We start from the raw sequence: 116,075 nt of genomic DNA, 5'->3' as shown, positions 1-116,075 counted from the left end.
TAATGCTGCCGCATATTTCGGAGAGACGACGTTACACAGACTACTACAGAAGCAAACATATTTTATGATAAATTAGAAAAACATTTTTAATTCAAACAAAATACGTGCTTGAAACTGAAAGACAATTAACTGCTTATATAGCCACATTTCAATGCATTCATTTAGCAGCCGTCTTATCCAGGGAGATCTACAGGGCTGGAAGGACATCAGTGTATGTGCTACTATGATTAAGATATGCAATAGTGAAGTGGCGACCTTGAAATAGTGAAGTAAATCATATGAATTGGTAATGTACGTTGTTTACTTCTGAAGATTAACTGAAATGTAGCCTATGCTTTTGTCGTGGATATTTCAAACGCTTATATTTCAATAGCGCAATTACAATATAATCGCTTATATAGTTTACAAAATAATTGAATTACTTCTATGAGACGAGTGTTACATTGTGGGAAATTTTCCTGTGCGGAAATGGTTGCTGCACATGCTCAGATGAAAACTGCTTGTCAGAAAACTGGGACGATGAATGCATCCTAACCGTAGATCCTAACTCTGAGAATCGAAACAGAAACGAAGAAACAGGCGACAAATTTAAAATTAGCTCTGGTGAATTCTGTTTTTTACGTAGAGGACAATTATTTGCTCGTTAAGCTCTGCTTTTAATGGGAACAAGTGTAATGTTTTGGCCCCCCTTTCATTTACGTGGAGTGTGATAGAGAAAATGGCGTAAAAACGGTGCGTGAGTTCGACTGTAACGTGCCGTAGTTGATGACAATATTTGTCTCAAAGTTGTTTGGTTTTTCAAGTCAATTCACCACTGTAATTTGCAATATTGTATTAAAAATATAGAAAAAGTAATTCTAACTGAAAAAATAAGACGACATGAATTACAATTTGGGCAATTTAGTTGAACATGATGCCAATTCCACTTCACACCGATGTCTTACTTTCTTACTAGAATTTGTCCATTTCCAGTCCTGGTTAAAACAATGAACCCCTTGGAGCCAGCTTAATTGTTATTTGCATTTTCGATTCATTTATTGCGGGAGAGGATTCATTTACTTCATATTTTTGTAGTCTTCTTAATGTTTCCTACCTACTTCAATATAAGCTCTGGTTTTGGGTCCGATAATTAAAATGCTAAATGTTCTGTGCATTTCATATTCTACATTTATTGTGACAATTATTGACTGCCATTTTGAAAGATTTTATTTTCTTTAAAGCAAAGTCAATAATTTGTTCTAAACATCACTGTGGCTGTTGCGGGATACCACTTCTATTTCACTGGTAAAAGCATTTTGAATCACCCTAGATATATTTACACTAGTTTTTCTCTTGCATATTGGGAGGGTATTTCATTAAATAATGTATTATCAAATGTATAATAACGCACAATAAATAAATATGTGTGCTATTCTGAAAAACTGTAAACATGGCTGTGTTCAGGTCACTTGTTAACTGTAATATTTGTTTGGTCATGCTTAAAGCCTCGCTTATACATGGTAGAATGAACAGGACGTCTGGATTACACATTACTTTTGCAGTTGCTGTAATTCTTTAAGCCATGAATGGTCATTTTCAGCAGGCATTACATAACTGCAGTAATGCCATGACACAGCGATGTAATATTTTACTCTCATGTTTAAGACCATCTGAGAGCTTACCATGGTTGTAATTACTTGTACCCAGTGCCTGTAGCCAAAACCATCTGTGTTTCATGCCTTATAGTTAAATGAGTCATGCTAGAAGTGAATGGGAATTATCAATTAGTCATGTTACAGTCACTGCCTTTTAGTGTGCCTACATATGAGAGGGACTTGTTTGACACAACACAAAAAAACGAGACTGAAAAAATCTGAAATGGTGAAACAGTGAGATTATGCATGTCATCGTACGCGCGTGAGCCGAGCGACCGTCGCGCAGCGAGGCGGTGGACATTCTGCTGTGGTGACCCTGCCAGAAGTGGACACCGCTCCAGTGTGACTGGCTGCGTGGGCGAGGTCAGAATTTAATCCCAGATTATAGCGAGGGCTGGTCCTCATCGCCACCGAGGGCTAGTATTTTAACGGGGTGCAGCACCTGGAGGGACCCCTTAACATGATTTTGTGCCTGTGTGTCCAAACAGCATCCAGTCTGAAACTATTAGGGGGCAGGTGTATTCACATCAGTGTGTATATGGTATGATAACCAGAAGGTTGTTGGTTTGATTCCCAAGTAATGTTGTAGGACTGAAGCCAGACTGCTTCGTATCCCCTTTTATGCCATGGAGCCTGAACCAACCTGAGTTCTTACACACCCTTTCCACTTTTGAGCGATAAATTGGGTGTTCTGTGTGCTGGTGAAGGGGTTATGCTCCTTAACCACTAAAAGTTGAGAAAGGGTATAAGATGAATTATCCACTTCTTCATTCTCTGCAAAGTAGCACTATGTTAAATTCAACTTACATTCTGATGCATGGCCTGGTTATGGGATGGAATATGGAGACAGTGATTGACATGCAGTTAATTTTGATTTGATTCAGTAAATCATATACTTTGCTGCCTCTGAAAAAGTGTTAGGAGCTACTTGATTGGACAAAAATTATAAAAACAAACAAAAAAAAAACATATACGCTTGTAAAATCCAGAAAAGCATCTCCTGCATCTCCAGCACAACCCGACTAACACTTTCAGACATCATGCACCATTGACATTGATGGATTCGGAGGGTTTCTCCTCTGGAAGTAGTGATACCATACAGGATCAGACAACATTAAGGGCATAGGTTGTTTATGTACATAACAGATGTCATTAGGGAACAAAGATAGGATGGACAGGAGTACCCAGTCAAGGCCTCAGAGGTTATTTAAACCAGGCTAGAAGACCAGTGTGGGGTGGGTTGCTGTACTGTGAACTTGTGTTGTGTTTCAGTGACCTTCCTGCTGGCCAGTGTGATTACAATAAAATTTTACTTTCTTCAGTAAAGTGTTTGTTGTCTTGGTGAGTTTCTGCATCATCCTGACTTTGATTCCACAGGAAGAAGTTGGGTCCTAAAAGCATGCAACCTAACATTTCTATTTTGTCATGTCCTCTGCTATCTTTGGGACTGCCCAGCAAAGCTCAAGAGCAGCACATATGTAGTTTGTTTAGTCTGGTTTGTAGTCACCCGGCTTATTGTAGCTTAGTGTAACAAACTGTCTCGCTTTGAATTTGCTGAGCATTTAATCAGACTTTATTTTAGAAAATTAACAATGAACTGCCTCTATAATTGAGAAGACTTAGGCTCCTCAGCCACATTATGAAGAACACCACTTGAGAGGCAGAAATAAATACAGTATTGTTATATCTTTCAATTTCAATATGATCAGATAAGATTGTAGTAGCCAACATTGGCCTACAGGTGGAAGCAACAGAAGTACAACTGTCAGTTGGCAGTATTGGGGAAGAGGGCCAGCAAGTAGGATTGGCAGATGCCCAGTTTTGGACCAGAATGTCTGGCTTTAAAATTGTTTGTAAATGATTCCCCCCTCCACCCCCACCAGTCAGCGAACCAAAACTTTGCTGCATGGCAATCGTACCGGCAGGTGATGATGGAAGGGAGGGATCTGATTGGGGGTTTCGCTCTGGTGACTGCACGTGCGCAGCAGTAGAGTTGTGTGGATCCCCCACTTCAAAAGGACTCCCCCTATCTACTAGCAAGGGCGTAATAACCATTTCCACACACACACACACACATGCACACAAGAGCCCACACACACACATGCACACATGTACACACAAATGCTATATATTACAGTGTCTTTCTGCTTGAAGACATATTACAATATTTTCATTTAGCAGACGTTCTTGTCCAGAGTGGACTACGATGAATATAAGAATATAAGTACACCCATACACATGCACATTGACAAACACTGACAGGCCCTTCAGCACTAACATACACACACACACACACACGCACACACACACACACATGCACATACACATGCACACACACAGCTGGAACACACAAGGGTTAGCTGCGTTACAATCCAGCCTCCAGACCAATGCGGGTCTTTTTTTTTAGTGAATGATTTGGTGGATTCATTTTCTGAGCCGTTAACCTGTAATTTGCTGAGCAGATTGCTTTGTTAATCTTAGTAAGGGTAGGTCATGCTCATGCCCCAATTGTCACTGTTTACATATTGGTGAAAGTATACAGGGTTACATGTAGAGCTATGGGCTTGGGTGACTGGAGACGACAGGAGTGAAAATAAGCATGTCAGGAGAAGTGCTTGTTAACGCTCTCCCGTATTGGCAGAGCATCCTGCAACAATAGGATGGGTCTATTTAAAAAAATTCAGCCATTCAGATTTAGAGTAACGGGGGAAAATCTATAATAAATAAAACAATTTGTTGAGATAATACTGTTCAGTAGACATATTATGCAAATATTATACACATGCATATTGATTGCAACTGACATTAAAGTTGGTATTACCTCCTCAGCACAGACATGGTGCCAGATGACAGTGAAGGTTTTGTAACCTTGCCTCACGCTAATGCACATAATGCTTAACAAAGACCCATCAGAGAAATCCACAATCTCCCGCAAACACACACCCTGAAGATCCATTAGCCTGTAGCCCATAAGGTGTCTGCCAGCACTTATCTTAAACCCTAAGCCCCCTGCCTGCTTTTACAACGGCACATTGCCCAAATGTACACATTGCCTAAAAGTGCAATTGCGCATAACCTTAGCCTGCGTTTCTGACCTGTCTGACCTCATGTGAAAAGCGTCAGGCTTTAACGTTTTCTTCTCCTTAACCTTGTGCCAAGACCTCACCACAGGAAGAAGAAAAGGACCCCCATTTACGCCCGGGGTCAGCGCTGAGTTTAATTTGCAGGTATGAATGTGCCAGAGACAGGTGTGCCTGATGGTGATTGATACTGACCTGTCCTGCCCACCGTGGAGACTGCTGGAATCATTCTCATTCAGGTTTCTGGTATTGCAGGTATCACTATAGCCTGAGAATGTCTTGGATGCTTTGTCTGGTAACTGATCCTGCGAAGACAAAGGCCTGCAGCAACAATATTTAGACACTAGAGGTAAAAGCTTGACTAAAGAGCAAGGGTGACACTATGGTATAGTAAAATGGGTTTTGTTTTCATAGGCTTAATTCAGGCTAGAACAAAAATATTGATCAGTATATTGATTGTGCTTTATCTCTAAAAGTTACATATGACACTTCATAACCCAGAGGACTAACCTGTACACACTGCTTATGGCCAGATTAAAAAGTTTCGGATGGACCAGATGGACCTTTTACCTTTTACCTCCGTCTGTCCCACCCTGATCCAACCCCTTAACGCAAACAAGTTAAATATTAAGTGTGGGATTACGGATGTCCACATACAATAGCAAACATAGCATCTTGCAAACATTTTACGTTGTCCTTTATGAAGGGAAACCTCAGGACAGACAGCATAACATTAGCCTCAGTGATCCAGGGCTTTTTTGGGTGAAATATTCAGCTACATAAATGGTTAAATGACAGCTGCGTTTAATGACATCAGGAAAGATACAGAGTTACCAATGCTCAGGATCTTCTCCCTGCACCCGTGGATCTCAGAGATACAGGAACTCAGACATACAGGAACTCAAGGTTACAGGAGCTCAGGTTTACAGGAGCTCAGAGTTACAGGAGTTCAAAGCTTAGGCTCACACCAGCTGGAAAAGTTTAGTTTACTCATTGTGCTTTGCTGTCTGTTAGACACTGATTTCGACAGAGGAGAATATAGCTTTTATTTCCAAACAATATAACAAACTTTGCCACCATGGAAGTTTTTAACCCTCCAGTTCATAATGTAATGTCTTTGAAACACCCAAAAGCTTCATTTTTCAGCATGAAAATTGATGATATAATCATCAATTGTCCTATGAATCCTATGAATGTGTAAAATTGATGATGACCAATTTGGAATTTTTATAAATTGGGCACACCATTTTGGTGCAAAGATACTGTTCCAGGTATAATTTGACCAGATGGGAAATAATAGCAATTGAGAATGCAGCAGAGTGCTATAACAGTGTGAAAATCAAATTTTTAACTATCTGCAATACATAGACACACAGAGACACCCAGGCACACACACACACACACACACACACTCAGACACACAGAGACACCCAGACACACACACACACACACACACACACACAGACACAGAGACACCCAGACACACACACACACACACACACACAGACACCCAGACACACACACACACACACACACATACACATGTACACATGCATCCAGACACACACACACACACAAACACACACACACACATACACATGTACACATGCACACAGACACACACACACACACATGTACACATGCACATAGACACACACACGCATACATGCACGCACGCACACACACATGCACACAGACACACACACACACACATGTACACATGCACATAGACACACACACGCATACATGCACATATACACACACACACATGCACATACACACATGTGCATGCACACACGTGTACATGCGGGGAAACTCCAACTTCTCAACGTGAAAAAGACAAACTGGCGGGTGGAGCGCTTGCCGTGCCTGTAGAATCCTGGGCCTGAAGTCACAGAGGACGAATGGAATGACTGGCTCCTTCCCGAGGCCGTTGTCCCTTCAGGCAGTACTTGACCAGCGAGTCAGGGGAATATGGCATCAAGATATGGGTGGCATGTGACAACAGAAGATCCACTCGTGCCTGAATACAACACTGAAAGGAAGTGTGAACAACCTCAATGAGTTCACAGGTACATAGAGCTGCAAGGCAGTGACAGCCCGTTGGCCTTTGATCAATTGTGTTCAGCAATATGACTGACGTGTCGGCATACCATACATTTTTGATCTGGACTGAAATTTCCTGTGGTAAGGAAAACCTCTTGTGACCCCCACATAGAGGTCAGTGTTGTAAATGAGAATTTGTTCTCAATCACTTTTACCTGGTTAAATAAAGGTTAAATAAATAAATAAAAAGAGAGAGAAGATGGCACTTGCCCAGACTCCCGCTACCCCGCATTCATCGCGAGGCCCATTCAAGTGGAGAAATATGGTCCTGCTCCACCTGAAGTCCAACGTGAGGCCACAGTAAGGGGAGGCAAGCGGAAGAGGTGCCAAGCCAGCCCTTCCAAACAAAGACTGCGACTTGCAAAAGACTGAAACTTAAATGAAATCTACAAGTCACCATGCCATTCATGAGCAGAATGAATATAACCCATGCAAGTGATCCACAAATATAACAAAGGGGTTAGATGGTTTTTGTCTTCACAGCCAACATATGCTCTCCATTTATTTATGCCATACGCTCCTAATAGTAAAAAGTGAATTGGGAAAAAAAGCAAGCAGCACTAGGCTTTGTTTGACCTCGTTTCTAAATGAATACTGCAGAAGTGACTGCCTATCTGAGCTGTTTGTGGTATTATGATTTTTTTTGGTCATGAATACTGGAGAATGTTAGTAAGTGTTTCAGGGAATCAATAAACTTCGCTGTACATGTCCCGCGTTGCTTCAACTCTAACAGGGTTAATTCAACTCTAACAGGTAACATTTGGTCCCCATTGCGATAAACTCAATATGCCAAGAAAGTTCAGGAATCAGACAACCTGGTAATATAAGTCCAAACTTCGCCACTGTTTCTTTTTTAATTACATAATATCGCAAAATACATGAGGAATAGGTTTGACTGGAAGGCATAAAATCAGCGAGTTTCTGCCACTTGTCCATATCACCCTGCCTCCCGGCGCTCCCGGTTACGTTTAAAATGAGGGATTTAGGAATTTCATCTTATGGGGAGAACTTAAATCATGTCTGGGTTTTCAATAAGCTTGTCGACTGCTGAAAGCAGATAAGAACAATTAATGTACATACACAATTACTTCGATATTTAAAATAGTCTAATAATTTTTATTGTTAGATTTTTACAAACATATTTTCTGTTTAAGAAATTAATGTGGTCTCTAAAGATGTGGCAAATATAACTGATAAATTCGCCCCTGCTCTGTGTACCGTACATCTCTAATTATTACTAACGAAATGTATTGCGGTTAAACCTGTTTTAATTCCAGTATTGGAAAAACAAGGTGACTGGATCGTCTGGTCTTCAAAAGGGGACCTCTACTGGTTATCTCATAACCATTAACCCCCTTTCAATCATTATTTACACCTTTAACAACTTTCACAACGTATAACAGGATGAAAAGGCTTGTACAGGGTGTAAAAAGTATTTAATGGGGCAGTGGAAAATGAACTCCAGCTGTGAGTGACGGATTTGTTGTCATTGCGCACGGCCCGCCGAGCACTTTTTGACTTAGAAACAAAGACTGAAGGGACACTTGGACATCGCGTAATTCCAGAGTCAACAAACTTTGTGCACAGCTGTGGAAAGTTTATTTTCTTTTGCGTTTGCAAACAATTCCTTCAGAGTCCTCGTACTCTTCCCCGGGGACTCCAAGATGGGGTTTACTGATATTCTGGATCAAATTGGTGGCCTTGGACGCTTCCAGATTATTCATGTCACTTTATTGTCGATTCCGGGTCTTCTCATGGCCAGCCAGAATCTGTTGAATAACTTCACAGCCGGTACTCCGGGGCATCACTGTTACGTACCCAACGGGACCTCTCGAGCAATCGACCAGAATATTTCCGTGCTGGAGGTGGGCAACCGGGAGATACTCCGGGCTTATATCCCAATGGATGGAGGCTCCAAGCTGTCAAAGTGTACCAGATTCAAAACGGCGCAGTGGTATCTTATAATGGCCAATATGAGCGCCATTAATACGCACGTCAATTTCACAGAAACGGAAACGGAGTCGTGCCAAGACGGTTGGACCTATGACAGGACTGAATTTGAGGCCACCATTGTCTCGGAGGTAAGTGACCATTCTCTTGCAGTTGTCTGCGCCAATTGTCTGTGCCGCGGATGTCAACCGAAATGGGGACGAAAAACCTACAGGTGCACTCATTCCAGAACAGACATCCAACATAACGAGGGGCATTGAATATATGTTTCAGTCTTATGTTCATGGGTACCGTTTCTACAAAGCACGGCGCGAAATTATTTCGTTTCTGAAGATAGGCTTAAATTCCACTGAAAAAATGGTTTATTGGATAAACCTAAATTGTTAGTTAAATTTGTTACACCTATGCATATACTGAAGAAAAATTGTTTATGTTTATCCATTGAAACATTTTTTCAGGGTAGCACATCAATGAACTACCTGTAGTTGACATCAACGGTACACAACACGATAGTAATTACAAGAATTTGCCCAATAGCTTCAAAGGATTATAGTTGAGTAATAGCAATGTATAGACCAGAAAACCATAGCTTTGGGATGATTGCACTAGTTGTCAAATTCATGTAAAGTGAAAATGCAAGTAATGGCATTGAAGCTCTGGGATGAGATAATGCCAATCCGTGCCTGAAATTAAGTTACAACACCGGCCCTCCTTACACTCAAGGTACCCCCGAATTAAGACCATAATCTAATCATTGCGCTCGTGATGCACCAAACAGAAACAAACGCGTAAAGGATGGCGTCCAAAATAAATAACGAATCAGGTGTCAGGGCTTTTTGTTTTGCGGGGTGGGGAAATGCAAGTCTGATGTCTCAGTATAACTATATCCTAAGCTTCTGGTAAAATAAATACACGTTAATGATAGAGTTTGAATGGAGACAAATGAAACATCAGTCAGCTCTGACATCTGCCGAAGGCAAATTAATTTAGAATTATGATTATAATGATTAAAGATATTGGTTCAATTTAACTATTTAACCATTATAACTTTTACACAATTTTTTTTTTGATAATTTGTACTTGCAAAAATAATATAATTTCTAAGCATTCAATATATTACGTGTGTTATTTATTTCATATAGTATTTTTCGCTCATCTTTATCAGTACTCTTGGCAGACACCGTGAACATATTGTTCCCATTGTGCGTTCAGCTGCGGAAAAATTGAATGTTCTGTGTCTCTAAAGACTTAATCAAAATGAAAACCTTTGCTCTAATGTGCTTCTGTAGAGCCAAAGTGAATTGTAAGGGAAGTTGAGCCTGAACTGACAGGTTCCTGGTGCTCTGTGCTTCACAGTGGGACTTGGTGTGTGCCCTGCGCCCTCTCAAGCAGATGACCCAGACCATTTACATGGGGGGCGTCCTCACCGGAGCCATCATTTTTGGGGGACTGTCGGACAAGTGAGTCTCCCTCCTTCTTTTTCCCCAACACTGACACCATCTACACTCTAGTGGAGCGGAGCGGGGCTGACCTGGCATTAGCTTGGATGACCACCATCCCTTCAGGCAGATCTTCCGATCTAAGTTTTAAAGAGACCCTTATATTGTGGTATATACATTTTTTATTAAAAGAATAGCCATACCTACTGACAATATGGGAGAACAGTTTTTAGTCTGTCAAGTGAGAAATTATAATGAAAACGCTCTGTAGATTCCTACATGCATTTTCCCCCCATGAAACTTAAAACCTTGTAGAATGGGGCCAGTATATTAGGCACCTGTTCATAAAACAACTGGCATATTATGTCAACCCTACACAACCTGATCAAGAGTCTGTGACTTTGCTGCCCTGGAACAGCAGCACAAGTATGACCCCAAATCAGACTCTCCTCTCCAAATGTATAAAACACATTAGCATCCTGAACCTGTATGTACTGATCTGTGAGAACAGTTATATTGGTACTGGATTAACATTCTCCAAATGCCAGAGACTGTATTTCCAATACTTAAAATTAATCTCTCTGTGGTTTCCTTCTTTATTTACTACTCACAGGCCGACTTAGTGAAACATATTTGTGTTGCTTCTTAGCAGCAAAGGCAAATGAAATGCGTGTAATGAAATGCAGGACTAAGACTCCTTCTTCACCGGTTGCTTTCAGTCTTTCTTTTTTCCACCCTATCTGTCTCACTGCTCGCAACCACCTCCCCCCCCACACCCTTTCTCTCTCTGACTCTCTTCTTTGTTCCCGCGTCTCTCTCCCTTCTTTATGTTGAGTATATGTTTAACACCACTTCCCGACCAGCGTGCAGAATCACATGTTCAATGTAAGATATTTTCTGCATGCGCAAGTGCAATTTTAGACAAAAGGGGATGTAGGTATGGCACCATTAATCGGTAAAAACCTTATTTGTGGAAAATTAAATCAGTTTAGTTTTTAAAAAGTCAACGTTTTTAGCATACATACTGAAACTGGGGGTGCTAAGCGTGCAGCTACACCTGCCTGAACCGGGGGGGGGGGCTAAGTTGCAGAATCAAGTAACCGGCTTTTCATGAGGGTATAGTGCACTCATGCATTCACCTTTAAGCCAATTGCTAAAGGCTACTGCCAAACTCCTGCAGGCTGGCTTAGGTCATAAATCTAATCAAATAGTAGCTGAGCTGCACTGGATCCATGGATTTAATATCTTGCCTGAGGATGGAGATTGCAATACTGACTGGACTTAACAATTATTGCCTCCAACCATCACCTCTGTTGTTAAAAGCAGGAGTAAATTTACATGTTGTAGCGGGATTCAACAGCAGAGAGGAAATACCTCCTAACATGTTCATGTTTGGTCTTGTTAGAAAGAGGCTGAGACCATGAATGCTGTTTTGACAACTGCTTGATGACAGTGGTGCCTCGTGTGGTCCTGCAGGTTTGGTCGCCGGGCACTGTTGATCTGGTCCTACTTCCAGCTGGCCACCCTGGGGACCTGCACGGCCTTCTCCAACTCCTACCTGACCTACTGCATCTTGCGCTTCCTGACGGGCATGGCCGTGTCTGGTGTGATCCTCAACACAGTCTCCCTCAGTGAGTCTCCACCCATGCCTTAAAGTCCCATGATCTGGCCAGGCCTGGCTCGTCACACGCAGTCAGAAACGCTTTCCCTGTGCCGACCAAGCTCACAAGGCCTGGAACACACGCCCGGCCAGAGATGCAGCTACCAGCTGCTTGAAACCGTTTGTCAGGAATCTTTAGTCTTTTGAAATGTTGTAATAATATGCGATGCGAGGAATATTTCCGGGCTCCAATGCCCCACAGTTTGATTCAGGTGGTATCGGTGTGGGTGGGAGAGGAGGTAAACCTGTTTCAGTCCTGGGTGTGGCCTGGATGTCTGCTGTAATGCGCGTAGGCGGGACTTACGTGATTCTGTGCCCACAGAGGTGGAGTGGATCCCCACCAAGACCCGCACGATTGTGGGCACCTTGTCCTCCTTCTTCTTCACCTTTGGACAGATGGTCCTGGCGGGCGTGGCCTACTGCCTCCGGGACTGGCGCAAGCTGCAGGTGGCCGTCTGCGCTCCCTACTTCATCTTCTTCCTGTACAGCTGGTGAGGATGTGATACGCGGACTCCTATTGGCCGGCTGTCGCTGAGCAAAGCCGCCCCCCCCCTTGCATACCAGGGCGGCTCATACTGTCCCTGTCTCCGCCTCTCTCTCTCTCTCTCCAGGTGGTTCTCAGAGTCTGCCCGTTGGCTGATGCTTAACCGCAGGCCGGAGGATGCGCTCAAACACATCCACCGCGTGGCCCGCATCAACGGCAAGCCGGAGATGGCGGAGAAGATCACCCTGGAGGTGAGAGAGGGAAGGGAGCGAGGGACAAATGGATTTGGGGATAGGTTAAAGCTGGACTGAGAATCGGTGTGCGCAAGCAAAGGCTCAGCTAACTGTCCTGCTTTAGGAGGGACAGACAAACAGAACGGCAGATATGCAGATTCATCTAACTTGTATGTGACGTGCAGTTTAATTACTGTGTGTGTGTGTGTGTGTGTGTGTGCATGTGCATGCAGGTCCTGAACTCCAGCATGCAGAAAGAGGTTCAATGCAGTAAGTCCATCTACACCATGTATGACTTACTGCGCACCCCAGTGATGAGGAAAATCTCCATTTGTCTCATGTTCGTTTGGTGAGGCTTCCATCTCTCCATTTCACGCTCTCTATTTCTCTGTCTCACACACACAAACACACACACTCTCTCTCTCTCTCTCTCTCTCTCTCTCAACGTCTGGCCATGTGCTGTTAACTGTGACCACTGATTGACAGAGCTGACCTTGGTTGTTCATACACATTCATATTTCAACACCAGCAGTCAATCATTCATGATGTAGAACAGATGATATATGTAAAGGACTGTCAACACACCGTCAAGGAATAACAGGAAGGACTGTGGGAATCTGTCATTTACACCCAGGCCTCATTGTTCCTGAATTAATTTTCCTTTCCATAGTCCAAATATTCAAGCCCACTAACAGAGTGCAACAGAGTTTTTCTATAAGTTATAATTAATGGTCATTGCCACTACAATACACCTTATCGGTTGAGTACACTGTAAAAAATAGTGAAAAGACTGGCAGAAGTGTTGCCAATGAAAAATCATTTAATGAAGAAAAAAACTGTAAATCCTGCTATTTTATGGGATGGATGTTACACAATGAGTTATTGCCATTATTCTACATGACTTTGACAGTGGTTTGAAAGAAGAAAAAAACAGTGAAATCCTTGTATATACAGAATATATGTTTTCTTCTCAAACGCCATGTTTTGAGCACATTCGTTACGGTATCTTCTACCCGAACCAGGTTCTCCACTAGCTTCGCTTACTACGGCCTGGCCATGGACCTGCAGAAGTTTGGCGTCAGCATCTACCTGATCCAGGTGATCTTCGGGGCTGTGGACATCCCTGCCAAACTGCTGGCCATGGGCTCCCTCAGCTTTCTGGGGAGGCGCATCTCCCAGGCGGCCTGTCTGATCCTGTCTGCGGCCGTCATTTTCGCCAACATCTTCGTTCCCTCAGGTCAGACCACAGCCTCAGCATTTTCACTGCAGAACCAGGCCTTTAGGCTTACAGTGCCGTGCAGTATGTCACTGGTTTTGCTATGTGGGTTTTCTTTATCGTGGGGGCCTTGTGTTTTTTTTTTGTTTCTTTTTGTTGCTAAAACAGGATTCGTCCTTATCCTTCACATGCAGTCAGTTCTGAGTCAAATCTAAAGATGGTATGTTGATTGAGTCTGGGCTTGGCATCATTCTCTGACTGTGTTTGCTGGAGGTAGGCATGAAGTAATGACAAGTACTACTGATACACTGCCCATTCAGTCATTTCAGGAAATATGATTGAGTGTTACCTCAGAGTGCTAAGGGGTTGAATTTAAGAGCTGGAGACTCTGGCCTCCCTCACCCTCCTGGGTCAGTGCATCACCAAGGCAACCTGTCTGATCTACCACTGTCATCTTCGCCAGCATCTTCACGCCCAATGGTTTGACCGTTGAACATCTGTTTGACCCCATGTACAGACATGCAGAACTTACGGACCACCCTGGCTGTTTTGGGTAAAGGGCTTACCTCCGCCTCCTTCACCTGTGTCTACCTGTTCACAGGAGAGCTGTACCCCACCGTAATCAGGTACCCCTTCTTCTGCACGCACTGCTGTAATTAGCGGGAACACTCGGAGACTCTGTTTGTGGTGTGCCTTAAAGACAGCTGCTGCCATCCTGGTTAGGGCTACAAACACATCTAGTGAAATCACAAAGCGAGGCACTGATGTCATTTGTTTTCATGAGTATCAGGCTGCATAGAAGGACTATGCATGATAAGAAAACATCCGCAGTTAGCTGTCTGGAAACGTGGCTGCACAGCTAATATGTGAATATGTAAATAAGTAACCACTTCAGTTTAAAAATGCCCTCTGTACCCTCAGTACCAGTATCCCAACCCCCAATCCCCCCACCCCACTTTCTCTCTCACCTCTCTGGGCCTCACCTGATCTGCACAAACGTGGGTACAGTGAAGTGAAGAAACTAATGTGATTCTAATGTTGAAAACACTGGTTGTGGCTGTACTGAAGCATGATCATGTGTTCCTTAAGTTAAACAACATATATTGACATTATAAAGAATGAAAATGTATGTGATTTCGAAGAAAGTGGCTATCCTTCTGTTCTTTTTTGTTTTTTAGTTCTTGTTTTATGCCTTCGTCATTATTTTCTAAAATGATACTTTTTTTTCAAATGTAGAAGAAGAGCTTTTACAAGTCTGTGTTGCGCCCTCTCACTCTAACTCTTTTGCTCTCTCTCCCCCCCCCTCTGCAGGCAGACAGGCATGGGGTTTACTTCCACTATGGCGAGGGTGGGGTCCATGGCAGCACCTGCTGTGTTGATCCTGGACGATTACCTGCCCACCCTGCCCAGCATTGTGTACGGGGGCTCGGCCCTGGTGGCCGGCATCTTCGCCTTCTTCCTCCCAGAAACCCTCAACGTTCCCCTGCCGGAGACCATCGAGGATGTGGAGGAGAAATGGTAAGAGTACATTCCACACATCGGAGTATGTTAGAGAAGCATTCTCTAAAACAGATCAGAAGGGAAGTGGGGAAAATCAAGATACATTGCACTCATACTTGAAATTTGGGTGAATGTAAATACATTTGAGAGGATTGTAGGTGTGTGCAGTTTGATGTATCAGGATGTGATGAGAGTTATACTGAAATGGGATGTGATGAGAGTTCTACTGAAATGGGATGTGATGAGAGTTCTATTGAAACAAGATGTTATGAAAGTTCTATTGAAATGGGATGTGATGAGGGTTCTACTGAAACGAGATGTGATGTCAGTTCTACTGAAACGGGATGTGATGAGAGTTCTACTGAAATGGGATGTGATGAGAGTTCTACTGAAACGGGATGTGATGAGAGTTCTACTGAAATGGGATGCGATGAGAGTTGTACTATAATGGGTCTGTTTTCTCACAGGGGGAGACAGAAGGGAACGTCGCAGAACATGAAGGAAGTGGTAGCATTGCAGGACATGAAGGAGGGCGTGGAGTACGAGGACGGAAAAACTATCGGCCTGAACGCCCTCTAATAAACTACACACTCCCATGCACTGACTGACCAGTAAAACACTCACTGTACTCACTTTCAAACAACGCACTGACTTGAACACTGGTTTCAGCATGTAGGCCTCTAATTAGTGTAGACCAACACATTATACTGACCAAATAATGATTCAACAGGGCAGAACACGTATGCCACACTTTTAATGGGAAGTGCATGAAAATGGCTTGTGTTCCTTGTGTCCACCACAGGGTGGCGCTACATATCTGAGAGCAGAGATGAGACCTTTTTCTTGCCTCCTGTGTAGAGCACAGAGGTTTGCTGTAGAATGAACCCTCTGTTCATTGAAATGACAGAAATCTTCAGTAATGATGTTTATAGCAGTTCAGAGGCCACCGTTTTAAGTTCAGGGGAGTTAAGGAAAAATTATGGATAATACATGATAATTATGTCTATATATAATTATATTATAATTATAAATATTATATATAATAATATTTATGTGTGCTCCCTTTGATATTGAGATGTATGATATTATTAGTACTGTAAGTATTGAGCATGCATTATAACTGGACTTGCGACAAGGATCTTTCTCCATCTAGGGTTCTATTTTGTTTTACTCAATCATTTTGTTTATGAATGATATCACTGTAGTGCTTAATTTAAAAAGAATCGTGCCACCAGAATAAATTCAGCCCACCTGAACTTTATCATACCATCTTGAAATAATGCCTGCCCCCCCCATGTCATTCACAGCCCTCCCTCAAATCCTCTCAGTGATGCAGCTGCTATGATAACTGTTCCCATGCTTACACTGTGATGTGTGTCTATGCCTGTTGTACTACAGACTTGGAATGATAATGTATGTATCTCTTTAAGCTTTTTCTTAACACCAGAAATTCAGAAAAGGTAAACCTTTAAAACTGAGATTTGTTTAGGATGATTAATGAAATATATAGACAATTATAACAGAAGTTAGACTATGACCTAAATATTTTTCTGTTAATTTCCCTGGCTTGTATTCCTTAGAGTGTTTATATCTTACTTGAGGTTGCTGTCCCCTTGAACTCTGACATCACACTGTGGTGGAAGAACCCTATAGTAAGAACAACAGATGTTGTCTCAGTGACATGCAGTCCACTACGATTGCAATGTAAAGCTTTAAGCCACAAGTCCAGCGACCTTCTTAATGCATCATGCAGTATTTTAAAATGACTGCATCTCTGTAGCGGTTAACACTGACAATGTGAACAAGAAGTTGATATCTACTCAAAACAAGTGCACTTTTTTGTTTTAAGGTAGGATGTTTTATAGATATGTGTAAAAAGTGAATAAATAGTTATAAAGCATAGCAGAAGAATCTGCAGATAAATTTTTATACAGACATTAGTATTACCATTTCATGGACTTTTCACTTTAACTTAAAGTTAGTAATGAAGACAAAATGACACTGTTGTAATGGAACGTCAACCCCTGGCCAATCAGACTGTTATATGGTAAATATTTATTAATTTTCATTTTAAAATGATGTATGTTTCCTGTTGTATTGCGGCAATTTTATTATTGGTTTTAGAAAGAGGATATTTAAATATTTAGTTTTAGCCAACATTGTGTTGACAGTTTATCTCTAAAAGCTAAAGCTAATTTCATGAAGCAAAGCTTTTTTACAAACAGTTTTTCTGCTCAGATTTTGTCCATGGCCTGTATTTTTGGGCATATTAAAAATTCAGTAAATACACACAATTGTCCTTTTTGTTACTTTGCATGTGCAAATATGTTACTAAATTCTATATGTCAACTGCATTTTGCTTGTGTTTTAGCACTATAGAACCGTTTTTTTAAATTACATGCCAAGTGCTAATTGTTTGAAAGCTCATTACACCACTTAAATGTAAACATTTGACATTTTAAATGAACAATGCCAGACACATCTGAGGTAGCACTGCAGCTGAACCGCACAGACACACACACACACACACACACACACACTCCTCCCATAGACTTGTCTGTGAACCAACTCCCTTCCATATTACAAATCAGTTAGCATGCTACATGATGCCTAGGGCTAAGTGAAAGGCAACTTATAGTAAACAGTTAGCAACCTGGAGGCTGGTGGGTAACTAGGAGGTGTCTATGGAACAGTAAACCAAGGACCCCTTGCTGACTTAAACCCAACCTATGCAGGCAGAACATGGTCTTACTAATGGGCCGACTGCTTGTTTTTGAACAAGCAGCGCTACCTCTGGGGTAGAGATGAAACAGAGATGGTGTGATTTACGACAGATGCAGTACATCTGCAGACCTTAGGCACAGATAAGCAGCCAGACTGGGGAAGCTGGTCTGGTGAGAGCAAGTCGAAATTATTCTTCCCCCCAAACTTAAGTGCAATCCATCAAACTCCACATTCCAGAATAAGTTTTTAGGGTTAGGGTTCTCCATCTCACGGTAGGCCCCCTTCCCCCCATTCACTCTATAGTACTTTGAGGCTCATACTTGTTTTAAGTGCTACAACAATACATCCATTACCAAATATTTTTTTGTATTATTATTACTGCTATTACCATATTGTTAAATCACCTTTTTTTCTTGTGCTTTCTGTCTATGAAATGCCTGTTGAGTGCTGGAAGCATAAAATAAGGCTTTACAGCTTTTGCTTAATAACATTCCTCTATCCAGACAGACTCAGGTAATTATCATTACGCAGCTATTTATACAGCTGTACATGTACTGAAAGCACTAAAGGTGATGAAGTGAAGTACAGTGCTTACTGAAAGGAAAGAACTGCTGAACCTGCAACCTGTGCACACATGTCCCTCAATAGAAAAAACTGTGCGGAATATTAGAATGACTGACAGGGAAGTACAACTCTCAAAGCAGGTGCTTCCACACCTTGGATCATAATATAAGATAACACAAGATAACAAGATAACATAACATAACATAGCATAACATAATGATGAGAACAGGCCATTCGGCCCAACAATGCTTGCCATTTTCCTGACTGAATTAGTGTTCTGATTAGGCTACCTGCAGACTAGATAGTATCTGACACCGTATCAAGCCTTGTCTTGAAAATCCCTGGAGTTTCTGCCTCTACCACATGAGCTGGCAGGCTATTCCACACATTGACTACTCTCTGCGTGAAAAAATTCTTCCTAATGTCTTCCTAATCATGCTGTATTCAGGGCATCTGCACAGAGAGCTTGGTCGGTTCATAAACCACAAGGTGAGGATTCAGAACACAGGTCCAGTGGCAGAGTCAAAGCTGAACCCAGGCAAGCAATGGCGTGACTCCACAGTTTCCATTACACTACCTGAAGGCTTTCTGATCGCAAATGCATTCAAACTAAGTATATTGAAATTTGAATAATCTTGGGGGCAAATACCATTTAGAAACTCAACATCCCCACAGTTTAAAGCAATCTGTACCTGTTTCCAATGACCTTGACATGCTTTGTTTCTGTCCTGAAATGACTCTAGTAATTTTAATAGAAAACAGCCAGACATGCACAATTTACACAGGTAAATTGTCCTTTTTAGTTTATAGCTGTCCACTTCTAAGTCATCCTCTATAATCCACTTGAGACTTGCACATTTGAGCCTCTGCAAGTCTACAGTATGTGCAGAAGTGTACTGTACTGTGCGAAATTTTAACCTGGTGACTGTGCTGGGTTTGGTCAGGACTGGGCACTTTGGCTTGGTTCCCAGATGGAAAGCTGTTAGACCCTTGAGTTTAATTACTTGAACTGTTTAATTGAAAGCACACCTGTGTAAATGTATCATTTTGCGAAGTAAAATTAGAGCTATGTAAGTTGCCCTGGTTACAGGGCTAAGAAAATATACAGCACAGTTGTAGTCAGTGGGAGGCGATGAGCAACTCTGTCTGCCTTGTAACTTCCCTGGCCACATAGATTTCAATATTTGGCACGCAGACTCACTAGAGAACGTCATTTTGATCACTGTGGACAGTCAGATGTCCATTTTGGTAGGCTCCTGGAATATTTCGTTTTTGTTTGAATATGATTCCAAACCACAAGCCAAAGACATTTTGTCAGAGCTAAAAAAAAACAAAGAAAAAAAAAAGATTCCTGAGCATTGTCAACCTCTAGGAGTTTCTGCAGTAAAACAGTGAGGTCAGTCTGTCCAGGATATCACACACATGCTCCAACTCGTGTTTCCATGAGAGGTAACCGAATTGGCTCATATGGAAAAACAGTGCTGTAAGCGGAGTAGAGCCAGGTGCATGCCACCTGGAGAGTGGTGACTTCCTGATGCTGTTCAGGCAGTGGATGGTTCTATTAAAAGAGAGAAAAGAAGAGGCCATACCCTCCTTCCTTTCTTGAAGCCCCTTAGTGTTTTTATTTAAACCGAATAAAGAGAGCAATATTCTCAGCTTCTTTAAAGATGCAAAAGAATGAGTGGTGCCAGGCAGGAATGGCTCTGTCTCTGCTGCCAGCCTAGGCAAGATCACGGGGGGATGGAGGGATGGGGGGTGTGTAGGGGGGGTGGCTGCGATGATGCCTACAATTGCCTATTTCCAGAACCAGCCCTGATCTAGCCAACATCGTGGCAGGCCTGGGCCGTATACAAAACAGCTCACTTGCTTACTATTGAGTGCACACAAGTACAACTTGTATACTCAGTAGAACCCAAATAAGCAGTTTTGGAGACTGCCTTGGTCTTGAAAGCCCAAGGGTCTCTACCACTATATGGCTGTGGCTACATTAAGGACTCAGTGATAACTTATAATACTGCCAGCGTGATATTCACCTTGAACCCATTTTGACCTATGCCCCTGTGCTCTGCTATGAACTATCATTTGAAGAATTTAAGGTAACACTTTACATTAAGTTGCAGCTTACACACGTGTTGTTAAATTATAACTGATTTGGTAACAAGAGGTTATTACTGAGTAACTCCAATGTAGGCAACATTGAACAACAGTGATTAGTCATTATTAGTCGTAATTTAACTACACAGGTATAGCAGCAATTTATTGTAAAGTGTTACCAAATTTATTAATTCCTTTAGTACTTAAAAATATGACCTAATCTCCTTCCACTTCCCTGGTAAAACAAACAGAATAATTCCACTTAAGCCACCACTCTACATGCCAGCACGTACACGCACATGCATGGCATCCAGTTCCATTGAAATTCCTGTTTTGCTTCAACACAGACATATATGTATCATACTGGATTATCATTATTTGTTATTACAGTGGCAAATCTAACAAGGTAGTATAAAAACTGCCACCAGAATATCACACACACTGTTACACAGTTCCCTTCAGAGTTATTGCTACCCTCAAACAATATGAGCACAAAACAATGGATAAAATGAACTTTATCTTTATTCTTAAAAGCTCATTATGATACCATTGCTCACAGAAACACAAATCTTTAACACAAAAATAGTTATTATTCAGAAAAACATTTTGTTGCACAATTTTACCTCACTTAAAGGTGAATTTCTCTCATACTCTCATTTTATTCTAATTCAGGATCCTGGATGCCTGGAATTGTCTCTTTCCATATATAGTTTACATTTACATTCTTTTTTTCTTAGAAAAAAACTACTATATTTGGGGGAAAATATATATATTTGGTAAGAATAAGAATGTAATAACTTTGAACAAATTATACAACAGCTGCTACTGATGTTAAGAAAAATCAGGTAAAACAGGAATAGCACCAAAAAACATTACATAATAGCAGGTTGCATCTCTTTGATGTGTGTGGCCTCGTACTCAAGAGTGAAAACAAACAAGCAGTTCAAACCATCTGGTCAGGTCTTTTTAGAATTTATTTATTGTATTTTTTGTATCATAATTAAATATATATTCATGGCTTCTAGAGTCAGACAGCATCATTAAAAATGACATGCATCATCTGTTACATCATCTATAAGAGCTTTAATATCAGAGCTCTCATTTAAAGCAACAATAATCGTATTTTTTTTTTGCTCCTTGTGATTTCAGAACTTGTTGAAACTGTAACGGTAAAATGAAATAACTGTTAAATCAGTCACAAAAGAACAGCACTAACAATCCTTCCTGGGACGAACCAGAACATACTTCCCCATATGGAAATAACTCTATGCTCCCCATCGGTATGTTTAACTGCTCTTCATTATAACACAGCCAATGAAAGGGTGACTTACTGCTTCTCTTGTTAGCTAATCCCTGCATCAGAAATACGATCGATGTAGACGTACCACACACGCAATGAATCAGCGAGTGGGAGCATTTGCAGCCCGGATGCATTTGGCTGTTACAGCGGTGCGGCTCTGTAAGCAGGCTCACTGCTTCATGCGCTGGCTGCGCAGAGGTTCCGCTTCCTCGGCAGGCCCTGGTTCTGCTTCTGTCTCTGACGCTGGTTCCGGCTCGGCAGCGCTCTGGAGCTCGCCTGGTCCAGCCTCCAGTCTGAACAGGGTGGCGGTCCTACCCAGGACAGGGTTGGTCTCCTGCAGGGCCGAGATCCACTTGGCCAGAGTGACCTGGTCCCCCTGACCGGCCATGCACATGGCGAAAACGGGGCCTTCCTCCACTGTGTGCACCCACACACACATACACAGACACACACACGCACGCACACACACACAAATAAAATAGCATTTAATCAAAGACCAAGGATTTCCTTGATCTCTTTACATATTTTTCCTGTGAGGTCTCTAAAATTTTAAGACAGAGAGCCCAATATAACAAGCGCCCCCATGAAAGACCACAAATTTAAGGGGAGAGCCGCAAAACGGGAAACTGTATAGTGAAATTTTCCCCAAAGACGCTGAATTTACTGGTACAGTAAGACTCCTATTGGACTCCGCTGGTAAACCAAATGGCATTTATTGCCACTATGGCAACGGACTAGACTTCACCTTCATCTACGTCAAAGCTGTCATCGTCCTCCAGGTCCCGGTCCAAGTCCACGTCCAGCTCTAGCGGGTAGAAGAAGCACCGCTCGGGATCGATGGGCTCCTCCGTCTGCAGGCAGAACAGGGAGGAGGGTCAGAGAGTGATTCTGGAGCCCTACAGCTCCAAACTGCCAGCTTCATTCAACCCTGCGTGAATGCTCAATCACTCTTCATTATTTTATAACTACTGTGTTTCTGTCCCCTAGAGGAGCCCCAAAAATAACAGCCTAAATATGGTGGAGCCTGAAAATGCACAAAAAATCATATACAAATATAGACTGTGGCCTAAAAAACTGTGAAAAGCTGAATTAAGACCAGGGTCATCTTCAACAATGCCTGCTCAAAAATGAGCCAGGACCTCACCCTCTCCTCGGGCGGTAGTGGGTCAGCCCGCAGCACATAGTAGTAGACGCAGGTCTTTCTGAGCCACAAGGGAAACGGACCCTCCACAAACACGGGTCGGCTGGTGTTGTGCTTGGCCAGCAGGGAGCGCTGGTCAGGACTCTGTACACCTGTCAGAGAAAGACCGGGTGTGAGTGCTTCACTTCAATCAACTGAGGGAAACTGCTGCTCCTGAAAGGAGTAGGGACTTTTTTTGCTGTACCTATGATATACGGCTGCGACACCTCTTCCCCGCTCTCAGTGATGTCTGTATAAGGCAACTGCACAGGAGAAAAAACAATGAAATTTTAAAAAAGGAAACCAACTGGATGAGCAGAACCCATTATACCCATTTCCCATTTTCTGCCCCATTCTGCTGCAGAGCTGGAATCAGGATAGCCAGGGGAAGGCACTAGGCCAGACCGGTTTCAGCTCGATGGAGAGGTAAAGGAAGTGCTCCAATTGGGTGGAAATTACCCCATGCCCACCTGATGCACGGTAACCTTGGCGTCCAGGTCAGCTGCTATGCGGCTCAGGCTGATGCGGGTGAGGTCTATGGGGTCCTGGGGGAGCTCGTGAGGGACAGGATAGGGGTTCATGTTCTTGAACCGGGGGAACCAGTACATGAGCCTCTGGTACTTTCGCATGGGGTGACTCTTCTCCCCAAAGATCTGCACCAGAAGCACCTTGGTTTCCACATTGGGCAGGACTCCTGAAGATGAGAAAAATGAAATGATATTCGTACAAAGCTTTTTGTGAGGGTGGCCGACTCTACAGCCATAGACGAATCCCCCCACAACCTGCACGGGACCTTCTAAGCTGTGAGCCCTTGCATACCTGTTACCTGCTCTGCTTTCTCTGTCTGACTAAAAGCAAAAAATACTAAATACAAAAAGAAAAAAAGGAACAGTCATACTGGGCTTCCTAACTTCCTTTACCCAAATTCAAATGATGAGGGTGGGATTTGGAATGTTCTGACCAAGGGGATGGAGGTGTAGGAATGCAATGCACAGAGCTGGCATCCAGAAGGTTGTTGGCTTTATTCCCAGGTGGGGCACAGCAAGGTACCAAACCTTTTCAAAAGAACAGCTTAAGCCCCATAGCCACAGAACACACAAGCCCCTCTGGAAAGGGGTTTTACAGTGAAGATAAATAATGTCATGAGAATCAAGTTCCTCTTCCTCCTAAATTATGCTCTTTTAGCTCCTAAGTTACTCTCCTTCAAGTTCTAAGTTACCATCTGTCAGGACCTAACTTACTCTCCTTCAGCTCCTAAATTATTCTCTTTTCGAGTAATTTAAGAGCTGCTCATGCAGTTTTGCCTCAACATTCCAGTGCACACACTTGTGTCACATTAAGAAAGCCGCTGGACACACCATAATTTTCCATCTGCTCCAGCAGCTGCACACCACACTCCTGCTGCCGCGGGTAGTGATTGTACATCCGCTGGATAAAGTTCCGCGGCACAAAAACTTCCTTGGGAAAAACGTCCAGGAGCTTGTTGTAGACCGCAAGGTCACGCTCCACTCCAAATTCCAGCATCTTCTTCAGAGCGGCGTAGATGAACTCCACGTGCCCACGTCGTCGGATGTCCTGCTTGACAAAGACGTCCAGCACACGGTTGAATGTGGCTTTGGTCCTCGACTCCTGGGCCACACGCTCAAACAGGTCGTCATGGGTGACCAGAGATTTGCCCCCCTCGTGTTCAGATTTTTCCTCATAGTCCTTAACGATGGCTCGGTTCTTCTGAAGTGCACCACTGCCATGGAAACTCCTTAATGAGTGCTGGGAACATAAAAGGTGTTTTACTGGACATGTCTTAACATTACAGTTGAATATAGCACTTACTGGCTGCACTGTGACTGAAAGCTGATCAGGACAAGATCTGCTAGGTGTCTGCAATGCAAGGTAGTGTTCAGGTTACAGGGCAGAGATCAGGGCATTCCAAAAGCATCACAACGTTTACATTTATACGAGCACTTTGCTGATTGCAAGTTTGGCCCCATAGTTCAATTAACACAAGTGTGACTGTCATCTCTGGATTTATGTAAATGCAGTAAAACCCGCCCTCACCTGGACAGAACACCCGTGCAGGAATGGGGAGTGAGCATGAGAAGACGTAAATGGCGCTGCAGCCGGAACAATGGCCCTTAGACACACTGTCAGGGCCCTAAAATTCTGTATCCGTAAAAGACGGGGAGCGCAGTTCATGGTCGATGCATCACGGTCCTTCCGCTGTCTGGTATTCTGCGGCTTGCTAGTTACATGCAACATTACGCACAATTTGTTATTGTAAACAGGATTTGGTACGACCTTCATGGGATTACTGCTGCACACTCAAACAGACTAAATGACATATAAATATGACTCTGTAAATTACACCACAAGCCATCGAGTTCATATATTGATCTGGCTATCTGCGTTACACTCAACCAAAAACAAACCATTCATAGCTTGTTTAAACAATATAATGAAGTGTCGATGAATCTCATTAATCAAGCTAGTCCAGTGATTTATACGTATGTATGTCTTCCATTACAAATACCACTGCATCACTATGGGCTAATCTACATTACAACAATTCATATTAGGGAACAAAAACACGTATTTATCGATAACGTCAGACAGACAGCTAAGTTACAGTGAGGCATAATTCTCGCTAATATTAACTAGCTAAATTGCTTAAATAGCTTGAGCACAATATAGATAATTATAGCCAATAAAAAAACTGTCACTAAATATTTTTAAAAATTGTGCTTTATCAAATGACTTACGCTATATGGTCACAAGCTGGATCTACGTTAGCTAGAGCACCCGGTCTCCTTCAGAAACATGGGTATCGCCATTACTTCACCGGTACTACTTCCTGGTGCAGGCAGCCACGACTTCCCCAAAAAAATTCGAAAATGAAAACGTAGTTCCGCCTGCCCGCCAAAATAAATCGCACAAATGTTGCTGGTGTATCAGCAATTCGTGATGTTACCACACGATGGCATTTGACCATGATGGAAAAAGCCAACATAACTTCTATTTTACACGCACGCATAACAAGCAGCTTAAATGCATATCTTCCATGGAAAAACTCGTGTTGTTTCCTCGAAAATGTTTTTACAATCAATTCCGCCCACGAATGCCAAAACTGGATTTTCAAGCTGCGGTAGTAAAATAAACGTATACATGGTGCGTCAAATGTTGTTCCCTAGTGAAAACAAATATGTCAAAAAAGTGTAAAACAAAAGATGCAAAGGTAACAGAAACTAAGTGAACTTCTAATAGCTAAGAAAGTAGTTACGCGTTGACGAAAACAGTATTTAATGTAACGTTATCTGCTGTGTCTAATGCGTAGGTGGCTGTTGACTATCTGCTCAACAAACTTCAGCCAAATGTGTTTCCCACCTCTGCGCCGAGCATTTCCTGGATCTGGGTCTCTGAGTGCATTTTGAAAGCGAATCAATTTTTTGCATGTGTACTGCGATGAGTGTCAGCTATTTAACTAACCTGCTCGCTAGATATCTTTGCAACTACTCATAAGAAATTAAGAAGTTGGACTTGAGGGTAATATACTGACCGATGTCTAAGAGAATAGGGTTACTGCAGCGCCTGCTGTCAACGGATATTGGTTATGACTGAAAACACCACATTTTAGACGGTGAAACTCGACGTAAAAAATAAGCGCTGAAACTTTTAAATAATAATCGGAGGAAGCTACACACCACGGAGCCTCCAGATATGGATGGGTTGGAAAATAGCTTAGGTAAGTTCATTCAATCCTGCACTTTAAAAACAATATAGTGGCTCATTTATTAAATTAGAGGTCTAATTTCTATCAATGGCTACATGACTATCGCGCTGGCTCGTAATTTCAAAATGCATGTGGGCGTACTTGCTACCGATACTGCTGATGTCGTAGCTAGCTAGACGTTTTGCTGTACTGCAAATGTGAACATTTGTACAGTAGCCTAGCTCTTATGATTTATGTGTTTTGTATGCACATTCGTTAGTCACACTTTTGGATGCTATTTACAGTGTTGAGAGTTAGAACATTTCAGAGTTTTCTAGGACATTTACAGACTCATATGTCTTTTATAACTGTTTGTACGCTTGTGCAATCGACGTTATACCAATCCTACAGTATTTAATTACAGGGACACTTCTTTTCACAATAGGGCCACTTTCCCCAGTAAAAGTGAACAATTTGCGTAAGAATGGGGTTGCAAGTTTGATACTAATTTATAGCTAAATGTAATGACAAATTCTGAACTGCATTAACGTTATAATATGCGACACATCGAATTACATGCACAGTTCTTTTTGCGCTTAACAGTGATTTTAAAGAATATCCAATGACTCCCGTGCTGAGAGGGAAGCCACCTGTTGCTATGGCACTTCGATCAGTCTCAGTGTTTCTATTTGTGACGTTAAAACCTGTTCAGCAGTGTGTGGCTATCTTATTTTCTCTTATCATTGTGGACGATCCCATATTTTATGAGGCCAGTAAATACGATTGTTTGCTATAACATAAAATGCATATTTATTGCAATTTTTTATAATTTGATAAACATCGTATTATAGGCAAAGATAACAACGATTTACTGGCTACGGCAGTCCCAGTTAAAAGTGTGTCCCAACAAAACCAAGATTTGAATTCGATTAGACATCTAGCGATCTAGAGTCAAGCTTGCTGCCAGCTGTTGCACACGCTCCCCCCCCATATGCATTGTCTGGAAAGAGGAAGTGCACAACATTTCGGGCGGTAGTTTGTCTCTAAACTTTTCAGGAGCCAGGGTTGTGCACTTGGTAAAACGTTTGGGATCTATAGTGGGATCACAATGCTTTACCCCACCTGGTATTTTCTAGTTTAATGGTTTGTGAACGCTACACTGCACATAATAATAATAATAATAATAATAATAATAATAATAATAATAATAATAATGCCGCCGGGTCACAAGAAAAGGCAGTTTATCTTTCCCTGTCATCCCTGTCCTGTCAAAATGGAAACAAACACAAGTAGCTTAACTTGAAGTGGTTTGTCAGCAAATGTATTGTACACATTATGACGTAGCTCTTCAATGTAAAGCTGTCCAGATTCACGTTGCTTTTTCCAGACAAATACTAACATATAGCCTATTTAAACACTTGAACATGATCCCCGCTCCCCCTCCCCTAAACTTGGAGGAATGCGCAATTGTGCTCGTAGGGCCGTCTAAATGCTGCTGAACCTTCAGAAGATTTAAATGGCTCAGACTGCAGTAGTTTAAAACTCATAGTCCGATGCTCCATTCCACATAGAAGCATACGTTGTACAGCGGCTGTGCAGTTATTGCCCTCCAATACGCGGTTGGCGCATGGAAGCTGCTAAGGGGAGACTCCTGCCTGACCGAAGCCCTTCTTTTCTACGCAGTTGTTAAACGTTGTCATACTGCAAATATCTCCTTTTTAAACATCACTACAATTATATGAAAATCAGGAACCGGGGCGTCTGGCTTACAGGTTGCTTTGTTTAGTACAAACGGAATATGTGACAGAAAGACTGGTTTACACCTCTATGAATTACCTACAAGCATTGTGTCTGCATTTCAGAAGATAAACTTTTATGCATAGAACCCCTATGTAGGCTATCTCCTGTTACGCTAAAGTTCACCGCCAAGTGTTTATCAGCCTGCAGGTGTGTTGTCTCTTATAAAGCTGTTTATGAGAATACTTTGCTTTTGAGAATACAGTGGCTTTGCGAAGGTAGTTCCCAGGAGTGCAGTAGCTCCAGTCATACGCACAGCTTCCAGTTGCCAGCATGCTCAATGATTCATTCTTATTTTTGGAATCACATGTTTAAGAATTTATGACAGTAGTGTTAATTTGGGAAAAGTATTCAGCATAACTTCTTGTGTTGACAGTCCAATATGTCTGCAGAGCTTCGCAGGTCTCTGTGACTGAAGCCGCCGTTGCGTAAGTGCACGGCTCTCTTTGCAATTGTGTCCCTGTACGCGCAGACCTGCGCGGTAGTCTCTGTGATCGCATCCCTCTTGCTCTCTCCACAATAGTGAAAAGAAAGGTCAGTCTATCCTTGTGTTTGTTCCCTTAGAATCAGGAAGGTAAGCACAATGGGGCTGTGTTGGTACATGTCAGTATTGTTAATCAGCTTCAAAGCCCTGGCAGAATGGCTTTGACGGCTAGATAATGCAGTGAAGACAGGGGAAGCTTTTTAGGCACTCATTTGTCTGTAAGTGAAAGGGATATTTTTCCCGGAATTCTCTGAATATTTCAGACTCACAATGCACAGCCAACTGTACAAATAAAGGTGCTACCTGGACCCTATTTTCCAGGGCAGATCTTAACTGTTTCCAGTTTAAACAGCCGGATATTTGCTGAAGCGCTTCAAGTTAAGCACTCTGCTCGAGTACACAGCGGGTGTGCTTTACCTGGGATTCAGACACCCGCTGTTCACAAGCCCAGTTCACTGCCCACTGCGCTACACTGTTTTACACTGGTTCTGTAGCTGTGATAGCATGTGTCTTAGAGCATGGGTGTATTGTCTTTGTTTTTCTTGACCCAATGGGCTGTTTGTTATTGTGGCAGACTGGCTCCAGCAGACCTTTACCCAACTGTTAAGTGCGGCATCAGTCAAAGCCCTGTATAATTATACCTCTGGTGCACGATGCAGTTTTTTTACGCAACTGCAAATCCGTGGGTAATGACACCACCAGTTCGTGTTGCAGGATCACACCACTGTAAGTGTTCTTACACCACTTTAACAGTGTGAAAATCTGGATACCGCTCAAACCTAATGCATACTTCATGTGTCTTGTTTATTCTGGTTTGCAAATGAAAAAGGCTGTACTTTCTGTGATTGTATCTCCATGTGTTTCCACATCACTTTATTTAAAGCATGAGCTTTATCTGCTTGCATCAGGGAGAGAGAGAGAGAGAGAGAGGTGGGGAAAGAGAGTCTGCATTCTGCAGAATCTCACCCTGAACACCAAATGAAGAAAAAGTACAGGCCAGAGAAGACAGCCTGTAGTCACTCACACTTTGACCACACATCCGAGACAGAAGCACACGTTCTTACTGGGTCTGACAGATAAGCCGCTTTTCCACCATAGGGCCGAACCGTTACCAGGGCCACTCCGTGTCGTTCCACGCTGCTTAGTACTCGTGGGAACGGTTACCGTTTCTGTTTCCACCGTTGGGCTGCTAAAACCAGGACTAGGAAGTATCTAGTGAGGTCAGCAAGTGACGCGGTGGATTAGCGATGGCGTCCCGTTGTGAATGTAATATGCACCAGTTGTTGTCGTCACTCCCCATACTGTTTTATTTTTGTTATGTTATGTTTCATTGGCTGACGAAACGGACGAGGATTCTGTGTATTTTGGTCTGTTCTTGGTTTTTCTTTTTAGCGTATCCTCCACTGACCATCACTGTTGCATGCATTCAACAAACTACTAACTAACGCTTACATTACAGTGTGAAATATCCACATTATATAATACCACTAACCTATTTAAAGACACTCAATCCAAAAATAACGTGTATAACCGAAATATTTTGAGCAGTAATACTTACATAGCAATGATGAAATTTTATCTGTGTTCAGACAGAGACAGTAAATCAACAAGTTCAATCCGCTTCTGTTTTCCTCCAGAAAACTATGTCAGATAGGTCTATCAATATATGGCTTAGCTATGCCCAGAAGTCCTCAATAACAATAGGCTAGTATTTTCCAAGAAATTAGGAAAAAAATTTTAACATTTCGTTAGGTGCAGCGTCTTAATGCGTAAGTGAATGCGATGATAAGAAAATGTTCGGTCATGCTGACCTATAAAACGCTATTCCAAAAGCAAAATTAGACACGTTATACATTATTAGAAAGCTAATACTCTCAACTACTGAATAAATGAATTGTCAATCAAGCCAGACTGTACTAAAAACAGCGACAATGCCGTAAACACCATTGAAACCGTTCCTCTCCGTGCTCAGAACCGTTCGGCCCTGCAGTGGAAAAGGGGCTATAGATGATGTTCTCATACGTTTTTAATTTTTGTCCTGTTGAGAGCTTACAGCGGTGTAAATCCCAATCAAATACCGATGGTGTACGTACACAGGGCTTATGGAAGGGGTGGAAACATTGGGATCTGCACCACCGTAAGCTCTGTGTACCTGAGGTACGTGATACAGGTTTACACTGCTGTAAGCTCTGTGTACCTGAGGTACGTGATACAGGTTTACACTGCTGTAAGCTCTGTGTATCTGAGGTACGTGATACAGGTTTACATTCCTGTAAACTCTATATTTATAGTGGTGTTTTGGTAATTCTGTACAGTGAGGTCTCCATGAGTTGGCTCTGTACAGGATGTGGTGGCGAGGTGACGAGCGTGCGATTGCACGCAGGGACTGGCGACGCATTCCGAGCCGCTGCACAGGAAAGGGGGCGTGAGCCAGGTGGGCAGACAGGCCACAGGAGTAGCGGGTACGCCAAACACGGCTGCCTGTCACAGCGCCCCCGCGCCACCTTCGCCACCTTCTCAGACACCCTGAATTTTCATCCTGTTGAGTGTCGGGTTCTGGTACTGTCAGGATGCACACATTCCGCGTCACGCGGATCCAGCATCGTCTCACTGCAGCTTTGAAAGGAATTTCTGCAGCCACGGATAAGCAATCGAATTTAACGTTTAATTCTCTCGGTTCCCTCGAGAGACACCCACTGCAAGATTAAACTTGGTGAGGGTTTGCTGGAATTTCAATGGCAGCCAACACTGTAATGTCCCTGTAGTGTCCCTACTGGACACATATGTACTCTGTGGGAGTTTAATTAATCCTGGACATCTTACTGTGAACCCAGCCTACTGCATATTATGCCTAATGTTACTATCACAATATTATTTCCAGAGCAGAAGCCCTTATCGGGGTTAGTACACACAGAACTGTACTGTATTGTTTTTGATCAAAGCTCAGTTTGTGTTGGACTGAATCCCATGTAGCACTTTTTCTGTAATGATGCACAGTGGTCTGTGTTTGGAAGTAGTGGTGACTGGGGTCGAGGTAGAGGCCCATTTACAGAGCAGTTCTGTTACATCTCAGAAAAAAAAAGTTTAATTTGTGGAAAAATCAACACTTTTGAGTGAGTGATTGCTACAGAGAGGAATATTCATAGCAGTACAATAAAGATAGTTTATCAGTTTAGAGAAGAAGTACACCGTGACTCATGCAGCTGAATTCACAGTATAGGAAGCACAAAGACTTCCTCGGGGCCAGAAATAAGTGCAGACTGCTGTGCTTGTGGAATGAAAGCGATAATCAAAAGGTGATAATTTCTCTGTTTTTATAACATTGTGTAATGGAGACATTTGTGTCTATTCAGTGGAATGTCCTCTGTTGTTTGCAAGTGACGTTTTATCAGTGAGCCTTCCCATGAATCTGTTGTGCAGATATTAGCATACAAATGGCCACATTTACTGTAGTTTAACGCCCTTTTCACCATTGCACGAATAAAAAAGAAATAATAATATATAAGTTTATAAGTTTATAATAACATTGGTTATGTAAATTCAGTGGATTATGAACAGTTGGAATATTGACAGTATTTGTCAGTGATGGTCTGACGGTGTGTGAATCTGGATAATGCTCAAATTCAACCCTAATGCATGACCTCACAGGTCTATGTGGAAAAGGCTGTACTGCCTACTGTGTGTGATTGTATCTCAATGTGTCTCCACGTGGCTTTGTTGCAATGAGCTTGCCTGCGCTTGAGTCAGAGAGAGAGGGGGAAAGTGATTCTGCATTCTACAGTATCTCACTGTTAAGAAAAGGTACTCTCACTGCAACCACCACACATCCGAGACAGAGTTGCACATTCTTACCTGCTGTGGCAGATACAGGCTAAAGATGTCAGAGGATTACAGTTATTCCCAATGTGACTGAAGCCTAGGCCTTTAATGTGTAAGATCACAAATATGTGATTGGAATGTTCTTACCTGAATATTCTAATGCTGATGTAACAATCACTACTGTAATTAAATGCAATGGAGTTGTTGAACACTGACTTATAATTTTGAAAAAAACAACAAACCTAATCTTCAAAGGGTTAGAGAGGACTGGAATATTTTAGCAACACAGTACATGACCAACTGCCAGAGCCAATAGCGCACTTGAGAAGAATGATGTCTAAAGCACAGATTATTATGTCATAATTATTACAGAATGGTAATTAATGTCATCTGTTGTAACTGTTACTACAATAAGATTAGTAATCACTGTTCTTTATTGTTATTCTTTTTTTATTCACATCTCAGTAATAATCATTGCCATATATTTCTTTAACTTCCATCAAATTGTCTTATATATAATTTGTAATACTACACCATTGATGCTTGTCACAACTGATGCACTTTGACAATATGCACTGCCAAGCATAATATTAATAAATCAATTTTAATTGACTATAAAAGTGAAGGAGAGAGAGTGAATAGTGAGGAAAAGGAGGAAAGAGAGTGAAGAGAAGTCAGAGATTTAGTGAGAGATTGGGAGTGAGTGAGAGAAATGGAAAAAGATTAAGTTGAGAGTTCATTCCAGCTTCCAGTGAAACCGCAGGCACGTCGTCCAGCTGGCATTCTGCTTCCTGTGTGAAACAGGAAAAAAAGGAAGTGAAAACTGCCGCCGCTCTCGTGTGCGTACATCGTTAAACCCCCACCTCACACGTCAGTGAATCTCGGCAGTGTTTGTCGCCAATCAGCGGCCACCTGTGTCAGTAACCCGTTGTGTGTGACAGTGAAAGCCTGCCCTGTGTGACAGTAAACCTCAGCCTCGTACGGCAATGGCAAGTCCTGTCACGTCAGTAAACCTTACTGTCCAGAGAGATCATGTGATCTCTTCTCCTGCAAGTTGAGTCCCTTTTTAGAAAGATAACAATGAAATTAGCTAACCTGATTACAGTGTTTGTTTCGCAATGTGACTTAAAGTTGTGGAAACTGAATGTATTCCTGTAAAACAAAAGGTTATTTGTTGGTTAGGCTGAGAGTGCTTGCGGAGCGTGAGTTCACACTTTTGGCTGGGAGATGTTTACACATTTGTGCCTGAGTGCAGTGGTTAAGTTCTGCATATCTGTTTTCAGGCTCCCTGCTGACATTTTGAAGGGGGCGAGGCCACACTAAAATGTTCTTCTACTGCCAGTGCAAAGCGAACAGGAAATCCACATAAAACCCCAGACATATTCTGTTACATCTGGAAACAAATGGGACAAGGCTCGGAATACATTTTTGAACAAACATCATAATGTTGTAATGAAAATAGACTTGAACGTTTCATGTACACAGTGATGATGTGCACAGATGTTCAACACCGATCCATGCAATCACACAAAACTGAATTGCACCTCTAATGCATAGTTCTGAGCTCCACAGCCTAGACTGGGTGTGTATTTGTTTTTGACGAAGGATCACAAGAGTTTGCCTTCTATAGGGGTGCACTCAAGGCCTTCCACAATGGAAATGTCCCTATGATGTGGCAAAATGTGTAGCCAAGTGGTGAACCTCTGTACTGTGGAGGCAGGCTGAGATGGTTGTTCTACACGCAGAATCAGCATGCAAAGTCAATCAGGCTGCGGCTTTCTTGAGAATGCGCTGGCAAGCCGACCGCCCCAAAAATAGCGAAGAGGCTCGCTTTGCGCCGCGGAGGCTAATTTCATAGTTCTTTTCACAGACTTGGCAGCGATTGGTTGGTGCTGCGGGAATGCATCCTGAATCTCGCGCTTAGATTCGCCGCACTCCTGGGGCGCATAAAACCATAGTGCGTGTTTTCTCGTGTAAGTCTTCATGGGAAAAATCTCCGGATGCGGCAGGGCGAAGCGACTTCGTTTTCGGAGAGCCTTTAAAGTTTGTCGGCCTACTGGGAGAGACGGGCCTTCTCTGGCGGTGGCGCGCCCTAGACGCTGTTTGGGTCGAAAAGAGAGGGACATGAGAAAGCAGCGCTCTGTTTCGGACTGTGGCGTCCTCCACCTCCGCCCCCCTCCTCACCCCGGCGCCCCTCCCTGCTGCCTGGCTCTGCGCGATCGCGCGGCCTGTCGTCTCGTAACCGGTTCCTCTTGTTGCAGGGCGCAGTGCATCAAACCTGGTTAGATGATGGAAATGTTCTGCTTGGGGGTGCGTTGGGGAAATGTCTGACACGTTTTCGCCCCACCGCCACAACTCTGTGAAGCAGTCATCACTTAAGTCCCTCTGTAAGACTCAATAAAACACACAAAACACTGTTTAGATGAGAACAAGCTGTTCAGCCAGTCTCAGCTCTTTATTTTGCCTACAGCAAAAGAGTATTGGAATTCATTGGCAGGCATGGGATGGCATCTTGGCACGCACCAAAGAGCTTATTGTTTTTAGCGCACACGGGACAGTATACATAATCAGCACCCTTGCCCTGGGGCTAGACGGCTCTGGTGAGCTCTCAGCCTGGACTGGCTGCTTTTGAGTTACAGTAGAGTGAGATTGGCGGTTGGTGCTTTGAGGCTTCAGTGTTCTCTGCACGAGTATATGGACGGCAGTCATAGTAGCAACGTGACAATAAGGACTTGATGTAACAGTTAGCAGATTGAAAATACAAAAGCATTTTCACTAATGCTGGAAAGCAGTGATGGGAGAGAGAGACTTTAAGAACTCCAGAATGTGCAGCCCTACAGTTAGCAGTCAATCACTGGAATATTTGAACCAATCAGAATACAGCACCCAAAAATTGGTTAAAACGAGTGAGGCAAAAACAAAATGCAGCAGCTCCGCCCATTTTTGGTGTCTCTCCGGACTCTACTGGAAACTATACCTGAGTGAAAAATGTAAAAAATTCTGTAAAACAGGCCTCTCTTTTGTTTTTGTGCTGTTGTGGTATGCATTCTTACCTTTAGGAGGTAGGTTCTTGAGTGCTAAGTGGTCTCATTGCTCTCTAAAAAGGTGCCTTTTATTTCATTTTGCTCTTGAAAAAGGAATAGCAGAAACGTCTAAAAACATGTTTTTAGAGGCAGGTCGGTTCTACGGTTTAACCCTTTTAAAATTGGCCTACATCAAATGCTTTTTTGAGGACCATTTTGGAGTATATTCAACCTTCTTTGGCATAGATTGTTGTCACAAAATATTTTAACTGAACCCCAGAAATTTGCAAATTGGTTTACATGAACTTGATTACCCTCACCTGGGGCAAATTCAGTAACTCGTCTGTTTACAAATTTATTTCATATTTTGCACTGAATGCCTGGTATGATGATGCAACATGTGATGTAATCTTGTCCTGTAAGTTGCCTCTGAATAATGGTGCCAACCAAAAAAAAAGAGAAAAACATAATGTGATGCAATTGTGGTTAACGGCTGTGTTCAAGGGTACAGCTACAGCGCCCCACCCAAGTATATGAACCCAAGTCCTTCTGGCAACGTGTCCAGTTGCTGCACTGCCATGCCACTTTGTGCCTCTCTGTTCCCTGAGGGCTTGACTCATTTGTTCAGGCACTAACGCTGTGCGGCCCATGCCTAAAGCCAGTTCCAGAGAATTCCATCTCCGGCCCTATAGTACTGCATGCCCTGGCAAACATTGTGCCCCAAAGATGAGGCTTTCCTAACAGCGTCTGAATTCAATTGGAACTGAGTTTGTGGAATTGATTGCAATCTGTTCTGCACAGTCACCATTGCATCAGCTGAGGTGCGGAGACGATGCCTCTCGTCCAGGTGCTAATCATGACACGACACCTCCCATTTTGGTGTTAAGCTCCCTGTCACGGTTCTAAACTTACTGACGCCTCCCATGTAGGTGATAAATAAGCCCAGCTCTACTGGTTGTGGCTGGGACGTAGAGTGTGACTGCCGGCTGCACTAAAACTGTGGTTTTGTTGGAGGAGACTGTGTGAAGGGCATCAGCCAGAGAACTGTAAAATACAAATGAAAGTTTGCCCTTTTGACCCCATCCCATGATGCAGTGTTATCAGTACATGCAGCTGGAGCAAGGCAGATGGTGGGAGAAAGTAGTTCAGCCTCTTTTGTTGTTCCATCTTAGACTGTGTTGGGATTTTGTGTGTGTGATTGTGTGGACATGCATGTCTGTATGTGTGTGTGTCTGTGTCTATGTATGTATGTGCAAGCATGTCAGTATGTGAGTGTGTTCATGTATGGTGTGTGTTTGTGACTGCAGTAAAACTGCAGGTGGTGTGTGTGAGTTTCAGGATACAGGTAATTATGGTGACTTTATGGGGATCCCTGCTATGCTGCTTGTGTGTCTTGGTTGGTTTCCATTTCACCCTGCAGGTTTGGAACTTCACATTTTACACACCGCTGATCTGGACATGAAGCACCAACTCAGTACCAGTCAACTTCAATATGAGTGAGAAGGGACATTCCTCTGCAGTTCAAACAAATGCCTGTTCTAATCTAATCAGAAAGTCTAACCCCCTCAAAACACAAATATGTACACACACCCTTGTGCAAGCATACACACTTACACACACACACGCACGTTTGTATTGCTATACTTCCCATTGACTTACATTCATTCCGTAACCTCTAACCCTAACCCTAACCCCAACCACTACATGCCTAACCTTAACCCTAACCTTAACCTAATTGTAACCCTAACCCTAACCCTAACCCTAAGTCCTAACCCTAAAACAGCCTCTTGAACTAACTTGTGGGGACCAGCAAAAGGTCCCCACCTTGCATAGTTTTCCTCATCTTTCTATCCTTGTGGGGACATGTGGTTCTCACAAATATAGTAAAACATGCCCACTTACACACACACACACACACACACACAGTACAGCTCATATCTACTGTACAGTACAAGTTGGCTCATTACTCTGAGGGGTAGTCAGGGGGACGTGGGCTTTCCTGATGCAGAATCATGCAGGTTTTACCCGTCATACCTCTCAGTTCTCTGTCTGCATGGCAGTCATGTGGTGTGTTGTGAGGTGGTCATTAAGGACAGTACCAGCAGCCTTGGGCGGTGCTGTGGGGCAGCGATCATGGATCTAGGCCTGGGATCAGAAGGTAGCAGGCACGAGTACCACAGGCTGGGCTCTGCCATTGCACCATTGACCTTAACTGCTTCAGTAAAAATGCCCAGATGTACAAGTCCTGAGTTTTACTGGAAGAAGGTATTTGCCAACAAAATGTGCAATAGCAGAAATCCCTTAAGGGCTTTTAAGGAAGTCATGGTCATTGCAATTTATACCTTTTTTTTTTTTAAACCATCCGTTTGCTATAGTTTCATCATTGATTCACGTGTGAGCTGTTGAGGTTTGGTGTGCATTACATTTAGGCTATTTGACGCTTTTATCCAAAGCATTGTACAAAGTGCATACCAAAGGTCATAGGAACAAATACAAAACACAGGTCCGATACAATACTCATTTCGTACAGTTATTGATAGCCAGGAAAACAAAGTCCAGTTCACACAGTGAACATTACTCTGACCTAACCTATGCTAAGTCAAACTAGGGGGCATTACAAGCTACAACAACAGGACAATGATACAAAGTACAATAAGTGCTGGAATGGAGGTACATGTAAATTGAGTGGCCAAAATTGGATTCCTATACAGAAACAAGTCTGGCCTCATATTTGAAAACTGCAAAAACATTGTGCAAGCTACGATTTCTTGACTATGGGGGTATATTATATGTGCATGCCACAGCCACAGTGGTAAAACCCCTGAACACAGTCTGTCATAGTGCATTATGTTTATTTACAGGTGATGGGTTTCCTGCTCATCACTGCCTTCTTTAGCATGCAGTATTCTGGCAATCACATGTTCTAAGGAGGAAGCAGCACAGCATTTTATTTATATACTGCACAAAGCCTTCTTCGCAAATCTCCCTTTATATCTCACCACATTTTTATCTCTAAGAAACACAAATCATAACTAAGATCTGATTAGGCTAGAAACACCACGATTCACAACTGAATTTGGAAGAGTTGTTTTTAAAGTACACATGACACACGTGGGATAAATTTCAGAAGTCACTAGAAACCTTGGTGTTCTAACTTGGTGGCTAACTTGGTCATTGAAGAAAGTGTGTGCAGTTATTTGATATATTTTTTACTGTGTATTGTATGTATGTGTGTGTGTGTTTGTGATGTTCATGTGCATTAACTTTTTCTTTTTTCAGTGTATGGATTGCTATGTATTATTTTACCATATGTATACTCTGTTCAGACATTTTACACGTATAAGGTCAGTTGGTCCTCATTTAAATTGTTCCTGCAGACTCTTAGTGCAGCTCCTGCAGACTCTTAGTGCAGTTCTTGCAAATTCTTAGTGTAGCTCCTGCAGACTCTTACTGCAGCTCCTGCAGACTCTTACTGCAGCTCCTGCAGACTCATACTGCAGCTCCTGCAGACTCATACTGCAACTCCTGCAGACTCTTAGTGCAGCTCCTGCAGACTCTTACTGCAGCTCCTGCAGACTCTTAGTGCAGCTCCTGCAGACTCTTAGTGCAGCTCCTGCAGACTCTTAATGCAGCTCCTGCAGACTCTTAGTGCAGCTCCTGCAGACTCTTAGTGCAGCTCCTGCTGACTCTTAATGCAGCTCCTGCAGACTCTAATGCAGCTCCTGCAGACTCTTAGTGCAGCTCCTGCAGACTCTAATGCAGCTCCTGCAGACTCTTAGTGCAGCTCCTGCAGACTCATACTGCAGCTCCTGCAGACTCATACTGCAGCTCCTGCAGACTCTTAGTGCAGCTCCTGCAGACTCTTAGTGCAGCTCCTGCAGACTCATACTGCAGCTCCTGCAGACTCTTCGTGCAGCTCCTGCAGACTCTTAGTGCAGCTCCTGCAGACTCATACTGCAGCTCCTGCAGACTCATACTGCAACTCCTGCAGACTCATACTGCAACTCCTGCAGACTCTTACTGCAGCTCCTGCCGACTCATACTGCAGCTCCTGCAGACTCATACTGCAACTCCTGCAGACTCTTAGTGCAGCTCCTGCAGACTCTAATGCAGCTCCTGCAGACTCTTAGTGCAGCTTCTGCAGGCTATTAGTGCAGCTCCTGCAGACTCATACTGCAGCTCCTGCAGACTCATACTGCAGCTCCTGCAGACTCTTAGTGCAGCTCCTGCAGACTCTAATGCAGCTCCTGCAGACTCTTAGTGCAGCTCCTGCAGACTCTAATGCAGCTCCTGCAGACTCTTACTGCAGCTCCTGCAGACTCATACTGTAGCTCCTGCAGACTCATACTGCAACTCCTGCAGACTCTTAGTGCAGCTCCTGCAGACTCTAATGCAGCTCCTGCAGACTCTTAGTGCAGCTTCTGCAGACTCTTAGTGCAGCTCCTGCAGACTCATACTGCAGCTCCTGCAGACTCTTAGTGCAGCTCCTGCAGACTCTAATGCAGCTCCTGCAGACTCTTAGTGCAGCTCCTGCAGACTCTAATGCAGCTCCTACAGACTCTTATGCAGCTCCTGCAGACTCTTACTGCAGCTCCTGCAGACTCTTATGTAGCTCCTGCAGACTCTTATGCAGCTCCTGCAGACTCTTACTGCAGCTCCTGCAGACTCTTATGTAGCTCCTGCAGACTCTTATGTAGCTCCTGCGGACTCTTATGTAGCTCCTGCAGACTCTTACTGCAGCTCCTGCAGACTCTTATGCAGCTCCTCCAGACTCTTACTGCAGCTGCTGCAGACTTTGGCCCATGGTTTAAAGTGCAGAGGGTGTGGGGATGCAGTGGTTCAGGCTGAATTAATGCGACCGCAGTGCATGCGGGCCCCAGACGGAACACCCAGAGCTGGCCCCCAGTGTGGGGCAAGTTCTAAGCTGGAAATGGGATCCGGTTTGCGGGAACTGTAACAAGACCTGCTGTTTGATTCAGTCCCGGTCTCAAATTACTGCCCCACTGTCCCACAGGAATGTTGTCTGATGTGCTGTCTTGATACCGGGAATGAACAGAGGAACCGGCCAATGGGAGTTTAGAGTGGCCAGGAGGAAGCCGCATAGGCGTGGGAGCCTTCTGCCTGTCCTCTCCCTGAAGACTAGAGGCTTACTTTAACAAGCGGCAGAGCTAAAGGCCAGTGGAACACAGTGGAAGTCAATGATCCATTGCGTTTGAGTGTCGATTACACAGAATGACAAACTGCTTCGTCTCATTCCCAGATGGGAAACATGACTTCCTGTTTATATTGTGGCATCGTTGCCATTGGTTCGGACTTTCTGTTCTCTGTGAAGTCATTAGAGATTGGCAGTTTGACACGGTGCAATTTTTCGAGTTTTAAGCGTGTACATGTTTAAACGACAAGGTTTGTGGGGAGGGGTTATCAAATCACAGAAAAGGCCATATGATGGGTAGTGCAGAGCGGACGACTTCAAATGCGTTGAGAGGATAGCGAGGCTGCTTCACGGTTCGGCGCAGTCACTGTCGAGTGTACTTACTGGTTTTGCATCGTGCCAGTGCTGTTGGCTTTTCTGTTCTCTGTGAAGCATTTAGAGATATGGCAGTTTGATTTCGCAAGCAGACACCTACGCTATCACTTGAGAGCTGATAATATTTTCTATGTCCATATAGCAACCGCACTCAGTTTTTAAAACCGACACCAGATCAACACTAATACTTTTAAACCTGAGCCTACGACAATCACAGTGAGGGCAGAACACTGTAAAGGGAAATGGTTATCAATTATTTTAATGTTTAGACTTTAAAAAAAATGTTTAGAGATTTTCCTAAACTTTTAGAATTTTTGTTAAAGTTTAAGGAAGAAACATTTAGAAGTCACACCCCTGGTTGACAGTCAATGTGGTGTTGAGTGGCCAAGCTGTAATTGACATGCATTTTTTTGTATTTATTATATTGTTCATCATTACGGAAGAGTTTTTGCATTTTTTCGGGTCATGTGATAAGAGAGTGTTCTATACACTGAAGTTTGTGTTTCACGCAGCTACATTTTTTAATTGTAAGTTTAAAATTTGTCGTCCATTGTAACCTGAAATACATTTGCCATTGTTTTGTTGCACAGTGTCCATGTCCTGAATCCGATCTATGGGTTGAAATTGGATTTTTTCTTTTCTGTTTGTTCTCTGTTTTTGTTCATATTGGCTCCGTATGGCCAGCAGAAAGTTGTCAGACCTGCATATATTAATGCTTTTCCTGCAGTGCTCACAATTGCATTTTGAAAATATGCAAGGATTCTGCCAGTGATGGATTGGCAACCTGTCCAGGGTGTATTTCTGACTTTTTCCCAATGCATGCTGGCATAGGTTTCAGTCCACCCCCCCAGGAATAAGTGGGTTCGATAATATATAGATGGATGAATGGATGGATACCAGGATTCAGATTTCCTGTCAGAGCGTTACCGCGTTTCCAGGTCCGACCTCTCCGATCGTTCTCCACATTTTCCAGCTTTGGGTTTGAATTTGACTCTTGCCCCCCCCCCCCCCCACCACCTCATGCAGACGACGCCTCGGCGGACGGCAGCGCGGAGTTCCCCGACCGGGTGTCGCTGATGGACCTGCGTCTGCAGGCGCAGGAGGACGAGATCACCCTGCTGAAGTCGTCCCTGGCCGACGCCCTACGCAGGCTGCGCCTCCACGACGAGCAGATCCCTCTGCTCAAGCAGCACCTCATCGCCGGTCAGTGCCGCGCCAGGGGGCGGAGCCAGAGCCCCGTTTACTGCGAGTAAAGTTAGCGTGCAGCTCATGAGCACTATCTGACAGATGCGTCTACAGATGTGTCCTCTTCTGCCACACACATCTCTAACAGTGGTGTGGCTGTAGGTGGTTGTATTCTAAACCCCAACACTGTACAATTATTCATTCTAAATATGTAATTAGTGATTGTATAGTGTTGTTATTCACAATACCAACACTATACAATTATAAATATTATTTTATATTTAAACAATTATAAGTATAAAAGAGTCCACCAGTCCTTGAAATTCCAAACTTGGGACATACAGTAGAAGGTAAAAGTAAAATACATCCATTCAAATCTGTACCTTTCTATTGGCTTTACATGATTCTTTAAATTTGCAACTTGCTGATACAATGTATATAATAATTTTTCACACATATATACTGTGTGAATGAAAACAATGTATGAAATTAGATTTTGGGTAGCCTTTCCCTTTAATAATTTGTGTCTGTTTTTGAATTAATTAATTAATTCTTTATTTAACAATGTCAGTGACATGTTGAGGTTAGGTCCCTGATTTGTAAAGGTGCCGAGGTACAATAAAACCAAAAAATAATTTTTATTATAGAAGAGAATAAATAATTACGAGCATCAAATGAAACAGTTACAAAAGTTCCAAATTAACAAGGTTCAAGATCGAAGATCTAAAATCTCCCAGTGTTACAAGGAATTCAGTTTCAGTGTTTTTTGCAATTTCAGGTATGAGGGGGACAGAATTTAAAAGTTTTAGGGAAAGCTCTATTGTTTGTCTGTGTCTGTGTCCATCTGTCTGGTTGCCTGCCTGCCTGTCTGTTTGTGTCCATGTCTGTCTGTCTGTCTGTCTGTCTTCTGTCTCTGCATTCATGTCTCTGTTCTTTTTATAATCTTGTCCGTCTGTCTGTCTGTTCCACCCCTCAGTGAACCCAGCCGCGGCCCGTGCACTCAACCATGTCTGCTGCTCAGATGGCTTCTCCAGAACCCGCAAGTTCTCCAGCAACTCTGTGACTGACAGCCCCCGTTTCTCGGCAACCAGGTACCGCCCAGAGAAGGCAGGGGAGGAGTCAGTATGATAACTTTATCTGTGATTGGACAGTGGGTGGAGCCGTCATCTGCAGCGACTCACTAATTTGCACTAGTCATAGTGCTTTTTGGCACGGGGAGCAACGTCTAATGACTAGTTTATATGAGTGCAGTGATTGACAGCGCGCCAGTTGTGGGTGTCACTTTTCCTTTGCTAACAGTAACTTTCTGACCCGACAGGAAAGAACTGATATATATTACATGTGCATACGTGTCAATACTATGCTACCCACTGCAGCCCACTAAAAACTGTGTCTCAGCCATAGAATTTAACTGGGATTTATTTGTATAACAGTCCTATATATAATGTCATGGTGCTTTGAATAGAATCTTAAAAGAATGAAGTATGTAAAAATAGTGTATTATTACACTATAAACATGTTTGTGATTAACTTCTAAGCTATTAAGAATAGCTATTCTCAGCTATTCTACAGCAAATTCTCGGTACTTGTGAATTTTCCTGCAATTGGCTCACCGGCTGAAACTTTCCAGTGACCGCACACCAAGGATTCAAAAGCCTCACCTTGCTTGCCTTGAATAAGATCCGACAGCATGACTGACGCCAATCGTGCTCCGAACAGAGATAATTTACGTACAGAGACCAAGCTTTGAAAAGCAGTGGGTGATCTGTCCAATCAGTTGGTGAGCTTTAGGCGGTTCTCTATTTATAATGTACAAGCAGGCAGCGATGTTTTGAAGCAGTGATCCTTCCATACAGTTATTGGTGGTTGGCACGTATTTATCTTGTACATACGTACATACAGATGTACATACACCTCACTGAATGAGGCAGGCCTGACTAAACGCAAGGTCAGGGATGCATAGCCTCCACACCGTGGGGACTGTGCTCTTTCAAGGGCTCGAGTCCTTAAACTGGAGCAGGTTTGGGAACAGCGAGCGGCAGGAGGAGGTAATGTTGAGCTCTCATCAGAAAGGGAGAAACCAGGTGGTGATTCTCTGAAACTTTGCCTTGTGCCTCAAGATTTCTTTTTCTTCTCTCGCTATGTCCCCGTTGCTCTCCACTCCCCCCCCCGCCGTACGCTCCCTCTAGCCAAGTGGCCCCTCCTGGTGAGGACGGGCTTACGAGGGGCGAGGGGACCCCGTCTGGGCCTCTCAGTCAGAAGGGGGGAAGTTGCACTCAGAGCAGGGCCACCCAGACGGAGTGGGCCCCGGCCGCTCAGCCGCTGGGGAAGGAGAAGGTGCCGCTGGCCCAGACCCGGGCGATGCTGAGCCTGTCGCTGGAGGACGCGCTCCACGTGGACGCCCCGGCTCAGGAGGAGGCCCCCGAGAAGCTCGGAGGGGTGCAGGAGGGAGAGGAGGGGGCGGAGGGGGAGCCCAGCTTCACCGCTCTGGTGGAAGAGCCCATCCAGCCCAGCTGCGTCAAGGTGCTGTCGAGGGCCGCGTCCCACCAGGAGAGCTCGCCCCAGCCCGGGAGGGACTCCCCCGAAGTGCAGAGCGAGGCCAGGGCGGGGCCATCCCCGACGCCCGGAGCCGCTGGCTCCGCCTCCCCCAGCCCCCGCAGCCACGCCCTCTCCTCCATCCTGGAAGGGGAGAAGACCCTACTGTGCGTCCTACCGAATGTTCCATCCCTCTTGCTGCACCTCCTCTATCCCCTCAAAAGCACCTCATCTACCGCCTACTGAACCTCCTCTACCAGCTACCACACCTCCTCTACCTGCTCAGCTGCGCCTCCTGTGATTTATAAAGCACCTCCGTCCCCTCTACCGCTCTTCCTCTGTCTCCCAACTGTCCCCTTCTCTACCACATTTTTCTGGCTTTCTCCTACCCCCTCTTCCTCCTCCGTCACCTCTAGTAACCCCCTCCCCTGTGAGCCCCATCCTTGTGTGATTACAAGGTCTGGGTCACCTCCCTCTCTCCTCTCCTGATGACATCGCAGCAAGTGCATGCGGAGAAGGCGGGGCTGTCCTCCCTTACGTGCGTGGCTGCACCTGAGGCGTGTTCTGTGCTGTGTAATACGTGGGTGGTGCCGCTTTGACGTTCCAGCCTCCGCTGTGTGCAATAACCACACATCACTCGCTTCAGTAAAACAGAGCGTGACATTTTTACTCTGTTTATGTAGAGATGACTGCTTTGGGTGTCATCGCTTAGAATGATATAAATGCCAAGGAGAGAATTAGGAAAGGCAGATACCTGGGTGAGATTACGAGAACTCAGTTTAGAAAAGCTGAATGGATTGGAACGTTTAGCTTTGGGCTGTTATTTTAAGCACAGCCATTGCTGATTGACTTTATGTTTTTTTAACTGTGTGCCATGTCAACATGCCCATTCCCTGGCAAGAAAAAAGCCCTTTGACATACTACAAATCATACGCCTACGGATGTCCTGCTCCATAAAGCATCGCTGTGATCGAAACTCACCCCAACCAAGCTGTTATCACTGGAATGAGTGGTGAGAGATGGATGCTATTGCGAAATCAAGCTACGTCACTACGAGGCCCAGGGCTCTAACTTCCGGTCCAGACTGCTGTGGTGTTCACATGGCCTTCATCATGCATGGAACTATTAACATCTACTTTGGTGAATTCAGCACTGAGTCCTTCTCTCTTTAAGTCTTCGGTTTGATTCTGAACTCCGAGAATAACCGTGAAATCATGTCCTTTAATCTTCACTAACCTGCACCAATCACGTGCCTCTGAATCTCTGCTGCCTCGGCGGGTTGGTGATCTAATCTGACTGTTCCTTTTGCTGAAGAGGGTTCCGCTCTTCTGCTCTTTGGAACGTGGAATGTCCTGCTCTGCATGTTGAACCTACACTAATCATTCCTTTGATTATATTTGTACAGAATTATTGTGTTATATTGTGTGTATGTGGGTATATGTGTGAGTGCTGTGCAGGCACATTGTGTGTATGTGTGTGAGGTGTGTGTGTGTGTGTGATATGAGGTGTGTATGTGATGTGAGGTGTATGTGTGTGTATATGTGTGAGATATGATATAAGGTGAGTATGTGTATGTGTGTTTGTGTTTGTCTGTGTATGATATAATGTGAGGTTTGTGTGTATGATGTGAGGTATGGGATGTGCATGAGTGTTATATGATGTGAAGTGTGTGTTTGTGTGCGTACGTGCGTGTGGGTCTATGTGTGTGTGGGTATGTGATGATGTGAGGTGTGTGTTTGTCTGTGTGTATGTGTGTACAGTATGCGTGTATGTGTGTGATGTAAGGTATGGGTTGTGCATGATGTGTGTGATATGATGTGAGGTGTGTATGTGTGTGTGCTAATAATGTGATTCTCCTGTGGTCAGGGTCAGGAGGACCAACTCCTGTGATAAGCTGTTGAAAGACGCCCAGGACAAGCCTCTGAAACAAAAGCTGGGAAGAAAGGCAGCATCCTCTGCCAACCTGCTCACCCGCTCCACCAGCCTGGAGAAGTAAGATCACCCGCTCCCATACTGCTCACCCATACTGCTCAACCACCCCCATACTGCTCACCCTCTAACATACTACTCACTCTCTACCCTGCTGCTCACCCTCTACCCTACTGCTCCCCCTCTACCATACTGCTCACTCTCTACTCTACTGCTCACCCTCTACCATACTGCCCACCCTCTACCCTGCTGCTCATCCTCTACCATACTGCCCACCCTCTACCCTACTGCTGCTCTGCCATACTGCTCACCCTCCCCATACTGCTCACCTCATCTACTGCTCACCTCTACCTCTGCCACTCTACCGCTGCTCATCCTCTACCATACTGCCACCTACCTACTGCTGCTCTGCATTGTCACCTCCATACTGCTCACCTCTTACTGCTCCTCATACTGCTCTCTCTTTTGCTTTTGCAGTTGCACTGCATTAATTCAGGAGTCTCTAAAAATGTTTTGTGTTGATTAATCCTGGCCCAGTTGTAATATATGCCTTCAAAGCAGATGTTTTGCTTTGAAGAATAACACAACTCATTTTTGACATAATTGGCATCCATTCACAAACTGTTTAAAGAGAGAATTGTGACAATCTGGGCTTTGGCCTGCGCCTTGCCCAGTCAGTGAAATCAAAGAAAGCTTTCTTCCCTGCTCACGTGTTGTACTTGTGTTAATGGCTGTGATTTAATGTTTCCACAGCCGAGCCAAGGACCTAATCTCCAGCCCAGGTAATGTGCCCTGCCTTCTCTGTTTGTAAAGGTTGCGGTTTGCTAGCACGCCTGTCGGTTCAGATAGATTAGGAGGTTCAGAATAGCAAACTACCTGCTGTCCAGTCAGCAAAAGCTTGGCCGGCTTTCTTCCTCTTTATTTGAGGGCAACTTTATCTCTGTATCTTTTGAGTGGAGTGCTTGCAAGTGTGTGCATGAGCTGAATAAATATTTATCTGTGAGGAGAATGTGTCCACCACCAGATACAAGTTCTCTGATACATGTTTTGCCAGTGAAAGTTTTTTTTTTGTGACACTTCTACCCAGAGTGACTTTTGTTTTAATGAAGTCAGTGACACTGACTTTATTAAAACACTATTTATACAGCTTACATTCTTTGCACATATAATCCATTCATAGAGCTGGTTATTTGAAGAAGCAATTCAGGTTAAGTACCTTGTTTAAGTGCCCCATGTGTGAATCAGGCTTACAATGTTGTGCTTGCAAGCCCATTTCCCTAACCATCGCGCTACGCTTTTGCTATTTTAATATGCCGTGCCTTTTGTTGGCGTTCATTTTAAGTGTGATATTTCTTTGGAGTGACATGAGAAACGGCTAGCACATTTCAGATTTGAACTCCTGGAAAATCCATTAAAAGCAGCGACGAGCTTTTCAGTCCCCAGGTTTGATAGCTGAAGCACTCTTTTTTTGAGGACGATTTTGTTGCGAAACGCGAGCGCTGACGGAGCGTTCACGCGGCCCTCGCCGCGGTGCGAAGCGATGGGCCGTTTTATGAGACCGCATAACTGCGCTGTTTAACGGCGCGGTTCCGCTCGCCGCAGCCCCCGCTCTCTCCGGTGGCTGCGTCCCGTTGACGGATGGCTCTGTTTTTTGAGAGGGCCTGGCCGCCCCTCGCCTTCCCAAAGCCAGCGCTTCTCCGCTGCTGGCTCCCGCGGCTCATTCCCTGCCGGTGAGCTCATCGCTGCGTGAGCCGTGTCATTGTCCCGCCATGTGGAGAGACCCCAGGCTGAATGCTCCTTTTGTCCCGAGGATAATGTGCCCGTCTGTCTCGGCATTTCTCCCCCGTGCCCAGCGGCTGCCAGTCCGACTGCTTCCAAACCCCCTGCGTTCTCGCCCGTTTGTGTTTTTCGCATTGCCTGAGCGTAGTCACGGGCAAGACTCTCAGGCTTTCAGAAGACGGATCTGGCTTTTTTTCACCCCTGAAGTATTAATTTGCACACATTTTACCTCGTGGGTGGGGTAGCAGCTGTTTGAAAGATGTTAAACCGAGGCATATTTTGATCTGTTTGACACCCTCAGCCCCCTCACATATTCAGTCAGAGGTAATTTCACACTTCATTTCATTCATTTCCATTCACTCACCGCAGCCCTGGCCAGTCGAGTCCTGGCCTGAGTAGAGGGAGGATTAGTGACATCTCATCAATTGACTCATCGTCCTGGATCAAGCTGCTCTGCCGCACCGTCAGCCCAGTTAACCAATCAATCAAATTTACTGGCATCGACATAGGAAATGCCAAGAACACATTATAGAAAATGAGTGCAGAGCCTTAACAACGGAACATGCATGCAAAGCAGTTTAATTATACAGCAAATTGAAACTGAGGAGAAGAAAAATTGTGCAAATTAAAATAAAAGCACTGTGATTTTATTGAGAACCATGAGGCTTAATGTATGTTTCAGCTATGCTAATTTGAAGGCGGAAATGATATTATACAATAACAAAGGATACTCTTGAATACCTACCATGATTAAAATGTGGGAGATTCCTACTTTAGGGAATTGAAATACTTTGGTTGTGAGTAATTCTTTTGTGTTTTGTTCACAGGATCTACAGGTTCCAGGAGAGGAACTTATGGACAGGGTGAGCTCTTTGTTTTCTGATTTCCGGTGTTGTTATGAACTGCATGCATACTTCTGATCCCACCTTCGTTTCTGTGGGAAAGCAGTACTGTTTATTCTGTCTGTGGACACACTAGTGTGACAGTCGGTGCTTTAAGGGGCAGCCAGAAAAGACAAACAAAACATAGAAAAAATAGGACTGATGTAAATATTGGCCCAAATTATCTCACAAATACTTTCTATATATATTCAGATATATCTTTCCAGCCCTGCTCAAATGTAATCCTATTGGTCACATACTTCGCTTTCTTGCAGTGAGTGGATTGGCAGGAGTGGATATGCTAGGGCAAGACGTCAGGAGGGGATGTCCGTATAACACTGCTTTCCATTGGCTCCACAGGCCATTCCATAAAGATGTTCATTCGAGGCCGGCCAATCACCATGTATATCCCCTCCAACATCCAGAACTATGAGGACCTAAAGATGGAACTGCCATCTGAAAAGCTGGAGCTTGATTGGGTGTATCCTTTTATGCCCCTCCCCCTCACCTGACCCCCCCCCCCACAAAAGCCACATATATGCATCTGATTTGCACACATGATTTATAGAGATGTTATCCAGTTTATTTCAGCGTATCCCAAATTCATATACAGTGGGAGTTAGGGAGGGGATTTTCACCTTAGCCACCACCAGTGTATAGCCAGCCTCCACAAGGGAGAGGTGCAGTTGCCATTTCTGTGGCAGAACACTCACCATACACACTGACTGATGTGGAAAGGGAGGAAATTTTTGTTGAGTTAATCAAACAAGGGAACTTCAGATGAGGACAAGATCACATGCTGTCAGTTTCCTCATTTCATTAGAGCCATGGGATTATCACTGAGTCATCTGCAAGAAAGCGTGATCTTCAGCACAGTTTGGTTTTTTGCTCGGTCTGGAGGGAAAACTGCCCTCTGTTGGCCCACCGACACCATTGCAAGCAGAAACATGGTTTTACCCTGTCATTACAGTTGTGACCAAGCCCTGCTCTGGTTAGCTTCAGCCATAAAACAAGCGTGAATCCGCAATAGCTGAGACCGCACACGCGCATGCATCCATGTGTGCATGCATCCACGCACACGCCCTCACACAAACACGTGACCTCTTCTTTGGCTCATGACCAACCTTTCCACAAAATCTTGTGCAAATCTGTGAATCCAGTTGAGAGTTATGCACATTTTTGTGATAGGCCACGCCCATCACCACGCCCCCTCTTGGTCAATCGGCTACTCAGCTGTACCTTCCGGTCATGACCAACCTCCATGCCAAATTTCAGCCTCCTGGGGCGAAAACTGTGACCACTACGGGGTGAGACACTTTTGTGGACCAACCGACCAACCGACAGACAAAGCTATAGTGTTGTGGTCGCAGCTAAAAAGCTGTTTTTAGGAACCAGGTTGTTGAAGTTTTCTTGAAGTTGAATGTTCTTTTAGGAGGGGTGGAGGAGAGTGTATAACTGTCATCTGATACTATTGGGGTGTGGGTGTGTGGGTGAATTCACTGGCTCAGAAGGAAAGACTGGAACTCAAAACCCGGAGTGTTATTTTAAAAAAAACTAAAATACAAATTTCGGAATTAATGTAAATTCTGAGAAATTATGGATTTATATAAATTCTTAGATTTGTTTGTGTTCTGAGTCTGTCTACTGTCTTTTCATCTAACAATATCTGTGGTCATTTTGTGATCATTTTTGATCATGCTGCTGAAGAAAACATTCTTTATGTATTTATTATTCATCTGGATGACCGCTGGCAAAGTTTATTATTCCTCATAATGGGAGATGAAAAAAATATATAAATGCAGACTGCTGTGATCAAAGTGGTTTATTTTGTGAGTCTTGATGAGCTTTTGGACTCAATTGTATAAACTGGGTGAAGGGAGGGGGGGGGGGGCAGGTGAAGACATGCAGAAGATTGTCGCTGAACATAGTGAAAGGGTACTTGCAGCGAGGCCCGTTTTCTCTCATTTTAAGCAGAATTAGTGTGTTTCTCAGTGACGTGGTTTTTAGTGAAAGAGGACTTGTGTGCAGGAGTGCAGTTGCTTTGGGCTGTGTGCTCGCTCTCAGGCTGTTTATTTATTCAGAGAGGAAATGTGGTGCTTTTCGACCAGAGTCTCGTTTAACTCAACACCCTCTTCCTTTGGCAAAACATCACCTGATTCCAACGCCCACTAACACACACGCCTTGCGTGTGCGTGTGTGTTTGTTCGTGTGTGTGCGTGCGTGTGTATGTGTGAGTGTGTGCATGTGTGGGCATGTTTGTGTGTGTGTGTGTTTGTGTGTGTGTGTGTGCATGTACTTGTGCGTGTGCGCGGGTGTGTACGTATTCATGTGTGTTTGTGTGTGTGTGTGTTTGTGTGTGTGTATGTTTGTGTGCGTGCATGTGAATGTTTTAGGAATCTTGTGTTTAGAAGCACAATGACTCAGACAGTCAGGTTCAGATCATTCTTACACTTTGTTTGAGTCTGGAATTTTTTGTGGTTGTTTTATTTACCGGGAGTAAGAACTGTGGTAACTCAGCTCTCTGACATGTTTATCTGATACCTTTCTCTGGACTGAAAAGTCTCCCTCATACCAGAGACTGAGCAGGAAAAATCTATTTCTTATCGATATTTTTTGTTTCTTGGAAGATTAGATATTTAAAACATGAAGCACATCCGTCGTATAAAAAGAAGAACATACTTTCATTTTGGAAGAAGTCTCGATGAAAGGATCCCTTACTTCAGCGAAACAACAAGCGAATGCTGTCGCCTTGACTCTTCTGCATAGCTATGGTTACCGGGGACGGGACTGCCGGGCCAACCTGTACCTGCTGCCCACGGGGGAGGCGGTGTTCTTCATCGCCTGCGTGGTGGTCCTGTACGACATCAACAAGCGCACACAGCGTCACTACCTCAAGCACACCGACTGTGTGCGCTGGTCAGTACACCGCGCGTCCACTCCCCAGCACGGACGGTGTTAACGTGCTGGTCCTGTGGGGCTAAAGCAGGGGTTTTCAAACTCAGTCCTGGGGGACCCCTCTATATGCTGGTTTTCATTCTATGATTACAACTACAATTACAACCCAAGAATTTTGTGTTAATGCAATGCAGGTTTGGCTTGTTATCATTTGCAAAACAATTTTGGAGCCTATTGATTCGCCTCTTTAATTTTCATTTTGTCAGTTAATTTTTATTTTTTACCCCTATTTATGTAATGTAATATAGCACAGTGTGAATATGGGACTCTTCCTGGCATGCATGGCTATTTCTGATTTAATGTGGCTTAAGAGGGTAAATAATCCCTCAAACCATGAAAAGTGTCATAAAGAAGAATGAACAGCTCGTTAAAATTTTGGGATTGCAATTGTGGTTGGAATGAAAACTAGCATACTCAGGGATCCTCCAGGACCGAGTGAAAACCAGTGGCTTGAAGTATAGGGGTGGTGTATTGTGTTTTAGGAGCCAGGATTTGAACCAAACATATGCAGGTATGAATCCTTGACACGGACTCTGCTGTTGTTCCCTTGCTTACATTACTTTGCCTGAACTGGTTCTGCAAACATCTGGTATTATAAGTCCACAATGCTCCAAAATATAACCTATGCAATTAAAGATGTGGTGTCTACTAAGAAAATCAACGATGTTGGAGTAATAGTGATGCGTATGTGATTTTCTGTGCGTGTATGTGTGTTTGTGTGTGTATGGGTGTGTTTCTGTGTATGTGTATGTGATTTTCTGTGTGTGCATACATATACGTGTGTGTATGTGTGTTCGTGCATGCAAACGTGTGTGTATCTAACTCCTCTGTCTCTGTCTCTCTCTGTTTGCCCCTCCAGCTTGGCCATTCACCCAGACAGGGTGCGTGTGGCATCGGGACAGTCGGCCGGAGTGGACAAAGATGGCAAGGTGGGTAAGGGCCCGGAGCCGTTTCACTGCACTGCTGCTCCAGGCACTCCAGGGTGCCCTGGGTCTGTGCTCTTCACATCCTCACAGGTGAAGTACACATAAACCTGGCAGTGTCTGGAGTGGCTGCTGAAACGCTTAATTACTGGCAGATATAAAATTCTGTTGAGAGAGTGCCTCTGAGAGTGCAGGTGAGATAACGAAGTACAAGAGGACCGAGCTGTGAAGCTGTTCAGCTGAGAAGTGGAGAGCTGAAAAGCTTTCTTGTGTTTGCTTTGTTTTGTCTTTGTCGTTGTATTTTGGTATTTGCGCCTGAAACCCATGAGGGGAAACAGTGAAGATTTGCGTGTGTGTGTTTGTTTAGTGAACTTGCTCTCTCTCAGTGTGTGGGTCCTGGTCTTACCTTCTTTCTGTGGGTAGTGAACACCTTAAACCCTGGGCTGATTCAGCACTGCAACCTGGATAGTGTACCCGCTCAGCCAGCTCACCACAAAAATGCATATTAAAGTGTTACCTTTACCTGTTATAACAACATTACTCCATAAAGTTTTGTGTGTACGTGTGTGTGTGTGTTGTGTTGTATGTGTGTGTGTGTGTATTGTGTATGTGTGTGTGTATGTGCGCATGTGTCTGTGTGTGTGTGTGTGCGTGCGCATTTGTTTCAGGCTTTGCAGGCTTTTGTACATATTTGGGACTCCTGCACCCTGGTGACCCTGCAGCAGATTGGGCTGGGCAGCTTCGAGAGAGGGGTGGGCTCTGTGGCCTTCTCACACGCGGTGAGTCCCTGCCCCCCCCCCTCCCCAAACTGAGTCCCTATAGCCTCAGCATCTGCACTAGGTCCCCACCCCAAACCATCCCACCCACACCTCAACACTGACCCTCCGCATAATTATATAGTAGATATTTTTTTAAAAATGTATCTCTTAAAAATCAAGCCCAAGGTATGTCACGCATTTAAAATGTGCCAATAAACTCTTTGTTTTCCTATAGCAAATGTTTTTTTTTTTGCTTTTTGCTACATTTTGAAATTTAATTTGCAGATGCTTTTCTCTCACTGTCTCCCTGTCTCTCAAACATGCACATTCTCAAATTTGTTTTTACCCACTTTCTCCCTCTTTCCCTCTATTTCTGTCCCTTACTCTTTCTTCCCTGTCTGTTTCTCTCTCCGCCTCTCCCTCTCTCCCAACACCAGGACTCTGGAGCGTTCCTGTGTGTGATAGACGACTCTAACGAACACATGATGTCTGTGTGGGACTGTGCCAAGGGGACTAAACATGCAGAGATTAAGGTATCTGCACTGCGATTCTGGATAAAAAAAGCGTCTCACTATATCTCTCTGTATATCACTCTGTAGTTCCTGTCCTGCAGAGTGGTGTGTGGTCACCACACATCAGCACTGAATCTCAACTAATCCCTGCTGGAAATTCCAGTTCCCAGTCTAAGATGGAATCTCGCTGGAAGCAGCTTCTGCTCCAGCTGGATGTCATCTGGAATTTGGTGACAGTCTGTTGTCTGTATCAGGCTGGCCCACCAGCTGGACGTGGCCTTGCCAGCATGGTTGCCATCTACAACCGTGTTGTTGCCAGCTTGACCGTCTCTGAACCAGCATCAAACCAGCTGGACCAGCTTCAATCCATGGTTGAAATCAAGCTGGAATTTCCACCAGGGACACACGGTGGAGTAAAAGGGAAAAGATATATAGAAATATGATCCAGATGGCTCTGGTGGACAAGCACTCAAATAAACTGGATCCAGTGAACTGGAAGCTTCAGTGCTGGGATTTAATTTTCCCCTTTTAAAAGCGAGATTGTCTCTTCTCCCAGCATTCGACAGACCTTATTACTGTGGTCGGCCCTACTCATTGCCCTCAGTGTGGCGTAACTGCAGCCGGTGGGACCGAAAAAATCAGCACTTTGCAGAACATCAGTTTTGCATTAAGTGTAGGAGGCCCCTGTCAATCTGGATGTGAGAAACGCGAATGAAATAAAGGAAGAAGCGTGTGACACACCCCCGTTGCCGTCAGGCCTGGCTCCCAAAAATTCTCAACTTCCCTGAGAGCGATTTATGCAGCGTTTTCATGGCAACTGTGTAAATATTTAGGCAGAGTATTTGTGTGCTGGTGTGTGCCTGAGGGGGGCTAGGGGGTGGGGGTGGGAGGATGATGTAATATTTTTCTCAGAAACAAATTTTCAGTGTTTTGTAGCGCTTTGCTCTCAAGTTTCTGAATGGCTTTTGCATAAACTTCCTGAAGGCTTGCAGCAGTCCAGACCCTTTTGTAGAATCCGAGGCATCCTCTGCAACTGCAGTGCATTCTGGGAATGACAGCAATTGCTAGGAGGGAGGTCATGCACTACCACACAGATGTTGTGTTTAATAAGCACAAGGGCTCTGTTCTGTCACACCCACACACATAATTACAAACCTTAAGGTTTTATTGACATGGCCATCTTCAGAGACGGCACCCAGTGTCAGTGTCACAGTGTCAGCTTGCGGTATAGCACAATAGAACAGTCCCGGTGTTCTACAGTTCTGTAGAACTATATAGCACCATAGCACAATCCCAGGGTTTAATAATTATATTGAACTACAGCACCATAGAACAATTCTGTTGCTCTACAGTTCTGTAGAACTATAGCACCATAGAACAATACCAGTGGTGACACTGACCAGTGTGTGAAATGCATCACAGTGTGAGGTTCTTTGTGATTGATTGTGTTAATTGTCAGTATGTTTGTGCGTTGTGGTCCGTGTGGCTTTGTGTTCTTGTCTGTGATTTGTGTCCACATGCATGTGTGAATGCCTATCTGTTCAAACATGTGATGGTTTTCCCTTTTTAGGCTGATCTGTGCAGCGATTCCGAAACATTTGTGGGGCTGTGATTTAAAGATCTCCCTGCAAAATTAATGTGTGAAGACAAACCGCTGCTCTTAGAGAAAATAACCATAGTTTACCCACCCTGCACATTGTTGTTTATTTATATAGTAGTGTACTGTACTGTAGTGTGCAAGCAGCTAGTGGTGAGATGTATGCAGGGTAGCTGTGTGAGTGTAAGTGCAATGTGCTAAATGTGTTTTTAAAGGGCTTTTGTATATGCTTTTTGTACATCTGTTTTTACAGTGTGTATATGTATACAAGGCATAACTGCCTGTGTCTTTTGTTTGTTTTTATTGGGCTCATGCGTGATCTTTTGTTTTGATTGGTTGGCCAGAGCACCAATGAGGCCGTGTTTGCTGTGGAGTTCAACCCCAACGACAGCAACAACATCATCACCTCCGGAAAATCCCACGTGTACTTCTGGACCCTGAGCGGGGGCGCATTGAGCAAGAAGCAGGGCATCTTCGGCGTGAGTTTCGGGGGGGTCGGGGGTCTAGCCGTGTGCCTAGCCACTAGTTTCACTTTCATTCAGTGCTGTAAAATGCATATCAGGAGCGAAAATCCACCTTAAAGGGCAGCTTGTTTGTTGTATGATAGGAGAGTTCTGTGGTTTTGCACTGGACCAGGAAAATGATGTAATGAGATTACTTGTAAATCATTTTGTAATTATTGTCAAGGCAGAATGATAATAAAGGTGATGAATTTGCACTTGTACCCCCCCCCCCCCCAGAAATACAAGAAGCCCAAATTTATCCAGTGCTTCGTGTTCAGCGGGACAGGCGATGTCCTGACCGGAGATTCAGAGGGGAACATCCTGACCTGGGGGAAATCGGCTGCTGATGTGAAAACTTTGGGAAAAGGAGCTAAAGGTAGAGGGTCCTGTTTCTGGTTCATCATGCTCTGCTAGGGTAGGGTAGCACTGTAATAATCAAAGCTCTTATTTTCCTCGCTTATATATGTGCAGTTGCATCATGGGATTTGTTCCCAGAATTCACTCTGCAGTTTTTCTCAGCTGTGTGGCCTTTGTTATTCTAGAATCCACTGCTGATATATTTTTGCTTTTATACATGAAGAGTGAACTCAGATTGCTCATTTTTAAGTGCTGACTGTTACACAATCTATGACTGCAATCTGAAACTGTCTCGGTCTACAAGAGGCTCTTGAACAGAGTTTTGCCTCCTCTTTTTCTCGCTTCCTCCCTCCCTCTCCCCCTCTCCCTCTCTCCTTCTCCCTCTCCACCCTTGCAGAAACCTACCAGATCATGCGGCAGACTCGGGCGCACGAGGGCAGTGTCTTTACGCTGTGTGTCCTCCAGGGCGGCGGTATTCTCAGCGGAGGGGGAAAAGACCGCAGGGTCATCCGCTGGAGCGTGGACCTGGCACCAGAGAGAGAGTGTGAGGTACGGTCGGCGCTTGTGTGTTTGTGTGTATGTGTGCGAGTATATTTCTGTGTGTGTTTGTATGTGGACATGTGTACGAGTGTGTGCACACGTATGTATTATGGTGGGTTGGCCGACTGTACTGCCAGCAGGGTGTTGTGATGCGTCTAGTGCAGTCTGCTAAGCGAGCCATTGCATGTTGGGATGCCTGCAATCTCCCTCCTACAGCTTCTGCCGCTGGCCACCCCTGCCGGGGTCCAAGAAGCAGTGTGTAAGTCTTCTGTGGTCAGTACATAGCCTCTCCCTCACCAAGACTCTTACTATGCCTCCTCGTGGCAGCCCATGGTAACTTGGATTTCACGACCCCAGGCTGAATCAGTAGGGGATCTCGGAGCTGCAGTGGTCCCTAGAGGTGTTACGCCAACCACTGTCTCACTGCCACGTGGGTAAACCATTGGGTGGTACAATGGCTAGGGGAGTAAACCCTGAGCTCAGATCTGCAGTTGGGGATAGTCACAGGCGGAGTCCTACAGACCGGACCACCGGCAGTCCCCTGCAGCTCCAGCCAGACGAAGGTCGTCATGAGCTCCACATGCCACCGGAAGTATGCCTGGCGGAGTGAAGATGGTGGGAGTGAGGACTACGCACCCGCACCCTCACCTTAATCCTTTCCCTGCGCAAGCCCCTTGCCCCACCCCCCCCTCCACCCCAAAGCCCTGTGGCGATATGGAATAGCGGCAGGTACAGGCCAAGGATATGGCTGGGAGTGCCTAGCCAAACCATGCACACAGGCGGAAATGGAGTGATGGTCGCTGAGATTGCGGGATAGAGCAGCGTGTCTCCTCAGCAGCTTCCATTGCGTCTGAGCAGCCCCACACTGCTCACCCCTGGCGGGGAAGGACCTAAAAAAGGTGGTCCAAAAATGGTCTGCTCCCCCAACATGTCCGCACGCTCCTGGATATGGCTGAAACACCTGACAGGCCCCACCATAGAACAGCACTTGTGGCCCTTGAGCTTGCAAAGTATAACATTGACATCGCAGCACTCAGCGAGACCAGGCTACATGGAGAGGACTCCCTGACAGAAGTTGTTGCGGGGTACACCTTCTTCTGGAAAGGGGTCCCTGAAGGCACACGCCGCCTCCACGGAGTTGGCTTCGCTGTGAAGACCCATCTGCTGCAGCGCATCCCAGAATCCCCCACTGGCATCAACGAAAGGCTGATGACATGGCACATTCCCCTTACAAAGGGCCGCTTTGCCACCCTCATCAGCGCCTATGCATCACCCTGGACGCAGAGAATAACATCAAAGAGGACTTTTACAGAAGCATTGACTCCATCATCCAGAAAACCCCGGCAGACAAACTCATACTCATGGGAGACTTCAATGCTAGAGTGGGCACAGAGCATCTTGTATGGAGTAAAGTCCTTGGCCAGCATGGAGTGGGGAAAATGAACAGCAATGGGCTCCGGCTCCTCTCCCTCTGTGCGGAACATCGCCTGGTCATTACCAATACCACCTTCCAGATGAAGAACAGGCTCAAAACCACCTGGCAACACCCCCGCTCAAAACACTGGCACCTCCTGGATTACATCATTGTCCGTCAAAAGGACAGACAGGATGTTCTTATCACCCGAGTCATGCGCGGGGCTGAATGTTGGACTGATCATCTTATGGTCAGATCCAAACTCCTCATAGATATTCAACCTTGCCGCCCAAGGACAGCCCCAAACAGAAAACTCAACTGCACAGCACTGAACAACCCCACCACCACAGGCAACCTCCGACGGCTCCTTGCAAGGAACCTTGATCAAGTTCCGGAGGAATCCACTGATTGGTCAGCTCTGCACACAGCTATCCACGGTGCAGCCTCGGAAGCGCTTGGTCTGCTAAGGAAACGTCACCAGGACTGGTTTGATAACAACTCTGCCAAAATACAATCACTCCTGCAAACAAAACATGAAGCCCACAAAGCTCTCCTGTCCAACCCTGGATCCTCCACCCTGAAAGCCACTTTTGCTGAGGCAAGAGCTGCGACCCAGCATGCTCTCCAGATCATGGAAGACACCTGGTGGGTGCAGAAGGCACAAGAAATCCAAAACTTTGCAGACGGCAATAACACCCAGGGCTTCTATGACGCCACCAAAGCCTTATATGGCTCCAGGAAGCAAAGTAATGCCCCTGTCTGATCAGCAGATGGGGACACTCTTCTCAAGGACCGTCATGAGATCATTGGCCGCTGGGCGGATCACTTTGAGACCCTCCTCAACCACACTAACCCTGTTGATCTTCACATCCTCAATAAACTTCCAGATCTTCCACTAATCCTGCATCTCGACACTCCGCCACAGTTCTTTGAAACCCGCCAAGCCATCAAGGGCTTGAAGAACAACAGAAGTGCAGGACCTGATGGCATCCCGGCTGAGCTCTTCAAACATGGGGGGTACCTCCTCACACGCCGCCTACACCTCCTGATCACAAACATCTGGAAGTCCGAGATCCTCCTGCAGGACTGGAAGGATGCTAACATTGTGGTCATTTACAAACAGAAGGGGGACAGAGCCTGGGAATCTCTCTCCTCTCCACTGCAGGGAAAGTGCTGGCAAAAATCATGCTCAACAGACTGGTGGAACACATTTCGGAAAGTGCTCTCCCAGAAACACAAAGTGGTTTCCGGAAGTCTAGATCCACTACCGACATGATCTTTGTCTTACAGCAGCTACTTGAGAAGAGCAGAGAGCAGCGCAAAGACCTGTACATAGCCTTCATCGACCTCAGCAAAGCCTTTATTATCATAAACCGTGAGATGCTCTGGAAACAGCTCTCCAAACTTGGGTTACCACCGAAGTTTCTCTCCATCCTGCAGCAACTGCATGATGGCATGCAAGCCAGAGTCCTCATGGGAGGACTCCAGTCAGAGTCCTTCAAGGTCGACCTTGGGGTGAAGCAAGTGTCTTGGCACCGGTCTTGTTCAATCTCCTCCTCTCGGCTATCACCCACCTTGACGGAAGTCTATTTAACATCCAACGGCTCCAGGCCTATACAAAGACAAAGACCTACCAAATCTGTAAGCTTCAATACGCAGATGACTGCACTGTCTTGGCACATAGCCCAGAGTCCATGCAGCATGCCCTAAACACAATTTCTGGCCTATACCAGTCCTTTGGTCTCCAGGTTAACATTCGAAAAACTGAAGTTATGGCACAATTCACTATCCAACCTCCTTCACCCCCCAGCTTCCAAATCAATGGTGTTCCACTCAAAGTAGTGGGCCAGTTCACCTATCTTGGCTCCACACTTTCCTCAGACTGCTCCCTTGACACTGAAATAAACAGCCGCATCAACAAAGCCTCATCAGCCTTTGGGCGCCTCCGCAGAAGGGTTTTTGAAAACAAAAACCTGAAGGTCAGCACCAAGGTTGCCATATATAATGTGGTATGTGCCTCCACTCTGCTCTATGGGGCAGAAACGTGGACCCCATACAGACGGCACATCACAAACTTGGAGGACTTCCACATCCGATGCCTTCAAAAGATCCTCGGCCTGTCTTGGGAAGATCGAATCCCCTATACTGAGATTCTTTCCATGACCAACTCCATCTGCATGGAAGCAGCAGTGGCTAAAAAACATCTTCGCTGGATAGGGCATACTGTCCGCATGCCTGGCCACCGCCTACCCCACCAAGCACTCTATGGGCAACTCAGCACTGTAAAACGGGCCGCTGGTGGACAAAAGAGGTGCTATAAGGACTACACCAAAGACCTCCTGAAGCGCTGCAACATAAACCCCATCCAAATAGAACCTCTGGCACTCGATAGATCGGCATGGCAGGGCACCTGTGCCAGGGTGACTGAACAACTACATTACACCATCCAACAGAGGAGGACCGAAAGACGTGCCCAACGACATCAGAGGGCTGCCAGCATTACCCCAACATCTGGGCTCCCTTGCCCCACCTGTGGACGAGTGTGTGGCTCACGCATTGGCCTCCAAAGCCACCTGAAGTGGCACCAGCGTTAACGGCGCTGAACCCCCCCCCCCCCCTTGGAGCAAGCGTCATCATTGGAGAGTATTATATGGCTACGGTCAGCATTTTTTCCTAAGAGATTTTCTCACCTGCATTTCAGTCATCCCACAGTGGGTCAGATGAGCCTTGTTTAATTACAGGTGTTACACAATTACCACCTTACACTTCCCCAGGAATTTGTGCTGATATGTCAGCTGCTACTTAAAAATGATTGAAAGCAATGTTCCCTCTGTGTCACATGCAGCATACAGTGTAGTATTACATTATTATTAGTAGCATATCTTTATAGTGTTGTGATATATAAGCATATGTGGGAAGTATCCTACACACAGAAAAAGTTATAATGTGACTTGTACCCCTGAACCCTGATTGCATAACTCCCTGAGATCTGTCAGCGCAGTAGTATTTGGTGTGATCTTCATCTCCAGCTCCGCAAATATGGAATAGATATGGAGATTCTGGGAATTACCAACAATCTAATCTAATTTTAAGTGGCTCAGGTGGGAGTTTTGTTGGTCAGTCTGAACCTTACTCCATTATTGGGTTTTTTAGAACTTTAGAACACCTGTAGTGGACCTTACTGCTTGGACTAGGTTTAAAACCCTCTTAATAGCTCCCACGAGTTTGTTAATATTGGAATAACCATGTGGGCAGTGCAGGTTAAATGGGTTGCATTGGACATCAAGCCCTTGAGGGAGTCCTAGTGCACTTTCTGCATGCGATTAGCATTATGCACTAGGAATGCAGTCACTCACCAGTGGCTTGCGTCAGCTGACCTGACCAGTTACTTTCTTTCCGTGTGACAGCAGCCTGCGGCACATACCTCTGCCTGGGGCGTTTCGTGGGGGGAGTCGCCCCGTCATTGATTACATGTGCAGTGAAAAAAAGCATGTTATCCAGTTTCTCTAGTGTAATGTTTGCACTTCGAAACTTTGTGAAAAGTGCATGCAGGAGGTGCACTAGGACTTTGGAGGACACCTACTGTTCAATGCTCTTTTGTCCCCCTGCAGACAAATGAGTCCCACTTACTGTTGGTCTCTGTACAACAAGAACGTAGTTGATGGTTTTTGGTTGCAGATGTCAATCTATAGTTATTTTGTTGTGTGTATGGATAAATTAGAAGCTGTAGAATATATTCAGTCTATCTGTGTGCAGTACCAAGTGGCTACTTGTGCATATGCTTTTGGAAAAGAAAGCATATGTATGAGGATGTATGCTTGGGAGTATTTCAGTGTTGTCTGAATACTGAGAGATCACGCTGTAACTTTTCAGATCCCAGAACAGTTTGGTGCGGTGCGTACCATTGCAGATGTGGACGGGGAGGAGTTGTTAGTTGGTACGACCCGGAACGCAATTCTGAGGGGCACCTTCTCAGATGGCTTTGTGGCCATTGTGCAGGTATGTAACAACCCACCATTTTGGCTCCGCGTGCAGCCTGGTTCGCAGGGAAGAGACTTGCTCACATCATTGGCAGAAATGTTCACGTCCACTCATTATAACCTCCCTGCTGTTTTGTCCCCTCGTTAAAAATCACTGCCATCCTAACCCAGAGGAAACAGCTCATTCAGGTGAATTAAAGACAGAACGGTCAAATGGTGGGCAATTAAATGAGGTCATTAATTACTGCTGTTAATGTAAAAGGTGATCTCAGTGAGTTACTTTTTCCATGATATACTGGTACATTGAATGAATGAACATACTGTGTGCAGTGGGGGTGTATCTATGTACAGTGGGGGTGTATCTGTGTGCAGTGGGGGTGCGTCTGTGTGCAGTGGGGGTGTATCTGTGTGCAGTGGGGGTGTGTCTGTGTGCAGTGGGTGTGCTGGTGCAGTGGGGGTAATCTGTGAGCAGTGGGGGTGTATCTGTGTGCAGTGGGGTGTGTCTGTGGCAGTGGGTGTATCTGTGAGCAGTGGGTGTGTCTGTGTCAGTGGGTGTATCTGTGTGCAGTGGGGTGTGTCTGTGTGCAGTGGGGGTGTATCCGTGTGCAGTGGGGTGTGTCTGTGTGCAGTGAGGTGTATCTGTGAGCAGTGGGGTGTGTCTGTGTGCAGTGGGGTGTATCCGTGTGCAGTGGGGTGTGTCTGTGTGCAGTGAGGTGTATCTGTGAGCAGTGGGGGTGTGTCTGTGTGCAGTGGGGGTGTATCCGTGTGCAGTGGGGTGTGTCTGTGTGCAGTGAGGTGTATCTGTGAGCAGTGGTGGTGTGTCTGTGTGCAGTGGGGGTGTATCTGTGTGCAGTGGGGGTGCATCTGTGTGTAGTGGGGGTGTGTCTGTGTGCAGTGGGGGTGTATCAGTGTGCAGTGGGGGTGTATCTGTGTGCAGTGGGGTGTGTCTGTGTGCAGTGGGGTGTATCTGTGAGCAGTGGGGGTGTATCTGTGAGCAGTGGGGGTGTGTCTGTGTGCAGTGGGGGTGTATCGTGTGCAGTGGGGGTGTCTGTGGCAGTGGTGTATCTGTGGGAGTGGGGGTGTATCTGTGTGCAGTGGGGGTGTATCTGTGTGCAGTGGTGGGTGTATCTGTTGTGCAGTGGGGGTGATCTGTGTGCAGTGGGGGTGTATCTGTGTGCAGTGGGGTGTATCTGTGTGCAGTGGGGTGTATCTGTGTGCAGTGGGGGTGTTCTGTGGCAGTGGGGTGTATCTGTGTGCAGTGGGGGTGTATCTGTGAGCAGTGGGGGTGTATCTGTGTGCAGTGGGGGTGTATCTGTGTGCAGTGGGGGTGTATCTGTGTGCAGTGGGGGTGTATCTGTGAGCAGTGGGGTGTATCTGTGTGCAGTGGGGGTGTATCTGTGGCAGTGGGGTGTATCTGTGTGCAGTGGGGTGTATCTGTGAGCAGTGGGGTTTCTGTGTGCAGTGGGGTGTATCTGTGAGCAGTGGGGGTGTCTGTGGCAGTGGGTGATCTGTGGCAGTGGGTTTGTGAGGGGGTGTATCTGTGAGCAGTGGGGGTGTATCTGTGAGCAGTGGGGGTGCATCTGTGTGCAGTGGGGTGCATCTGTGTACAGTGAATGTGTCTGTGCAGTGGAGGTGAGTTCATAGAGGTCTGTCTGCAGGGTCATATGGATGAGATGTGGGGGCTGGCCACACACCCCTCCCAGAACATCTTTCTCACCTGTGGCCATGACAGACAGGTGTGCCTATGGAACACCGAGGACCATCGACTGGACTGGACCACCACACTGGAGGTGAGATTGTATTGGAAAAAAAACACATGCACATATGCACACGTGCCCGCACACACGCATACACATGCGCGCACACACACACACACACACACACGTGCAGACACACATGCATGCACTTACACACGTACACCCTCTCACTGTTCTAACCATCTAATCTATGTGTGTACTGTAGGAGTCTGGGCTGTGTGCAGATTTCTGTCCTAACGGCAATGTGGTTTCTGTGGGGCTCAACACAGGAAGGTAAGGAGCTGTCCGTCTTCCCCCCTGTGATTCCACACACTCAGGCATTAGAGAACAGCACTGAGAACAGCATGAGAACAGCATTTCTTGTCATTTATTTAAACAACTGTAATCAAACAAATTTCAGATTTCTGTTGTATTTTTTATATGAAGACTACTCACTCTTTAGTGGATTTTGCTGTGCATAAGTTTGCTGACTAGATCAGTGATTTGATCTGTAAAATCTTGTCGTGAGACGTGTAGACAGGAATTGTAGAGTCAGAACCGAGCTCCCCTCCCATTATTATGTGTGACCCCGCCCCCTGACAGGTGGGTGGTCCTGGACTTGCAGACCAGAGAGGTCGTTTCGGATTATACCGATGGGAACGAGCAGCTGTCCGTCATGCGATACTCCCCAGGTGAGTGGTCATGGCTCTGAGCAGATGTTTCTTCGTCCCTACATTCTGCCTCTCGCAGTTACCCGCTGGTAGCGAGCGGGTTTGATGCAGTCTTGTGTCACTGGGCTAGTGATGGATGTTCTGTCTTCAGCAATACTATTCACAACAAGAGAACAAACATGAAAGCTGTGAGCTGCAGCAATGACAGGTCCCCTCTCTGTCTGTCACCATCTATGCCTTCCCACTGTCAGAATGCAGTAAGAGAAACTGTAAAAGGAAGGCACACTTGTACACAGACTGCCTGTTCACCTTTCAAAAGAAACATACAAAAACACACAGAGCTGAACGTCTTGTCAGTGTTTGGTCAGTATCTGTGGCTTAAAAGACTGTGGTGCCTTTCTTAACCATCGTTTCCTGTCTCAGATGGAAGCTTCTTAGCGGTGGGTTCCCATGACAACTTCATCTACATCTACAATGTCACAGAGAACGGACGCCGCTACGCGCGCTTCGGAAAGTGCACTGTAAGCAGAGCATTCTGGGATAGCAGACACATGAATCAGTATACTGCCATTCATTTCTTCGTATGGCAAAAGGAAAACTGAGGCACTCTTTTTTATATACAGATAAAATTGTTTTCATTCATTTAGAATATTCATGATAGAGATTATTAAAGGTCGACTACCAATTAGCTTCAGCTAAACAAGCCTTTGTGAGAATATGATCTGACTGTCAGCCAGGCAGGCAGTTTTTAGGTTCAGTTAAATTAAGACTAAGCCATTTTAGGTGAGAATCAATTTTGGTCAAATCAGATGCAAATACCTGACTGAATGTATTTTACAGGACTCTAGATAGTACCACGTACCAGTTAGCAAATATCAAATGTTTATAGCTAGTATTTGCCTTTGGACTGTGGTGACTGTAGATGTCTGCTGTGCTTGATGTCTCTCTTTAGGGTCACTCCAGCTTCATTACGCACTTGGACTGGTCTAAGGACGGGAAATACATCATGTCCAACTCTGGGGACTATGAGATACTCTACTGTGAGTGCATTTATGTGCATGGTTATTATAGGTATTCTAAACAAGGCTGTACTGTGCCTTCATGACACCAAGACACAATTTTGGAAGGAAAAAAAGCTAATATAATCAAGTATTCAACAATATCATTTAAAAAAATTTATTATCATTAAAAAGTTATACAGAGTGTTACAGAGCTGATGCCCAATCACATTACAGAGGTGATGCTCAGTGCTGTTATGGAGGTGATGCTCAGTGCTGTTATCGTGGGGATGCTCAGTGCTGTTACAGAGGTGATGCTCAGTGCTGTTACAGAGGTGATGCTCAGTGCTGTTACATAGGTGATGCTCTGTGCTGTTACCATGGTGATGCTCAGTGCTGTTATACAGGTGATGCTCAGTGCAGTTACAGAGGTGATGCTCAGTGCTGTTGCCGTGGTGATGCTCAGAGCTGTGACAGAGGTGATGCTCAGTGCTGTTACCATGGTGATGCTCAGTGCTGTTACACAGGTGATGCTCAGTGCAGTTACAGAGGTGATGCTCAGTGCTGTTACCGTGGTGATGCTCAGTGCTGTTACAGAGCTGATGATTAGTGCTGTTACAGAGGTGATGCTCAGTGCTGTTACAGAGGTGATGCTCTGTGCTGTTACAGAGGTGATGCTCAGAGCTGTTACAGAGTTGATGCGCAGTTATGTTCTGATGGCGCAGGGGATGTGGCCGGTGGTTGTAAACTGCTGCGGAATCGCTTCGAGAGTAAAGACCGGGAGTGGGCGTCATACACCTGCGTGCTGGGCTTCCACGTGATGGGTGAGAGGCAGAGACGCCCGAGTGTCTTCCTGCACACTTCCACAATGAGTCTTCCACACTGTGTGCACACGCACACAATCACACACATAAACGCACACACCTGTTTTCTCTCACACACAGGTACATGTAATACCTTCACCCTCACACACACAGGCACTTGTTCACATGTGGGCACACACACGCACACACACACACACTCACACACAATTTATCTCTCTCTCCCACAGAAACACACTCATATACGTCTTCTCTCTCACACACACATACCTTTTCTCTCTCTCTCTCTCTCTCTCTCTGTCTCTCAGTCAAACACACAAACATGCACATACACATACACACAGTATGTTTCTTCCACTGGCTCACTACCAGTGAAGATTAAACAGAGATATTTCCCTTTCAGGGGTGTGGCTGGAGGGCTCAGACGGCACGGACATCAACGCCCTGTGTCGCTCGCACAGTGAAAGAGTGGTGGCGGTGGCCGACGACTTCTGCAAAGTGCACCTGTTCCAGTACCCTTGCCCAAAACCCAAGGTAGGCACACGTGTTCCTGCTCGCTCATGTGCCGTGTCCAGCCTTTTTAAATACGTCACCTATTTGCTTCTGTGTCCAGCCATTGGTTTGCATGTGGGTTGGCTGACTTATTGATTGATTGATTGATTGACTGATTGAATATCCTCTGCCCTCTCTTTCTCTTCCAGGCCCCAAGCCACAAGTATGAGGGCCACGGCAGTCATGTGACCAACGTGCGCTTCACTCACAACGACAGCCATCTCATCTCCATGGGGGGCAAGGACACCTGTGTGCTGCAGTGGAAGGTCACGCGAGGGGGCGTCGGGGGGACCCTGGATCGAAGCAGCTCCGTGTCCTCCGCGTCCATCAGTTCCCAGGAGGCTGCGGCCTAGAGACAGGAGGAACGTGTGTGTTTGTGTTCATGTGCACGCACACGTGTGTGTGTGTGTGTGTGTCTGTTGGCATGTGTGTCTGTAAATTTGTGAGAGTGTGTTCATGTGTGTATGTGTTTGCGTGTGTGAGTGTATGTTTGCCTGTGCATGCAGTGCAGAAGGCAGACTGAGAGGCAGGAGAAGTTCAGCGCAAGAGACTGACTGAGCAGAAAAATTACAGAATTCAAGTTGTGGTGCTGGAAGAGCTCTGGGGAAGAATGAGGTTGGCATGACAATGGGAAGGAGGGAAGAAATTAGATAAAGATAAGAGTGCTGATTTAGCTGGAGGGGGCAAGGAAGAGTGGAAGCAGAGAGATGAGTGGGAGAAACCGTATGGAGAAAATGGAGCGGCCGGACGTCATCACGACATGAGAGAGAGAGAGAGAGAGACAGAGAGAGAGAGAGAGAGAGAATAGGCAAAGGAAAAGAAACGGTCCTTGAGTGGGTGAGTAAGTATCACTTTGGTTTAGCGTCGTGCAGAATATCAACTCCACTGAAGGCTCTTTGGACGATGTACCCGCCCAGAGGGCGCTGTTCTAATGCCCAACCGTGGCCCGTCTCTGCTGTCTGGGACGCAGCGTGGACCCTGAGACGCGGTGTTGACCCGCACACCACGCCGTGTGTGCACTACCAGGCCTCGGCATGTCAGCGCTCGCCTTCAGAAACATCTGGGCTTATTCCTGCATTTCAGTTTCCACAGCTCATCCCTCAGACATGCAATCAACAGCATGAAGAAAAATCCGGCCAAGCCAGAGTTCACCATCTTTGGCTCGGTAGACCAGCTGTGCAGTGGCCACGTGTCACGCACTATCAGCCTGTAACCATTAGGAACATTTGAATAGTCACAAACGTAGGAAAATGGCAATGGAAATAGACTTTACTGGAAAACCCATTACCTGTGCAGTATGGACCATAAGTAAAGGTCAGAGACCAATTCTGGAGACATTTCTGAATTTTTAGTGTTCTATTTGAGTTTCGCTTTATTTTTCCAGTTCTCCTTATAACTGTTATTGTCCAAAAAGGTTGTCCAGCCTAACCCATCTCGAATGCTATATTTGTACTGTAACTGAGCCGTCTGATAAGGCTGATGAGACACTCTACCATGCATTGCCATTGGCGTGGAGTACTTGCATGCTTTTTTTGTACCTTATTAGATAAAAACCGCCTAATAATTTGCTGTCGCATCTGAACATTTACTTGACGTTAGCGTTTTAATTCTTCATGCCAAGAATTTGTGTCCAAGTGCCTATTTCTTGTGCTTTTCTGTGAAAATTTTTATCCATCACATAGATAAAAGGCAAACCAGATATGTCACGTGGAGCATTGTCATTGTCTAAAGGACCAAACATCCTTTGTACATACTTTTGCATTTATACTGACAACGTTCGTTCACTATAAAACTAATGTTTGAAATGTGAGCCTTTTTGTGTCAATAAACAATTCAACCTGGAAAAAATAACATGTGCTTCTATTAGTTTTGCATCCAAATGTGAATTCCACAGAATTCTTTGAATTGAACCTAAAAGGCAGGACTGAGGACATAAAAAAAAACTTTGGCTGAAAACATACAGGGATCACACAATTGCCCAGTCATTTAGCTTAGATCTTCTAGAAATATTTTTTTTAATTCAAAAGAATGATTCGGTGTCTTGCACAAATGGCCCTCGTTTGTACTGACAACTACAGTATTAAACGTACTGTCATATGCACATATGAAGTGGGTTTGGCAAAAACTGTAATTACGGCTACAAAGATCAGTAGAGGGCAATGTTGGACAAAGTATTCTATGGTTTGCTTTTACAGAGGGAATTTAGCCCAATTTAGGCTTTTAAATACAAAGGAGGGTAAATCCTCATCAATTATCAAAACTTATCAGGTTTTTATTTTTAATACATTAATGAAGACACATAAATACCTTATGGGAAGCTACTTAGGAGTAGGAAAAAATAAAAATGAAATTGTGTAGTCAAATAAATCCAATGTTAACTACCAGCACTGGCACACAGTTGGATACACCTAATGTGAGACTATTAGTCACTATTAGTCATTGACCAAAGACCATAGAATTAAAATAGCCCAGCACTTAGCCATGTACAGTATTCTTTGTCATAGAGCAAATCACACTAAAGGTCAGCTTGTATTATTTCGTGAGGCTATTGCCATTGGCCAATGTTGGCGTAATGTTTTGGGAACTTCTGATTTTAATCCTAATATTGGCCCACTGATTAAAATGATGATCTCCTGCATTGTAAGTCGCCATTGATAAGTACTTCTGCTAAGTGAATTAAATGTGATTAAAATTTTAACATAACTATTGAACAATGTAGATCTGATAAATATGGTTTCAGATCATTAATATTAATATTTCTTTAGCTCTCACTCCATGGCTTTTGTCCATTCATTGTGTTTCTACAAGCAGCTTCATTGGGCATTTAATGCCATGTCTGTATTAAAGAAGGACAGAGTACTCCAATTTTCTCAAAATGTTTTTTTCCTAAAAGTAGGCTCAATGGTATTTGCTAATAAATAAAATTAAGTGCAAACTATACAACAAATGCATAGCATACACAATTTAATTTTAGAGTTTCTTATTATAACAAATGAACGATGCAACTAATAGGAAATTGGTCTCATCATGTCGAGGTCACTTCAGTGTATTCATAAAGTTACCGGAGATTGCCGAGTGACGTTTGTGTTTCGAAGTATCCGAAGATGACGTTGTAGTGTGTGTGCGTATGTATGTGTTGTATGAGAAAGAGGGGCGGGGGAAAGGGGGCTCGTTCGGCGAGTTGGCGTGTGTGCGACGAGTGGAGGTGAGGAAGAGGAGGATGGTGCTGAGAGCAGAGGATGAGAGGAAGAGTGAAGTGATAATCAGACTGGGTAGCGAGGGCGGTGTGCGATTGTATTTTGTGGGTGATCTAAAGAAAGAGAGAGATCTGTTCCAGTTGAAACGTTACGATTACACATTTTAACCCCCAGAAAACACTGGAACAGAAATTTTAAACTTTTCCCCGCCGCGGTTCTGCTTCTGTTCAGGGTGCTCCGGCTTTGTTTCGCCTGGTGGGATACGCAGCAGTTGATCGGCGTTTTTTATGCAAGCGGGGAATCCCTTTGCTGCTGTGTTCATAAGAGAACCAGAGAATGGCGGCTAACATGTATAGAGTTGGAGGTAAGTAAATTGCTTTAATTACTACTTATGCGGCTGGTAATTCTAACATTAGCTAACGTTAACTTTTGTGTCTCGTTTATTCTTCTAAAAGGCTGGACGATGGCTATCTATAAAGCAAGATCAGTTTGCATAAAATCCTGAGTAGGGTTTTACAAACGTTAGCAAGTGCATTTAGCTGGAATTTTTTTGTAAGCTCGCAAAGTTCGTAGGACAGCTAGCTAACTTTTATATTTGAATCACTGAATCAGTATAGTCTAGGCTACATATGTAACGTTCGTCGGACGCCGCTCTTTTTAAACATGTAGCAGCATTGTTTACGGCAAAGAATTATCATTTTAAAATATGGCCACAGTAGAAGACGCGCGCACGCTCACACGCTAATTATGAAATTTCCCTAACGTGATATGCTAGAGCACGGTGTAGATGGGTCATTTATTGTTGTACATTGGCCAGATAAAATTGTAACCTTTCTTATTTAGGACCTGTGGGACCAAACCCGTGGCAAGCTTCAAAACACCTGATACTGTACGTAGCTGTGTTATAGGCTACTGTAAGGAAGTTTATTGTGGACGTAGTTGTCTGCAACGCCTGGCTTTGTCCGCCGCGCACACTCCAAACATGCCTGTGAAGGGGTGCATATGAATCCAGTCGACGTGTGTGGTGTGATGACGTATGTCTCCCATTGATGTTTCATTCATTTCAAATCGCGATCAAACGAGGGAATACCGATTTTGAGAATCTTAAGACACAAGAGCGGTCACTCTAAATGCGCTAGGGTTTAGAAATGACTAGGCTACAGTGTCGGTGTCACATCACACAGCCTCCGCGGTGTTGCTGAACACGTAATACGAACATCATTTCACATTTCTTTGGCAGACTGTTTTTATAAAGTCGTTTACAGGGCAATCGATGGATCGACAATAAAAGCGACAGCATGGACAGAAAACGGCTGTTAATCCACTGGTTTTAGTGGTCACACAGTATGAGCATTAAGCTCACAGCCTCTTGTTTCACAAATTATTCTCTAAATGAATTTGCTAAAACCATCTGCTTTCTGTTGGGGCAGGGTTTTTATAATCGAAACAACCAGTTTATATAGCTTAATGTTATATTAATTATTATTTTCATCATCCTAAATTTGATACAGGTTAGAGATCCTGTACATTAATTACACCTTTCTGCACGCGCTTGTCATGAGGCTTTTCTCATTAATGATCTGCTGTGGATTAGTGTCCTACTGCTGGATATGGTAACTGCGGGCTTCCTCATTTCAGTGGGTATAAAAACACTATCACATGCTATACAAGTATACATGCTCTGAATTTCTACATGAGGAAAGCCTTTTCAAAATTCTGTTCACTCTAAACAGCTGTTGTTACTGATTGATGCTTTACTCAGTTATATCAGATTTGGTTTTTAAAACTATTAAAACTCGCATCCTCATGTGTGTCGGGATACATTTTGTATCGTGACCACCTTATTGGGGTACACATTGTATCGTAATCCTCTTATCGGGATACGTATTGCATTGTGTACACATAGTGGTAATGTGGACTGTTTCTTGCTGCTCGGTATGTAGCTCTTAGATGTGGGTTCCCATCAGACTTTCTTATGTCAACGTTCTTGGTCACGTGTTTGTAAATATTTGCAGAGAATAATCATTCCCATCAGGGGGGTTGTATGTATGTGTGGAGCATCAGTGTGTCCTCTGTTGTCACTCACTCGGTAGTGCACTGATCCTGTCTTTTTTAAACTTCCCTTTCTCCTCTTCCTGTCCCTCATCTCTCTTTGCAGATTATGTGTACTTTGAGAACTCCTCCAGCAACCCGTACCTGATCCGCCGAATCGAGGAGCTCAGCAAGGTGAGAGAGCTCCCCCCCGGCTACATAATACAATAACAAACATGCTAATAATGCATTTTATTTGCAAAGCGCCTTTCATGCGTTGGGTTAAAAGTAATTTGCAACTAAAAGAACAGTAATAACACCAACAATAAGACAAAGGAACAAGTAATAATATAAAGGAAAAGTAATAATACAAACACGTGTTGTATTTTTGGAGGCTGCTGGGTGTCTCTTCTTGTTAAAGCACTGTCCTAGTGTGTGGATTGGCCCAATGGTCTAGTATGAGATTTGGACTGTGCCGGCGTTGACTGTGGCCAGCAGCCCTGTGGGACATACATGATTTTTTTTTTTCCAGTCGAACGTCCCTTTCTCTGTACATTCGCTAGTTAGTACACTCAGTATGTACCTTGTGAGCTGACAGTGACCATTCTAGCCAATAAAACGTGAGCTTGACGTTCTTAACTTTAATGCTGATTTTAGATTGGTTAATATTAGCCTTCAATCACTCCCTTTCACGGCACTCCAGTGTCACGTGACACAGAGAGCTAACGCCTTAACTAGTGTTACCTGAAGACAAACGTTTATGATCAATTTATTAACGTTACCTAAGTAACTAGCTAAACTGGTAACGTTAGCTAGCGTTATCGAAAGCTAAAACAAAAAATCATTGACAATGTTTCGTCAGGTGCAGCAACTTTTACTGCTACCACAGAGTGAATTCGTAAGTGAATGCGATGATGAGAAAACTTTCGGTTACACTGACCTATAAACGCTATTCCAAAAGCAAAATTAGACATGTTATACATAGTTAGAAAGTATACTCTCACCTACTGAATAAATGAATTGTCAATCAAGCCAGACTGTACTTAAAAGGGCAACAAAGCCGTAAACAACAAGTGTGGTATTACACACAGCTATTTTGGAAGGTACCCAGGCGTCACAAATGCGCGTATATTTCACAAACGGATTGTCCAAGACAATATATGACCACTCAGTCTTAAAAGGGACATCTCTACGCGTAAAACCAATGGTAAGTTTATATATTTATTCAAGATTTAGTCCCAGATATTGACTGTAGAATGACATGGTATCATTTTTGAAAACTTTGTCTCGCATATTTCGTTATTCAGTGAGCAACGTTTTCACTGCTGTATTGACATATCTTAGGGCTATTGTCATAGCAAACTTTTCAATGTTGTGATGTGAACACACAACACAGCGTTAGATATTGTTAGCTAACGCACATAGATGTCTATAGATATATACGTGTATCTATAAGCTAACGCTGGTCACTCACCAAGACACCTGCCCAGTTCTCCGCTGGTTCTCCTCCCTTGGCGTTTTTAGATGCGGAAGTAAAATTCTATCACAAAAGCCGCGTTTCCACCAAAAGTACCCGGAACTTTTAGTCCCAGGAACTGCTTTTCAAGGAACTAAAAGGAACCACGAAGATTAGGCAAATTAGCCCACTTACGTATGAAAAAGCAACGTTGTCGTCGGTCCATCTGTCCTATGATTTCTTCTGTAACCCCATACTACCATCGAAGTAGCCTACATTATTTTCTAATAACCGGGACAGCCCGGAGGGGCTTATTCCACTTATATACAACGGGTTACCAACAATGACTATATATGGTTACTTTTGTATTTATTGATTTTTATCGATTTAATCACCTGAAATTGAAATATTCTTCCGTGACCGTTTGGGCATATTTTACCGTTGTCAAGCAGAACTGTCTTTGGTAGTTGGACTTGGACCGTTGTTATGCAACAAATAGGATATAACAGGCCAATAGTCAGATTGTAACTGTTTTATATATCCTCTCAAACACATTCATTATGTTTTTATGCGAACATTCACTTTCATGTCTTGACATCCGAGGCGACAGAATGCATTCATGCAAACGACTCCAGAAGTCACTGTAGTGTATATATAAGTATATATTTTTATGAAAATCTAGTTCCTACATCATTTTCCTACACATTGATTCACTGGGGTCTCCAACCTGCAATATGCTCTTTAAGCGTGAGAGTTTAACTAAGCACGGAGGCAGCGCGAAACACAAGAAATGCCGTGACAAATGTGTGGCAACGAAGAATTCAGGCTCGATTGGTCAGGCATTTATTCGACAACATGCTGCTGGCCATTCAGCTTGGTGCTCCTTACATTTGATTTTGGTGGGTGCTCCTAAATTTTTGCTGGTGCTCCTAACTTTTTGAAGTTGGGAGCACCAGTGCTACCAAGTAAAAAAGTTAATTTCGAGCCCTGTGTTTACCTGATTAGACAGCTGAACAATAAAAACACATGAAAGGGCAACTTCCCCTAATGACAATTGACAATTGATTGTTTTTCCATGCCAGTGAGGGAGAATTCTTTATTCTACAGTGGTGTCAGTGTTCTGTCCTTACTGTGGTAACAGTCGAACAGGACCCAGAAGTCCATGGGATAAAGAGAGTGGCAGGTTTCTGGGGCAGACCTGGTTACATAATGTCACGAGAGTTGAGTGTCATTATGTAAGATCCTGAGACCTAAGGGGGTTCATTGCATCATGGGAAATATGCCCCTCACTCTGAGGTTAAAAATGCTGGCATCAATACAGACCCAAAGCAAGCTGCTGTGATCTGCGATTAGCATCCTCCTGCTGGGTTTATTTCTCATAGCCAAGCAGACTATTATCCGGTTACCTACGGTATATGCAGAGTTATACTGTATGTACACTGTAATCTTTCACAGCGACAGAGCAGGGGAATCGCTTTGCTCATTTGTGCAGTATCAATCACCCAGTATGGATGAATGCCTGCACTTTTTAACCTCATATTCATTGTTTAATTTCAAATCCAACGTGCTGGAGTACAGAGCCAAAAGATCAAAAATTGTGTCATTGCTACATTCTGTGTGGCAAGTTTCTCAAGCTTAAGCAGTCTCTAAGGGCAGCATAACTAAACAAAGCGTGGTGATGACATGTAAAATTCTCTTGGAAACCCAAGATTTCTCTTTTGTGTTCTTGAAGTGATCTCTTCCTCCCCCCTCTCTCAGACGGCAAATGGAAATGTAGAAGCCAAAGTTGTGTGTCTGTTCAGGAGGAGAGACATCCCCACTCATCTCAACAGCCTGGCAGACAACAATGCAAGTACGTAGCCTCACTCATCCCCAATTCTGTACGAACCTCCTTTCCATCCCTCTTTCACACACCCACCCACACACACACACACACACACACACATTGCATCTATCTCTCCATTTCACACACACTCCCACTCTCATCATTTTTTCACACACTCGTCCTCAAGTCTGTGCCAATGCACCTCACAGTCTCTCTCTGTCTGTTGGTGTCGCAGTGGGAGGTGGAGCCCAGTAGAGCTACATAGAGGTTTCAATGACATTTGCTTTGACAATAAAAGAAAAGCATATCTATAGGCACAGAACAACTCTCCTGTTTTGACAAATTCTCTTCACAGTTTCTAAATTAGATGTTTTGGAAGTGTGGGATATTATGCTTGCCAATGTTTTTATTTGTTTGTCTTTTTTTCTTTTTTTTGGGTGGGGGAATTAGACACTGTAACCATCCTCTTGACACGAGCCACCACTTCGCTCTTAGTGTGCAAGAGACAGCTTTGTCTGCACGGTCTACATCTCTCTGAATCCCTCCCCCCACCGCCAGGCCCACCTCTTCCTGTACCCCCCCCCCCACTCCTCGCCCCCCCCCCCCTTTTGCCCAGTCTGCTTTTTTTATCTGTGCCCCCTCCCTCTGAGGCCATGAACAGAACAAAAGAGTCTTTTGATGTGTCCTGGTGTTCTGTGGCACACAGTGGGTTAATTATTCATATCTGTGTGTCTGCTTCTGCTGGTGTACATGCATGTGTGTATGTTTGTGCGTGTGTGCATGCCTGCGTGAGTGTGGGTGTGTGTGCACTCGCACGCACGTGTGTGTGTGCGCGCGCCTGTGTGGGTGTGAGTGTGCACACGTGTGTGTGTGTGTGTGTGTGTGTGGATATGTGTGTTTTCTTGTGGGGGAGCCTCAGAATTAAGAGGTTGCTGTGCATGGAAGAGGCTGGTAGGTGCTGGGGTTGGGTGGCATTAAAAGGATTTAAGTGATAGGGGTGTGGCTTACTCTGTCAAGGTTTCCTGTGGATGGTTACAGGGGCGGAGTCCGACACGGGGGACAGACAGTGCTGATCACTGCTGAACACAGATGCATAAAAATACTGTTCCTCTCACCCAGGCTCAGCTCTCTCAGCGATAGCTGGGACAGCTATGTTTAGCGACCCAGTAATTCAGTAATGCTAATTTGCTGCCTATGGCAACAATGACATCACAGCCCTCTGCATTCTTCATGTAGAAGGGCCGGGTGCCCACATTTCTAATTGCTTTGGTATTAATACCTTTGAGCTGCAAGTGTCTCTGATGTGGCCAGGCATACTTTTTGCATCAAAGTATCAGAAATGGAAAAATAATTACCGCAAAAAGCACTAAATGATGTGGCATGTGAATGCTGACTGATGCAAGTAGCACACATGAACAAAATTTATTTATTTATTTATTTATTTTTGCGGACAGTTCTTCCTCCTTATGTTTTTTTCATATTGCATTCAGATGGGGAAGAGCTGAGAGGGTAGCAGATATCTATCGGATCATACTGGAGAAAGTACCATGCAGAACTCTGCAGTGATCCCATCTCTGGAGCATTTTCTCCTGAAAATTGGTGTGCTAACTGGAAAAATAATATTGAAACACATACTAATTGGGATGCATTCATGTGCTCCTGAAATTTCCAACTTGTTCTCCACACTCACGTGTGTTCCTTGGAAAAAATGTTAGCATAGGGCCCTGCCATGGTGGGGAATCTAACCTCTGGCCATACGAGAGGATTATTATGTGGTTGGCTGCCCTAGGGGCTGCACTGCACTGTCTTTCTCAGGTCTGTGATGGAGTGTGATGAACTGGCCTATGGTTTAGCTGAAGCCCACAATGGTGACTGTGATGTAGCCCCCTGTGACACTAACGTTTCTCATGTGTTTATTACAGAGGAGTTTGAGGAGGACTCCAAACAGCCGTCGTCTTCGGAGTCACAGAAACACCAGCTGAAGCACAGGGAGCTTTTCCTGTCTCGCCAGTTTGAGTCCCTCCCCGCCACTCACATACGGTAACCCCCCATGCCCTGCCCAACGGGGTAAACGCATACCGTAACTTCTCACGGCACGTGTGCATACACGGCGACCTCCTGTCTCGCGGACGTGCGATAAACTCGCACATCGCACACACACACGATAACTTGTGATGCGTCGATTGAGATTCCATCTAGCGCATTGGTGTCAGAATCCAGCCTTGGTGGTGTGCTCTGTCTGCTGGTTTTCGGTGTATTTCAGCACAAATGATTAATTTAAGATGGTTATTGGCTTAATAATCCACACTTATTATTCTGAAGGTCTTAACTGGTTGCTGACTGATAGGAAATCGTAAATAGCTGCAATCACTGTGGCCCTCCAGGACTGCCGTTTGACACCCATGAACTAGAGTCGATTGAGATGTCAAATGTTTCCTCGTCAGAGTCTCCCAGTTCCAGTGTTTTCAGAGCTTTGTTTCAAATTCACTGTGCAGTCACATAGATGGGTGTTCAGATACTTTGTTATACCTAATGAACTACCAACAAATTGATGGAATAGCATACTAATTTCTGCTACAAGAGGAACATCTGCTTATGCAAATAAACTCTAATATAATTTATTTGCCCTATTTAATGCATGACTTGAATATAATTTAACAGACAGACTTGCATTTTAAAATTGATAAGACTGGTTAATGTTTGTAGCTGTTCAGTACACTCGTATAATCTCACACATCCAACCCTTTTACATTTGGCACATTGAAGTAATCAAAGTTTATTGGATGTCAGTGCTACTATAGAGAAGCGGTTCACACAGTGCTTGCATAATAATGATGGAATATGATTCTTAAAATTAAGAATCTAATTTGAAATTACTTTATTTTAATTTTACTTTATATTTATTTAAAATTATTTTAGCCCAATGTTTTACACAACCTACGCAATCAGCCAAGTTTTGAGTCAAGATATTCGCGCAGTTAATGAAAATGGATGAATTAAATGGGGAAAATGCAAAAAAAAAAAAACCCATGTATGTATGTGCTCTGCTGATAGTGGTGGTGAAAAGAAAACCAAGTCGTGCTCTCCACTGAGTCAAAGTGAAATAAAAACAATGTTTCTTTTTGGAGAAGGAGTGACCACCGATGAAGTATTATGGGATGTGGCCTACAAAAGGCTGCCATGCCTGGCTTAAGATATACAGCCCAGATAAGAAACTTTGTCTGGAGTCCTGAAGGGTTGGCTAAACTGAAGGCGCTTGAAATGCTTTACTCTTGTCATGAGCTAAATTGAGTTAAGTTCAGAAATTTAAAGTGCAGTATTGTGTATGAAAGTGCATTTCTTCCGTCTGTGTTTAACTCTGAGCCGACATTTTGTGGTTTCTAAAATCTCATGCTGATTTTAATAATACATTCAGTGCATTTCATCAGTGGTGCCTTCGCTGGGCTTGTTGCTTGTTTTTTTTTTTTTTTTTTTGGTGCGTCTGAACATAGCTGTGGTGCTTCACAATGAAAATGAGGTTTAGACCTTATAGAGTTCACATTTGATTCATTTGGTCCCTAATTTTTTGTGCAGATAGAACTGTTTGTAACAGCAGTTCAGTTGTAGTAATGACTGTGTTCACTTACCATATTTTTATATTTGTTAATCAGTGTTCTTAGCTTTTTTCATGCAACTAGTTTTTCTTATGGTTGTCCTTGTTTGCTGTAGTTTTACCACAAGCATGCTTACCTTGTTTGTCTTTCACATACTGAAACCTCAATGTTCCACAACTCGTCACACACTACACAAATAGTAGCTTGACTCAAATGCCACGCTCACAAACCTTCCATACTTCCTCACTTTACAGCCTCAGTCCTGCTTGTAATGATAGCAGTGTGGCTGTTTGCTGAAGATGGATTATTATTACAGTTTATTGTCATTTTTTAAGCCTGAGCCTTAAGGTGAAAGTAGCCTGAGATGCCCCAATGGCTGTTCACTCTTAAAGGAACTCATTTAAGCATATGCTAAATGTTTTCTATTTTTAGAGAGAAAAAAAATTTCCCTTTGTGAAGCAGAATCTAGAACAAGGGGTCTAGTCACAAGACCCAGCCTCCCCAGAAACAGGAAAAGGTGTGGCCTCAAAATTGTGCTGCCCAGGGGCCTTTTTTTTTTTTTTTAAAAAGGAAAACCAATCCAAAGAGTATGTTTACCTTTCCCCAGCATTACAGCCCCCACCGTTTAATAGGTTAAGCCTGTACACATGTGCAAAAAGTGCATACTTAAACAATTCCCCACTGGATATGCACACTCTATGGCTTTTTTAACAGATGTCCAAGAAAAAAGTTCCAAAGAATGAGTAATGCCATTATACTGGATTTAAGGAGGAATCAAATAAATACTGTACTCATGGTCTATGTTCAATATGTACAATATGCGTGGCCTGTGCTATGCAAAAATGTAGTTAATGAATAGGATAGTTGCAAACACTGGCCATTCAAAATAGGATTTTCAGAGTAGATTATGCCACTAATTATAAGGGTTACAGTTTGCCACTCAATTAATTGTATTGGTATATCAGGTATTTTGTTATAGTCTGATGCATTTAATGTGTTTTGCTATTAATACGAGTTCAATTGTTCCTCAATGTTATACTCCTATATACATGTAGGAGAGTTTGCACCTGGTTAAACTGGTTAACACTGCAGCACGTTAGCTGCCCGAAGAAGACCATAGCCATTTAAGTGTCTAAATAAAGAATTTTCTTTTTGGATGTCTATTTTAAGCTGTATTTGTGGTTTCTGTTTCATGTAGACCTGTGTAATAATGAAAAAAATGGCACGCAAGCCAAAAAAGGGAAGAGTATAGTTTCAATATAACTGGCATGTTCTTGCAGGACAGAATCTGTTGACAAAATAAAATAAAGCTGTTGTTCAATGTTAATTACATGTTTGGGTATTTTCTTTCCTGAGAGGGTTGTTGCAAAATAAAGAACAGTTATTGCATAATAGCAAGTTTTGTGACCTTGTTTAACTTGAACCTGAGCAACAAACTCTGTATGTAGAATCTCATAAACACGTTTTCAACGTACAAAAATGCCAAGTTACTCATACATACAAGACATACACCATCTATAACTCATTCATTCACATACAATCATTCACGCAACAGAAACGCTGGGCAGCGAAATACATACATACCAATAGAAATTGGACATATAGACGCCTATTCAATCAATCTTGACTGTGAGAAAGCCATCCACACACATGTTTTGCCTGTCCATGTACTGCATGCTTATGCAGACAGGGCCAAGTGACTTGAAAGAATTGAGGAAATATTGGGTAGCATTGCTTTGGAATACATCTTATTTAATTTTGGTGAGGCAAGATAGCCTATATTGTTTCTAGTACCGTAACTTGGCATCATTTTGATATCAATACTTTTAATGGCAGGCCTGGATTTTGGCAGTGTTTGACGGTGTATGTCTTGTATGTGTGAGTAACTTGGCATTTTTGTATGTTGAAAACCATGTTTTTTATGGGATGTCATTTCTTTTTGCAAAGCGTTTTATTATGAGAGTGAGAAATGCGAAGTGACCCTGTAAGAAACGTTGTGGATTATGGTTATCGCTGTGTGAATTTGTACAGTCACATGAGCGTGTACCGTTAAGCAGTTTCGGTTTGCTATATATGTAAAACAGTTCAGAAGGGTGCGGTGGCGTAAGCGTAAACACATCAGAAACGCAGGTGAAATATGGCCAGTGTATGTACTCATGGATCTGACAGCCATCCAACTAGCTTTGATTGACAAAAGAATCAACAAGAATTAGTAGAATTAGAACTCCCTAGGTCGCAACTTGTGCACCCTTCTGTCCTGCTCCGTTGTCTGTTATTTCGTGGAGATGCAGTTTTAGTGTTTGTAAGGTTTATAAGGCATTTTGATAGGCTTATCTGCAGGTAGGAATACTCTTCGCTGTTTTGCTAAGCCAGAACCGGAATACTTGATAGTGGAGAATAGGAGCAGACTCGTATGTCCCAGCAGGCTTTGCATATGAGAAAATAACAACAGTGTGAGATAAATTAGGAGAAATTATGAAATTGCGTAGTTGAAACAATATGTTTTAGCAGAATGGGCATGTAGGGGAAGGTTGACATGATCACAGACTATAGTACGCAGTAAATGAAGTGACCATGAGCGAGCTTAGTTTCCTTATCGAATGATATATATAACAGTCTGTATAAAACATTAGTCATTAAAATGTAGGGTTAAGTTACATGTGAAATCAATTGCATTGGTGTGCTTTTCTCATGTTCAGTAGTAGTAGTAGTTATAATTATGAGTGAGTCATGATTTAAAATGTAATGTTTTAATGAGGAGTTGCAGAACGTACATACGTAGTAATTGTGTGTATGTGGCTAGATAGAGAACAGGGCGAGGTAACATGAATGTAGAAACGTGGCGTTTGCTGATAAGAAGGTTTTGTACGGTAGCCAAGTGAAGAAATATAGTTAGTAGAAATGGCACAGTGGTGAACTGGTGTAACTGTTTAATAAAAGGAATACATTTGCCGTCATGAAATGCATATGGGTGGCCGTGAGTGAGTTTTGGTAAAGAAAATATAAAAGCGTAAGAAAACATTAGTGTAAAAGAGGAAATTATCTGCCCGAGGGCGAGGCGGGATTCAATCCTTACCGAGGTTACCAGTCTGTGACTTTTAGTGCACACCCGACATAGCTATGCAATGCGTGAAATATCATTAGCGAACCTGTCCGTAGTTTTAAAGAAGAACACAGGCCAGTAAGCACAGAAGAGCTCCCGTTGAATTCATATGGCTTTGCAATGTTGTAGCCGGTTAATAACTGAAGAACGTGCAGACTGTACGTCATAATGCAGTGTATACGTTTGGTGAACAGCGGGTAGATATGGTGAAAAGCAATAATTGAGAAGTAGTAGACAATTATTAGTGAGGGTAAAAGCGGGTTACAGAAACATGTCCCTAGCTGGGCTTGAACCCAGGACCCCGTGTTTCCAAGACTAACCTTGGCCACTAGGCTACAACAGACTGGCTGTTGAAACTGGAAATGTTTCAGAATAAGAAGGTATGGGTTTTTTGCATGTGTATGCGAGTTTTTGATTGGGTCGTGTAGGTGAAGATTTGGCTGGTGTCGGTAAAGTGTCCAATGGGGAGACATGTTGTTAGTGGGATAGGCGGCAGGAAAAAGAAGAAGAAGAAGAATGAAAAGTAGAAGGAGAAAACGCAAAATCCCCTTAGTTTGGGGCTTTATTGTGTGGACATGTGAAGTTGTTTATGAATTCTGTCTGTTGAAATGGGGTGAGAATGTACAGAATTTAATGTTTTTAAGGGCTGAGTGTCTGTGGCTGTTGTGGTTATTTCTGTGGGGAACCCTGAAAAGTGCCAAACTCTCGGTGCTGTATAGGTATGGGGCATGCCCCCGCCAAGGCGTAACTTGGCGGGATGGCATACCTGCCATCCCAATCTACCTAAGCTTAGAAAAAAAACAAAACAGTTCAGAGGATCTTACCTACTCCATTAGGGAAAAATAAACGAATTGTCTATATAGTGTAACACTATATTGAGCTTGCTAAAAATATGTGATCCAAACAGACAGTTGAAAAGGTATGTTTACTACTGCCTGACCAATCAGATTCAGCCCATTGTGTCAACAATTCAGTAAAAACTAATTTTCATTGGGTGGAACCTCTTGATTTCTGCCTCTATCATTCTACAGCCAGAAAACTCCCCTTGTTCGTGTATCTCTATGACAGGAAGACACAATTGTGCAACTACAGAATGCAGGAAGGTTGGTTTTTAGTTTGATTGAATTGCGAATCTCCTTAGAGTCTGAGTGCATTTGGTTGAGTACTGCCCTCATTTTCAGAGCAGAATGGGGCCACAGCGGGGTGCCAGTAGGACTTAACCTCCAGTTTCCTGTGTTTCCTGACCTTGCTTCTTCTTTCCACTAGGGGGAAGTGTAACGTCACGCTCCTAAATGAGACTGACCTGCTCACCAGATACCTGGAGAAAGAGGTGAGACCCTGCTGAAATCGTTTTTGGCATCAGTGTGGCGTGTCTGAAGAACCGGAAGGTTGCTGGTACTCTTCCCGGATTAGGGCTCAGCACCTAACAGACATGGAGTTAAAAAGTTGTCGTCTGGTTGGATGGATATTTTAGAACCAATTCATGTCTGTTTCAGGACTCCTTCTTCTACTCACTGGTGTTTGATCCGGCCCAGAAGACTCTGCTAGCAGACCAGGGGGAGATCAGGGTTGGATCCAAGTACCAGGCTGAGATTCCGGACAGGCTGGCCGAAGGTGGGTGGGGATGAAGACCCATGTACTCCTGATTGACAGTAGCTTTCACTACATTTTTGTTGTGTATACTATTTTGGTTCAGGCCATAGGTCTTTGTTGTGCACATTGTATGTAATGGTATTAGTAAAATGTTTTTGGCACTGAATGTATACTTATTGTATTGTTATATACTATGCCACTTACTGTGACATGTGAAGTTGAATGCTTATGTTAGCAATGTTTTTGGCCTGATGCATTATCAGTGATATCTTGCTCGCTATTCTGTGGGGATGGATAAATAACTATAAGCCCCATGGAGTTCATCCCCTTTAATGGTTGCGTGTAGGGGATTTGGATGGCCGTGTGCAGGAGAAGCTGGAGACCAAGGTGTGGGACCCAGACAACCAGTTAAAGGACTCACAAATTGACCAGTTCCTAGTGGTGGCACGGTGAGTGGAGTATCTGTGCTCTGCCTGCTGTAAAAGTGAAACGGTGCTGTAGGCGTTTTAAACTCCAGTTGAAACTGCTGTGTTGTGGCTGTGTGGAGGTCCTGAGAGTGGACTCTGTGTTGTTTTTCCTCCAGTGCCGTCGGGACGTTCGCTCGCGCGCTCGACTGCAGCAGCTCCATCCGCCAGCCGAGTCTCCATATGAGTGCTGCTGCCGCCTCCAGAGACGTGACACTGGTGAGACACTGCTGAGGTTAACGTTACTGCTGACGCTGATGCTACTGCCTCTAATGCTAATGTGACTGCTCACACTGATACTACCGCTGCTAGTGACACGGATGCTACCGCTAATGCTAACACTACTAGTGACGCTGATACTATAGCTAATGCTAACGTTACTGCTGACACTGATACTAACGCTACTAGTGACATTGAAGCTACTCCTACTGCTAATGCTAATGTTACTGCTGACACTGATACTAACGCTACTAATGACATTGAAGCTACTCCTACTGCTAATGCTAACGTTACTGCTGACACTGATACTAACGCTACTAGTAACAATGATGCTACTGCTAATGCTAACGTTACTGCTGATGCTAATACTCCCACTACTGTACGTTACTGTGGACAGTTAATGCTGCTGCTTTTGTGAGATTCTGCTGCTACTTCGGCTGTCCCTGAGTCCACTCCACATTTCTGCCCCGGCAGTTCCACGCCATGGACACACTGCAGCGGAGCGGGTATGACCTGGCACAGGCTATGTGCGCGCTGGCACCCCAGGGGGGGCCAGTGCTGTGCCGGGATGAGATGGAGGAGTGGGGAGCGTCGGAGGCCATGCTCTTCGAGGAGGCGCTGGAGAAGTACGGCAAGGACTTCACTGACATCCGGCAGGACTTTGTGAGTCACCAAAACTCCAGTATTTCAACCTTTCCATTCCTGCAAGGCAGTTCTTCCCAAGCTGTGGCTCAGATCCACTCGTCCCTAAGGGGGTTCTGTGGGCTACTGGCTAATGGGGTATTGTGAACTACTGGCTAATGGGGTACTGTGGACTACTGGCTAATGGGGTACTGTGGATTAGTGGTTAAGGGGATACTGCAGTTAAGTGGTAGTGTGGAATCGTGGTTAAAGGTTTACTGTGCAGTAGTGGCTAAATGGTTGAGGGATAGTGGTTAAGGGTGTACGGGATGGTGTTGTGGAAGCAAGGGTCAAATACCAGTGAGGGGTGTTGTTTTTGTACCCTCATCCATGGGGAAGGATGAAACAGCAGTAATATGCGAGGGGTGGTGAGCAGTATGGTGCAGTTCTGAGTGACCCTCTTTCCCCCCCTCTTAGCTTCCCTGGAAGTCTCTGGCCAGCATTGTGCAGTTCTACTACATGTGGAAGACCACGGACCGCTACATCCAACAGGTTGTGCGCGCGATCACCTGGCATGGGGCAGATCAGGGGGTTCAGTACAGTCGCCCACCAGACACCCGAGTCTGTCTCCTCTCTGCTACTGCTCTGCTGGTCATATTTGCTCTTCCCATTTCCTGTTTTTAAAGTCATGCTCCTACCACTTCTATAAATACCCTTGTATGTAGACATTGCTGAATGAGTAGTATACCACCTAGTGGCTGGGGTTCAGTCAACATTTGTGCACATTGCCAATGCCACTGTGGCCAAACAGTGTTTGTGCAGAAAATAGTCAGATTAGGCAGAGTTTGAAAAATGGTGATTGAATCCAGGTCAGAGTGTAATAATATGCCTCATTCAGGAGCGCATGGCTGCATGCAGGGTGATTACAGAGTTTTAATTCCAGTTTTGCTTTGTCATTTTTTTCTCTTCAGAAACGTCTCAAGGCCGCGGAAGCAGATAGCAAACTGAAGCAGGTTTACATCCCTACCTAGTAAGCACCTTCTGTATTGGGTACTCCTGTCTCCTGCCTATCAGCGGACTTACCGGGAACATCAAATAATCACATGATGCGCTTCTGAGAGAAAGGATCTGTGCTTTCCCCCTCATACCAGAACAGATTCAGCTCCTTCTGTAGTTTTTCTTAGTCATAGGTTCATATCACTATTCAGTACATTTCCGTTTTATTCCAAAATCTTTACACTGTGTAATTTGTTTTACTACTTCCCTGCTTTCCCCCACCAGCACCAAACCCAACCCCAACCAGATCATGGCGCCGGGCACCAAACCTGGCATGAACGGGTCGGCAGGGTTCCAGAAGATCCTGAGCTGCGAGAGCTGTTTCAGTGAGTGCGCCTCCATCACCAGCGCCGAAAACAAGTCGCGCGTTAGCCAATTAGACTCCAGCTTCCGATGGGCAAACCCGTCAACGGTCCTCCATTTTTATTTGTCACCTGCACTGATCACATTTTACATGTTATCCGTTGACTTTTGACCTGATTACCAGCTCTCTCTAAAACATTGTACATAGGGTAGCCTTACCCTATTTTCACATTGAAATGTTTAGGAAAATCATATCTGAATCAAGTTTACCAAATCATATCTGAATCAAGTTTATCAAATCATATCTGAATCAAGTTTACCAAATCATTACCAACCACATGTTACTGGTCTCTCCTCCCATCAGCACACCTACTATCAGTGTTTAATTTGTGCCAGCCCAGTATCATTGGTGTCCTCTCTCTTGCAGCTGCACAGTCTCCACAGTGGTACGCCTGGGGGCCTCCCAGCATGCAGTGCCGACTGTGCGCGTCGTGCTGGATCTACTGGAAGAAGTATGGAGGACTGAAGACCCCCACACAGCTAGAGGGCGGCGCACGACCCAGCACGGTACCTCTAACAGCACAGCCCGAACCCTTTCTGTCTCCTGTACCTCATGTAAATCACAATGCTGATCAATTCACAGAATCTTGATGCGAAATTTCATGTAAGTGGTTCAGCTTTAAAATCACAAGAGTGTATGATTGACAGATGTCTCTCAGGTTGTCATAACTGTGACCCTTTTCTCCCGCAGGAGGCGGCGCCCAGAGGTCACATGACTCGGACGGAGGCGCAGGGCATGCCCCCGTACGCCATCAGCGCCGGTCGGGCCAAGCTGCTGGCCAAGAACCGGCAGACCTTCATCCTGCAGACGACCAAGCTGAGCCGCGTGGCGCGCCGCGTGTGCCACGACGTCCTGCAGCCGCGCCGCGCCGCCCGCCGCCCTTACGTCCCCATCAACTCCACCGCCGTCAAAGCCGAGTGTAAGGAGCGCTGCGCCCTCTGCTGGCCTGGCTGTCTGTGTGACCGTTCTGCACATGTTCAGTCTCTCACTCTGTTCCCCTCTGTCTCTTCTCCAGGTATGATCAGACTCTCTAAGCCCTCGAAGGCTCCTGTGAAGGCCAGGGCCTCGCCCCGGGCGGACCTGGCCACCATAGTGAAAGAGCTGGGTGAGAGAGCACAGGCATGCTCGTGTGCCGGTCCTTGTGTGCGTTTGTGCGCCTGTGCGTTTGTGAACGTTAGTGCCACAGCCCTGGTGGTATGTCTCCATACAAATCAAAGCATTGTGGGATGTGTGAAATGCGATGATGCCTGCTTTCTGGTGTTAATTGTTGGATCCTCTGTGTTTCTACAGCATTGCAGGCTCCGCTACGGCTCAAGGCTCCTAGCAGCATGACAACTGCCATGAGCGGTAACCAAGGCAACCAGCCTCGTGGTGCCTCAAACCTGCTGGGCAAGAGGCCCTTCGAAAGTGTGAGTGTGACTCTCTCGCCCTCTCTGTCTCTCTCTCCCTGTCTCCCTCTCTCCTTCCCTCCCTCCCCCCTCTCAGCACCACACTGGTGAGATGTGGCTAATGCTAGCATTATAAGTGAAACTGATACTAGCACTAATGCTACTGCTATTGTGAAAGTCTGCTGCTGCTGTGATTCTCTCTCTCTCACATGCACCCACACACACACAGATACACACACTCATACTCTCACTCTCTCTGTGGTTTGACTGCCCTGTTGTGGGTCTTCCTTGGTCTCTGGGGAGCTGCTAGCCTCATTCCTAATTTAAAATACATTTTCCTTGCACAGGCTGCAAACCAAAACTCCTTTTTATCATTGGCTGCAGGTGGGAGGTGCCGAGCTGTCCACCAATGGGAGACCATTTACCTCAGGCATGCGGACAACCTCACAATCTCTAGTCAAGAGGCAGAAGGTGAACCAAGGAGACTCCCCAACCCCAGTGGTGTTTGTGGCGACTAAATATACCAGGTAAAACCAGTCTCTATCTGAACACTATCAGCTAAACCTCTGCAAACATTCCACCTGGTATAGCTCTCCAAACATCTGTTCTCATCTGTAGGTTGTGGACCAAAGGACATGTTCATTTTCTTCTTTACCATCGATCACTTTATATCTGTATTACAGTATCACAGAACGTAAAAATGCTATCCCTAATTACATTGTATTTTTCCATTAAAAATGCCTGTGAGTGTGTGTGCGTGTATGCATGTGTGTGGTGTGTAAATTTAACGGGTGTGCTTTGTGTGGTGTGTTTTGGCTGCGTGTGTGTGTATGTGTTTGGGTGGGTGTGTTTGTGTGAGGAGATGGTCTTATTTAATGTCAGCTCTATGTGTATTTGGTGTGTTTCAGTAGCGTGTAACTGTGTTTGGCATGCAATTTACAGCCTGCTGTGTGTGCTGCGTAATTTCCTGCCTACTGTGTGTGTTTGCTGGATGTGTTCTCTGGGCTGTATGTATGATGTGTAATGTGGGGTCTCTGTGTGTGTATATGGTGTTTCAGTAGTGTGTAACTGTGTGTGATGCGTAGTTTCCTGCCTGCTGTGTGTGTTTGCTAGATGTGTTTCGGGGGTGCATGTGTGTGTTTTCGGGGCTGTATGTGTGTGTGTGAAGTGTAATGTGGGATCGCAGTGTGTATATGGTGTTTCAGTAGTGTGTAACTGTGTGTGATGCGTTGTTTCCTGCCTGCTGTGTGTGTTTGCTGGATGTGTTCTCTGGGCTGTATGTATGATGTGTAATGTGGGGTCTCTGTGTGTATATGGTGTTTCAGTAGTGTGTAACTGTGTGTGATGCGTAGTTTCCTGCCTGCTGTGTGTGTTTGCTGGATGTGTTTCGGTGGTGTATGTGTGTGTTTTCAGGGCTGTGTGTGTGAAGTGTAATGTGGGGTCTCTGTGTGTATATGGTGTTTCAGTAGTGTGTAACTGTGTGTGATGCGTAGTTTCCTGCCTGCTGTGTGTGTTTGCTGGATGTGTTTCGGGGGTGTATGTGTGTGTTTTCGGGGCTGTGTGTGTAAAGTGTAATGTGGGGTCTGTGTGTGTATATGGTGTTCCAGTAGTGTGTAACTGTGTGTGATGCGTAGTTTCCTGCCTGCTGTGTGTGTTTGCTGGATGTGTTTCGGGGGTGTATGTGTGTGTTTTCGGGGCTGTGTGTGTGAAGTGTAATGTGGGGTCTCTTTGTTTCAGAGCCCTGAGGAAGGCTCTGACCCAGACTGAGATGAGGCGTGCTGCCAGGAAACCCCACTTCCCCCTCAAGGTCAAGGTCCTCCCCCCTCCCCCTCCTGCCCCCATCCTGCCGCCCCTCAGCAGTGAGCCTATTGTGCTGGAGGACTGAGGACTGGGGGGGCAGGGAGGGGGGGTCTCTGCAGTGCAGTGTCCTTCACTTTCACCTTTCAGTTTATAATTCAGTTACATCCCAGGAACACACATTCCTCAGCCACATACCCCCCCCCCACCCCGCCCTCACACACACACTCGCAGTAGGGTATGTGTGCGTGTGTGTGGTGTGTGCGTGCATTCGCCTGTGTGTGTCTGTGTGTCTGTGTGTGCGTGTGTATGTGTGGTGTGTATGCATGCATTCGCCTGTGTGTGTGTGTGTGCGTCTGTGTGCGTGTCTGTGTGTGCGTGTATGACACTTTTTCTATTGTTTTTTTTGGGGGAGGTGGGGTGAATGGGCGATGGTGTGTTGGATTATGCTCTGCTGTTACTGCCCACCTCCACCATGCGTCAGCACACAGGTCATGTGGTCAAAAGTACAGCTGTGTGTGTCTGTTTCTCTGTAACACCCTCACCTCCTTTTCCTTAATCATGTACAATGCATTGCTCTCCCCCCCCCCCCCAACACATCCAATCAGGTTATGAGCATAACACACAACGTCTTCACATTAACTTAAAATCTTAAAAGTAATATTTTTGTACAAAAAGCTTGTAATTTGTTCTGAACATGGAAAGGGTTAATATGCTCTCCGTGGCTGGGGTTTTGGGTAAGGGTTTGGAGGAATGGGATCTAAATTTTGTACATTTAAAAATGGAGAAAAAAAATCTGTGATTGTCTTTTGTTTTTTTTGTTTGTTTGTTTTTTTACAGTTTTTTCGTAATAATGTACCTTGAGATGAAAAAAGGAATAAAACATTTTTTTCATCAATCTGTCTTGTGTTGCTGTCATTCTGGTAAGGGCATTTTGTCTGTACCCTTGAGTAATTAAGGTTGAATGATTGGTACAGTTTAATCTGTGCTGTTTATAACTAGTCAATAAATTAAAATGGGTTTTCAGTTCAGAAAATACAGTTCAGTCTAAGTATTTGGACAGTGACACAGTTTTTGTGTTTTGGCTCCCTACTCCAATGCACTGGATTTGAATTGAAACTATGAATATGCGCTTAAAGTGCAGTCAGCTGTAAGTTAAGGGTTCTTTTTTACATCCTCATCCAGTGATCCATGTGAGAATTGCAGCCCTTTTTTGTACATACTACTCCAACCTGTGCTGGAGTACAGAGCCAAGACAGCAAAAATTGTGTCACTGTCCAAATGCTTACACTGAATAGACTTCACCGAATATGATAACACGCATCCCCAGACGGAACCAGGTTGTTACTTTAAAAGCAAATCAATGTAAGAAGTAATGATGCATTTCCGATGGGTTTTCCTTATGTGACTGATGTCATTTCACTTCCGATTAGATGCATCTGTTCTCTACATTTTTAGACTCTTTCAATTGCTGCCAATTAAAGGCACTGTTGAATTGCTGCATCTCTCATTGCTTCTGGGGCGATTGAACCAGCTTTGAAGTGATCCCGAAATTTGCATGCATTATATTGTGATTGTGCAGATGAAAAGAGGCTATAGATCTGTAAACCTCCTTGGTGTAGATCAAAGGGCTTGTAAATTTACGTCCTGTGTATAAATTTGTTCTGGCCCGTATGCTCTGTGTTTGTGAGTGCATGTGTGTGTGCTTTGTTTACTGGTTATGATGATGAGTGGTTTGGGAGGATTGTAGATGCTGAGATTGAGATTGCCCGTGGTGCAATGGTAATTACGGAGCCAGATGATTGGCTGATCTCCTTAGTTTAAGTATATTAATCCACCTGCCTGCTACACCCTGTCCTGCCCCCTCAGAGGCTTACACTCCTTACATTTGGGGTCCTGAGTAAAGCAGGACTATCAGCGCAGAGGAACACAGAGAAGGACAGCCATGAACAAGCTAACGGCCAAAGTGTCTCCTTCCCCCGCTACTGTCGCTCCTGTTGCCCTCTCGCCTCCTGCCCCTCCAGGTAAGACGCATCGCCTGGTTCAGTCTCTCATTGTGATGTCATAGATTTCTTGTTGATGACATCACAGAAATCACCTGACACAACCAGAACAGGAATCAGTGTCAGTGCTTCCTGTAATTCATGTTTTTTTGTTTGGAAATCTATTCATCAAAGGTTGGATATGAATCAACCAACATTTGATTAGGGATTATTAGAGATGATACACCATGCAATTTTATTTTGGGAGAACAAGTACTTTCAAATGAGTGGTATATCCAGTTAAAGCACTGTGCTGAGGGATGTGCCATATGGCCCGAATGCTGGCTGCTCCAGTACCAGCTGTGGCAGGGGTGTCATGGAGCGACACACGATTGGCCGAAATATTTGCCAGGATGTTCCTCTCCTCAGTGTGTGGTCACTGCACAGGCAGATTGCATAGTGAAAAGAAGCGAAAAGGTGACTTCATGCATTTCAGAGAATGTACATGCATGTGTGCACCTTCCAGAATGGAGGTGTTCAAAGCAAAGGGACGGGCCTTCAATTATGATTGGTCACTGGAAAAAGAATGGGAGGGAAATCATTTGATGATTGTAAAATGTCCAATGATATCAATAAGTTTTCAGTTGGAACATTGAAACCTGGCTCATATTTTAGTTTTTTTCCAATGCTTTTCTTAAACCGAATTTTTGTCAGACCTGTCCTTTTGGTAGCCTGTTTCTCCATGAATACGTTGGTCAAGGGTGTTTGGGCTAACCTCAGAATTATGTCAGTTATACTGTATTTTTGACAGGACTTTATTGGTTAATCTCTTATTGGGTGCCTCCTCCTTTCTGTGTATCCTTGTTATGAACCCAGTGCAGGCTTCATGTCTTAACTTGCACTCACAGAGCATACTGCAGAGGTTCATGGAAGGAGAGAAGCCTGATGGACTGGATACCCAGTGTGTTGTGTGAGCGACCTCTAAACTATGACCTTTCCCTGATCCTGACCCCCACCCGCCCCTTGTAGATGACGCAGCAGGGGAGGAAGCGACCATGTCCGAAATGGCGGGGTCTGAGGGGGACAGTGCGACAGGGTGCTGTGATCGCTGCCCATTGGTTGGCATCAGGCGGGTGGCATGGGGGGTGGTGCTGGGGGGTGCCGTTGCACTGGCCTGGACTGCCAGCACTCACAGTGCCAAGCTGGTCCTCCTCAAACTCCACGCCCCCTTCTTCATCACCTGGTTCTGCAGCACCTGGAACCTTCTTGTCTTCCCCTTGTACTACCTGGGACATCTAATCGGATCGGACCAGAGGCAGAGGCCAGTGACTCGCTTCAGGTGGGTAAATTCAACTGTGAAAATTTAGAAATCCTCAAAACGTTTATTTTTTTGTATCTAGTTGTTAGAGTTTTGGGTAGAGGTTATCCAGGTCTCCCAATTTTTTTGAAAGAATCAGATTTGATATACACATGAAATGCAAGTTCATATTTGTATTAATGTGTTTATGATTTTTTTAAACTTTTGTGACCATTTATAAATGTTCCTCACTCAACAAATATATTTAGCTATGATTGTGTTGCTAGTATATGTCACATTCACATTGATTCTTCAATGGAACATGATACCAAGGTGGATTATTTGAGCTGAAAAATAATGTATTCAGAGATGACAATGGCCGTTTTCAGAACATTAAAAACAATTGTTTTAGTTTACCGAGTTACCTGCTGATTGCAGTTTTTGCAGACAAAGAGTTTAACAGTCATGTGGCAGACTATAGTCTTCACATACTGCAGTATAAACACACTCAAACTCAATATAAGCTGCTTTGGGTGTCTAATCTTCTCAGATTCACTTTAAGATAAACAAGCGTTTGCACTTCAGGATTGGCACGTAAGCTGGTGCTATTAAATTGGCTTTACCCTACCAACTACGGTATATCTTTAGTCTAAGATATACCATGCACTTGTTTCCCCACTTACTGCAATTGAACTTGCTACCCTGTCTGAACCCAGTAGCTTTCAGTATTATTAGGCCAATTGTCATGTTTGTTAAATATGATTGGCAGGAATGTGCAAACAGCACACTTCATTCTGTCACTTATTACTTTGCTGTTAGTGGCTTTTGTTGTTACTGCAGCTCTCGTAAATCCATCAATGTGTATTTGAATATACTTTATGCTGTAAATACACCTGGATGAATAAACTGATGCAATGTAATGTGACGTGCTGTGGTCTCTCACCCCCTGGCACCCCCACCCCCTCGCATTTGGGGTCTGATAGTTTTCCTTAAACTCTTGCAGGGAGTGCGGCGAGGCCCTAGGAGGAGGGGCGGTGCCCTTGCGGGCGCTCCTGCGAAGCTCCGCCCCCTTCTCCGTGCTGTGGAGCCTCTCCGGCTACCTGTACCTGCTGGCGCTGAGCCGTATCTCAGCCAGCGACGCCAGCACCGTCCTGTGCTGCAGCCAGGCCTTCACCTTCCTGCTGTCCTGGATCGGCCTGCGTGACCGCTTCATGGGCGTCAGGGTGAGCTCTGCCCCCACCTCGCTTCGCCCTGCACCCTGCTCCTCGCCCAGCCACGCCCAGCACCCCACACTGCACCCCGCCCCGCGCCCCTGTCTCGCCTCATGTGGGCTGGTCGATGGCTGGATGGTGGGTGTGTCCAGATTATTGTGCGGTGGTCATATTTGAAAGAGTATCGACCTTGAGTACCTTAAAATCCTTTTTTTTCCCTCAAGTAGAAAATATTTGATTTTTATTTACAGTTGAAATGATCCTTCTCTATTGGCAAATCTTGAAAAGAGTCAAACTGTCTCATTTCATAGGCAATCTTTTTGTCCTATTTAGCAAAAAAGTAACAGAAATAAGATTTTAAGTCTAAATATAAGACCAAAATACTTGTTAAGATTGACTTTTTTTGTGTTGTCTATTGCAGATAGTGGGAGCCATCCTCTCCATCACTGGAATTGTCATGATGGCCTATGCTGATGGTTTCCATAGTGACTCCATCACTGGGGTGGCACTTGGGGTGGGCTCTGCTTCCACCTCCGCCCTGTACAAGGTCAGCACCAGCTCTGTTCTCCCATGATCCTCAATTTCTTCGCTTCCCTCCAGCTCTCTCTGCTTCCTGACTCAGTCAACTCCTAGCTCTGAGTGATGTAATGCCCAAACCCTTTGCTTAAACAAAAAAACACTTTGTGCTGCCATACTGTATTGAGTGTCTGTCCATTGTCCATGTGTGTGCATATGTGTGTGTGTGCGTGTGCATGTATGTGTGTGTGTATACATGCGTGTATGTGTGTCTGTGTGCATATGTGTGTGTGTGTACATGCGTGTATGTGTGTGTGTGTGCGTGTGTGTTTATGCATGTGTTTGTGTGTGTGCGTGCGTGCATGCATGTGTGGGTGTGTGTGTGTGTGTGTGTGCTCTCCAGGTGCTGCTGAAGCGGAGGGTGGGGGAAGTTGGTGCGGGCGTAGCCAGTGTGCTGCTGTCCTGCGTGGGCCTGTGCAGCTGCGCTCTGCACTCCTGGATGTGTGTGCTGCTCTACCTCACCCACGTGGAGTACTGGCCCTTCTCCCAGCGCATGCCCTGGGACATGCTGTGTGGCCTGGCTGCGCTGCTACTTGGTGGGATGGCCTCTAGGGGGAGCCCTTTCACAATTGCTCAGCCACACATGCTCTCCTTCACAAAACTCTTGCTCCCCACATCGTACTTACCCTTACTCTCAGTCACACCTTTTACTAAGTAATGCCAACTGTTCATTGCATGAGTTCTGTAATGTACTTTATAACAGTCAGTTACTGCCTCAGATCCATGAGAAATGTTTTCTAACAGTAATCAAATAATCAATAATAGCTTTTCCAGTTTTTATCCCACAGGCTTTACTCACCTGTGTTATGTGTATACTCTTTAATAATAATAACTTATAATAACTTTAATAATTCTCTCCACTCTTTCCAGCTTTCAATGTATTGGTGAATTTGGGGGGAGTTCTCACGTACCCCACATTCATCTCCTTGGGGGTCCTGCTGAGTGTCCCAGCAAGCACCGGTAACCACTGACACACCGTCATTCTGTTTCCTACAGCCTGCTTGCCAGTGATGAAATTCACTGGGTTATAGCATTACTGACTCAAGTTTTACATTTGCAATAATCTTGCAATCTAGTCGTGCTTGCAGCAATCCTGTTCCCGCTTGTTCATGTGTAATTTTTACCTGGAAGCTGTATGATTGTGTAAGGGCTCCTTGCTCCTGTGTAATTGTACATGTAAGCTCTATGTATTGTGCAAGGGCATTCTTACACCACACTGTGCTGCAGGAAATACAGCAAACACTCAATGTAATTACCCACAGTTACTAGTGTAAATGTGTATGTACTCAGTTTATCCCTATGTGTAAATTCCATGTAAGCATTACATGAATCTCAGTATCTGAGTATGTCATGCTGAATGATAAGTTGCTTACAAAAGATGTACTGTAAGGAATATGTATAAATGACAAGGTCTTAATCCCTCCAGCAATAGTGAAAATATAAGCATTACAAAAATATAAAGAATACAAGAGCTATAAAGCCACTGGAGTTATATGGAAGTAATCTAGTAGGCATAATTGATAGTATTTATTTTACAGTGCTGTTGTATTTCATTTGAGGGTAAATTGATTTTTTCAAACAGACCACACATGGCAAGTTAACATAATTGCTAGTATTCCAGCTGAGCTGTGTAGTATATTCTAAACACCATATACATTCCAGACTGCTCAGGAATATTAATTGGCTAGTTTCTAACCCCATTGCACCCTGTGTAGCTGCAGATTTGTACCTGACTGGAGCTTCCCAGCTCAGCCAGGTGAGGCTGGCTGCTGCGGGAATCATTGGGACTGGCTACCTTCTCCTGCTGCTTCCAGAGCATTGGGATGATAGTGCCCTCAGGTGGCTGGGAGGACTATGGCATGGCGGGTGGCAGAAGGACAGCATGGCTGGAGAGGAGATCGGCATCGAGGGTTCAACTGGTGCCCGACCAAAGCCCAAACCAGCACTGGCCTGACATGACAGAAAGTAGTAGAAATGAAGAGGGTGAATGAGAAATGTGCTCTCTCAGGCTCAGCATGTTCCCATAATTTCACACACGCATGAGTGTGTGTAACTGTTAACCCTTGTATTGTTCATTTGTGCCAGCGAGTCCAGCACTGGTTATAGCAGTCCCCAGGGATGAAAAGTGTGAATCAAATGAGTATCCCATACCACGTTGTGCAACAGCGACTCCTCTGGTCAGCGTGGTGCCTGCAGTCTGCCTGCGCTAGCTGTGCATAATGGCGGCCATGTCTGCGCAGCCCAGCTGGCTGCCCAGACCGCAAGCACTAGTCCGGAGTTGCTAAAATTGACCGAAGATGTTGGACGGGATCGCAAATATGAGAGAAAATTCCAAACTGCAGAGAAATTTTTTTTTGAGAAACCCTTGCGGGAAAAAAAGAGGCACATGCTTTCCATACACACCTGAGTAAACGACAGCTGTCACTGAAATGCGCATTATTGAAAACACAGTAGGCCTACATAAAATGCTTTTTAATCCATCCAGTACATGAAAATATTAAATTACCAATATTATAGCACAAGATAGGTTTCTGAGTATGTACTGTATGGTTTGCGTGGTCCTGCTGAACCACACATGGAAGGCAAACACCGGTTGACCCACTACTTTTATGTCTGTGATCTGTGAAAGGTGTTATTTATGAATAAACTGTTTTCGAATGGTCATGTTAAAACCTTTGTGAAAGTTCCTTTAATAGTCCTCATTAAAGAGTTAAATCATGTATCAGGAACTGGAAAATACAGGATACATGGGATCCAAAAAGACAGATTTTTATGGTATGAAATGCACCTTGTGGGTTTATTCATTATTTTTAAAAAGACTTTGAAGCAGGTGTTCGGGCTTGACCCTGTGAATGTGAGTGAAAACTCACCAACCCCATATTGTTATGACAGAGATGTGACCAAGAACAATACTATGGCAATTGATGTATGTTTTTTGTTCTGTCATATTCCACTGGAAAATCCTGTTGATAAGAAACAGAGAGGACATAAAGAGGAAAGCAGGATCTGAGTATGTTGTGAGTCTATAGAATACATGGGAGAGCTACCAGTACCTGTTGGCAATAACTCATTGATTAAGAATTTGGTCTCCATGAAAAAATTATTTGAAAAAATGAAAAAAGCATTTGCGTTCAGTGTCAGGAGTCAGGCAGAAGAGCCCCAGCCATTGTTTCACATGGCTAGAACTCCCCAGTTTCGCCATCCCTAAGCTTACTCCCTCTTCCGCTAGAGTTTGATAAAATGAATTTACTTGGTCCGTGTATTTTCCCTCCGGGGCAGTAGGGGGTAGTAAAACGAGTAATACCCGGAGCGTAAACATCCAGAAAAAAACCCAGAACGTGGTTTATGCTTTCGGTCACGGACTTGGAAATGCTGCCGGGTGCTGGAAACATGTCTCTCAAGGCAGGTTAGTAGATTTTTGTTTTAGTGTTCCGAAGTTTGTATGATTTAATATTAAATGTGTGTGTGTATGTGGTGTTAAGCAAGCTAATTGCAAAATGTGCTAGCACTCATCATAAGTAAGGGTAGCTGCCATGCCGTTTCTGTTTCATGCTAGTTGGCTAGCCGTTTTTTCCCCGAAAACAAGATAACCAGCTGTCTTTGAAAGTTGGTTGGCCGGTAACTTACGTTACGTTGTCGATAGGTCATATCTCGGGTATTGGAATGTGACAAACTAACTTACCAACTGAGGTAATAGCACCTTACAACTCTACTTGGAAACATAATTCGCAGTTTTATTTCCATTGCTTGAACATGCCAGTCAGCTAGCTAACGTTAGCTAGATATACGCTAAGTAAGGCAAGTGCGTAATAGTCGGCTACAGTGGGTAAAAGTTAACTAACGGGTCCGACTGCCAATCTATTGTAAATGTCCAAATTATGCTAAACAACTACGGTAGCAAGCTTCTAGCGGTATGCAATGTCTAACAGTCTTCAGTCACGATTGAAGGCAAAAAGTAAGGTTGCCGTCAGCTAATTTAAAAGCTATTAGCAGTATAACCGTTTCTTTTAACGTTACTTGGCTAGCTCACCTGCTGTAGCAGCGATCAAGTGGCTACGCTCATGCAAATGTTAACTATATGAATGTAGATATATAGTTTTTATAGCTATGTTCTGCTACATTACTCCAGTCCAACCATTAACAGGGGCCTTTCTAGACAGTAGTTAGCTAGCTAAAGACAAAGTACTGGTGAATATTCCATGCCCTCGTTTCCGCAGAGGACGATGACTTTGAGTGGGAGCCCCCGTCGGAGGCAGAGATGAAGGTGATCCAAGCTCGGCGGGAACGACAGGACAAAATCAGCAAGCTGATGGGAGACTATCTGCTGAAGGGCTACAAGATGCTGGGCGAGTGCTGTGAGCAGTGCGGGGTGAATAAGCAGCGCGCGCGCACACGACCCCATTAGCAGTTCACCTGCTCTGTTACCTTATGTCCCGAAAAACTGGTGTCTGAAAGGTCATCACGACCGTTATTTTACAGTGCAGTTGCCATGTTTGCAATATCTGCATTGAAACCAGAGGGTTGCTGGCTCACAGTCCAGCTGGTTAGGTCAGAACACCCTTAGAAATAGTCTTGAGACTCACAAGTCAGGAAGAGTTGTGGGTCTGTGAGCTGTGAGGGATGAGTTCATAGTTGGGATTTGAGGATAAAGTTGATGCCATAGAAGAGGAGTGAGTTTTTCCCTTTCTGCTTTCCAGACAATCCTTTTACAGGACAAGCAGAAAAAGAATTACTGTGTGGCATGCCAGGAGCTGGATTCAGACATCGACAAGGACAACCCAGGTAAGGGGCCATCATATCTGGTAGGGAATGTAAGAGATCATGTTGTCAATCAGATATCATCAGGGATGATTAAGAGGCTATAGGCAAGATCCAGTTTTTATTCCCTGTCTTGGATGGTGAAGCTGCCTTGCCCTTTCCCTGCCAGTCAATATGTCATGCATGCCACATTTGTTAGTCCTTTGGTATGTGGTAGCCAAACCTATGTTGCATATATCTTGTGGGGTCTAAAGGAAGGGCTGTAACATTGTTGAGACTCCCTTGATTGGGCCAAACAAAATGATGACACGTTTGCTCTCTGTTCCAGCACTGAATGCCCAGGCTGCCCTTTCACAGGTGAGGGAGAGACAGCTGGCAGCTCACGCTCTCCCGCTCGTCAACGGAACCACACCCAGTGACTCCTCCCCCTCAGTTCCTGGTCTGCCACGCCCAGAACACTGTGAGGGTGCTGCCTCTGGACTAAGAGGACCTCTACCAGTGCAACCGAATCCTGCCTCCTCTCTTCCGGGCCCCGCCCCTCCCCTCCCGACCACAGCCCCTCCCATTCAGCAGAGCCAGTCCCAAGCAGCTTTGCCGGGCCAGCACTCCACCACACTCTGTGCGGAAGAGGCAGTCCTGCAGAAGATGCGGTGGGCGTCGCAGGAGCTGCAGCATTCTAGCTCGGTGGAAAACAGTATCCAGCTCTGCAGCCTCATCCGCAGCTGCGCAGATTCACTGCGCAGCCTGAGGAATCTGCAGCTCTCCTGAAACTTTTACCACATTATCTGCGCAACATGTCACCCTTGTAGCCAGTCCAACCGACACCAAGCCTCACTCAAGGTCGGAAAGTTCAATCTTGTTAATGGTAAAAAAAAGGAGGTTATTTTAAAAAAAGAGCCCTGTGTGTTTTTTTTTGTTGTTTTTTTTTGGTTTGTGCCTGAGGGGTTGTATGGCTTGATCCTAAAGGACTGTAAACCACTGCTGTTAGTGCCGTGTTGATGTTGCACTTGTTCACCAGTCAGGGTTGCCATGGTTGGGGATTAGGATTAATGCATAGTGGAGTGCCAAGGCAAGGTGTGTGTTCATTCCTCACATTCTTACCATTTCTATCATTGTAGGAGGTGACATTTAGTGATGCAAATCCCCTGTTGTATAGAGACTTAAACTGTAGAGGAAAAGGAAGGGTAGAATTTGACTTGGTGTAATAGGTCTTAAATCCCAACTGTACAGATCCCAAGCAAATAGAACTGCAGTTTCCCCCCATGTGTATAAATGAGACTGTCCATTTGATTTCAGGCCCATTTCACACCCCTCTCAGGAACCTGGCTTTGACTGAAAGTGTGCAGTTAAATGGAGCTGTGAACTTTGGTGGAAAGCAGGTGATCATAATGTGTATCTGCTGTGCTGCTGCTCATTAAAGCTGACTTAGACACAGCTCTCTCTGGTGTGTACTCACTCCCTGATTCTGCACAAAGCCACAATGCCAGGTTTAATCCAGAAACAGGAAATTGCCAATTTAATGTTTTATCAGCCCAATTTCTATGGAGTGGTACTTATTTCAGACTGAAATAAACAATTTTCTTGATGATGATGATAGGTCTGTTAAACCTCTTAGAAACCAATTCAGCTTTACTCTAATCTGATTGGTACACTTTTACTAAAAATCAGTATGCAGCTTTTGCACTGCCTCCATCTTTTGGTAAAGATGGGTTTCAGCCCATATTCCCTCTGTGGATAACAGCTCAGTGGTGCCATTTCCTCGCAAGCATGTACAAGGGTAGGCCAGCTGAGAACTTGGTTCTGTTTTGCAGGGATGACCCGGGGAATCAAATCCGCTAGGGAACGCAAATGATTGTGTAGTCAGTCAGACATAGGGGATGCTTGGGTGCGGTGGCCAGATGTTGAGATTCGGTATTCTGGGGATTTCAGTAGAATTTCACTGCTCACTCAAAATTGCAATGAGATCTTCAATGACCCCAGAGAGTCAGGACTTCAGTTTGACATCTGGACAGAGCATTTTACAGCACAGAGCCCCCATCTCTCCCTACTGGCCCACCAAAACTGCTTACAACAGCACACTGGTTTTCCTAAGAGGTCTCCAATCTAAGTATTAAGACCAAATCTGTTAAGCTTTGGCAGTTTGACAGGTAGAGGTTGGCATACCTGTGTGCAGAAAGGCAGTTTATTATGGTTTGAATGATTCTATATTATTCCATGTCTTGGATGATGAAGCTGCCTTGTTTTAGTTTTTCAGTAAACATCTCATGCACACATTTCTTAGTCCTTACCCGTTTGGTAGTCAGACTTATCTTGCACACATCTTGTGGGTTTAAGGTTTGAAATTGTGACTCGATTAAGGCAGTTGTCATGTAAACGCCATTATATAATTATTTTAATCGAGGTAAAGTCAAAATAGGAGTAAACATAACTAGATACGTCTCCAATTTTGCTCAGTTCTATGATTATTGGTGCACGTACTCGTCTTAGTCGCATTTAGATATATTTTAAAACTGCGCATGCGACGGGTCACCAGATGCAGTGAACCGGATGTTGTTTGTACACTTCAATCTCAAACCAACATGGCGAACAGCAATATACAGCGCAGTGTGAGGAGCGGTGGTGCAATTAATAAAAGTAATCATTTTTGGACTGATGAAGAAACTCTGTTTATGCTTAATCAGATTAAGAAACTAGACATTCTGAAGTTCATTGACGGAAGAAAACACCGTAATGTACATATGTTTAAAAAGGTGTCAAACAAAATGGTGGAGGCGGGTTTCGTCCGAACAGTGGAACAAATTCGCTGTCGCTGGAAATCGTTAAAACAATCGTACTGTAAAGCGAAATCACACAACAGCACAAGTGGTAGTGATACGGTAAAATGCCCATATTTTGATTTTCTAAACGAAATGCTAGGGCGGTGGCACTTAGCGGGTACCGGGGACCAGGGGATAGATGTCTGTTTTGACAATAAACCCGTCACGGCGCCCGAGTACAGTCAGCCAGCGACACCGCCTACACCCTCCTCCTCGGGTAAGTCACAATAACTAGGCGGTAGTTGGCTCCCGATTCGAAATAGCCAGTTACACATTAGCTAAATCGGTTGCTAATCGTTTGAATACTTTCATGTTCTTGCTTAAGTGTTTAAGGCTATTATGTGCTTCTAGAACCGAGCTAAGGCTCAAAGAGAAATGGCACAATGGTGGCAATGCGATGAAATATATATTTTAAAGTTACATTTACTTCAGAAATATTTTGTTGGCTTTAAGGAAACATCAGCTATTTGCTACATGCAAATTAAAAAAAACAAATCAGTAATTACCCTACAAAATTCCTGGAATTCCGTAACACTTCATCAAGATCGACCAATGCTGTTTATTAGGTAAACAATCAAAAATCGGAGCAATTACAGAAAACGTATGCATTTTGGGACATACGTGTTTTCACGCATGGGTGTATGTTGAAGTACATCAGAAATGATTTGCACGAAATATCACTGCCGCGGCTTGACAATCTCGCTTTGAAATTAATGTGTAAATCAATACAGTAATTTAGGCCGACTGAGAAACTGCATGTTGGATTGAGTTTTCTCTTCAGAATCAAAATGTCTCCAGTTTGACGCTTGTTTATGACAGACGAGGTCATGATGTACCTCTTACCTGATTTAGGTGAAATATTACTGTGGCGTTTTCAAATAATCTCACTCTAAACTTTCTGTTTAAATCAATAAGGTAATATGGCCGTATTGAAGCTAGGGACATTTTGGATTTAGTTTTTTTTCTCAATATCAAAATGTCACAAAAAAGCGTATTTTGGATTGAGTTTTCTCCCAAATATTTGGATGCCTCAATTTATTTTATTTTGCATTTATTTGGCACACGCTTTTATCCAACGCGACGTACAAAAATTGCACATCTTCAAGTGGAGAGAGGGGAACTAATTAGTGAAGTCAGCAGGTGAAGTGATCGATTGGAATGAAAAACTGCGTAGTCTGCCCTCTATGCTACATGTTTAGGCACCCCTGGTCTAAAGGAAGGGTTGTGACATTGTTGAAACTTTTTTGATTGGCCCAGATAGAATGACATCACAGGTTTGCTCTCTGTTCCAGCACTGAATGCCCAGGCTGCCATTTCACAGGTGAGGGAGAGACAGCTGGCAGCTCACCCTCTCCCGCTCGTCAGCGGAACCCCGCCCAGTGACGCCTCCCCCTCAGTGCCTGGTCTGCCACATCCAGAGCACTGTGAGGGTGTGGCCTCTGGACTAAGAGGACCTCTACCAGAACAACCAAATACCACGTCCTCTCTTCCGGGCCCCGCCCCTTCCCTCCCGACCACAGCCCCTCCCAATCAGCGGAGCAAGTCCCAAGTAGCTTTGACGGGCCACCACTCCACCACATTCTGCGCGGAAGAGGCAGTCCTGCAGAAGATGCGATGGGCATCGCAGGAGCTGCAGCACTCTGCTTCAGTGGAAGCCAGTATCCAGCTTTGCAACCTCATCCGCTGCTGCGCAGATTCATTGCGCAGCCTGAGGGACCTGCAGTTCTCCTCAGACTTTTAACAGCACATTACTTGCGCAACACATCACCTTTGTAGTAGCTGGTCCAACCAGCACTTAAGCCTCACTCAAGGTCAGAAAAGTTCAATAATCTCATTTCTCCTAAGTGTTTTACCACATTACCCGCACAGTGCGTCACCTCCGTAGCCAGTCCAACCAGCACTTCAGCCTCACTCAAGGTCGGAAAGTTCAGTAATCTCATTTGTGGATAAATAAGTTGTTTTAAAAGAAAAGAACCCTGTGTATGTGTTTTTATTCCTTTTGGTTTGTGCCTGAGGGGTTGTATGGCTTGATCCGGAAGGGCTGTAAAACCACTGCTGTTAGTGCCGTGTTGATGTTGCACTTGTTCACCAGTCAGTCTGTGGGTTGCCATGGTTGGGGATTAGGAATAATGCATGGTGGAGTGCCAAGGCAAGGTGTGTGTTCATTCCTCACATTCTTACCTCAATTCTAGTATTGTGGGAGGTGTCATTTAGTGGCACACATCCCCTGTTGTTATATAGAAACTTAAATTGTGGAGGAAATGAATGGGTAAAATTTTTAATTGTTTTAAATCTTAAATCCCAACTGTACTGCTCACAAGCAAATAGAACTGCAATTTCCCCCACATGTATAAAAATGACACTATCCATATGATTTCAGACCCATTTTCACACCCCTTTCAGGAACCTGGGCCCCGTTTCACAAAGCAGGATTACTGAGTTAGCGGGAGTAAAACCCGGAAAGCTCCCTATTCTGGAACATGGACTGACGTAAAATGAGATGTTTTGGGTTTTACTCAGCGGAGTTATCCAGCTAACTCGGTAATCCTGCTTCGTGAAATACCCCACTGGACACTATCTTTTGGTGTACACCCATTTCCTGCATCTGTAGGAACCATACAAAGTCACAACGCCAGGTTTAATCCAGACATGTGTAGGAAATTATGAATTAAATGTTTTATCAGCCCAGTTTCTGTGAGAAAGTGAGAAATAGCACTGATTTGAGACAGAAATGTGCTCCATATTGACAAAACATGAATTAAATCTGTTAAACTGGAGATATTTTGTCTGGTGTAATAAGTCACTGACATGAAATGTAGTTTTTAAAGGCATATTTAAAGATTAATCATATGCCCATTATATATTATTTTGGTGCATAAACCGGAACAAATTGAGCTTTGCTTTAAACTAGTACACTTTGAACGTTCTCTAAAAAAACAGTAAACAGTTTTGGACTGCCTCCGTTTTCGCAACAGATGTTGAGCTTCAGCTCTACAACCCTTCGTATTACCTCTGTACCAGCTCAGCGGCGAGAATCCATTTCCTAGCTGGCGTGAGTATGGGTTGGGCGGGGAGATACTGAGAGGGGCGAGGTTGGGAACACAGACAAAGGAAAAACCGCTGCGGGCAACCGTGGAAGATTGCGAGAAAACAAGACTACCGATCTGCCCCTAACGAACTATCTAGCAGCTCTTAAGAAGAGGAAAATATGACAATGACAACTGGATGTTAATGAGAACTGCACATTTTCGGCCTATTATTGTCTACAACGGAAGTGTTGACATGGTCTATGCTCTGCTGGTGCTGTTAAAAAGGCATTAACAAAAAGAGGACAGCATAGGGCTACTGGAAGGTGAAGCACTGTTTTACTTTGACCACGAATTTACTGTACCGAAACTAACGAATAGTGGTGTTATCTTGGGTCAGGACGTGCGATGATAGCGGGCTAAACTGACACTTGCCTACATTTTACCGATGTCATGAATGAATATATGCGGGAGCGGGATTTCTTTCTGCCAGGAATAGCTCCGTGGTTTCGGGATCGTAAAGCTGTACATTTGTAGCTTACTAGTTCATTACATTGATTTTAAACAATTTCGTAACATTTTTATTTATTCTGGGAAAAAAACAGTAAACGAATTAATTGTATTTTATGTTCTTTCGACTAAATTGTTAATCACAGAAAATATTTAGACGGCTCTATTCATGTTAGCGAAGAGCCTAGTGCAAGTAAACCGTAGGGTATTATTTTACCTACACATGTTAACAAGTTAACTTGTCGAATCTGTACAGGCTGTAAATGGAAAATTGTTTTGTTTGAAGGTGGTATGTGTATTTTGAATATTACAAACGTGAGGTTATATCTTTTTAAAATTAATTCAATTTTACATTGGGTCATTTCTTAAGATTAAAGAGGAAAAATGAACGGGTTCCAGTCTAGTCCTCCGGAGTGTCCCGTTGGAAGCGTCTGCTCCATCGAAGGTCTACCCCCACTTCCAAAAGGCCTCAGTGGGATTCTGAACTCCAGCGGTGGTTCGTGGAGGGACATCGAGAAGGTTTACAGCAAGAAGACCCGCATCCAAGCCGACATCAGCAAGTCCAGAGTTAGTGATTCCATGGGCCGTAGCAAGCCCGCCAGCCTGGACGCAGCGCTGGCCATGCTTCGTAAAGAGATGGTAAGAACATTAACAACAACATAAGATTTTTGTCACGTGCCCCTACAGATTTGTCGTTCATGTCTTGATGAGTTGTTAGTTAGTTATTTGTTAGTTCAGACGACTGTTAGTTCAGACGACTCGAAACCTGAAATAGTTAAATAGACACGAACTATCAGCCTTCGGTGAATCTAATGTCTTCCAATTAACTGTTATTAATTTGTAGACCACACCCACACATTACCTCTAGGCAGAGTTGCATAGCTTACATTTTTATTTATTTATAGACCTGGACAGTTCAGTCTTTTCAGGTTAAGACACATTGCTCAACTCTTCAGCTGCCGTGGGATGTGTTCGCACAGCCTTATGGTAGCACTTCCTTACTGTAGCATGGCACCCCATCTTTTAATCACTCCCGCCCTTTTGACTTACTTTCCCTACATTTTCCTGTCCCCCCACCCCCGTCATTTCTGTTCCCCAGGTGGGGCTAAGACAGTTGGACATGTCGTTGCTGTGCCAGTTATGGTCCCTGTACGAGTCCATCCAGGAGTACAAAGGAGTTTTTCAAGACATGTCCTCCTCCCTCATGTCTGAGAGCTCCTTCACTACTGAGAATGGGTTCTCAGAGGAGGAGGAGGAGGAGGAGGAAGAGGAAGAGGAGGAGGATGAGGATGAGGACAGAGAGGAAGATGCACAGGGTGCTCCCGGAACCACTCTGTCACTGCCACAGCCTGCGCAGAACTCTCGGGACCAGTGGATTAAGGAGTCCTTTCACTTATAGACCATAATGCTCTGCTCACACATCCCCTTATATACCACTGCATTTGTTTCAGACATCCCATTATAGGACACTACATTCTTCCTATACATCCCTTATAGAACAATGCATTCATTCTGTACAGCCCTTATAGAACATTGCATTATTTCCACACATCCCCTTATGGAACACTGCATTCCACGTGTGCCCTTATAGAACGCCACATTTGTCCTGATGGAGTGCTCCTTTCTTCATCCGAGCTTCTGTGTCTTTCAGTAGCTAGCTGACATGAATCAAACAAAGCACTTTGCTCTCAACTTCCTGGGTGGCGTTTTCCAGGTGATGCTCTTGTTCCTTGAGTGGTCATAGGATGTCCCTGAACTCATGTTCGGGCACATCAGGCTGGTGCTCTAGTCAACTGCTTTTTATAAATATGTAATACTATCTTTTATACATACTGTTGAATAAGAAATTTGGTTAAAAAGTGATTGAATGTGGCAAGTGAAGAGGAGCATTTTCAGACTCTAAAGGCCGTTGGCTTATTTCTCCACTACATTTATTACTTTGGATGTACCTGTATGGATATGAAGTCAAATCAAAATGTTTTTCCAGTTTGTATTGATGCCTTTTAAAATCCTCCAGTGGTATCCATTGTTTTGCTTTCTTAATTTTATTCTGATTGTAAAAGTATTCATTTCTGATCTGTGGGGAGGGAGGGCATGTTGATGCTCTTTGTCTTTATATTCAAATGAAATATTTAACTTGTTTATACTTAACAGTTTTTTTCTATGCTCTGAAAACTGAATGTAGTCATAGACTCATTTGAAGTTGTGTGAATAAAATTATTTGTAATATTCCCTTCTGAATTATTATGCTACTTAATTTATAAGTACCGTGAGATGGTCTGTATATACTTAATGTTTCACAGTGAATAGGTCATGATGTCCTTAGAGCTTTACATAGGCTCAAGTTGGTTGTTCAGCTTAGCAGCTAATTGTGTACTGGTGGCATAACAGTGTACAGTAGAGTAAATCTTTATTTGGTTTGCAGCATGTCACAGAAAATTGGCATAGCCAATAACAGCAAAGAACTTAAGGTAAAATAGGCAATACGTAATACATGAAAATATCTTAGTAAAGCAATAAAGGCCTTCCACCCTGCCCATACCACAGAGGGTAGTTTGTATTATAAAGGTGCTGTAGCATAGTAGTAATCGTAAATATGTTCCTGTAAATTATACATTCATATTCAATAGATAAATAAATCAAATGTGTTAAAATTGATTATAAAAACACATTGATATAAATATACATTATTTATATAATTCCTTTAAACATTCCCCCTCAGATCATTAATGACTAGTACAGCTCTTATAAATTATTCATGTCTTATCATAAACAACTAAGTAGTTAGTCAATGTTACGTATTATTGAACTAAAGACATGTCCAATAGTCTTGAAAATTATATCGGGTAGACACTGTTGCTGCAGTCCTAAAACAGACCACAAGATGGCGAATCCGGGTGCGTTTTATGCTACCAAGAATTTTAAGCGCTCGCATATTTTTTCTGCAAAATATGTGAAAAACAAATAAATGCATTAACTGTGTCAGCTTCAATAAGAAAAAAAAAAAACATTGGGAGGCAGCATATGTTGCATTATAACTGAAAGTATGTTGCAATGTATTTTTTAATTTCCTTGGTATAGTCAACAGACACCTCAGTCAATGATCATAGTGCCTACATCGTGTGTCAACATCTGAAAAAAACGTTCACATTAGTTATTTGACTCGGATCCCAGTTGCTAGTAAATTGGGAAACAATTGTCGCCGTTTACTCAATGTAGATAGTTATGCAAGGCAGGACTACATGGAAAATAGAAACCCCACTGCAAGCCATGCTAACATTTTTATCGTAAACAGTTCGTTGGGAAACCATTACTAAGCCATACTGACTTTCTGTGATTATGTGGGCTGCAACGACACAACTCAACTGTCATTACTCTGAGAATGACATGGGCTTCAATGCTTCTACATACAAGTGGAATCTCGCGGAGAGTGATTCGGATAGGCTACGCGCGCATCGCTTTCCCAAGCCCTGGGTTCCCACACTTCCTCCTGCACAGTCAAATAAACAGATCGTTCATGGTGGACATGTGCTTATTAGGCAATGCAAGGGGTTTGGGGCTGTGTATGACGATTCAAGGAGGAGCTGGACTCAAAGGTGTAACACTCAAATAATGGTCACTTTTAACTTGATCTGATAGGCTCCCCGCTCACAAACTACAGTATATAAACAATGGGCCTAATTTACAAAACTTTTAAATTGTTTTTACTTTTGTTCTTTAAAATGTTCTGACGAAAAGCCAATATGTGATTCTTGAAACATATGCAGAACTTTGGTTGTGTGCATATCCCAGGTGTATGAGATGATGAGGCCTAATGTTATGTATGAAATTGGTTCTCTTGCAACTTAAGGTGTTTTAAGGTTCATGTTACCATGTTCTTGTCTTATTTTAATGTTTCCCCCTTTTTTTCCCTCTCGGTTTGGAATGCCCAAACCTTTCCTTCATGGTCCATTGCAACAACCTTTGCTATGCATTTGGGAGAGCACAAACAACCATGCTCTCCTCCGAAGCACGTCACGTCAGCACACCAGTCACTGCTGCTTAGCCCACCGCAGCATACAAGTTGGATTAGCACAGACATGATTTGGAGGAAGATCTTTCGCATGCAGGTCAACAAAAGGACCGCGTGTGTCTGATCATATGCAGTTTCACAGACTTGACCAGCAGAAGTTGCTACAGATCGATGAGACATCCCAGCCAGCTGAATCATTACCACCACTGTCATGTTTACTTACATTATTCCTAAATGGATGGTAAATGGACTGCATTTATATAGCGCTTTTATCCAAAGTGCTTTACAATTGATGCCTCTCATTCACCAGAGCAGTTAGGGGTTAGGTGTCTTGCTCAGGCTTTGACACGCCCAGGGCGGGGATCGAACCGGCAACCCTCCGACTGCTACACAACCGCTCTTACCTCCTGAGCTGTATCGCCCGCAAGATAGTTAGTCAACCTAGAGTAAAGGTAGTTCTACCCAGATGGTAAAATGTGTGTGTGTGGTACTGATAGAATCCCTAATAGTGGGCCACTGGGCTTTCTAAGGCATTACAGAAGCTGGAAATCCCCCTCAAACGCCTCAGAGCAGCTAATGAGACTGGCATGAACAGTCCATGGGGGGTCAGTGAGGTAGAGCGGGGAAGGATCTGATCTGGTTACAAGCCCCCTCCCCAGCCCCCATCACTTGAAATGTCAGGTTTTTAATCATTTCAGTCAGAGAAACATGCAGTGAGACAGGGTGTTTAGACTCACCGAGAGACAAGTTGTAAAAACGTACTTCGAAAGTAATGTAAATATTCTTGTGTGCATCTCAACATATATCCATTCATTTGTGTTTATTTGTATCCAGTAGTACTACAGAAACATAACACGCAGCTGATAAGTATTATGTAAGTCCTCAACCAGAAGTTGGAAATGTTTTCTGTTTTTAATCCAAGGGATTTGTGTCTGAATCTTAACATATATTCATTTTTGTTTATTCATATGTAGCAATACTACAGAGACATAGCAGCTCATAACAATTGTCCTCACTTAGAAGTTGACAATTAGTTTTTTTTTTTATCCAGAGGAGGTCTGGAGTCTTATACATACTATGTTATACCTGAGTCACATAACATGCTCTCTTATGTATACTGGGCTTGTAAACTTATGAACAGCAAATATGATAATTTCTCAGATTTTCTATATTTTACAATGACCTTGTTAACCTTTCCTTCCTCTCTGTCTCTCCCCTTAAATGTGATGGACAGGGGACAGGTGATGGTAAGCCATCTCTATATTTAGACTGAGCAGAGTGACACCGTGTTCGGGCACTTCTCTCTGTCGTCTAAGAGGATATTAGTCCAGCACCCATTTCCTCCTTACTTCCAATATCAGGCAAACAAACTCCCCTCTCCTTAACGCTCTTAAATTCAAATAACCTACCATTATAGGATCATTATACATTGATTCTGGAGGATTGAATTGTGCAGATGTGCAGTTGTTATTAATGACAACCCTACCAACAATAATGGTTTGATTAGGTTTGAGCAATAGATTCCGTATGTATAATGCATTCTATGTTCACAGGCTACACATTGTTGGCAATCAGAATGACTTTGCTTTTGGAGACAGTTTCTGAAATAGCAACTTGCTGAAAACAACTGGTTTACTCTCCAATGTGAGAGAGAGTAAGAGAGAGCAGCTACACCGGACATTTCATTCCCTTGGTAAACCAGTGGGGTTATATTTTGTTTTTAAAAAGAGCCTATTCATGATCTAGACTCATCCATCAAACGTTTAATTAATACATAATACATATAAAAATATAAACCAAGATTTTGCAAAATAAGGTTGTCGTTTGGGCTACCTCTAGATGTAAAAGATGGTCATGGAGAAGGGGGGCTGGAGCCTATCCCAGAATGCATTGGGCAAGAGGCAGGAGTACAATCCATCTCAGGGCACGCACACAATTCACTCACACACTTTCATACCTATGGACAGCTTAGGACTCTCTAATTATCCTAACTTTACTCTCTTTAGACTGTGGGAGGAGTATCTGTAGGAAATCCACACAGAGTTGCAGAGAACATGCAAACTCCACACAGAAAGGTGGGATTCAAACCCAGGACCTGCCGAAAGGCGATAGAGCTATCCAATGCACCACCGTGCAGTCCTACTGATTCATTTTGGTTTAAAATTTCCTTTCGCAAAGAATTTCTCTTCCTTCCAATCAGTCAAAGAGTGGTGGTTATGGTGAAAAGCAGCGGTGACCTGTCAGTCCTCCAACAGCATCCCCATCCTACCCAGCATGCTGAACACAGTTGGGAAACAGGATGTGCAGACATCAACAAACTCCAGGCCTACAGGAAGTGTGTGATCTGAGACAGGAACACCCCCCCACCCCCACCACCACCTGTCTTGTAGACACCCCCCATCTCGCCCCACTGTGCCCTATCTCAAGGTTGCCTAAGTCAGTTTTCAACAGTGTGGGTTTTCTTTGTTTGTCTTTCTTTTTTCAGACTCTCTTTTCATACTTGACCTGCATTGTGTGCATTGTGTAGGCCAAAAAAGGCTTTGCAGTTTACAAAGGTTTTCTATATACTGAAACAGGGCCTAGTCACGTTGACCTCCTTCCTAACAAGCGGCTCTAACCAGGTTCCAGGGGTCAAACACACAAACACAAATGCAAATGTGCTGTTAATTGCTCAGTTTGACATCAATATAATTGTGAAATGCTGTATGTGATGTGGTTCCAGCTCTGTCTCAGTATTTGATTGACTGCCTCCATGTTCATCCAGGTAGAATTATGTTGAATAGTTAAAATTTATTGGTCCGCAGGCAAGTTCAAAGATATACATGATAAAATATTAGATAAGTGTTTTTGTGAGTGTAGTCTGCTTACCACTCACATTGTGTAATTGTGCAATATTAGAAAAAAGGCACATACACATTTAAAAAAAATTCAGCAGAAAATGAGAATTTCTGCTAATTTTTTAAGCTAGAATGTATACTGTCTGACAATTTTAATGAAATTCTCACCTGGAAAATGCTATCTACGAGGTGTTCCTAAAGGCAATTTTTCATAATGTTGGTATGCAGGGTGCTTCTGATGAGAACTGATTATGAAGAGCATATACAATTTTCATCTGTGCCCGGAGTTTCCAATAGTTCCTGCTAATCAGACGTCACTTAAATTATAATGCATAATCATTTGTTGCTTTGTCCAGAACACCCATGCAGTGTTCTTGAGCTGGACCCGAACCTGTAGACGTTCATTTCTGACACGGAACCACCACTGTTTAAATTGTATCTTTCCCCTTTTTTTTAAAGATGGTCTCTTATTGTTTTGTATTCTATATTGCCTTCAGTCTCTTTAACCATTAGTATTAGTTGAGGTTAACAACTAGCTCTACACTGAAGTGCTCTTAGGTCCTGGATAGGGATGAATAGTGTCATATAAACACAACTGATTATAATAAGTCTTTATTATAATCTTTCTATAGCCCCATGTTTGCTGTTGTTATCCTCCTCCCATTTGTTGTGTGATCTTGTTTTTTCAGGCCATTGTGCTCCCATATTTGTCTTTCATGTAACCCTCATATTATGTTGACATTTTATGACGCCTTTTATGTTTGGGGTCAAACCGACCCCAGCAGTTTAAACTGACTGTTTACAGTAATAGAAAATTTTTGTGTGTCACCTTCTTAATGTCCCCCTAACTACTTAACTGGTTTTTAAGAGATGTCAAATGCTGAATAGGGCCAAACTGACCCCAAAAACAATATGAGGGCTAAGTTGTTCTTCTTATTTATTTTTAGTTCTCTGACAGTTAAATGAATAGGAAAAAATAACACAAATGAATTGTTGCAATTAACTGTCTATTCCTCCAGTCTGTCTGGAGTCTAGCCCCGCCCCCTCCCCCCCCCCCCCCCCACCCCCAACATGGCTGACATGCACAAATACGGCTGTTTGTTTCCCTTTTTAGACCCCATAGCAAAAAAGAATGAGCACTTCCTGAGATACAAGAGAATCTCATCACACAATATGGTTGTGCATGAACACTATAAATACGGCAAACACGTTCCTTCCACTGTCTGGATTCAGAATCTGGGTCTTGAGTAAATATGCTTTCCTTTCATCAGTATTACAGCCTGACTAATATGGGGGGAAAATACCCCTGCTATCACCACAGTAATATCCTATCCAGGTATAAGCTCAGGAAATAGACACTGGACTCAATGTGTTGAATCTTAGTAATGAGTAATGCTTTACCATCCTTAAAAGGTAATACACTCTTTGTGTAACTTTTCTCTGTACTTAGTATTTCTATCAGCCCATGTCAAAATTACATTCAGACATAAGTGGAAGCATTTGAAAAATATGAAATAGGAATAATTTTAATGATACAAATTTTTGGGTGTGTTCAAATCAGATTTATATAATTTAAAAAAATAAGAAATAAATAAAATATCTGAATGGCAAAAACTGTTGTCATTATTACAGTAAAAATGAAGGAAACTTGCAGGTGTGCAGATCATTTAAAAAAATCTGATTGGTTAATCAAATATTTGATGAAACTAAGATCCCTCAATGTAATGAATACTCTGCCTTCACTTATGTGAGTATGTTATGACTTGAGAGTGACATCACTTCCTGAAGTCGGCTAACAAACATGATTAGCTGTTGGTGCCAGGGACCTGGGTCTTTGGTTGCCAAGTTTCGTGCTTTGAGATTGCAAGGTTGGGGGTTTGATTTCTGTTTCGATCACACAAGTCACTTTTATTTGGAATATTTTTTGAGAGGATTGTAAGATAAGTCAAAGCTTGTTTAGTCTATACAGTGAGTCAGTATGTGTTAAATAGTTGCCAGGGCCAGTCATTGTGTTGTGAAAGCACATCCTTTGCTCACTGCAACCCACCTTGCGAATGACTGCGTGGAGGGAGGGGAAGCATCAGGAAACCACGTCTGCCAGCCAACCCAGTCTAGACTGCCACAAGGGTGAGAGAGAACCGCGCAGCACAGAGAATGCAGCTCACAGCAAACAGCACAGAGTACACAGCTCACAGCACAG

At 44.1% G+C, this 116,075-nt stretch overlaps 8 protein-coding genes and 1 long non-coding RNA gene across 17 annotated transcripts; 8 read left to right on the top strand and 1 right to left on the bottom strand.

Moving 5' to 3' along the window:
* Window positions 1-8,267: 8,267 nt before the first annotated feature.
* Window positions 8,268-17,590, top strand: oatx (organic anion transporter X). Its single transcript, XM_064351723.1, has 10 exons — window positions 8,268-8,901; window positions 10,127-10,230; window positions 11,686-11,840; window positions 12,192-12,360; window positions 12,481-12,604; window positions 12,820-12,935; window positions 13,609-13,823; window positions 14,320-14,428; window positions 15,114-15,320; window positions 15,770-17,590. Exons 1-10 carry the CDS (start codon window positions 8,485-8,487, stop codon window positions 15,879-15,881), a joined length of 1,728 nt encoding a protein of 575 aa, XP_064207793.1. The 5' UTR covers window positions 8,268-8,484; the 3' UTR covers window positions 15,882-17,590.
* Window positions 17,591-21,640: 4,050 nt separating this feature from the next.
* ecsit (ECSIT signaling integrator) lies at window positions 21,641-26,161 on the bottom strand. Of its 2 annotated transcripts, none has more exons than XM_064351721.1 (8): window positions 25,921-26,161; window positions 25,220-25,403; window positions 24,523-24,931; window positions 23,635-23,858; window positions 23,370-23,427; window positions 23,129-23,277; window positions 22,730-22,835; window positions 21,641-22,401 (listed from the first exon to the last, which is right to left on the bottom strand). In XM_064351721.1, the coding sequence occupies exons 2-8, from the start codon at window positions 25,355-25,357 to the stop codon at window positions 22,154-22,156; spliced, it is 1,332 nt and encodes a 443-aa protein (XP_064207791.1). In that variant the 5' UTR covers window positions 25,358-25,403; window positions 25,921-26,161; the 3' UTR covers window positions 21,641-22,153. The 2 variants fall into 2 exon arrangements, with proteins under 2 accessions (XP_064207791.1, XP_064207792.1); XM_064351722.1 differs by having other exon boundaries at window positions 25,947-26,161.
* On the top strand, window positions 24,073-24,602 carry LOC135263551 (uncharacterized). Its single transcript, XR_010332486.1, has 2 exons — window positions 24,073-24,195; window positions 24,380-24,602. It is a non-coding gene; the product is annotated as an uncharacterized LOC135263551 (long non-coding RNA).
* Window positions 26,162-26,589: 428 nt separating the features above from the next.
* Window positions 26,590-69,994, top strand: eml3 (EMAP like 3). Of its 4 annotated transcripts, none has more exons than XM_064351713.1 (24): window positions 26,590-26,900; window positions 42,544-42,720; window positions 43,679-43,793; window positions 44,892-45,404; window positions 47,104-47,229; window positions 47,920-47,948; window positions 49,773-49,808; window positions 50,187-50,307; window positions 52,593-52,742; window positions 53,641-53,710; window positions 54,382-54,483; window positions 54,900-54,995; window positions 56,916-57,050; window positions 57,312-57,450; window positions 57,829-57,980; window positions 63,259-63,384; window positions 65,024-65,155; window positions 65,328-65,395; window positions 65,705-65,793; window positions 66,196-66,293; window positions 66,725-66,812; window positions 67,496-67,594; window positions 67,995-68,125; window positions 68,293-69,994. In XM_064351713.1, exons 1-24 carry the CDS (start codon window positions 26,876-26,878, stop codon window positions 68,494-68,496), a joined length of 3,021 nt encoding a protein of 1,006 aa, XP_064207783.1. In that variant the 5' UTR covers window positions 26,590-26,875; the 3' UTR covers window positions 68,497-69,994. The 4 variants fall into 4 exon arrangements, with proteins under 4 accessions (XP_064207783.1, XP_064207782.1, XP_064207784.1 ...); XM_064351712.1 differs by having other exon boundaries at window positions 54,373-54,483; XM_064351714.1 differs by lacking the exon at window positions 44,892-45,404 and having other exon boundaries at window positions 26,594-26,900; window positions 54,373-54,483.
* A 1,231-nt stretch (window positions 69,995-71,225) lies between these two features.
* On the top strand, window positions 71,226-91,748 carry LOC135263548 (metastasis-associated protein MTA2-like). 5 transcript variants are annotated; one of them, XM_064351717.1, is made up of 19 exons: window positions 71,226-71,348; window positions 71,572-71,704; window positions 73,499-73,566; window positions 76,586-76,679; window positions 78,575-78,692; window positions 84,615-84,678; window positions 84,845-84,962; window positions 85,288-85,390; window positions 85,525-85,624; window positions 86,099-86,287; window positions 86,723-86,797; window positions 87,217-87,275; window positions 87,527-87,627; window positions 88,032-88,171; window positions 88,356-88,584; window positions 88,681-88,770; window positions 88,956-89,074; window positions 89,438-89,580; window positions 90,791-91,748. In XM_064351717.1, exons 2-19 carry the CDS (start codon window positions 71,677-71,679, stop codon window positions 90,936-90,938), a joined length of 1,986 nt encoding a protein of 661 aa, XP_064207787.1. In that variant the 5' UTR covers window positions 71,226-71,348; window positions 71,572-71,676; the 3' UTR covers window positions 90,939-91,748. The 5 variants fall into 5 exon arrangements, with proteins under 5 accessions (XP_064207787.1, XP_064207788.1, XP_064207786.1 ...); XM_064351718.1 differs by having other exon boundaries at window positions 71,277-71,415; XM_064351720.1 differs by lacking the exon at window positions 71,226-71,348 and adding an exon at window positions 71,375-71,394.
* A 1,047-nt stretch (window positions 91,749-92,795) lies between these two features.
* Window positions 92,796-100,214, top strand: LOC135262566 (solute carrier family 35 member F4). The gene is made up of 8 exons (XM_064349577.1): window positions 92,796-92,874; window positions 93,862-94,171; window positions 95,133-95,352; window positions 95,762-95,887; window positions 96,260-96,452; window positions 96,787-96,876; window positions 97,632-99,322; window positions 100,134-100,214. The coding sequence occupies exons 1-7, from the start codon at window positions 92,796-92,798 to the stop codon at window positions 97,868-97,870; spliced, it is 1,257 nt and encodes a 418-aa protein (XP_064205647.1). The 3' UTR covers window positions 97,871-99,322; window positions 100,134-100,214.
* Window positions 100,150-102,108, top strand: LOC135263544 (protein ZNRD2-like). Its single transcript, XM_064351710.1, has 3 exons — window positions 100,150-100,285; window positions 100,614-100,698; window positions 101,003-102,108. The coding sequence occupies exons 1-3, from the start codon at window positions 100,175-100,177 to the stop codon at window positions 101,440-101,442; spliced, it is 636 nt and encodes a 211-aa protein (XP_064207780.1). The 5' UTR covers window positions 100,150-100,174; the 3' UTR covers window positions 101,443-102,108.
* Window positions 102,109-102,251: 143 nt separating this feature from the next.
* Window positions 102,252-105,464, top strand: LOC135263543 (uncharacterized). The gene is made up of 2 exons (XM_064351709.1): window positions 102,252-103,707; window positions 104,783-105,464. Exons 1-2 carry the CDS (start codon window positions 103,191-103,193, stop codon window positions 105,229-105,231), a joined length of 966 nt encoding a protein of 321 aa, XP_064207779.1. The 5' UTR covers window positions 102,252-103,190; the 3' UTR covers window positions 105,232-105,464.
* Window positions 105,465-106,536: 1,072 nt separating this feature from the next.
* Window positions 106,537-109,258, top strand: fam89b (family with sequence similarity 89 member B). Its single transcript, XM_064351711.1, has 3 exons — window positions 106,537-106,842; window positions 107,397-107,665; window positions 108,126-109,258. The coding sequence occupies exons 2-3, from the start codon at window positions 107,411-107,413 to the stop codon at window positions 108,423-108,425; spliced, it is 555 nt and encodes a 184-aa protein (XP_064207781.1). The 5' UTR covers window positions 106,537-106,842; window positions 107,397-107,410; the 3' UTR covers window positions 108,426-109,258.
* The last annotated feature ends 6,817 nt before the right edge of the window (window positions 109,259-116,075 follow it).

The sequence above is a fragment of the Anguilla rostrata genome, chromosome 9, assembly GCF_018555375.3.
Source record: "Anguilla rostrata isolate EN2019 chromosome 9, ASM1855537v3, whole genome shotgun sequence".
Classification (NCBI taxonomy): domain Eukaryota; kingdom Metazoa; phylum Chordata; class Actinopteri; order Anguilliformes; family Anguillidae; genus Anguilla; species Anguilla rostrata.
Note: the sequence above shows the minus strand (reverse complement) of the source record. Positions and strands in the feature narration are given on the sequence as shown.

Excerpts from the sequence above, each read along its gene's own strand:
- oatx (XM_064351723.1), top strand. The coding sequence starts at position 8,485 with ATGGGGTTTACTGATATTCTGGATCAAATTGGTGGCCTTGGACGCTTC. Across the intron at positions 13,824-14,319 it reads CAACATCTTCGTTCCCTCAG|ACATGCAGAACTTACGGACC; the intron begins GTCAGACCACAG and ends CCCCATGTACAG. Across the intron at positions 15,321-15,769 it reads GAGGATGTGGAGGAGAAATG|GGGGAGACAGAAGGGAACGT; the intron begins GTAAGAGTACAT and ends GTTTTCTCACAG.
- ecsit (XM_064351721.1), bottom strand. The coding sequence starts at position 25,357 with ATGAACTGCGCTCCCCGTCTTTTACGGATACAGAATTTTAGGGCCCTG. Across the intron at positions 23,278-23,369 it reads GTCGCAGCCGTATATCATAG|GTGTACAGAGTCCTGACCAG; the intron begins GTACAGCAAAAA and ends TTTCTCTGACAG. Across the intron at positions 22,836-23,128 it reads CACTACCGCCCGAGGAGAGG|ACGGAGGAGCCCATCGATCC; the intron begins GTGAGGTCCTGG and ends TTCTGCCTGCAG.
- eml3 (XM_064351712.1), top strand. The coding sequence starts at position 26,876 with ATGGATGGGTTGGAAAATAGCTTAG. Across the intron at positions 45,405-47,103 it reads GAAGGGGAGAAGACCCTACT|GGTCAGGAGGACCAACTCCT; the intron begins GTGCGTCCTACC and ends TCCTGTGGTCAG. Across the intron at positions 54,996-56,915 it reads CTAAACATGCAGAGATTAAG|AGCACCAATGAGGCCGTGTT; the intron begins GTATCTGCACTG and ends TTGGTTGGCCAG.
- LOC135263548 (XM_064351717.1), top strand. The coding sequence starts at position 71,677 with ATGGCGGCTAACATGTATAGAGTTGGAG. Across the intron at positions 87,276-87,526 it reads CAGGTTTACATCCCTACCTA|CACCAAACCCAACCCCAACC; the intron begins GTAAGCACCTTC and ends TTCCCCCACCAG. Across the intron at positions 88,585-88,680 it reads CACCGCCGTCAAAGCCGAGT|GTATGATCAGACTCTCTAAG; the intron begins GTAAGGAGCGCT and ends TCTCTTCTCCAG.
- LOC135262566 (XM_064349577.1), top strand. The coding sequence starts at position 92,796 with ATGAACAAGCTAACGGCCAAAGTGTCTCCTTCCCCCGCTACTGTCGCT. Across the intron at positions 92,875-93,861 it reads CTCGCCTCCTGCCCCTCCAG|ATGACGCAGCAGGGGAGGAA; the intron begins GTAAGACGCATC and ends CGCCCCTTGTAG. Across the intron at positions 96,453-96,786 it reads CCTGGCTGCGCTGCTACTTG|CTTTCAATGTATTGGTGAAT; the intron begins GTGGGATGGCCT and ends CACTCTTTCCAG.
- LOC135263544 (XM_064351710.1), top strand. The coding sequence starts at position 100,175 with ATGAAGGTGATCCAAGCTCGGCGGGAACGACAGGACAAAATCAGCAAG. Across the intron at positions 100,286-100,613 it reads AGTGCTGTGAGCAGTGCGGG|ACAATCCTTTTACAGGACAA; the intron begins GTGAATAAGCAG and ends TCTGCTTTCCAG. Across the intron at positions 100,699-101,002 it reads CATCGACAAGGACAACCCAG|CACTGAATGCCCAGGCTGCC; the intron begins GTAAGGGGCCAT and ends TCTCTGTTCCAG.
- LOC135263543 (XM_064351709.1), top strand. The coding sequence starts at position 103,191 with ATGCGACGGGTCACCAGATGCAGTGAACCGGATGTTGTTTGTACACTT. Across the intron at positions 103,708-104,782 it reads GCCTACACCCTCCTCCTCGG|CACTGAATGCCCAGGCTGCC; the intron begins GTAAGTCACAAT and ends TCTCTGTTCCAG.
- fam89b (XM_064351711.1), top strand. The coding sequence starts at position 107,411 with ATGAACGGGTTCCAGTCTAGTCCTCCGGAGTGTCCCGTTGGAAGCGTC. Across the intron at positions 107,666-108,125 it reads CCATGCTTCGTAAAGAGATG|GTGGGGCTAAGACAGTTGGA; the intron begins GTAAGAACATTA and ends TCTGTTCCCCAG.